Genomic DNA, 125000 nt, shown 5'->3' on the forward strand with positions numbered 1-125000 from the left:
TAGCCTCATACCCAACCAGTCACGAAACCAGCATTGTCTGAATCTCTAGAACGAAAGAGAGATTCCTGTTCATAACTTCATAAGACTCCAATTCTCCTACTAGCCCCATTTCATGTCTCCACACTCAAACAAACACGCGAGAGCCTACAAATGCAATATCTTTCTACCCAGAGGGAGGGTGAAGGGTTAATACTTGTTTTGATGGTACAGGGGAATTGGTCGGGGGGGGGGGGGGCATTGCATTACTACAGTAAGTGCTGCTGGGAAATAGAGTGGTAGGCTTTCAGTCAGCTAGTCACATGACCAACCCTGAGCCTGTCTTCCTGTCCATCAGGGGGAAAACACAACACACACATTTATTCATCATCATCAGTGGAGCCAGATAAGCTGATAAACCAGCCTGCCTCTCCTCAGTACAGTTAATGTGGGCTGAGTGATATAACCATCAACAGTCCTGGTAGTACAGGTTCCCAGGCAACTTTCAAGATGTGTCAGAATGGCACCGTGTTCCTATATCGTGCACTGCTTTTGACTCGACTAGTGCTGAGTGATTAACCGAAATCTAGTTTTTAAACAACTCATTTGCCACCGTTGGTTCAATTATTTGAATTCCATTTGTTTTTTTTTTCTTCTGTGAGCTCAATGCACACATTGCGCTGCAGTTTCTGTAGAGATAAATGATCAAGGACCAACATGTTCATTTCCCAACCTGCGTAGGGAGTTGTAGTTTCCAACAGGCCAATATTCTACATAGTTTAGCACAGAAAATGGGATAATTAACTATCATGACCATAATTCATTGCATGGCTACTTTTCCGGTTTCTTTTACGCCTGCTATGTAAGAGACAGAAGAATGAGCGATCAGGAGAGGATCCATAGAGGGCAGTTTCTTTGAGGTATTGGTATTTGTTTTTTTTGCCCTCGCTGAGTCAAATAATCAACTAATCATCCAGCTGTGTAGTGTTAGGGCAAATAACAAAACGTGCACCTCTTGGGGTCCCCAGAACCGAGTTTGAGGAAACCCTGCTTTATTTACATTGAACTACTAATAGTTAGACAGCGACACTTTAGTTAGACAGCGGCTCTATAGAGATGGTTTAGTTAGACTGGAGCTCTATAGAGGTGGTTTAGTCAGACTGGAGCTCTATGGAGGTGGTTTAGTTATACTGGAGCTCTATACAGGTGGTTTAGTCAGACTGGAGCTCTATGGAGGTGGTTTAGTTAGACTGGAGCTCTATGGAGGTGGTTTAGTCAGACTGGAGCTCTATAGAGGTGGTTTAGTCAGACTGGAGCTCTATAGAGGTGGTTTAGTCAGACTGGAGCTCTGTAGAGGTGGTTTAGTCAGACTGGAGCTCTGTAGAGGTGGTTTAGTCAGACTGGAGCTCTGTAGAGATGGTGACTTGGAATTAAATAATAGTCATCAAATAAAACTTAATTAAATCCAATTTTATTTAGCAGATGTTCTTGCAGGTGTTGAAATGCTTGTGCTTCTAGTTCTGACAGTGCAGTAATATCTAACAAGTAATCTAACAATTCCACAACAACTACCTAATACACACAAATCTAAGTAAAGGAATGGAATTAGGAATATATAAATATATGGATGAGCAATGACTGAGCGGCATAGACTGAGCTACAGTAGATAGTATAGAGAACAGTAAATAAATATGAGATGAGTAATGCAAGATATGTATTCAACCCACATAATGCATAGTGCATTTAATGTTAACAAAAAAATATCAAAACAAAAAATCTGGATTATTTTTTTAAACTAACCAAGCCAAGTAGTGCACTATATAGGGAAAAGGGCTCTGGTCTAAAGTAGTGCACTATATAGGGAATAGGGCTCTGGTCTAAAGTAGTGCACTAAATAGGGAATAGGGCTCTGGTCTAAAGTAGTGCACTAAATAGGGAATAGGGCTCTGGTCTAAAGTAGTGCACTATATAGGGAATATGGCTCTGGTCTAAAGTAGTACACTATATAGGGAATAGGGCTCTGGTCTAAAGTAGTGCACTAAATAGGGAATAGGGCCCTGGTCTAAAGTAGTGCACTATATAGAGCTCTGGTCTAAAGTAGTGCACTATATAGGGAATAGGGCTCTGGTCTAAAGTAGTGCACTATATAGAGCTCTGGTCTAAAGTAGTGCACTATATAGGGAATAGGGCTCTGGTCTAAAGTAGTGCACTGAATAGGGCCCTGGTCCTAAAGTAGTGCACTATATAGAGCTCTGGTCCTAAAGTAGTGCACTATATAGGGAATAGCGCTCTGGTCTAAAGTAGTGCACTAATAGGGAATAGGGCTCTGGTCTAAAGTAGTGCACTATATAGAGCTCTGGTCTAAGTAGTGCACTATATAGAGCTCTGGTCTAAAGTAGTGCACTATATAGAGCTCTGGTCTAAAGTAGTGCACTATATAAGGGAATAGGGCTCTGTCTAAGTAGTGCACTAATAAAGGGAATAGGGCTCTGGTCTAAAGTAGTGCACTATATAGGGAATAGGTTGCCATTTGGAACATGACTTTTCCTGTCATTGCCTGCTTCCTTATTCTCCACTCCACTCTTCGAGGCATGGCTGTTTCCATTGAGGCCCCATTTCATGTGTGTGTGAGACTGATAAAACTCAAAACTTCCAAACATGGCCGTTTCTTCACACTCTAGGCTAAATCAAGTAGTCAAGGCAACCATGAGTGACATTCATATTTAACAGTGGTGAGGGGTTTTGACAGACAGGTAGTTGTCAGCTAGAGACAGTAATACAGGTTCAGTTCCTCTTGTTTTGGTTCAACAGGAACAGAGAGTGGAAAAGGAAACACTGTCCACAAACTGTGGGAGATTTATGTTGTGATTCACGTGTGTGTGTGTGTGTTGCACTTTTTGCGAGTTTCTCTGTGTATTTTAGAAACAACCCTATTATCAGACTTAGACTTGTGTCCCTTTTTGCATTTTTGTGAAATATGAATCTTAGTTGGGCCACTGGTGTGAATGGTATTCCTAGTGGGCTCTCTGTCTCTCAACACACACACACTATTCAAATGCCTGCATCCTCTGCTGTGCCGGCGGGATAAACCCTTCCCTGTGATGAAGATATGGGCTCATTGACAGGATTTTACCTTTTCAAAATGTGTGAACGTTTTTAGAGAATGCATTGTCACACACACTGGATGGATAGTCTGTTCCTGGAACCCATGGCCTCGTGCCAGCTCTAGGCCTGGGGTTTTACCCTGCAGCTTTAGCTGGCTGTGTGTGTGTGTCCGCACAGCCCTGCACAGATGTGAAGGCATTACCACAGAGGCCTAGCAGGCAGAAACTCACTCTCTCTGTACTGTGGCTGTGCTCTTCACAAGGCCTCTCTATATAGGCCTACTGCTAATGGATACAGTCAGTTCTGCATTTGCTGCTGTATTAGTTCCAGCTGGGGCCTCTGTAAGTAGCATCACTGTTTGGGGAAGTTCCCCTGTGTAGAGGCAGGCAGACACACACACTAACCTCCTCTCCTGCTGCGCTCCCCTCTCATACACTATGTCTCTAGAGATCATTTGCCCTATATGGGGAGTTTGGTTTCCTTCAGACGTTGACGAGTGGGATGTTAGCTTGACAGACTGTCGACGTTGACGAGTGGGATGTTAGCTTGACGGACTGTCGACGTTGACGAGTGGGATGTTAGCTTGACAGACTGTCGACGTTGACGAGTGGGATGTTAGCTTGACAGACTGTCGACGTTGACGAGTGGGATGTTAGCTTGACGGACTGTGTCGATGTTGACGAGTGGGATGTTAGCTTGACGGACTGTGTCGACGTTGACGAGTGGGATGTTAGCTTGACGGACTGTGTCGGCGTTGACGAGTGGGATGTTAGCTTGACGGACTGTGTCGGCGTTGACGAGTGGGATGTTAGCTTGACGGACTGTCGACATTGACGAGTGGGATGTTAGCTTGACGGACTGTCGACGTTGACGAGTGGGATGTTAGCTTGACGGACTGTCGACGTTGACGAGTGGGATGTTAGCTTGACAGACTGTGTCAACGTTGAGGAGTGGGATGTTAGCTTGACGGACTGTGTCGACGTTGACGAGTGGGATGTTAGCTTGACGGACTGTGTCGACGTTGACGAGTGGGATGTTAGCTTGACGGACTGTGTCGGCGTGGACGAGTGGGATGTTAGCTTGACGGACTGTGTCGACGTTGACGAGTGGGATGTTAGCTTGACGGACTGTGTCGACGTTGACGAGTGGGATGTTAGCTTGACGGACTGTGTCGGCGTTGACGAGTGGGATGTTAGCTTGACGGACTGTGTCGACGTTGACGAGTGGGATGTTAGCTTGACGGACTGTCGACGTTGACGAGTGGGATGTTAGCTTGACGGACTGTGTCGACGTTGACGAGTGGGATGTTAGCTTGACGGACTGTCGACGTTGACCGAGTGGGATGTTAGCTTGACGGACTGTGTCGACGTTGACGAGTGGGATGTTAGCTTGACGGACTGTGTCGACGTTGACGAGTGGGATGTTAGCTTGACTGACTGTTCAGCGTTGACGAGTGGGATGTTAGCTTGACGGACTGTGTCGACGTTGACGAGTGGGATGTTAGCTTGACGGACTGGGTCGACGGTTGACGAGTGGGATGTTAGCTTGACGGACTGTGTCGACGTTGACGATTGGGATGTTAGCTTGACGGACTGTGTCGACGTTGACGAGTGGGATGTTAGCTTGACGACTGTGTCGACGTTGAACGAGTGGGATGTTAGCTTGACGGACTGTGTCGGAACGTTGACGAGTGGGATGTTAGCTTGACGGACTGTGTCGACGTTGACGAGTGGGATGTTAGCTTGACGGACTGTTGACGAGTGGGATGTTAGCTTGACGGACTGTGTCGACGTTGACGAGTGGGATGTTAGCTTGACGGACTGTGTCGGCGTGACGAGTGGGATTTAGCTTGACGGACTGTCGGCGTTGACGAGTGGGATGTTAGCTTGACGGACTGTCGGCGTTGACGAGTGGGATGTTAGCTTGACGGACTGTCGACGTTGACGAGTGGGATGTTAGCTTGACGGACTGTGTCGACATTGACGAGTGGGATGTTAGCTTGACGGACTGTGTCGACGTTGACGAGTGGGATGTTAGCTTGACGGACTGTTGACGAGTGGGATGTTAGCTTGACGGACTGTGTCGACGTTGACGAGTGGGATGTTAGCTTGACGGACTGTGTCGGCGTGACGAGTGGGATGTTAGCTTGACGGACTGTCGACGTTGACGAGTGGGATGTTAGCTTGACGGACTGTGTCGACGTTGACGAGTGGGATGTTAGCTTGACGGACTGTTGACGAGTGGGATGTTAGCTTGACGGACTGTGTCGACGTTGACGAGTGGGATGTTAGCTTGACGGACTGTGTCGACGTTGACGAGTGGGATGTTAGCTTGACGGACTGTGTCGACGTTGACGAGTGGGATGTTAGCTTGACGGACTGTGTCGACGTTGACGAGTGGGATGTTAGCTTGACGGACTGTGTCGACGTTGACGAGTGGGATGTTAGCTTGACGGACTGTGTCGACGTGACGAGTGGATGTTAGCTTGACGGACCTGTTGACGAGTGGGATGTTAGCTTGACGGATGTGTCGACGTTGACGAGTGGGATGTTAGCTTGACGGACTGTGTCGGCGTTGACGAGTGGGATGTTAGCTTGACGGACTGTGTCGGCGTTGACGAGTGGATGTTAGCTTGACGGACTGTCGGCGTTGACGATGGGATGTTAGCTTGACGGACTGTCGACATTGACGAGTGGGGATGTTAGCTTGACGGACTGTGTCGACATTGACAGAGTGGGATGATTAGCTTGACGGACTGTGTCGACGTTGACGAGTGGGATGTAGCTTGACGGACTGTTTGACGAGTGGGATGTTAGCTTGACGGACTGTGTCGACGTTGACGAGTGGATGTTAGCTTGACGGACTGTGTCGGCTGACGAGTGGGATGTTAGCTTGACAGACTGTCGCCGTTGACGAGTGGGATGTTAGCTTGACGACTGTGTCGACGTTGACGAGTGGGATGTTAGCTTACGGACTGTTGACGAGTGGGATGTTAGCTTGACGGACTGTTCGACCTTGACGATGGGATGTTAGCTTGACGGACTGTGTCGACGTTGACGAGTGGGATGTTAGCTTGACGGACTGTGTCGACGTTGACGAGTGGATGTTAGCTTGACGGACTGTGTCGACGTTGACGAGTGGGATGTTAGCTTGACGGACTGTGTCGACGTTGACGAGTGGGAGTTAGCTTGACGGACTGTTGACGAGTGGGATGTTAGCTTGACGGACTGTGTCGACGTTGACGAGTGGGATGTTAGCTTGACGGACTGTGTCGACGTTGACGAGTTGGATGTTAGCTTGACGGACTGTGTCGACGTTGACGAGTGGGATGTTAGGCTTGACGACTGTCGACGTTGACGAGTGGGATGTTAGCTTGACGGACTGTCGGCGTTGACGAGTGGGATGTTAGCTTGACGGACTGTCGACGTTGACGAGTGGGATGTTAGCTTGACAGGACTGTGTCGCGACATTGACCGAGTGGATGTTAGCTTGACGGACTGTGTCGACGTTGACGAGATGGGATGTTAGCTTGGACGGACTGTTGACGAGTGGGGATGTTAAGCTTGACGACTGTGTTCGAACGTTGACGAGTGGGATGTTAGCTTGACGAGGACTGTGTCGGGCGTGACGAGTGGGATGTGAGCTTGAACGGACTGTCGACGTTGACGAGTTGGAATTGTTAGCCTTGACGGACTGTGTCGACGTTGACGAGTGGGATGTTAGCTTGAACGGACTGTTGACGAGTGGGATGTTAGCTTGACGGACTGTGTCGACGTTGGACGAGTGGGATTGTTAGCTTGACGGACTGTGTCGACGTTGAACGAGTGGGATGTTAGCTGAACGGAATGTGTCGACGTTGACGAGTGGGAATGTTAGCTTGACGGACTGTGTCGACGTTGACGAGTGGGATGTTAGCTTGACGGACTGTGTCGACGTTGACGGGTGGGATGTTAGCTGGACGGACTGTGTCGACGTTGACGAGTGGGATGTTAGCTTGACGGACTGTTGACGAGTGGGATTACTGACGGACTGTGTCGACGTTGACGAGTGGGATGTTAGCTTGAACGGACTGTGTCGCGTTGACGAGTGGGATGTTAGCTTGACGGACTGTGTCGGCGTTGACGATGGGATGTTAGCTTGACGGACTGTCGGCGTTGACGAGGGAGTTAGCTTGACGGACTGTCCGACATTGACGAGTGGGATGTTAGCTTGACGGACTGTGTCGACATTGACGAGTGGGATGTTAGCTTGACGGACTGTGTCGACGTTGAGAGTGGGATGTTTAGCTTGACGGACTGTTGACGAGTGGGATGTTAGCTTGACGGACTGTGTCGACGTGACGAGTGGGATGTTAGCTTGACGGACTGTGTCGGCGTGACGAGTGGGATGTTAGCTTGACAGACTGTCGACGTTGACGAGTGGGATGTTAGCTTGACGGGACTGTGTCGACGTTGACGAGTGGGATGTTAGCTTGACGGACTGTTGACGAGTGGGATGTTAGCTTGACGGACTGTGTCGACGTTGACGAGTGGGATGTTAGCTTGACGGACTGTGTCGACGTTGACGAGTGGGATGTTAGCTTGACGGACTGTGTCGACGTTGACGAGTGGGATGTTAGCTTGACGGACTGTGTCGACGTTGACGAGTGGGATGTTAGCTTGACGGACTGTGTCGACGTTGACGAGTGGGATGTTAGCTTGACGGACTGTTGACGAGTGGGATGTTAGCTTGACGGACTGTGTCGACGTTGACGAGTGGGATGTTAGCTTGACGGACTGTGTCGACGTTGACGAGTTGGATGTTAGCTTGACGGACTGTGTCGACGTTGACGAGTGGGATGTTAGCTTGACGGACTGTCGACGTTGACGAGTGGGATGTTAGCTTGACAGACTGTCGACGTGACGAGTGGGATGTTAGCTTGACGGACTGTGTCGACGTTGACGAGTGGGATGTTAGCTTGACGGACTGTTGACGAGTGGGATGTTAGCTTGACGGACTGTGTCGACGTTGACGAGTGGGATGTTAGCTTGACGGACTGTCGACGTTGACGAGTGGGATGTTAGCTTGACGGACTGTCGACGTTGACGAGTGGGATGTTAGCTTGACGGACTGTCGACGTTGACGAGTGGGATGTTAGCTTGACGGACTGTGTCGACGTTGACGAGTGGGATGTTAGCTTGACGGACTGTTGACGAGTGGGATGTTAGCTTGACGGACTGTGTCGGCGTTGACGAGTGGGATGTTAGCTTGACGGACTGTGTCGGCGTTGACGAGTGGGATGTTAGCTTGACGGACTGTCGACATTGACGAGTGGGATGTTAGCTTGACGGACTGTCGACGTTGACGAGTGGGATGTTAGCTTGACGGACTGTGTCGACATTGACGAGTGGGATGTTAGCTTGACGGACTGTGTCGACGTTGACGAGTGGGATGTTAGCTTGACGGACTGTTGACGAGTGGGATGTTAGCTTGACGGACTGTGTCGACGTTGACGAGTGGGATGTTAGCTTGACGGACTGTGTCGGCGTGACGAGTGGGATGTTAGCTTGACAGACTGTCGACGTTGACGAGTGGGATGTTAGCTTGACGGACTGTGTCGACGTTGACGAGTGGGATGTTAGCTTGACGGACTGTTGACGAGTGGGATGTTAGCTTGACGGACTGTTGACGAGTGGGATGTTAGCTTGACGGACTGTGTCGACGTTGACGAGTGGGATGTTAGCTTGACGGACTGTGTCGACGTTGACGAGTGGGATGTTAGCTTGACGGACTGTCGACGTTGACGAGTGGGATGTTAGCTTGACGGACTGTGTCGACGTTGACGAGTGGGATGTTAGCTTGACGGACTGTCCATATGTTGTGGCTCTCACCTCGGGGGTTCGCCTTGGCTCATTTTTTAAACTGAAAGCGGAAGTACAGAGATGGTTGGTTCGACCTCTTCTTCTCAGAAATAGAAGTAGGTGAAATGTTGTATTCTCTAGTATTTTGGCTACTTCTCCAAGGCACAGTCTGGCATCCTTTAAGCCAGCCAGGCTTCCTTTATCTCTTATGAGATCCGTCTGTCTGTCTGGCAGCTCTGGGCTGTGTGTGTGGATATACACACAGCCTGTTACTGTCTGTAGTACAACAGTAGAGAGAGACACACAGCCTGTTACTGTCTGTAGTACTACAGTAGAGAGATACACACAGCCAGCCAGCCAGCCAGCCAGTTCCCACATCCCTACTTATCTGTTAGTGTGCTGGGAGAAACTCCATTGGATTAGAGTGAGGCCTGTTCTAATCCGTGAGAACTCTCCTCCTCACACCCTGGGTAGTAGGCTCTCCCACACTGAGGCCCAAATGGCACCCTATTCCCTACATAGTGTAGTGTACTTATTTGATCAGGGCCCTACGGGCTCACTGGTAGGTAATAGGATGCCATTTGGGACCCAGACTGAGACCAACTGCATTGCACTGCCAGTCCAGAGTAATCGCTCTTAACTTAACCCACCCTTCGCATATCCGGAACAGTACTAATCTTCCCCTGGCAAAGATACAACTCAGTTGATTCAGTCCACCTAAATCAGCCACTCACAACAGTCCTATTCCTCTTTATAGTGCATTAGTGTTTATGTCCTATTTAGAGTTGCACATTTGGGGAATATTCAGAGGTGGGAACTTTCCGTGGGAATATATGGGAATTAACAGGGAATATATGCAAATTAATATTAATACCATTTAAATGTAGATGTTTTTTGTATTGGATATTTTACCATATCATAATAAAGACAGACACAACCTTTCACCTTATCATAAGTAGACATAATTCAAATGATTAAATCCTTCCAATAGAAATAAAAAAAAAACGATTTAGTTACGAATTGAACTTTATTAATGAGTTGACTCTTCACATGGGATGATTTCACTGAACAACAACAGAAAGGGAATATTGAATGATCCCCAATGATCCATCGCATCTCCAAAAACGTTTTCAACATACATCTGTAAAATGATAGTCTAGAAACTAAAGCTTTGGTTGTCTTCCTCTCAGTCTTCCATGTCTTCTCCCTGGACCTCCTCAATGTCCACCTCTTTAACATCAGACTCTGAGGCCTCATCTTCACTGTCACTTTCCAACCTTGTTGAAGATGGCTCGTTGTCAGGCTCAAAAGCCTCAAATTTGCCCGGATGGCCACCAATTTTCAACCCTTGTATTGGTCAGCCTGTTGCGTGCTTTGGTGTGTGTGTGTGTTCCCAAACAAGGACCAGTCGCGCTCTGAGGCGGCTGATGTTGGTAGGATTTGGAGGATGATGGAGGCAACAGGGGAAAGAGCCTGGGATCCACAAAGTCCTTTCCATCAGGTGGCTGATGAGATATGTTGGCACAACTGCCATATTGCATCTCCATCCCAAAGCCCTTGCTTGGAAGTGTACTTCGCCAGACTGCCAAGAACCTTGCCCTCATCCAGGCCAAGGTGGCGAGACACGGTAGTGATGACACCATAGGCCTTGTTGATCTCTGCACCAGACAGGATGCTCTTACCAGCATACTTGGGGTCCAACATGTACTCTGCAGCGTGTATGGGCTTCAGGCAGAAGTCTTCACGCTTCTTGATGTATTTCAGAACTGCAGTTTCCTCTGCTTGGAGCAACAGTGAAGATGGCAGGGCAGTACGGATTTCTTCTCTTACATCTGCAAGCAGAGTCTGAACATCAGACAGGATGGCATTGTCTCCCTCAACCCGTGCAATGGCTACTGCTATAGATTTCAGGAGTTTGACTGCTTACCACTCTCTCCCAAATACATCATCCAGGAGGAATCCTCTTGATGGGGCTGTCCATATCGGCAGACTGTGATATGGCCATTTTTTGGAGAGACTCCTTCCTTTCCAGGAGACTGTCAAACATGATGACAACACCACCCCAACGGGTGTTGCTGGGCAGCTTCAATGTGGTGCTCTTATTCTTCTCACTTTGCTTGGTGAGGTAGATTGCTGATGAGCCTTCACATACCTAACCATTTCCTTGGCTCTCTTGAAGAGTGTATCCATTGTTTTCAGTGCCATGATGTCCTTGAGGAGCCGATTCAATGCATGAGCAGCACAGCCAATGGGTGTGATGTGAGGGTAGGACTCCTCCACTTTAGACCAAGCAGTCTTCATGTTCGCAGCATTGTCTGTCACCAGTGCAAATACCTTCTGTGGTCCAAGGTCATTGATGACTGCCTTCAGCTCATCTGCAATGTAGAGACCGGTGTGTCTGTTGTCCCTTGTGTCTGTGCTCCTGTAGAATACTGGTTGAGGGGTGGAGATGATGTAGTTAATTATTCCTTGCCCACGAACATTTAACCACCTATCAGAGATGATTGCAATACAGTCTGCTTTCTCAATGATTTGCTTGACCTTCACTTGAACTCTGTTGAACTTTGCATCCAGCAAATGAGTAGATAAAGCATGTCTGGTTGGAGGGGTGTATGCTGGGCAAAGAACATTCAGAAATCTCTTCCAATACACATTGCCTGTGAGCATCAGAGGTGAACCAGTTGCATACACAGCTCGAGCAAGACATTCATCAGCATTTCTCTGACTGCGTTCCTCCATTGAGTCAAAAAAACATCTGATTCCAGGAGGACCATGAGCTGTTGCTGTCGATAAGGTGTCTGATTACTTCTATTCGAGGTGAAAATGATGAGAGGGACTTTTGTCAGAGGTTGCTTGTTGTGAGCACTGAGGGAACTTTATGCACTTGGCCAGATGATTCTGCATCTTTTTTGCATTCTTCACATATGATTTGGTGCAGTATTTGCAAATGTACACAGATTTTCCATCTACATTAGCTGCAGTGAAATGACTCCACACATCAGATAGTGCCCGTGGAATTTTCCTGTATAGATGAGAAAAGAATGAGTAAAAAAACAACCAAATACAATTCCATGTACAGATAAATAGTTAAGCAGTTAGATTAAAGAACTCCTTTGTCAGATAAATGTTTTAAAATGAAACATGTATGGAAACAGGTGAATTAACACTCCTCAGTTAGCAGGCTCAAGCAAGATAAAACCCACATGGTATCAAAAACTAACTAGCAGAAATTGTGACGTTAGAAATGATTTAAACACACTTTGCTGTAGGCTACTATTTACTAGTTAACAAAAAAATCATGTATGTCATATAAAATATATTCACCCCACCCAGTATTGTAGTCAAATCTTACCAGAAAGCATGTAGTCCTTGGCTCAGACAGTGTAGTAGTGTGGGCTCAATAGCATCTCATTAGTGTGCAAGATCTTGAGAATCAGCTGTACATGTGATGGAAGAATGCACTGTGGTTCCATTGAATTGGGGATAGTTTAACCAAAATGTGCCACAAGACCTAGAATTGCCTTATGTGTATCCCACAAAAAAGTTTCACTGTTATAAGCTACATTTTTTTGATACAGTTAAGCAAAATTCCCTAACTTCCCGGGCTTAATTTCCCATGGAAAATTTCACGAAACATTCTGGAAATTTACCAGAACGTTTCCGAGCCTTTGCAACCCTAGTCATATTCCCTTTCTAGTGCACTTCTTGTGCATGTTTAGCCAGAGCCTCTGAGACCTATCTGAAGAAGAATAGTATTGGGTCATCTCACAGTGATCTGGGTGGCCCTAGGTCAATGTCCACCAGGACTGGGTCATCTCACAGTGGTCTGGGTGCCTCCAGGTTTATGTACACCAGGACTGGGTCAGCTCACAGTGGTCTGGGTGGCTCCAGGTTTATGTACACCAGGACTGGGTCAGCTCACAGTGGTCTGGGTGGCTCCAGGTTTATGTACACCAGGAGTGGGTCAGCTCACAGTGGTCTGGGTGGCTCCAGGTTTATGTACACCAGGACTGGGTCAGCTCACAGTGGTCTGGGTGGCTCCAGGTTTATGTACACCAGGACTGGGTCAGCTCACAGTGGTCTGGGTGGCTCCAGGTTTATGTACACCAGGACTGGGTCAGCTCACAGTGGTCTGGGTGGCTCCAGGTTTATGTACACCAGGAGTGGGTCAGCTCACAGTGGTCTGGGTGGCTCCAGGTTTATGTACACCAGGAGTGGGTCAGCTCACAGTGGTCTGGGTGGCTCCAGGTTTATGTACACCAGGAGTGGGTCAGCTCACAGTGGTCTGGGTGGCTCCAGGTTTATGTACACCAGGAGTGGGTCAGCTCACAGTGGTCTGGGTGGCTCCAGGTTTATGTACACCAGCACTCGGTCATCTTTAGGGTCCAAGTGGTGCTCAGGTTTGGGTGTTACAGATCGTGTACTGTACGCTGAGTAGCTGCCTGTAGCCTAAGCTAGCTAGCCACCTTCCTTAGGTGTTGTGCTATTGTTAGAGGATGGGGATGAGTGCTAGTGCTCTTTCAGATACTGGTTCAAAACACGCGCACACACGCACACGCACACACACACGCTCCGTGAGCCTGATATGGCCTCCTTATCAGTGTGTCTTTGATCTTTCCAGTGGCGTTGGAAACCTGCTGCCAGAATACTAAGTCACTCACTGCAGCTCTGCTTTCATTTGACTGTTACATATCTTTGTGTTCATAACTACAAGTCACCAAGTGATTTGTCATCCGAGTGACTCGTATAACAGTGACTGCTTTGCTCTTGTCTATTCTACTATTGTCCCGTATTGTTTAGTTTGATAAGACTCTGTAACCGGTCTGGTGGGTGAGCTTTGATGGCCTCACCCGTCCTGTTTTCGCCTCAATCTGACATCTCATTGTCAGTCATATAATGGATATAGTGCTCTGAATTGATTGAACAATGTTTCTTGGTTGATCCCATTAACCCATTGCCTTCTGAGAGTGCTTTCTCCCTATGCGGCCACCATAACCTTGACTGGGAGTGGGCGTACTGTACATAGCCATAGAAATGGACTTAGTACAACAGACATTCCTATTCCAGTCAAATATCCGTGGTCTGGAGAGGCTCTGACCATTCTACTAATTCTATTTCTAGGCTTTGACCATTCTACTAATTATATTTCTAGGCATTGACCATTCTACTAATTCTATTTCTAGGCTTTGACCATTCTACTAATTATATTTATATGGTCCATACAGCACCACTCACTGCCTGCCCTGCCAGTAATTCTGACCACCACAAATCCTTGGAAATGGTGACTAGGCACTCTGATCCCAGCCTTCCAGCCATTTCCCCATCTGTATTAATATTTGATATGTGGAAATGGAAAAGGAATTTATCAATGCCCAGCCCTGGCTCTAGCCAGTAATACCACACACCCCTCTGTTCTCATATCCTGGCACACACACACACACACGAGCATGCACATTCCACACACACACACGAGCATGCACATTCCACACACACACACACACAAGCATGCACATTCCACACACACGCACAAGCATGCACATTCCACACACACACACACGAGCATGCACATTCCACACACATACACACGAGCATGCACATTACACACACACTAACTGAAAACAACTGGGCCCAGATTACTGCACTGATGCTTGGCTTGGTGACATCCCTAAGGACTGATGCTTGGCTTGGAGATGTCCCTAAGAACTGGGAATAACATTGGATCATTCCACAGAGAAAGGAGAGGGAGAAATACAAAGCATTTTGGATTTGGCTGATCCGCCTCTCCATACACACACACATACGTACATACAACACTGGAGGGCTTGTTTTCATTGGAGGTTGATTCAGTATGTACGAGGGGGTGAGTTTAGCTGTTAGTCTGAGCCAGTGGTGAGGCAGGGATCAGGTCCTCTGTTGTATCTGGCTCCCTCTGAGCTGGAGAGGGCTTGTTTTCTGGATGGAGAGCCTGGCCAACTGCTTGTTTATCTCCATGCCCAGACCAGGAGGAGGGAGTAGGAGGATAGCCAGGGGTTTGGAACACAAACGTTCTATGTGGAGGAGGAGGAAGGAAAGAGGAGGAGGAGAAAGTACAGATAGCAAGACGTGAGGATGAGTGGGAGGAGAGGAGAGCCAGGGTTTTGCGATTGCAACACACAAACTTTGAATGTGGAAAATGAACCGTGTCCAGGGGATAAGCGTCTGATTGTTTGACTGAGAGAGCATCTGGCTGAGTGCAGGGTCAGGGGTGATGTGGAGGGCAGCTGAAGGTGTAACAGTCCAGCTGAAGCCTGACCTGCCTGGCTGTTGGTGTGTATTACACAGATGAAAGAGCTTCCACGCTGATCTCCACGTGCCACAGAGAACCACAGGATTTATCCTGCTCCAGATCTGTTTGGACTGCAGGGCCTATAGCCATTAGCCAATGACCACATGAGTTGGCAAGACAGCACAAAACAGATCTGGGACCAGGCTAGTAGGATTTATCTTGGAATCATGTACAGCACCACCGTTTGGCTCCATGTTTCCTTTCCTTGTTGAAGGAAGGAACCTGTCTGACTTGCTGCTCTGTGTGCTGTGGTCTTATGTTGTTCAACTTAGCCCTTGTGGTCACTGGTCAAACCTGAAGTAGTACATCTTGTGACTTGGAGAGCAGGGAAGAACTGGTTTGCTACCACTAAGTCTCTCTCTCTCTCTCGTTGAATTTAACACGGGAGAGGCCATTGACCCGGCCGATGACGCACTCCTATAGCTAACCATTCTGCATGTGTTAGTGATGTCATTAAAGAGTTAATGCATTCTGAGCTATTTTGCCCATGCGCTTAATCTAGTCCACATTCAGGTCACATGTCGTGGTTTGCAACGCACAAACAAACACCTGTGTTGTATTCTAAGCAGCAGTGCGCTAAATGTGTCTTTTGTGGTTAGCCACCGTGGTGGAAGAAGACGAGGCATACAGTACAGAGGTGGCAGAGACGAACATGACAAGCCTTGCAAACCCCCCTCTTCAGTTCTCACACTTTGACTGGATGGTACATTTCTTGCTGTTTTTTGTCATTTTTTTGTTCCATGTTTTATTTGGAATTCAGCAGAAATGGCACAGAAGCCTTTTAAAGGGAAATGTCCATCTCCAGCACCACCCCAACATCAACATATGTGAAAATGAGTGATGCACCCTGCCTGTGCCATTAAACCCCTACAACTCATCCAGAACGCCGCAGCCCGTCTGGTGTTCAACATTCCCAAGTTCTCTCACGTCACCCCGCTCCTCCGCTCTCTCCACTGGCTTCCAGTTGAAGCTCGCATCCGCTACAAGACCATGGTGCTTGCCTACGGAGCTGTGAGGGGAACGGCACCTCCGTACCTTCAGGCTCTGATCAGGCCCTACACCCAAACAAGGGCACTGCGTTCATCCACTTCTGGCCTGCTCGCCTCCCTACCTCTGAGGAAGCACAGTTCCCGCTCAGCCCAGTCAAAACTGTTCGCTGCTCTGGCACCCCTATGGTGGAACAAGCTCCCTCACGACGCCAGGACAGCGGAGTCAATCACCACCGGAGACACCTGAAACCCCACCTCTTTAAGGAATACCTAGGATAGGATATAGTAATCCTTCTAACCCCCCCCCCCCCCCCCCCCCCCCCCCCTAAAAGATTAGATGTACTATTGTAAAGTGGTTGTTCCACTGGATATCATAAGGTGAATGCACCAATTTGTAAGTCGCTCTGGATAAGAGCGTCTGCTAAATGACTTAAATGTAAATGCACCGATATTACATTTTCGGCCGATACCGATTTCCAAAATGTTTCTTGCTAAAAAAAAATACGATACCGATAACCGATATTTACAATTTTAGAGCCTTTTAGGCATTCTACTACAGTTAAATAGTTAACACACACACATGGACACAACGGTCTAAGGCACGGCATCTCAGTGCAAGAGGTGTCACTACAGTCCCTGGTTCGAATCCAGGCTGTATCAAATCCTTATTTTGAAGGAAAACCGCCAATTCCACTCTTGTGCCTAATCCTTATTGTGGCTAGCTTCACAACACAACCCGGTCAGGTCGAGCCTCACTAGCCAGATGAAGCTAGCTGGCTGCTTATAACGTTAGCTTTGGGCAATAGGGTTAAGTAGCTGGCTCGCTATTTATTTTCATGAACTGAAGTTCAATTTCAATAGGTGAACAACAACAAGTGGCAACCTAGCTAATATTTAAAGGATCCCTAAATCATTGCTAAGAATAATGAAAATGACTGCAGTTTCTTTTGGTCATTGTTTTCAGGCTGGTTGTATTGGTGCTAGCTAGGTACCAAGCTAAAGCTAGCTACCCCAGAAGTTGCGGTCAAACAAATTATGCTTTATTACCAACGCGGTATTGTAAACACATCGTTCGTGGCCAGTGTTTGCTTGTTTGCAGACTTTCTTGTTTCCAGCTTTGACAGTGCTACTGTATCGTTCTTGTCCAGCTTTGACAGTGCTACTGTATCGTTCTTGTCCAGCTTTGACAGTGCTACTGTATCGTTCTTGTCCAGCTTTGACAGTGCTACTGTATCGTTCTTGTCCAGCTTTGACCCAAACGGCGTTCCATAGTATGTTGTGAAGCTAATAGCAGTGACGCCTATACTGTGTAACTCCTGTAGGGCAACGTCTAAAAATGGCACACTTGGTAGTGTGTACAGGTGCTCGACCAGTCGGCGAAAGCCAACATCACCCACAACAGAGAACGGTTGATTGTCAAGGGCAATGAATTCCTTTATCTTGGCTTTAATGGATTTTGCCTTTGAGTTGTCTCGCTGAAATTGTCTTACTCTTTCAAATGACTGCTGGACTTGTTGACTGCTCCCCACAGCAGACAGTGGGCTAGGTTAGGAATGCTGTGTTGCACGTGTAGCGCAACATTTTACGTGGCGTCATTACATCATGTAAACGTGACATTTTCAGATTGATGTTGGGGTGGTGCTGGAGATGATGAATATGAAGCTGATCAGTTTTGAAATGTCCCTTTAACAATATGGATAGTATGCAGGTGGAAAATAAATTTCCAACTCCATCTTTCCAAAGCTAATGTGTATATGGCCCTGGGACCCCTGATCCTCGTTAGCTGCTGCTTAATGTCTAATGGCCTCATCTGGGCTGAGTGTGTTCTCAGACCCACCTTCCCTGCTGTGTTTCCATACACAGAACCTGATCCCTCTGAAACCTGGTAATGGCTTGGCTTAATGACTTGCATCTGTGCTTTGGTGACATTGAGGGTCCTCCTGCTGGTGTTAGATGGATTTATGTGGCTGGAACTGACGTGGGCTTTATGGCTGCACAGGTGAAAGACACACAGACAGATACTGACACAGATACACTTAGTTTCTTCTTCTGTAGAGGTGACTGTGATGCTGACAGATTCTCTAGAGACCCAGGCTAGTAATGCCTGCCTCTGCCAGCTAAAAGGACAAAATCACTGCTAATGCCAAAACTAAAATCCCCGGAAATACAATTGCTTTAGTGCTTTCACCAGGCATTGTTCTAATCCATCCTCATGTAATGCCCCAGGTGCAGATTTCAGAGCAACCCCATCCTAACCCCCATCAGTGGATTAAAGCTATAATATCCTCAACGGAAGTAGACTTTTGGTTTTTCTGGGCTGGAAAATAAGGTCATAATGAAACAAATAAATGTCTCTGACCTTTTTTTGTGAAACTGAAGGCTGAACCCTGTCTGCTTTTGATATAATCCGTCTGACCAGGAAGGAATGAGGATGTTTAATGACTAGGTTTGTGGACCGATAGGGCCTCCTCCCACCCTATATCTCTCTATCTCTCTCTCTGCCTGCCTGTGTATGTGGAAAAGAAAAGAGATGACGCAATGTTGTGCCAAGCCGATCTGGCCAGGGGGAGGTGACTGTGGGTGACTCACCTCTATAGGGCAGGGCCACACGGGGGGATTCTCCATTGGCCTTCTAACACCCCCCCCCCACCCCCTCCACCTCCCTAACCTAACCTTTTTCTTTCTCCCCTCTGTCTTGCTTTTGTGAATCCAGTCTGTGATTTAACACAAAGCTCATTACAGACCATTTATAGGGAGACTTCTGGTTTTACTATGCAATGATGAACTCTGACCTTAAAAGGGATACTTTGGGGTCCCCCCCAGAGTCAGATGAACTCGTGGATACCATTTTTATGTGTCTGCGTGCGGTTTGAAGGAAATTGCTAACTAGAGTTAGCGCAATTGCTAACTCGCGGGCTAGCAGATACCCATAGACTTTGTCATTGTACTAACGCTTGTTAGCATTGGCTCGCGAAACTACTTCTAACTTCCTTCATACTGGACACAGACATAACATGGTATCAACTAGTTCATCTGATTCTGGGGAAGTTGTTAAAGGGCCTCATTGCCGAAATCCCCAAGTATCCCTTTAACAGTACCAACCCTCTCGGCCACAAAAATATTTCTGAGCCACAAACATGGCATCTCCATAAAACAAGTCAAACCCCTCAAACTAACCCTTTTTAAATGTACAACAATGTTTGTTAGTGTTTCCCTGACCGCAATGGCCGGTGTGTTTATGGTGCAGGCCAGCACTGAACTGGTATTCCCATTAAGTTAGAGGGACCCAGGCTGTTAAAATAGGACAACTGAGAAGTATGTAGGTTCGCTAGCTAGTCTGTTTTTGTTTTCTCAGTTCTTCCTGTGTGGTTCATGGCTTGACTAGGCAGGGTTACTGTGAAACACTGTCTTTGTGACAACTGCTGATGTAAAAAGGACTTTATGAACACTTGATTGAGCGATTGGTTTATTGATTGATTGGGTCCTGTCGTATACTTTAGGCTGGGTTATTGTAAAGCATTATGTGTCAAGACAACTGTAACTGGAATGTGAAATCTATAATGTTTCTCCTGCTCTCTCCTACAGGATCGTAAGCTGTCTAAGACGGAGCGTCAGAGGTTTAAGGAGGAGGCTGAGATGTTGAAGGGTCTGCAGCACCATAACATTGTACGCTTCTACGACTCCTGGGAGTCTCCCTCCAAAGGAAAGAACTCCAAGTGCATCGTGCTGGTCACAGAGCTTATGACATCAGGCACCCTCAAAACGTGAGTAGTACTGACAAGCTCGTACGCTTTTATATACACACACACACACACACACACACACACACACACACACACACACACACTAAACATTTTGGTGAACGTCCACCTCTCCCGTCGTCAGCCTCTGCCGTCTCATCCCCCCTACTGTTGTTCTCTGCCACCAACGGAGATATGAAAATGTCAAAGGAAATGTCTTAGTGTTATTTGTCCTTCTACTAAACCTTTTCCTCGTTCCATAACCTTCATATTATGCGTAGGCACATCTGCTAGTCAAATAGGGCTTTCTGACTGTTCCATAATAAGCACTTCACAGCTGTGTGTGAGCCCTGAGATCAGAGTGGTACCTCTTAACATGATGCTGTTGTGTTGTCTCACCATGCCCAGGACGCATGTCCATCTCCCTACCTCCCTGCTGCTAGCTAGTCTACACTCAGTCTGGCACACTAGAGACAGACACAGACACACATGACAAAACCCCTGACAATGTAGAGAGAACAGAAGCGGACAGGACAGGGGGGCAGCAGGCCAGTCAGGGTTGGGTCTGGCCCAGTGTTCTTTGTGGTAACAATAACACCTGAATGTAGAGCAGACAGCTACAGTAGAAATGGGCAATGGACTGCGTGCTGCCCACCACCCCACCTTCCATGGGACTGATGCATTGTGGGAGAGCTGCCCACCTGCCAGCTGCTTCTGCTGCAGATTCCTCACATTCTTGATAGAGAGGGGGAGGGAGACTGAGGTAGAGTGAGAGACAGACAGACAAAGTGAGGGGGAGGGGAGAGAGCGAGACAGACAGTAAGGATGGAGAGGGAGAGGGAACAAGAGAGAGCGACAGACAGGCATTCAAAGACAAAAAGAGAGGGTGTCAGTGTGGCTGCCTGTCCAATCTGCTGTGGTGCGGTACCTGTACTGACCATGTGGTGCTAGTCTGTCTGGGCCCACAACAGGACAGACAGTGCAGCTCAGGACCCTGGACCAGACCAGCAGCTCCCTCCTGTGGAAGAGTCAGTGTGCTGTGTCCCAAACTACTGTACCTAGCCTTCCCTGTAGCTCAGTTGGTAGAGCATGATGTTTGCAACACCAGGGTTGTGGGTTCGATTCCCACGGGGGGCCAGAAAAAAAAAAAAAAAAGTATGATATGTATGAAATGTATGCATTCACTACTGTAAGTCGCTCTGGATAAGAGCGTCTGCTAAATGACTAAAATGTAAAATGTACCTTCACTACGGGGACGGTAACACTGTCATGGCCTAGATTATCCACTTCCTGTAACACTGTCACAGCCTAGATTATCCACTTCCTGTAACACTGTCACGGCCTAGATTATCCACTTCCTGTAACACTGTCATGGCCTAGATTATCCACTTCCTGTAACACTGTCATGGCCTAGATTATCCACTTCCTGTAACACTGTCACGGCCTAGATTATCCACTTCCTGTAACACTGTCATGGCCTAGATTATCCACTTCCTGTAACACTGTCACGGCCTAGATTATCCACTTCCTGTAACACTGTCATGGCCTAGATTATCCACTTCCTGTAACACTGTCACGGCCTAGATTATCCACTTCCTCTAACACTGTCATGGCCTACATTATCCACTGCTTGTAATATTGTCATGGCCTAGATTATCCACTTCCTGTAAGACAGTCTCTGTTATGGAAGTAAGACTTGTATATGGCTATGAATTAAATGTGTGGAAAAACAGAACTATCTTTAAAGCTCATGGAAGAAAAAGATGAACTGATGGAAGGAAAAGGATTGTGTGGATGTTCGTCTCCATGTGGTACAGTATATTGCCCCTGGACTTGGTTTCGTTGGCAGCATCTTTAATACAGCCCTCTCTCCTAGCAGCCGTACAGGCCTGGGCCAAGACCAGGGAGACACAAACAACTAAGTCCCCTGTCTGGGCCTGCCTGGCTGTTAGTCACACTACTGTACCAGGAGCTGTGCCATACTCTCAGGAGGGCCAGCGCCAGAGAGCCTGGCACATGGCTGGGTAGGGTGGCAGGCTGGTTGATCTGGTGCCAGACTGGTCTGGTCCACGTGGTTATCATCAACACCCACACAGCCATGTGGGGGGGGTTCAACATGGGAGCCTGAGCCCAGTGCCGAAAGACAAGACACCGAGGTCAGGCACTGTAACACTCAGGGTACTGATCCAGATACACACATGTAGTCTAAACACAGGTGCACTTATACACACCAGGGATTTGTCTGCCATTTAAATCCTTGGGCGGGCCGCCTAAGTGTTTGTTCGGGCCTGCTAAGTCCAAACAGGGTTTTTAGAAATACATTTCTGGATGGACGTTTTCAGTGTAAACTTAAACAACTAAAACCAGATATAGTATAAAGTATGTAGAAAATATGATGTATGTGTTATTTATATATATATATATATATATATATATATATATATATATATATATATATATATTATAACTCAGCAACAACAACAATACCCTGTCTTTCAAAGATAATTTGTTAAAATCCAAATAACTTCACAGATCTTCATTGTAAAGGGTTTAAACACTGTTTCCCATGCTTGTTCAATGAACCATAAACAATTAATGAACATGCACCTGTGGAACGGTCGTTAAGACATTAACGGCTTACAGACGGTAGGCAATTAAGGTCACAGTTATTAAAACTTAGGACACTAAAGAAAGATGAAAAAATATATACTGTCAAGGAGGTGTGTAAACAAAACTCCTTAAAAATTTGGCAAGATAAGAAGTTGGGGTATGCTCATGTGTGAACATGCCTTAGGCATGTAAGGAGGCATGAAGACTGCCGATGTGGCCAGGGCAATAAATTGCAATGTCCGTACTGTCAGATGCCTAAGACAGCGCTACAGGGAGACAGGACGGACAGCTGATCGTCCTCACAGTGGCAGACCACGTGTAACAACACCTGCACAGGATCGGTACATCCGAACATCACACCTGCGGGACAGGTACAGGATGGCAACAACAACTGCCCGAGTTACACCAGGAACGCACAATCCCTCCATTAGTGCTCAGACTGTCCTCAGTAGGCTGAGAGAGGCTGGACTGAGGGCTTGTAGGCCTGTTGTAAGGCAGGTCCTCACCAGGCATCAACAGGCACAAACCCACCTTCGCTGGACCAGAGAGGACTGGTAAAAAGTGCTCTTAACTGATGAGTCGCGGTTTTGTCTCACCAGGGGTGATGGTCGGATTGGAGTTTATCGTCGAAGGAATGAGCGTTACACCGAGGCCTGTACTCTGGAGCGAGATCGATTTGGAGGTGGAGGGTCCGTCATGGTCTGGGGCGGTGTGTCAGAGCATCATCGGACTGAGCTTGTTATCATTGCAGGCAATCTCAACGCTGTGCGTTACAGGGAAGACCTCCTCCCTCATGTGGTACCCTTCCTGCAGGCTCATCCTGACATGACCCTCCAGCATGACAATGCCACCAGCCATACTGCTCGTTCTGTTTGTGATTTCCTGCAAGACAGGAATGTCAGTGTTCTGCCATGGCCAGCGAAGAGTCCGGATCTCAATCCCATTGAGCACGTCTGGGACCTGTTGGATCGGAGGGTGAGGGCTAGGGCCATTACCCCCAGAAATGTCCGGGAAGGTCAGTCAATCTGGAAAATCTCAAGAACTTTGAAAGTTTCTTCAAGTGCAGTCGTAAAAACCATCAAGCGCTATGATGAAACTGTCTCTCATGAGGACCGCCACAGGAAGACCCAGAGTTACCTCTGCTGCAGAGGATAAGTTCATTAGAGTTACCAACCTCAGAAATTGCAGCCCAAATAATTGCTTCACAGGAAGCAGGAGACTGCGTAAATCAGGCCTTCATGGTCGAATTGCTGCAAAGAAATCACTACTAAAGTCATTTTTTAATTTTTTTTTAGTCATTTAGCAGACGCTCTTATCCAGAGCGACTTACAGTAGTGAATGCATACATTTCATACATTTTTTTTTCTTCTCCGTACTGGTCCCCCTTGGGAATCGAACCCACAACCCTGGCGTTGCAAACACAATGCTCTACCAACTGAGCCACACGGGTCCTTTGGTTTGAGTCCAAATTTGAGATTTTTGGTTCCAACCGCTGTGTCTTTGTGGTTGAGAGAATGCGAAGGCTGGCTACCTTGAAGAATCTCAAATCTCAAATGTATTTTGATTTGTGTAATACTTTTTTGGTTACTACATGATTCCAGATATTTTATTTCATAGTTTTGATGTCTTTCTTATTCTACAATGTAGAAAATAGTAAAAATAAAGAAAAACCCTTGAATGAGTAAGTGTGTCCAAACTTTTGACTGTTGCTGTACATGAAACCAGTGATCACTCATCATCAGTGATGGGTTACTTTGATAATCATTAATCACCTATATCTAAACAACACTTGATAGAAATGTGTTACACCTCATCTCACCACTGCTTGTTTTGTTATTGTAAAAGCTAATTTGTTCTCAACGCTTTACCACGCATTTATAATGACAACTTTTACTGGCTAAATGAATATTTAAAATGTGTTGTAGGTACAGTATCTGAAGAGGTTCAAGGTGCTGAAGATAATGGTTCATCAGCTATATCAAAACAACACTGGTTAGAAACGTCCCACCGTCTCATCATGGTTTGTTGTTATTGTGTTCTAGGTATCTGAAGCGGTTCAAGGTGATGAAGATCAAGGTTCTGCGTAGCTGGTGTCGTCAGATCCTGAAGGGGCTCCACTTCCTCCACACCCGGGCCCCTCCCATCATTCACAGGGACCTGAAGTGTGACAACATCTTCATCACCGGCCCCACTGGCTCCGTCAAGATAGGAGACCTGGGATTGGCTACGCTCAAACGGGCCTCCTTCGCCAAGAGTGTCATAGGTATGACCCCATAGGCTGATTTATTGACCTTTGACCTTTCACCTTCCACTCCAATACCCGTGTCAAAGCCAGATCCCTTCCCTCGTCCCTTCCGACCTCCCCACAGATGGTTGAATTTAAAATATATTAACAATATATATTCGGTTTTAAATTGACACCTTCTGGAATGGAATGTGAGGGTTTCGGGTGGGCGTGGTTGGAAGGACTGGATAAAAGTCAAATATATTTTAAATTCACTCCTGACTTGTTTTTTAAGTGTTTAAGATTCCAACCACTGTTTGTCGTGAGCCGACCACAGGTTTTCAGCGCCTGGCTCTCCCTGACCGCAGTACTCCGTGGGCCTCCAGTTTCCTCCAGGGCTGGTTGTGTTTGACTGGTCTCGGGGTGAAACTGGGGAGCCACGCCGGCGCCAGCCAGTTCCCTGTTTTAACAAGGGGAAAACACCTTTTGGTCTCTCTTCCCCATCTGAAAACTATCAGTTACACCAGAAAAAGCTCATTGAAATTCATATTAAGCAGGTGAAAGCACTCTAACTTTCCATAAACTGTGGTGTGTTGGAGCTTGTAAATTGCCCTAATGACAGCAGGTCTTTAGCCACATCGTGAAATCACACAAATGTTGACAATAAATGTGGAGTTTTCCTCTTTTGTGGGTAAAAACCATATTTTCTCTTTGGGTTTGGGTGGAGACCTGTGGTTTGTTTACTTTAAGACTGATTTAAAGTCTAAGATACACATGCTGTCAATGATGATGAATGTGCCTGAAATGGCCCCCTATTCACTATATAGTGCACTACTTTTGAACAGGGCCCATAGGGCTCCCATAGGGCTCTATATAGGGAATAGGGGGCCATTTGTAATATGTCTCTCTCTAAAACGTTTTCCTCCTGGGTTTTGTGTTCTCCCCCTCAGCGTGTTAAGATCCCCTGATACGGCCATCTCTATCTGCTCATCTAGCTTTTTCCCCTTAATCAACCTGTTTTCTTTTTTGTCTATCTATGCTCTTGAGTATTTAAAACATGTAGGCTCTCCCTCATTCTGCAGTACTGGATAATAATATCATATGTACTGCAGTCACAGTAAGTGGTTCTGGTAAGTGAAAATAAACATTTAAATAAACATTTCCCAAATTCTAAATACTAGTTCTTCTGTGTAAGACCTTTGCTTCATACCAGTGTCACAAGGTGCACGGAACAGAGCTGTTTAGTTCAGTCACTAGCTATGGGATAGGCTTATCTCAGTCCTAACCAACCTACTCTAACCTTTGCTTCCAACAGGTCAACTAACAGGTACGTGACACTAAGACGTGTGTCCTGTTTCTCTGTGAAATGTGAGGTTTTGACACAAGTTAGTTCCATAGCTACGTTGATAACCGCACCAGTAGGACAAATGTAGTAATAAAGGCCCTCGATTGGCTATTTCAGACTCACCTGTTACAAAGCTATCCAATCAGGCGTTTGTGTCTGAATGGGGAGGGGGTGAACTTATATTTACCTGTCTGTCTGGCTAACAACCTGTCGTCCTCTCAACCCCTCTCCTGTTTGAGTCTTCTCTGACCAGACTGCTCCCAATTGCTTGATTATAAAGTATCAGCACAAGGGCCAATCAGCATGTTCTGTGCACCTGTTCCCCCTTCTCTCTCTTAGCCCCAATAAAAGGCCTTACAGAGAAAAACTTGTGCTTGTTTCAATTCCGACTAAACTGAAGCCAGCTTCCCCCTGTTCTTTTTTTTATTTATTTTCTTTATTTATTTTGCTCCCACCATTCCCCCTCTCCGCTCTCTCTTCTGTCTCTCTCCTCGCAGGTGGTACGTCGGCGGCCTGTCCCGTGGCTTCGTTCTCTCCTCCTCTCCCCTCTGGCCCTCCTGGGTGAGTTGGGCCGGAGGAGACACAGCAGTGTGAGGCACAGAGAGTTCTGATCCCGTTCCGTTTTGATCCGTTTCAAGGTACCCCAGAGTTCATGGCCCCTGAGATGTATGAGGAGAAGTATGACGAGTCAGTGGATGTGTATGCCTTTGGGATGTGCATGCTGGAGATGGCCACCTCAGAGTACCCCTACTCCGAGTGCCAGAACGCTGCACAGATCTACCGCCGGGTCACCAGCGTAAGTGTCCTCCATCTTAAAACGCCTTGTTCCAGCCCCTCCCCCTTCTGGATGTCACTGCCAATTACTGTCTTTCTGTCTTCTTCTACCTGCCGTTCCTCTCTTCCTCTCCTCTTTTCCACCCTCTCTAGTTTTTTCTTGTTCTATCTCTCTCTGTGTCTCTCATTCCTCTGGGTTGCAGTCAGTCTCACATACACTAGGCCTGTATGTGTCTGTGCGGTTTGTTCTTTATGGTCTCAGTCGATCATAAAGCTCATGTTTGATCACTAGGGAGGAGGACTCCACGTCCTCATCCACCTCCCCTCCCCCTGGGGGCAGAGAGTTTAACACCACCGCCAGGTATTCTCCATTCCCTATAGTCACCCAGCCAACCCCAGTAAGCAGCATATCATTTACCATGTTGAGATTGGGGAAACATTCGCCTCCGCAGTTTGGCAATGACTTCCACCATTCAGATGTCTGCCATAGCTCTTGAACTAGGACTCTGACACTGGGAGGAGCGTCTAGCTATGATATGGTCAGGTTTTTACAAGGGTTCAACTGTCAAAACTCTGAATGTGATTAATAACTGATAATGATGTTGTAGATCTGTTATCTGACTTTTACTGTTGCTAGTCTGGTTGCCAGGGAACGAGCGCTTCACTCCACTACAGAATCCAGGCCTGTATTCACATACAGCACACAACATTGTATTTGTTGTAATTGAGATGTTTACAATAGGTCCCCTAATGTGCTGGTCTAGCCCGTGTGCTGATTTGGTAAACATATTGTATTACTATTACCAAGCACTGAGAATGAGGAAGGCCTTCCTGAGTGCAGAGAGGACATTTGAGTGTTGTTATTCCTCATCATCAGTGGCTGTGTGACGAGGCATGGCCTTCCTGTGCTAACCTGTTCCCAGATCTGTTGGTGCTGACTACACAAACAGATCTGGGACCAGGCTAGTCCTGTGCTTACTGCCTCTCCTCTGTATAATCGCCCGAGGTCTCCCCGCCTCCGCCACCCCACATCTCTTTATCTCATCTCTTATTAACTGATGACCTTTCATTTTCTATTTTCTCTTTCCTCAGATTGGGTTGTTTACTCTCCTCTCCGGCCTGGTAAAATAGAAGCAGTCATGAGCTCTGTCTGGTTTAGATGGAGCCGTGGCCACGGTCACATGATGCTACTGCTATAGATGGAAAAAGAGGAAGGCTTTCTGACTGTCCCAAACTGCACCCTATGTCCTATATACAGTAGTGCACTACTTTTGACCAGGGCCCATGGCACCCTAGGGGACAAACCCAGAGGCTCAGTGAGGGGTTCTGTGAAGGTCACCAGTAGGGGGAGATGGTGGGTCTACTGTGCTGAGAGAAGTAGAGGGCAAACCTGTCTGCATTCCATGCTTCCTCAGCTGCTTCTGTAGATCAGACGGTTCTGTGATTCATCCAGACAGCCTTTTCTGACCTTAAGTGTAGGAATTCCTCAGTCAACCAATAAAGCCAGTATAGGTAGGCTAACCCCCACACTGGTGAAATCATTCTGCAGGAAGAGCAATCCTGAAATACTCCAAATACTATAGAGGTTTTGTGTTATGTTCTCTTCCGAATTACATTTCTTCAAGGCTGGCTGAGTTGTTAATCGAAGTTATTTCCTGTCACTGAGGTTTTTACCTAAAACCTAAAACTCAGTCCTCAAGTTGTCCTCAGTGTCAGCAAGGCTCTCTCTGTCATGTCTTCAACACACAGACAGGCCCCATCTCCCACTGTCACTCACTGACTTCCCCTCCTCTCTGACTCCTCTGTACCGCCCCCCCCTCCTCTGTACCCCCCCCCCCCCCCCCCCTTCACCGCAGTTCATCCGTTGATCCCTCCTTATAGTCTTAGAGGTGTTTTAATCAGCTGAAATCCAATCACATGACATAACACAGCTCTGCAACCAGAAACAATTGTAGGGATGGCCGGTTGGGTGGATGGCCAGGTGGGTGGGTGGATGGCCGGGTGGGTGGGTGGATGGATGGCTGGATGGATGGCTGGATGGATGGCCGGGTGGATGGCTGGGTGGATGGCTGGGTGGATGGATGGCCGGCCGGGTGGGTGGATGGCTGGGTGGATGGCTGGGTGGATGGCCGGGTGGATGGATGGCCGGTGGGTGGATGGCCAGCGGGTGGATGGATGGCCAGCGGGTGGGTGGGTGGGTGGCCGGGTGGATGGATGGCCGGCCGGGTGGGTGGATGGCTGGGTGGATGGCCGGGTGGATGGATGGCCGGTGGGTGGGTGGATGGGAATTGTAATCAATGTGTTTTTGAGCTGAGTGTTACTGCCATGAGATGATCTCATCATGCGGACAGATGTGACAGTCTTTTTTCTTCTCTTTAACAGATCTCTTCATTGTGATATAATGTTTACATAGCCCTGCGGGTCAAAACCAAGCTCCCATGTACTCAAAATTACTCCATGTAATCAGTGTAAGTCTAAAGTAAGCTTTTTAGGAAATCCCAATGATTTTTAAGTACAGGACAGACAGACGGCTAGTCAGTGAGGAACCATGCACCGTGTTTATTGACCGTCATGGCTGGTTGCGGCGGTGGGTGACCTCAGCTTTAGGGGTCACCACACAGGGTTGTCTGGGAGACGTAAATCCTGTGTTATGATAATGACAGAGCAGCTTCTCTGGACCCCCCCCCAGTCACTTTGACTCTACATGCCATTCTCCTGTGGGATCAAAGATCAGAGTAGGGATTTGTCATGGGAATACAGGACTATTAATACTTTAATCGTCTATCAGATTGGTATGGATTTTAGCTGCTGGGAACTAACGTGTAACCGATGGCATTTCCTTGGATGTGGTTAAGAGGAAGCAATGTGTGCTGAAGTAACCAAGAGAGGTCTGTTGACCAATTGGGAATCAATCCCGTAACTCCAACTCAGTGATCCATCACATTACTTCTTGGAAGTATTTTGCCTTAGGAAAGTTGTGTGGATACATCATGTCAGGTTAGAAATTGGCTTCATGTGAAGTACTGAAGTTAAAAATTAAGTTCTTTGACTCTTAGACAGACTGTGTCGGTGACTGTAGAGCTGCAACCCAAGAAAATCATGTCTTGTCATGTTACTTTCACACACACACACACACACACACACACACACACACACACACACACACACACAATCCAGACAGTGTCTAGATGACGCTGATGGTATATAATGACCCAGCATGCTCCCGTCTCTCTCCCCTGTCTCTCTGTTCTCCCAGCTCTGTAGACGACGCTTATTACAGCCTCCTGCCTCAGACTGTTACCCTCAGTGACAGTTCCACTGGCTGCGTCCCAAACGCCACCCTAATACCTATATAGTGCACTACAATTTGACCAGGAAATAGGGTGCCATTTGGTACACAGCTGCTTGCTCCCAGTCCAGTGATTTGTATATAATGTCCGGGGTATTTTCATCCCTTTGTTTGTTTTCTGGAGAGCTGAACTATTTAAATCTGCCAGACCGGATGGACGGATTCTTAAGAGCAATTAAAAAACGTACGTTTAGATATGAATTCTACTCTGAATTATAAAAGCAACACACAGCTTTGAGAACTGACGTTAACACTCCAATTATAAAGAGCTGGAAAGTCAACTCAACGGCCAAGTGCAGTCAAAACATTAGGTTGGAGTAATACTGTGACATTTAGAACATAATGATCATGCCCCTTTAGGGTAAGAGCTGTTTTGACAATTAAGAGCTGTTTTGACATTTCTGCATGTTTTGGTGGGATGGAGTTTTGGCCTTCCATGGTGACATCACCATGCGGTAAATTAGTTAATAGACCAATAAGAAAGAGTTCCAAACCTCTCTTGCTTTAGAAATGTCTCTTTGCTAAGAGGCTATATTTTTGCTTCTTTGTTTGAAATCACCCTAAGGCACTTAATTGTTACCCAGAAATGATTTGGTTTTGAGATAAAAACTGCTGCGTTAGACCTTTTTAAAGATCATAATTAGTCCTTTTCTCTTTACACAATGGGGCGAATCCCTATTGGCTAAGTGACCATTTGACTTAATTGGAAGACAGGATTCACCCCCACATACCTAGCTAGTCCACCCACACCGTCCTCACATCAACTCTCTCCAGCCTCCCTCTGCCTCTGGTCCTTTGTTAAACATTTTAAATGTACCTTTTCATTTCTCTCTCCATTGTTGGCTGTTCTGTGAGGGGGCAGAAAGGAACCAGCATGTAACCGGCTTAAAGGACCTCTATTCGCTGTGAGAGTTTCACCCGTAATGAGGCCTTTTTAATCACCCTGTTATTGGAACACCGGTCCTCCTTAATTCCATTACCTCTTCCGCTGTCATCCCTTACTTTGTTTGGCCCAGGAATCTCTAGGAGGTGTGTGTGTGTGTGTGTGTGTGTGTGTGTGATATATATAAGGACAGAGGTTCTAGATTGGAGGGACAGGGGGGGTTTGTAAAGACTGAGAAGCCACTGTGTTGGGAACTGTAAAGGACAGAGCCTGCAGAACTCAATGTACCAGGTTACATCAGTTTAGTGAGTCCAACTCTCTCTGTCTGTTGGACCTGTCTCTCACTCTCACATCCTGGTAAGTCTCTCTTTCTCAATCTCTTTCTCTCTTTCTGTCTCTACCTTTCTCTGGAACTTTTTCTTCTCTACTGTTTTGACAGTTTTCTTTTTATAAGACTTTCTGATGGGGGGTGGTGTGTGTGTGGGGGGGGGGGGGGTTCTGCAGAGAAGAGACTGAGGTAGTAAGAGGAAGGGTTTGGTTCGTTGAGTTATTTTTTTATTAGTTTCCGTGTTTGAGTCTGTGTTCCTGGCTCCTATTCCCATCAATGTTTCTGGGTTCAGGTTATATTGATCAGCTTGGTACAGGAGGATGACTTGCCTTGGGTTCAGGTTATATTGATCAGCTTGGTATCAGGAGGATGACTTGCCTTGGGTTCAGGTTATATTGATCAGCTTGGTATCAGGAGGATGACTTGCCTTGGGTTCAGGTTATATGGATCAGCTTGGTATCAGGAGGATGACTTGCCTTGGGTTCAGGTTATATTGATCAGCTTGGTATCAGGGGGATGACTTGCCTTGGGTTCAGGTTATATTGATCAGCTTGGTATCAGGGGGATGACTTGCCTTGGGTTCAGGTTATATTGATCAGCTTGGTATCAGGAGGATGACTTGCCTTGGGTTCATGTTATATTGATCAGCTTGGTATCAGGAGGATGACTTGCCTTGGGTTCAGGTTATATTGATCAGCTTGGTATCAGGAGGATGACTTGCCTTGGGTTCAGGTTATATTGATCAGCTTGGTATCAGGGGGATGACTTGCCTTGGGTTCAGGTTATATTGATCAGCTTGGTATCAGGAGGATGACTTGCCTTGGGTTCAGGTTATGTTGATCAGCTTGGTATCAGGAGGATGACTTGCCTTGGGTTCAGGTTATATTGATCAGCTTGGTATCAGGGGGATGACTTGCCTTGGGTTCAGGTTATATTTATCCTCTTGGTATCAGGGGGATGACTTGCCTTGGGTTCAGGTTATATTTATCCGCTTGGTATCAGGAGGATGACTTGCCTTGGGTTCAGGTTATATTGATCAGCTTGGTATCAGGAGGATGACTTGCCTTGGGTTCAGGTTATATTGATCAGCTTGGTATCAGGAGGGTGACTTGCCTTGGGTTCAGGTTATATTGATCAGCTTGGTATCAGGAGGATGATTTGCCTTGGGTTCAGGTTATATTGATCAGCTTGGTATCAGGAGGATGACTTGCCTTGGGTTCAGGTTATATTGATCAGCTTGGTATCAGGAGGATGACTTGCCTTGGGTTCAGGTTATATTGATCAGCTTGGTATCAGGAGGATGACTTGCCTTGGGTTCAGGTTATATTGATCAGCTTGGTATCATGAGGATGACTTGCCTTGGGTTCAGGTTATATTGATCAGCTTGGTATCAGGAGGATGATTTGCCTTGGGTTCAGGTTATATTGATCAGCTTGGTATCAGGGGGATGACTTGCCTTTGGTTCAGGTTATATTGATCAGCTTGGTACAGGAGGATGACTTGCCTTGGGTTCAGGTTATATTGATCAGCTTGGCATCAGGGGGATGACTTGCCTTGGGTTCAGGTTATATTGATCAGCTTGGTATCAGGAGGATGACTTGCCTTGGGTTCAGGTTATATTGATCAGCTTGGTATCAGGAGGATGATTTGCCTTGGGTTCAGGTTATATTGATCAGCTTGGTATCAGGGGGATGACTTGCTCTTGATTCTCACTGCCCTGATGTTGGGCTGGACTTATTCATCTCAACAACTGAATCCTCTTGATGTGAACTTTATTAAAGTCATGCTTTTCAATACACTCTCTCTTAGAACCATTTGTCCTCCCTGACCAGGACCTTTTTGTTAAAGGTTGTGCATCTGATAAAATGCTGAATGGTGGAAATACAGTATTTATTTGGCCTGATTTCGATCAAATGAGCTGGTCATCTATTTTCTATAGATGCTGCTTCCATCTGCGTCTGAAAGGATAGCAAAAGTATTGGTGTGTGTGTTCTAATGGTGTCTGAAAATAGACTTGTCACCAAGTTGTGAGAGACGGGTTGTTTACATGTTTATCTCAGGAGAAAGACACCCAGCTGTTCCTGATTTGATCAATGCTGTCCAGTAAAACATGTTTGTATGGTCGGCTAATGGGGCTCACATGTTGTGTTCACACGTATGTTTCTATGTTGATCCCGTTATGCTTGGGGCCCAGGTTTACTGAAGCGTCTCGAGCCAGACTTGGGCTACATTGGGCTGAGCCAGTGACAGACTTCCAAGTCTGTCTCAGCTAGAGATTCAGGCCTGCCACACCACACAGTCCCTGAGTTAAATCACACGGCTGGCTACCCTGGCTGTTTAGAGCTCACTGGGGCCCACAAAACACACAACACACACCCTTTTATGGTCTCTGTCGTAAGGAAAATGACCCACTGCTACACTCAACCAGAATTGAACGCTAACTGGATCAGAAGTTGTTTTTTAACTGAGGCCCCCTCTCTTTTTCTCTCTCGCTTGCTTTGTTGCCGTTTCTCTCTCTTGATTCTTTGGCCTTGATCTTTCCACTGGACGCCCCCCTGCTCGATAATGAGGTGAAGTGGGGGTCTCTGTTGGCCTCATGCTTCAGCTGACACATTGATTTAATGTTCTCCTGTGTTTCTGCCCCCACAGGGAGTCAAGCCGGCCAGCTTTGACAAGGTAGCCATACCAGAAGTGAAGGAAATCATCGAGGGATGCATCCGCCAGAACAAAGATGAGAGGTGAGCTAGTGTGTGTGTGTGTGTGTGTGTGTGTATTCTGTACACAAACACACACACCTTGGGGTGCTGTTTGTCCTTTAATCTGTCATTCACACACATGATGTTCAGAGTCTGAGGGTGGCCTGAAGGCCTTGGTCAGCCTGCTGCTTAGTTCTCCCTGAGTACTTAGTTCTACAAACAGGCCCAGCACCAAGGCGCGCACACACACACACACACACACAAACTGCCACACTGAATCGCCACATAAATCTCCCACAGTTTGTGGACAGTGTTTCCTTTTCCACTCTCTGTTCCTGTTGAACCAAAACAAGAGGAACTGAACCTGTATTACTGTCTCTAGCTGACAACTACCTGTCTGTCAAAACCCCTCACCACTGTTAAATATGAATGTCACTCATGGTTGCCTTGACTACGTGTCAGTTTTTGGATGATTTAGCTTAGAGCAGTATTCTTCAAAGTCTGGGTCGCGACATTGAAGTGCGGTTGCCAAAATACAATACAAATTAACAGTAGCGAATATATTTTATGGGACAATATCCAAACCTTTTTGGAGAAAGATCATTTGAAAGATACAATTGTATTGAATAAATATATTTTGGTTTATTTTCATTTTGATAAGAGTTGAAAATGCAGTGAATTGAAGGTTATTTGTTGAGTTTAAGTTTGTCATTAGATTTGTGGTGGGGTCGCAAGATATTATTGGGAAAATAATAGGGTCACCTGAAATTCTACCGTAAAAAATGGGGTCCCTGCTGAAAAAGCTTGAATCCACCTGGCCTAGTCGGGGAACAAACTGACTTGTTTTGAAGGACACTTTTTTGTAAAGTTTTTTTGAAATGGTCATCAGTCATGTTTTACTACAGTCACTCTCATGAAGATTTACAGCCTTCATGTTTAACTACATGTCAAGCCTTAGAAGGCTTTGTTGATGAGTTTTTCTGAGATGTTTTACTACACCTCAGTATTTGAAAGATATATACTGGGTGTCTTTTTAAAGTTTGCATTTGAAGGTCAAATTTACTCAGTGAGGCCAGTTGAGTAGTGAATGAATTTGTCATTGAGAGAGAGCTGGAAAGACTGCTCTCTCACACACAGCTAAGAAATCAATATATCACTCTGCTATACTGCATTGTGTTTGCACTATGCAGGCTGTTCAGGCCTTGAACCAAGGGCAACAATTTTGCATTAGTGCATTGAAATATGAAATGTGGGGGAGGAATGCAAGCATCAATATTTGTTAATTTGTTGTAAGATGAAACCCCGGTATGATGTTTCACTGATGAAGCAGTGGAAAGGTTGATGGTGACATGGCTGTCTACCTCGCTGGCTAGCTGTTTAACAATGCATGAACACTGGGAGATCATCATCCCCAGCAGTTTAACTGTGGTTGCAGTAGCCAAGCCACCAGTTGTATTAATACATCTATGCTGTCTCCTACTAGTAGGCTTCATCTCTCTTTTATTGTCATTCTAATAAAAGTCTGTGTTTGTATTATAGACATAATATCATACAACACCATGCAACAAAAACTAACTCCACCCTTGAGAAAAGAAAAGTGCAGTAAAGCTTTTAATATGTGGCTAGGATGTTACTGCCACTAGTCTAAGTATAATCAAGCAATGTTTTTTCCTCGCTCTGGGTCCTTAATGATGCATGCTTGAGGTTTTAGACCGAACAATGGATAAAAAGACTGACTTAAACTATGTTGTCTAACAACATCATTTGTATGTTTACTATTTAAACTAAAGCCTTGGGTTTTTCCCCACTTTTAATGTTGCATGGTTGAGGTTTGTTAACTCAACGATGCATGGAAAGGCTGGCTATACTGTGCAGACATTCTCACTGTGTTTGTTATTAAGACTATAGCCTTCACACTGATTTATATACAGCTCTGTCTAAAGTACCAGAAGAATGACAGGTTAATGATTGAGGTTAACTTAACGATGCATGAAATGTATGACTTAACTATGCGGTCGGTCTCAACAATAATAGTATGTTTGCTATTTAAACTAGACTCACTAGTGCAGGACTCTCCAACCCTGTTCCTGGAGAGCTACCCTCCTGTAGGTTTTCACTCCAACCCTGTTCCTGGAGAGCTACCCTCCTGTAGGTTTTCACTCCAATCCTGTTCCTGGAGAGCTACCGTCCTGTAGGTTTTCACTCCAACCCTGTTCCTGGAGAGCTACCCTCCTGTAGGTTTTCACTCCAACCCTGTTCCTGGAGAGCTACCCTCCTGTAGGTTTAACTCCAATCCTGTTCCTGGAGAGCTAGGGTCCTGTAGGTTTTCTCTCCAACCCTAATCTGGGGCACCTGATTCCAATAATTAGCTGGTTGATAAGCTGAGTCAGGTTAGTTACAACTGGGGTAGGAGGGTAGCTCTCCAGGAACAGGGTTGGAGAGCCCAACACTAGAGCAATCACTGTGTGGACCCAGTGGTGCCTGCAGTGTGTTAGCCACCTGTAACAGACATGGGATTCTCTTATCCTGTTCGTTGTGACATGTCAGACACTTGGCAGCCCTGTAGCCATCTGTAGTCATGAAATGCTGTGGAAGTCATGGTTCACATCAACACCATCATCCCAAACACCCTGGACCCTCTCCAATTCACATACTGCCCCAACAGATCTTCAGATGACGCAATCTCTATTGCACTCCACACGGCACTCTCCCGCCTGGATAAGAGGAACACCTATGTGAGAATGTTGTTCATTGACTACAGCTCAGCGTCCAACACCATAGTGCCCTCCTAGCTCAGGATATTAGGACTGAACACCTCCCTCTGTAACTGGATCCTGGACTTCCTGACGGGCCGCCAAAGGTAGTGAGGGAAGGCAACAACACATCCGCCACGCTAACCCTCAACACGGGGTACGTGCTTAGTCCCCTCCTGTACTCCCTGTTCATCCACAACTGCGTGGCCGCATCACTAAGGAACTAACATGGTACACACACCAACACAGTTGTGAAGAATGCACGACAACGCCTCTTCCCCCTCCAGAAGGCTGAATAGATTTGGCATTGGCCCTCAGATCCTCAAAGTTTTTCAGATTAAACCATTGAAAGCATCTTGACTGGCTGCATCACTGCTTGGTATGGCAACTGCTTGGTATGGCAACTGCTTGGTATGGCAACTGCTTGGTATGGCAACTGCTTGGTATGGCAACTGCTTGGCATCCGACCGCAAGGCTCTACAGAGGGGCAGTGCTCTACAGAGGGGCAGTGCTCTACAGAGGGGCAGTGCTCTACAGAGGGGCAGTGCTCTACAGAGGGGCAGTGCTCTACAGAGGGGCAGTGCTCTACAGAGGGGCAGTGCTCTACAGAGGGGCAGTGCTCTACAGAGGGGCAGTGCTCTACAGAGGGGCAGTGCTCTACAGAGGGGCAGTGCTCTACAGAGGGGCAGTGCTCTACAGAGGGGCAGTGCTCTACAGAGGGCAAGTGCTCTACAGAGGGCAAGTGCTCTACAGAGGGCAAGTGCTCTACAGAGGGCAAGTGCTCTACAGAGGGCTAGTGCTCTACAGAGGGCTAGTGCTCTACAGAGGGCTAGTGCTCTACAGAGGGCTAGTGCTCTACAGAGGGCTAGTGCTCTACAGAGGGCTAGTGCTCTACAGAGGGCTAGTGCTCTACAGAGGGCAAGGCTCTACAGAGGGCAAGGCTCTACAGAGGGCAAGGCTCTACAGAGGGCAAGGCTCTACAGAGGGCAAGGCTCTACAGAGGGCAAGGCTCTACAGAGGGCAAGGCTCTACAGAGGGTAGTGCATACGATCCAGTACATCACTGGGGCCGAGCTCCCTGTCATCCAGGACCTCTATACCAGGCAGTGTCAGAGGAAGGCCCTAAAAATTGTCAGACTCCAGCTACCCAAGTCCTGGACTGTTCTCTCTGCTACTGCACGGCAAGCGGTACCAGTGCAGCAAGTCTGTTCTCCAACAGGACCCTGAACAGCTTCTACCCCCAAGCCATAAGACTGATAAATAGTTCATGCAGACAGTCCAGGTAGCAATTTGGTTGACGCCCCTTTGCACTAACTCTTTTGACTCGTAACATTTTTTTTTTACATTTATTTTATTTTACGTTGATTTAATTAGGCAAGTCAGTTAAGAACAAATTCTTATTTTCAATGACGGTCTAGGAACAGTGGGTTAACTGCCTTGTTCAGGGGCAGAACAACAGATTTTTACCTCGTCAGCTCGGGGATTCGATCTTGCAACATTTCGGTTATTATTCCAACGCTCTAACCTCTAGGCTACCCGCCGCCCCACATACGCCGCTGCTACTGTTTCTGATCTATCCTGTTGCCTAGTCACTTTATCCCTACCTATATGTACATATCTACCTCCGTTACCTCATACCCTGCACATCAACTCATTGTTACTCATTGTGTATTTATTCCTGGTGTTATTATCGTTCTATTTGTCTCTACGTTGTTGGGAAGACCCGTCAGTCAGCATTTCACGGTTAGTCTACACCCTGTTTACCATGCGACTAATAACATTAGATTTGATTAGGTTTGTTGGTGCCTAGTCGGCCTACATTACATTTACAGAGAGGCCTGATGATCCATCACCTTACTGGGGGTGTAAACACTGCATTCATCCATAAACTGACATGTTTTTGTGTGTGAGTGTGAGCGGTCTCACCCTGTGCTGCACCCTGTGCTGCACATGTATTCTGCTCAGTCATGCATTAAACATCACTGTAATATAATAATGAACTTAGCAGACATGCACATTTATCCAAAGACACTTACCAGCTGAGCCTCACATGACGATAAGATGTCCTGAGAGGTAACATTGTGCCTTCAATAATGCCCGTTGTCTGAGTCATGGATAGTAAATATACATGGTTATTATAGGATATAATTTATGGTTAGTAAATATACATGGTTATTATAGGATATAATTTATGGATAGTAAATATACATGGTTATTATAGGATAGTAAATATACATTGTTATTATAGAATATAATTTATGGATCGTAAATATACATGGTTATTATAGAATATCATTTATGGATTGTAAATATACATGGTTATTATAAGATAGTAAATATACATTGTTATTATAGAATATAATTTATGGATCGTAAATATACATAGTTTTATTATAGGATATCATTTATGGATAGTAAATATACATGGTTATTATAGGATATACTTTCTGGATAGTAAATATACAGTCGTGGCCAAAAGTTTTGAGAATGACACAAATATCAATTTTCACAAATTTCCTCAGTTTGTATGATGGCAATTTGCATATGCTCCAGAATGTTATGAAGAGTTATCAGATGAATTGCAATTAATTGCAAAGTCCCTCTTTGCCATGCAAATGAACTGAATCCCAAAAGGACCAGCTGACATGTCAGTGATTCTTTCGTTAACACAGGTGTGAGTGTTGATGAGGACAAGGCTGGAGATCACTCTGTCATGCTGATTTGAGTTCGAATAACAGACTGGAAGCTTCAAAAGGAGGGTGGTGCTTGGAATCATTGTTCTTCCTCTGTCAGCCATGGTTACCTGCAAGGAAACACGTGCAGTCTTCATTGCTTTGCACAAAAAGGGCTTCACAGGCAAGGATATTGCTGCCAGTAAGATTGCACTTATATCAACCATTTATCGGATCATCAAGAACTTGAAGGAGAGCGGTTCAATTGTTGTGAAGAAGGTTTCAGGGTACCCAAGAAAGTCCAGCAAGCGCCAGGACCGTCTCCTAAAGTTGATTCAGCTGCGGGATCGGGGCACCACCAGTACAGAGCTTGCTCAGGAATGGCAGCAGGCAGGTGTGAGTGCATCTGCACGCACAGTGAGGCAAAGACTTTTGGAGGATGGCCTGGTGTCAAGAAGGGCAGCAAAGAAGCCACTTCTCTCCAGGAAAAACATCAGGGACAGACTGATATTCTTCAAAAGGTACAGGGACTGGACTGCTGAGGACTGGGGTAAGTCATTTTCTCTGATGAATCCCCTTTCCGATTGTTTGGGGCATTGGGAAAAAAGCTTGTCCGGAGAAGACAAGGTGAGCGCTACCATCAGTCCTGTGGCATGCCAACAGTAAAGCATCCTGAGACCATTCATGTGTGGGGTTGCTTCTCAGCCAAGGGAGTGGGCTCACTTAATTTTGTCTAAGAACACAGCCATAAATAAAGAATGATACCAACACATCCTCCGAGAGCAACTTCTCCCAACCATCCAGGAACAGTTTGGTGACGAACAATGACTTTTCCAGCATGATGGAGCACCTTGCCATAAGGCAAAAGTGATAACTAAGTGGCTCGGGGAACAAAACATCGATATTTTGGGTCCATGGCCAGGAAACTCCCCAGACATTAATCCCATTGAGAACTTGTGGTCAATCCTCAAGAGGCGGGTGGACAAACAAAAACCCACAAATTCTGACAAACTCCAAGCATTGATTATGCAATAATGGGCTGCTATCAGTCAGGATGTGGCCCAGAAGTTAATTGACAGCATGCCAGGGCGGATTGCAGAGGTCTTGAAAAAGAAGGGTCAACACTGCAGATGTTGACTCTTTGCTTCATGTAATTGTCAATACAAGCCTTTGACACTTATGAAATGCTTGTAATTGTACTTCAGTATTCCATAGTAACATCTGACGAAAATATCTAAAATCACTGAAGCAGCAAACTTTGAAAATTAATATTTGTGTCATTCTCAAAACTTTTGGCCACGACTGTACATAGTTAATATGGGATATAATTTATGGATAGTAAATATACATAGCGATTATGAGATATAATTTATGGATAGTAAATATACATTTGAGTCATTTAGCAGACGCTCTTATCCAGAACGACTTACAGTAGTGAAGGCATACATTTCATACAATTTCATACATTTTTTTCTGTGCTGGCCCCCCGTGGGAATCGAACCCACAACCCTGGCGTTGCAAACACCATGCTCTACCAACTGAGCTACAGGGAAGGCTATATACATAGCGATTATGATAATTTATGGATAGTAAATATACATAGTTATTCTAGGATATCAATAAGCCATAGTACTAGATGTCAGCACACAGCTCTGTTGCAGTCCTTTAGGCCAGCCCACACAGAGTTGTGTAATGTCCTCTGTAAATAGGCTAATAGATTAATCATGCACCATGCCGAACTTATTGAATGTAATAAAACCTGTTTTGACCTTGTTTGTTTGTTTGTTTGTTCATGCTAAACTCTATCATCAATCTCCCCTTCTCTTCCCTTCTCTCTCTATTCTCCCCCTCTCTCTTCTCCCTCTCTCTTCCCCATCCCCCCTCCACTGCCACAGATATGTCATTAAGATCCTGCTGAGCCATGCGTTCTTCCAGGAGGAGACTGGTGTGCGTGTGGAGCTGGCCGAGGAGGACGATGGGGAGATGATCGCTATCAAACTGTGGCTGAGGATAGAAGACGTTAAGAAGCTGAAGGGAAAGTACAAGGACAACGAAGCCATCGAGTTCTCCTTCGACCTCAATAAGGACTTCCCCGAAGATGTGGCACAGGAAATGGTACGGTTTATTGTTGGTTGGTTGATCGATTGATACCATGTGTTTTTGTTATAAGTAATTGATCTGGTGATTTTAAAAACAAAACCACAACATCAATGAAAAAGGTGGCTGGATAGAGGTGTAGAAGCTCATCACTGAGAGAGATCTTGGTGGTGACTGTTAAAACAGATTGTCTGGTCATGGTTGTTCCTTCTCCTGTCCCAACAGGTTGAGTCTGGCTATGTGTGCGAGGGAGACCACAAGACGATGGCCAAGGCCATCAAAGACCGAGTGTCTCTGATCCAAAAGAAGAGAGAACAGAGGCAGCTGGTCAGAGAGGAGTTGGAGAAGAGGAAGCAGCAGCCCCTACAGGCAGCAGAGGCCCTCAGATCCCCCCAGCAGAGTCAGTTACCCCCCCAGCCCCCCATAGCCCAGACTGAGAAGGAGGACCCAGAGATGGACCAGCAGCAGTACCAACAGGCCAACACCTCCATGACATGTATGTGGACTAGGCACAGCGTCTCACTCAGGGATGTGATTTATTTACAGTGCATTCGGGAAAGTATTCAGACCCCTTCACTTTTTCCACATTTTGTTACGTTACAGCCTTATTCAAAAATGTATTAAATAAATAAAAAATTGCGTCAATCTACCCGCAATACCCCATAATGACAAAGTGAAAGAGGATTTTATACATTTTTGCTAACTTATTTAAAAAATGTAAACAAAATCTTATTTACATAAGTATTCAGACCCGTTATGAGACTGGAAATTGAGCTCAGGTGCGTCCTGTTTGAATCGATCATCCTTGAGATGTTTCTACAACTTGACTGGAGTCCACCGGTGGTCAATTCAATTGATTGGACAGGATTTGAAAAGCCACACACCTGTCTATATAAGGTCCCACAGTTGAGAGTGCATGTCAGAGAAAAAAACAAGCCATAAGGTCGAAGGAATTGTCCATAGAGCTCCGAGACAGGATTGTGTCAGCACAGATCTGGGGAAGGGTGCCAAAAATGTCTGCAGCATTGAAGGTCCCCAAGAACACAGTGGCGTCCATCATTCTTAAATGGAAGAAGTTTGGAACCGCCAAACTGACCAATCAGGGGAGAAGGACCTTGGTCAGGGAGGTGACCAAGAACCCGATGGTCACACTGACAGAGCTCCAGATATCCTCTGTGGAGAGGGGAGAACCTTCCAGAAGGACAACCATCTCTGCAGCACTCCACCAATCAGGCCTTTATGGTGGTGGCCAGACGGAAGCCACTCCTCAGCAAAAGGCACATGACAGCCCGCTTGGAGTTTGCCAAAAGGCACCTAAAGGACTCTCAGACCATGAGAAACAAGAGTCTCTGGTCTAATGAAACCAAGATTGAACTCTTTGGCCTGAATTCCAAGCGTCAGGTCTGGAGGAAACCAGGCACTGCTCATCACCTGGCCAATAATATCCCTGCGGTGAAGCATGGTGGTGGCAGCATCATGCTGTGAGGATGTTTTTCAGCGGTAGGGACTGGGAGACCAGTCTGGATCAAGGGAAAGATGAACGGAGCAAAGTACAGAGAGATCCTTGATGAAAACCTGCTCCGGAGTGCTCAAGACCTCAGACTGGGGTGAAGGTTCACCTTCCAACAGGACAAAGACCCTAAGCACACAGCCAAGACAACACAGGAGTGGCTTCGGGACAAGTCTCAATGTCCTTGAGTGGCCCAGCCAGAGCCCAGACTTGAACCCGATCTAAAATCTCTGGAGAAACCTGAAAATAGCTGTGCAGCAACGCTCCCCGTCCAACCTGACAGAGCTTGAGAGGATCTGCAGAGAAGAATGGGAGAAACTCCCCAAATACAGGTGTGCCAAGCTTGTAGCGTCCTACCCAAGAAGACTTGAGGCTGTAATCGCTGCCAAAGGTGCTTCAATAAAGTACTGAGTAAAGGGTCTGAATACTTATGTAAATCTGATATTTCAGTCTTTTAAAAAAAAAAAAAGAATTTTGCAAATATTTCTAAAAACCTGTTTTTGCTTTGTCAGTATGGGGTATTGTGTGTAGATTGAGGGGGACAAAACGATTTACTCAATTTTAAAATAAGGCTGTAATGTAAAAAAAAAAAGTGGAAAAAGTCAAAGGGTCTGAATACTTTCCGAATGCACTGTATATTCTATGATTATCGTATATCTCTCAATGGCTCTCTTGATCTGGATTTCTCTCTCGCTCTCATTCATAGTGTGTGTACTACCACCGTGTGTGTGTGTATATGTATGTCTGTATATATATATGTATGTATGTATGTATGTATGTATGTATGTATGTATGTATGTATGTATGTATGTATGTATGTATGTATGCACGCACGCACGCACGCACGCACGCACGCACGCACGCACGCACGCACGCACGCACGCACGCACGCACGCACACACACACACACACACACACACACACACACACACACACACACACACACACACACACACACACACACACACACACACACACACACACACACACACACACACACACACACACACACACACACACACACACACACACACACACACACACACGGTGGTAGTGTGTGTTTCCACCTCTCTCTCTCCCTCCCTCTCCCCTTCTTTCTCATCTGGTCACTGTGTGTGTTCTTGTCCCCTCCACCTACAGCTGACGGAGCGGTGGACAACGGCCAGGGTTCGTCCCTGTTCTCTGAGTCCCATCTGGGCCAGCTGACCATGTCCTATAGCAACCTCCCTGCCACCCAGCAGCAGCAGGGCCAAACCCAGGCCCCCTACCCCTCCCCTTCCCCCCAGCAGCAACAACAGCAGCAGCAGCAGCAGCTCAATGCCTACCAACAGCAGAACATGGTAAGTCACGAGTCGGAGGGATTTTTTTTTTTTTTTTTTTTAGTTCTTAGGAAGATAGAAGTGAAGTGAATTGCAGTGGAGTTTGTAGTTGTAATATGCATGAGAGTGATGTCTGAAGAGTGGATTTGCAGCCAGTTCCCTTTGAGATGAAGAGGTTCTCAATCTTTGAAATGGAGAAATCTTTTTCCTTCCCGGCTGCCCTCTCTCAGGTTTGTCCTGTAGTCCTTTATAATCCCACATCTGTTTGTGCTGTCTTGCCAACTCCTATGGTCATTGTTACACTAATCATGGCAATTATAAGAGGAGTTGTCAATACAGCAGAGACATGTCGGACATCAGGCTACTGTAGTCCCACGAGTTCTTCAATTTCACATTTCACTCTTCTTGGAACCGCGGTGGTGGACCAGCAGCTGCCTTCTAACCCACTTATTCAGTAATGAATAAATGACAAGCTCAGTGGCAATTTTCAGAGAGAACCAGAGGTCAGGTTTTACAGTTCTTCTTTCAACAGTAAAGTTGATGGTCTTGCTGTTTGCCAAGAGACTCCAAAACCAATGTCTGGAACAGTATTCTTCAGTATATTGGGAGGAATAGGGCCTTTATAGAATATTAAACTGGCTGTTAATTCAGTGTTTTAATATGCTCTCATGTTTCCACTCAAGCTAATACAAGGAACAGGACATGAACAGGTATAGCTTTTAGTCATACAACAATACCAGAGCATTTTTAGATTGAAAGTTGAAACCGAAGACCCAGAAAAACGTACAAATTTAAGGAATCCCAAACACAGTCACACAAGACAACGGTTGATCTGCGCCCAAAACACACAAGTAAAGGAATTCCAAACAAATATGTTAATCTACACCCAAAATATATAGCCTTCCTGCTCCGTAGGTACCCGTCCGTCTCCACTAACAGGGCTTAACCCCACGGTCACCCCTAAAGGTCAAAAGTTCAAAACCTATTTTCTAGAACCCATGTGCCATGTTCTATCCTAAAGGGTTTAGACAGATGTCTAATTAACACCATCCTAAAGGGTTTAGACAGATGTCTAATTAACACCATCCTAAAGGGTTTAGACAGATGTACAGTATATGAAGACCATCCCATAGGTTAGCAGCCCCAGTCATGCTCTTGGGTCTTCAGTCACAGTGACTTACAGGTAAGTACCAGAATTAACTAGCCTTTGATCTGCCAAAAGTGAGAACAGCTGCAAGTTTGTGAAATCAGTTACTTTGTGTGTTTCAGTTCCTGGAGTACAGTTTGGTCAGTTGTCTTCTACATCTTCTTTTGTTTTAATGAAGTGAACTGTTGTTTTGCCCCATGTCAGTTGGTTGGATTAGCATTTCTGAACAGAAGGAGGCATGTTGGAGAAACCAGAGTCACTCAGAAGTAAACAAACTCCACGCTTAGAGTTTGATTCCTTTTTCCCCTCATACCTTCCACATTGCGCTGCATCCTCAGTTATACCATGCATCTCGTTCTAGTACAGTCCCCGTCCCCCCCCCCCCAACCCATCACCCCCCAATCCCAACCAATCATTTCTGGTACATATTATTAATAGTACTCATGTTGGTATTTCTCATTATTTGTGTTGTTTTGTTTGAATAGATATTAGTTCGCTGTGCAAGCTGTCAGGGCCTCCATCAATCCCATACTGTTTATTTTAGAGGTGCCATGCTGGTGTTTTTAGGCTCTCTGTCTGGCACACTGGGCAGTCCCCTCAGCCAGCCATCACTCATCAGTGTGAGACACACTGAATCTCAAGCCTTGTTACTGGAGCCGACTCAGTCATCTCCATAGTGTCTGTGAATTATAGCTCACTAGACCTTCCTAAAGCTATGGAGCTGTCACCACAAACCATACACCTGATGCCATATGTTACACTGAGATTTTCAAGCTGTTCAAGCTTATCAAGTACTGTTTGCATTCAACCTGGATTCCACATTAATTCCACCGTGTGTGTGTGTGTGTAGTCTTTGGTAAGCTTGAACAAAAATGTATTGGGCATGACAACCACAGCCACTTTAAATTCTGCAATCATTTGACCATTGTTTGGTTTTATTTGACCATCAGGTGCCATTACTTTACAGTGAATCAATCTGCTGAATGATAGTGGTAGAAGTGTTTAAATGATATTGCCATTAGTCCTACATGACATATTTGACCTTGAAACAATGCCTAGCTCCTGCTATTATTACATCTGAATAAGCAAAAACACAGCTGTATATCAATAAAATCCAACCTGAAAAAGGCTTGTGGACTTCATATTTTGCAGTCCATTCTTACGCGTTGTGTTTTTCGTACTGAAAGATGGGATTGATTGGTGTGTCTATGCAGTCTGCTCCACTACTTTTTGGTTCTAACTTTTGTGTCATTTGAGATTATTTTATGTCTTCCTCTTTGTCAATTTATTTATTGTGTGTTATGATCAAATGTTATGGTTCCCTGTGTGATATAAATCACACAGGGAACCTGTGTGATTTAACCGCTGTACTATGTTGACCTGTTAAACATCTCATTGGATGTAAACAATGTTTTCACGAGTTCTACCAGCTATTCCTGGGCTGCAACAGAATTCACTTCTGGAAGGTTCCATCAACAAAGCTGTGATTTACTTTGAGAATGAGTTCATAGCCCTTCATCTCTTGAAAGCCCACGCTGTGCTGGGCCTTGCCTTTTAGTAGTATCCGCTATCTTATAGCCAGTGGCACAGTAACCAGTAGGCTTCACTAGACTGTAACCAGTAGGCTTCACTAGACTGTAACCAGTAGGCTTCACTAGACTGTAACCAGTAGGCTTCACTAGAATATAACCAGTAACCAGTAGGCTTCACTAGACTATAACCAGTAGGCTTCACTAGACTATAACCAGTAGGCTTCACTAGACTATAACCAGTAGGCTTCACTAGACTGTAACCAGTAGGCTTCACTAGACTATAACCAGTAGGCTTCACTAGACTGTAACCAGTAGGCTTCACTAGACTATAACCAGTAGGCTTCACTAGACTGTAACCAGTAGGCTTCACTAGACTGTAACCAGTAGGCTTCACTAGAATATAACCAGTAACCAGTAGGCTTCACTAGACTATAACCAGTAGGCTTCACTAGACTATAACCAGTAGGCTTCACTAGACTGTAACCAGTAGGCTTCACTAGACTATAACCAGTAGGCTTCACTAGACTATAACCAGTAACCAGTAGGCTTCACTAGACAATATAAACAGAAGAATTGACTAGGCACAGTGTGGATGAATAAGGAATAGCGTCATCAACCCCCAAATCAACTGTTCCCTGACCACTCTTGGTGGAACATTGATTTCTTTTTAGGCCATTGTGTAGAATCAGCAAGGTGAATGTGTCTGTGAATCATTGTACAGACAGAGCAGACTGTGCCTCTGGTACACTGGCATTGCCAAGTCCCCTGCCAGGCAGCTGGCTACCTAGCTATATTTAGTTTCCTGCAGCAGAGCAGTACACAGTCTGTGGCAGTGATTTTCCTTTCAGCCACACTATGATTTAGAACACTGCGTCTGAAATGGCACCCTATTCCCTATATAGTGCACTACGTCTGATCTATATAGGGAATAGGGTGCCATTTTGGACACGGACACTGGGATTGGTCTGAGGGTAGAATATCTTCTTATATGCCCTAGATAGTGGTGCAATACCACTACATTGAATGGTTCTTATTCAGGTAGTTTCATTTTGAACAAAGCCGCAAGAAATAGTTTAGAGCTTCTTTAGTTTTATTTTAGTCATCCTAGCCTGTTAACAAACACTTTAGATGACCTAGAAATGGCTCTAGTTCACACATCTCTAACTTGAGATTGTAGATTACTTTTCCTTTTAATCAGTTTTACTTACCTCTTATCTAACCTCTTTCTGTTTCCAATATGCTCTTGCCGGATTTTTTGAAACCTCTTTCTAACTTTCATACTCCCTTCTTCTAATGCCATGTGTCTTGTCTTTATTCATAGTGTTTATCGTGTCTCGTGTTATCAGATCTTTAGATCTTTCAGCTCTGTTTGTCACCTCTGTTCACCTGTGTTTAGTTCACCTGTGTTTAGTTCACCTGTGTTCCATACATTCTATGGTTAATTGTCCTTCCCTCCTTCCTTCCGCCTGCAGCCTCTCTCACCACCTCCCCGCGGCCGTAGCATGTCCGTTTGCGTCCCCTACTTTTCCTCCACCCCTCCTGCTCTGTCCTGCCTTCCCAACCGGCCCTCCACCCCTCCTCCGGTGCTCTCCGCCCCCCACTCCCCCTGCCGGGGGTCGGACGACGGCGACACGTTTGCGGGCCGGCTCTCCAAGGCCCTGGAGAGTGTCCTGCCCCTGCATTCCACCCCGCCTCGCCCACGGCAACAACGCCGAGCCAGCCTCCCGGCGGTGTTTGTCAGCCCTGTATGTTAGAGCATCTCTGGCCACAGAGTGGTGTGAACCAGGGTGTAGTCTGGTGGAGCTGGGACCGGAGCTCAGTAGGGCTATCTATGGGTATCTGAAACAAGGAGAAGGAGAGACGAGGGACAAAACAGTAGAGACATATAGAGAGACATAACAAATAGAGAACAGAAAATCAGATTATTGTGTATTCAGATGAATCTTTAATCCACTTTCAGATACCTGTGAGTGAACCCTGCTGTTCTTTGCTTCGGGCCTCTCGCCAGGCGCCCTGTGCTCGCATTAAATACAGACTGCCTGGCACTTCCCTTACTCTCCTAGTGAGACTGGTCAGACTGCTGCTACACTACACTTCCCTCCTAGTGAGACTGGTCAGACTGCTGCTACACTACACTTCCCTCCTAGTGAGACTGGTCAGACTGCTGCTACACTACACTTCCCTCCTAGTGAGACTGGTCAGACTGCTAGCTATACTTCCCTTCCCTCTTAGTGAGACTGGTCAGACTGCTGCTACACTACACTTCCCTCCTAGTGAGACTGGTCAGACTGCTAGCTACTCTTCCCTTCCCTCCTAGTGAGACTGGTCAGACTGCTGCTACACTACACTTCCCTTCCCTCCTAGTGAGACTGATCAGACTGCTAGCTACACTTCCCTCCCCTCCTAGTGAGACTGGTCAGACTGCTAGCTACACTATACTTCCCTCCTAGTGAGACTGGTCAGACTGCTAGCTACACTTCCCTTACCCTCCTAGTGAGACTGGTCAGACTGCTAGCTACACTACACTTCCCTTCCCTCCTAGTGAGACTGGTCAGACTGCTAGCTACACTACACTTCCCTTCCCTCCTAGTGAGACTGGTCAGACTGCTAGCTACGCTACACTTCCCTCCTAGTGAGACTGGTCAGACTGCTAGCTACACTACACTACCCTCCTAGTGAGACTGGTCAGACTGCTAGCTACACTACACTTCCGTCCTAGTGAGACTGGTCAGACTGCTAGCTACACTACACTACCCTCCTAGTGAGACTGGTCAGACTGCTAGCTACACTACACTACCCTCCTAGTGAGACTGGTCAGACTGCTAGCTACACTACACTTCCCTTCCCTCCTAGTGAGACTGGTCAGACTGCTAGCTACACTACACTTCCCTTCCCTCCTAGTGAGACTGGTCAGACTGCTAGCTACACTTCCCTTCCCTCCTAGTGAGACTGGTCAGACTGCTAGCTACGCTACACTTCCCTCCTAGTGAGACTGGTCAGACTGCTAGCTACGCTACACTTCCCTCCTAGTGAGACTGGTCAGACTGCTAGCTACACTACACTTCCCTTCCCTCCTAGTGAGACTGGTCAGACTGCTAGCTACGCTACACTTCCCTTCCCTCCTAGTGAGACTGGTCAGACTGCTAGCTACGCTACACTTCCCTCCTAGTGAGACTGGTCAGACTGCTAGCTACACTACACTTCCCTCCTAGTGAGACTGGTCAGACTGCTAGCTACACTACACTTCCCTTACTCTCCTAGTGAGACTGGTCAGACTGCTAGCTACACTACACTTCCCTTACTCTCCTAGTGAGACTGGTCAGACTGCTAGCTATGCTACACTTCCCCAAAATGAACAACAACTCAAACAACACTTTAGTTTGTCATCTCAGCCCATTTTACTGGAGTCACAAGACACAATATGAGATGTAGACTAAACTAGATTGAACTATTGAGTAGAGTACATTCAGTCAGATCTATGTACAGTAGTTGGTGTGGTCACCTGTTTTATCCAGGAATCCACTAAAGTCTTCATTAAGCAGCAGGTACAATTTCAATTAGCATGAACATCATTCACTGTCAGCTTCAAAGGTTTAAACCCCCCAAAATACACATCATGTAATATAATGTAATGACTTACATCATCATCATGCTAGATAGTTTTGTATGTAAGGTGCAGTTTATAGTTAACCGTTTAATGTCACAGTAGCAGCAGTCTGTTGACCTTAAAGGAAGCCATCTTTGCCACATCTGCATTTAATTTCATACCTAGAAGCTATTATACTGTCTGTCTGTACCCTCATCTTTTGGTTAAGTTCTTCATTGGTTTCTTTGCTAGATTCTTGACTTTCTTTATCCGTTGCAGGGATTAATGAATTAGCAGAAATGTTTAGCACTGCTATCTCTCTTGTTCTCTTTTGATATACCTCTTCACCCTCTTCTCTCTTTGTATCTCTCTGAATACTACAGTATATAACGGTGCTTCTCTCTCTCATGAAGATGATGCATCTATCTATAATCTTATGTCACTTCAGCCGCAGTCTGTGACTCACCAGTACAGCAGTGGAGGAGGAGTCTGGGCCTCAGCAGGCCTTCTGGACCCCACGCCGCCTCTCTTTCTCCCCTCCATCCTGGAGCGCCCCGTCTCCTTCTCGCCGCCGCCTGCCTGCCCTCCCTCCAAGGCCTACAACACCCAACGCCGCAAGAGCACGTCTATCTTGGAGGCCCATACGCGCCACTTCCAGCCTGCCTACCCCCGCTACGCCAGCAGTCTGCACCCCTACCACCCAGGGATGGAGGGGCTGGGCATGGGTGGAGGAGGAGGAGTGGATGGGCACCTGGGAGTGGATCCCTCGTCCCTCTTCATGGTGCCCGGCTACAGTGCTCCGAGGCTGGGGTCATTAGGAGAGCCCATGCACCAGCACCTCCAAGGGCAGTCCCTCCAGGACCCTCTGTACGGGTACAAGGACGTGAGGGCGGAGCAGCAGCAGCAGCAGGAGGAGGTGGTGGAGGCTGTGCGGAGACTGAGTCTGAACCAGGCAGCGTTGTTGGATCACTTCGAGGCCATGGCCTATGGGGGCTACCCCATGACTGCTCACCAGATCAACCAGATCAGCTTCCACCAGCAGATGCAGGCCGCGGCAGCCGCCAGCCTGGCCGTGTACGACCCTCCACAGCCGGCCTACGCCCAGACCTACCACCCCCACATGCAGAGTCACATGCGCCACAGCCCCATCCCTCAGCTGCCACCCATGAGCACCTTGAGCCCGCAGGCCTCGGGTACTACCGATGGGTACCAGCTGCAGCACTCCGCCTCCTTCCCCCAGTCCGCTCCCCCAGTCATGGAGCCCCCGCAAGGCAGCGTGTTCGAGTTCCACGTCCAAAACATGGCTACTGCAGCGGCCGCCGCTGGGGCCGACTCTGGCGTGCTGGCCTCTAGACTGTACAGGGCTCGCCGCGGCTCCATGGACCTCAACCTGGAGGAGCAGGGGGGACCAGGAGGACAGTCAGGGGGGTCTGGGACCTACAGCCGCCTGCAGCCAGTCACTGAGGAACTCTACAGCTACGTCAGCCCTGAGATGCCTCTCCCTCCCGGGAGCCTGCTACTGCACCAGGGCCAGAAGGACTGCAGCCCGGAACCTTCCAGTGACTCCATGGCCTCCTCTGACTGTGGAGATTTCCACTCTCCTCCGCCCCAGTTCGGGGCCGCCTCGGCCGCCCAGTCCATCCCACACACCTTCTACGGGGCGGAGGCTGGGGGGAGGGACGCCACTGCAGAGGGCCAGGGAGTGGGCCACCCCCCCAGCCAGCAGACCTTTCTGTTTGTGCCTCCCTCCGAGTCCCCTGGGCGTCAGTCCTCTCACGTTAACGTACTACACACCAGCTGGGCCCGACAGACGAATGTCCAACCCGACCTCTCGTACCACGAGTTTCCTCTGGGCATGCAGGGAAACCCTGGGCTGGTACTTAGACCATCACTCTCTTATTGGATAGCAACCCTCAGCCGTCTACCCTCCACACCAACCCTGTCTGTATCACTTACATGATTCATTTTGTTTCGTGGTTGTGGTTTTAACCCTTTCCAGCCATGACTGCCTACACTCAAGGGTCAGGAAACACTTAGAAACCTGCTGTTTAAATCCCCTAGTTCTGTTGATGGTATGTTCTCTTATCACCTATGGAATTATATGTATTGGTCTCTTAGAGTAAGTAAGATTTTGTATGTATGTTCATATGTAATTATATGGATAAATGTGTGTTTGTATTGGTATACAGTGAGGTAGAACTGCATATTGTACATACAAATCCAAAGTCGAATTGGGCCTTATTTAATATTCAAAAACACCAATTTGTCAAGACACTACTGTATGGGAATGGGGTCATTCTTGTTGTGAGTAATAATCACACACTTGTTGCCACATGGCTTTGAGGATTTGTATGATCCAACACACAGAAACATACAACAAACAGGGGGTTTAGACCGGTTTAACTGTTCACTTGAAGCTTACATTATTTACATCGTAAAAATTTTTCTTTAATTTTTCAACTATATTTTCAAATTATTTAATTTAATTTTAACAGTTTGTACAGTAGCTCTGTCTAGTTGGCTGGAAATGGTTAAAACGGTATTTCTATCATTTATTATCTGTTGCCAAGGACACCAATCCCAGTTCTATTGGAGGTGTTGCAGCACGTCATGTGCCATATAATCAGCTAGTGACCAATAGGAAGACTTTACACTCGGGTCAGAATTCATCCATTAACCCTTAGAATGCTGACATTATCAGCCATCCCGCAGCCTCATCTTTTGCTCTGAGCAGCGCTCTTTTTTTCTCGCTTCTTTTTCTTGATTTATTTTGTCATTTTATTTATTGTTTTATTTTCATCTGTACTTCTTCCTACGTAATGCTTTCTGCTCCTAAAGCCTCTTGTTTTCAGTGGTAACGTCCTGAGAACAGGGGATGGCAAGGTAGGTGGTCAGCCTGGTGCAACTATACTTGTGTGAGCTCACTCTCTAGTGAGTGGTTGAGCTGAGCTTGGGAACAAGTATACTTGTCTGCAGCCTTCTAAGGGTACTTCTTAGGGTTGGTTCAGAAGCTAAATGCAATCATTACATGGAATGTAAAAGGTGTCAATCAACCAGCAACAACAACAAAAAAACAGGTTTTTCTAAATATATTTAAAGGAGACAACCTGTTTCTTCTATGTGCTCTGTTGAGCAATAACATTCACAATGTAATGAATCATCTATTAGCCCTACCTCGTGCATGAAGCCTACTCACTCCCCCCAACTGACCCAGCAGTGGATTTTGTTACCTGTTATGTACACCTGTGGATGTGAGTTGCACATGCATACACAAGGAGTCTTGGAGATTCTCTGGAGAGTCAGAGAGGGGACACTTTATGTATGTATGTATGTATGTATGTATGTATGTATGTATGTATGTATGTATGTATGTATGTATGTACAGTAAAGTGAGCCAAAGCTCAGGCTAGAATACAGTACAGTGCTGTACAGTGAGCCAAAGCTCAGGCTAGAATACAGTACAGTGCTGTACAGTGAGCCAAAGCTCAGGCTAGAATACAGTACTGTGCTGTACAGTGAGCCAAAGCTCAGGCTACAATACAGTACTGTGCAGTATGTCCAAAAGTCACAAATAGATCTTAATTTACGTTTTGTTTTCTCTCTTGTCCATATTTCTATCTCCCTCCATATTGTCTCTCCATCTCTTCACCTATCTCTCTATCCTATTGAAGCAGGTGCAACAGATCCCAACCTCCCAGCCCAACACTGGACACCCTCTGGCCCCCAACTCCCAGCCAGTCCCCGTCGCCCACCAACAGGTAAGGCCCCCAACTCCCAGCCAGTCCCCGTCGCCCACCAACAGGTAAGGCCCCCTCTCTCCTCAGGCCTCTATGAGGACGTCCCAATCCCTTGTGTAGAAAAGCGCCAACTTGTACACATCCTCCACACCAATCCTCCCTCTCCTGTTGTGTTCAGAGTACAGATGCATCGTCATGGCAGCCAGACGGTGTTTTTGTTTTGATTGGTCTGTCTGTTTTTAATCTTGAGAACAGTATTCTCTCCTATGTGGTGTGAAAGCTGTGGCGTGGCCCGGCCCCTGTGGTGCCTCTCTCTCTCTCACACTGTGTTGTCTGTCTCTTTTAGCATGGAGGTTACTACGTCACAGCGCTCCCTCCGCAGGTAGACAAACAACACATTCAACTTTGATATGAGCACCTCTCTCGCACACGCACGCACTGTCTGCTTTATCTCTTGGGTCTTGTGGCTTTTCCCTTTTCTCCAATCCAACATTTAATTTCCTGCTGTCTCACGAACAAACAGAACTGTAAGTGAAATGGCTGTGATGTATATTTGCCTACAGTATAGCAGGGGTGAAAGTAATGTAATGTCTTCCTGGTACAGAGGCCTCCTGTGTGTGGGTACGCACTTGTTTTTTATGGGCCTAATCATAGAAGGACATATAGCATCTCTATGGGCCTAGTCATAGAAGGACATATAGCATCTCTATGGGCCTAATCATACAAGGACATATAGCATCTCTATGGGCCTAGTCATAGAAGGACATATAGCATCTCTATGGGACTAATCATAGAAGGACATATAGCATCTCTATGGGACTAGTCATAGGACATATAGCATTTCTATGGGCCTAGTCATAGGACATATAGCATCTCTATGGGCCTAATCATAGAAGGACATATAGCATCTCTATGGGCCTAATCATAGAAGGACATATAGCATCTCTATGGGCCTAGTCATAGGACATATAGCATCTCTATGGGCCTAATCATAGAAGGACATATAGCATCTCTATGGGACTAATCATAGAAGGACATATAGCATCTCTATGGGCCTAGTCATAGAAGGACATATAGCATCTCTATGGGACTAATCATAGAAGGACATATAGCATCTCTATGGGCCTAGTCATAGAAAGACATATAGCATCTCTATGGGACTAATCATAGAAGGACATATAGCATCTCTATGGGACTAATCATAGAAGGACATATAGCATCTCTATGGGCCTAGTCATAGAAGGACATATAGCATCTCTATGGGACTAATCATAGAAGGACATATAGCATCTCTATGGGCCTAATCATAGAAGGACATATAGCATCTCTATGGGCCTAATCATAGGACATATAGCATCTCTATGGGACTAATCATAGAAGGACATATAGCATCTCTATGGGCCTAATCATAGAAGGACATATAGCATCTCTATGGGACTAATCATAGAAGGACATATAGCATCTCTATGGGCCTAGTCATAGAAGGACATATAGCATCTCTATGGGCCTAGTCATAGAAGGACATATAACATCTCTATGGGACTAATAGTATTGATTTGTCGTTTAACTTTTCAAATGTATTAGCCTGCCTTTTTAATGTGGCATTAACACAGCCAGTCATGATGTTTTCATCTGATTGTCAAACAGTTACTTGAAAAGGCTCATTTAGGCTATGTTACTCAGGGGAGAAAAAAATAGACCTCATTTACATATTTTCTGCTTATAATTTCCGACATTTGGTAGGTTATTTGTTAGTCAACTTGTGTCTGTAATTAGATACATGCAGCTTCTCTTGTCATTACTTGATGCTCTTCCAGAATATGAAATAAAGCCACGCTCACCAGAATAATACAATACAGCGATAGAATGATCAATGCATCATCAACAATCTACAGTAGTTGACATCGGTAAAGTTGTTCCTTTTATTTCCGCTACTCACGCGCAGCGAGGACATTTAGGGACCAACGGAGATTTCCAAATGACATCAGTTTGACCGGTTTCTAAATTTACATTTACATTTTAGTCATTTAGCAGACGCTCTTATCCAGAGAAATTAGAAGCTGGGAAAAAGATCCAACATGTTTCTGATAGTATTTCAGTTTGTCTTGGATGGGTATTTTATGTGGTTGAAAACGAAATACTGTCAGCTTTTATGTCGCTGAAAGAAATTGTACGTTTAGGCTAAACAACAGTTCCCTAAACATCACTCCTCTTCCTGAAACAAAATTAACATTTGGTTGAAATTTTACTCAGAGGAACACTTAATTCTACATTCAGTGTCCATACTTTAGTTGCTGTTCTAACTATCAGGCTACTCCACTCTAAGATCATTCCGGCATCCATACCGTTTGATAAAAGCAAAGAGACTTACCGGACACCGGAAAGTGTTATGAATGACATTCGGTGATTGATTGTCATAATTTGGCCAACAAAAGTCTTGTTGCCTGAATTTGATGCTTACTCTGCTGTCCACCCGCGTCGTGGTCTCGGCCACTGATCTCTTCCTTATTAAAATGCCAGTGTTATCCTCGAACCACTCCACATTTTGGAGTCTATCGGCTCATTTCTAATGTGACTGACATGATGGATAGATTCCAAGAAAACTGTAGGGTTGTCACACTATGTTTTAACTGTTGTGATAGACTCACGTTTTAACGGTATGGCGTACCCCAACTTTCTTTTGCCGGTACTCTGTACTGGACCGTTCCGGCTTCCCTTCACCCTTGCCTATAGAATATGTTAAAAATATGAGCTGTAGGTTAAGCCTGTGCAGTATGTGTGTCATTTGCTTTTCATCAAGTCACAAGGTAAGTTGGCCGAACGCCAGAGAAATGTTTTTGAATCGATGGCAATGTTTGCCCCCAAGGCAAATTGTAGCATCAAATTATAGCATCAAATTGTAGCATAACTAGATTTGATTGATAGGTTCAACTGTTTAATTACAGTGAGATAATGGGGGTGTTTTTTGCTATGAAGCTCTACTGATATGTGTCAAGTACGCATATGGTCTTAAAGAGACAGTTCATTCAAAGTTTGCAGATATTTTTATTTTAAATTATTGTGCTTATCTTTTCCATCCGTGGGATTGAGGCTGGTGTGGGGCATAGACTCATCTCAACATTAGACTTTTGAGGTCAAAAACATCTGACAAACTTAGTGAACTGTCCCTTTTAACTTTGCTGTGTACGTCTAGTCATGAGTTGACTGTTTCTCTCTCTCCTCCAGACCCCCCTGCAGGCCTCTCTCCCCCCCACCTCCCAGCCCATGGTCTCTCAGCCCCAGCAGCAGCAGGCAGGCAGCACTGTGGTACAGAGCCCCTCTCAGACCCAGCTACCCCCTGGACCACAGCCCACACAGGTAAGGAACCAACACACACACACATACACAGAGTGCACATGCAAATACTGGCACTTAACCACACGCTGTGCACACATTTCATATCACACACACACACACACACACACCTTAATCAAGTTAGAGTGAGGGTCCCCAAAAACAAACAGGTAACAGACTCATGTATTCATATTCTGTCAGATACTGTATGCATTCATACAGACACATTTTACACAAGCCCACATATAAACTCAGCAAAAAAAGAAACGTCCCTTTTTCAGGACCCTGTTTTTCAAAGATAATTTGTAAAAATAACTTCACAGATCTTCATTGTAAAGGGTTTCAACACTGTTTCCCATGCTTGTTCAATGAACCTACAGACGGTAGGCAGTTAAGGTCACAGTTATGAGAACTTAGAACACTAAAGAGGCCTTTCTACTGACTCTGAAAAACACCAAAGGAAAGATGCCCAGGGTCCCTGCTCATCTGCATGAATATGCATTAGGCATTCTGTAAGGAGGCATGAAGACTGCAGATGTGGCCAGGGCAATAAATTGTAATGTCCGTACTGTGAGATGCCTAAGACAGCGCTACAGGGAGACAGGACCGACAGCTGATCGTCCTCGCAGTGGCAGACCACGTGTAACAACACCTGCACAGGATCGGTACATCCGAACATCACACCTGCGGGACAGGTACAGGATGGCAACAACAACTGCCCGAGTTACACCAGGAATGCACAATCCCTCCATCAGTGCTCAGACGGTCCGCATTAGGCTGAGAGAGGCTGGAATGAGGGCTTGTAGGCCTGTTGTAAGGAAGGTCCTCACCAAACATCACCGGCAACAACGTCGCCTATGGGCACAAACCCACTGTCGCTGGACCAGACAGGACTGGCAAAAAGTGCTCTTCACTGACGAGTCGCAGTTTTGTCTCACCAGGGGTGAAGGTCGGATTCGCATTTATCCTCGAAGGAATGAGCGTTACACCGAGGCCTGTACTCTGGAGCGGGATCGATTTGGAGGTGGAGGGTCCATCATGGTCTGGGGCGGTGTGTCACAGCAGCATCGGACTGAGCTTGTTGTCATTGCAGGCAATCTCAACGCTGTGTGTTACAGGGAAGACCTCCTCCCTCATGTGGTACCCTTCCTGCAGGCTCATCCTGACATGACCCTCCAGCATGACAATGCCACCAACCATACTGCTCGTTCTGTTTGTAATTTCCTGCAAGACAGGAATGTCAGTGGATCTCAATCCCATTGAGCATGTCTGGGACCTGTTGGATCGGAGGGTGAGGGTTAGGTCCAGGAACTTGCAGGTGCCTTGGTGGAAGAGTGGGGTAACATCTCACAGCAAGAACTGGCAAATCTGGTGCAGTCCATGAGGAGATGCACTGCAGTACTTAATGCAGCTGGTGGCCACACCAGATACTGACTGTTACTTTTGATTTTGACCCCCCTTTGTTCAGGGACACATTACTCAATTTCTGTTAGTCATGAGTCTGTGGAACTTGTTCAGTTTATGTCTCAGTTGTTGAATCTTATGTTCATACAAATATTTACATTTACATTTAAGTCATTTAGCAGACGCTCTTATCCAGAGCGACTTACAAATTGGTGCATTCACCTTATGATATCCAGTGGAACAACCACTTTACAATAGTGCATCTAAATCTTTTAAGGGGGGGGGGGGGTTAGAAGGATTACTTTATGCTATCCTAGGTATTCCTTGAAGAGGTGGGGTTTCAGGTGTCTCCGGAAGGTGGTGATTGACTCCGCTGTCCTGGCGTCGTGAGGGAGCTTGTTCCACCATTGGGGTGCCAGAGCAGCGAACAGTTTTGACTGGGCTGAGCGGGAACTGTGCTTCCTCAGAGGTAGGGAGGCGAGCAGGCCAGAGGTGGATGAACGCAGTGCCCTTGTTTGGGTGTAGGGACTGATCAGAGCCTGAAGGTACGGAGGTGCCGTTCCCCTCAAAGCTCCGTAGGCAAGCACCATGGTCTTGTAGCGGATGCGAGCTTCAACTGGAAGCCAGTGGAGAGAGCGGAGGAGTGGGGTGACGTGAGAGAACTTGGGAAGGTTGAACACCAGACGGGCTGCGGCGTTCTGGATGAGTTGTAGGGGTTTAATGGCACAGGCAGGGAGCCCAGCCAACAGCGAGTTGCAGTAATCCAGACGGGAGATGACAAGTGCCTGGATTAGGACCTGCGCCGCTTCCTGTGTGAGGCAGGGTCGTACTCTGCGAATGTTGTAGAGCATGAACCTACAGGATCGGGTCACCGCCTTGATGTTAGTGGAGAACGACAAGTTTTCTGAAAAATAAACGCAGTTGACGGGACATTTATTTTTTTGCTGAGTTTAGCACAGCCCCCTGAGCCAGTATGTTTACCTAAACCCATGGATGGGTCCACTGAAGGCCAGTGTGTTTACCTAAACCCATGGATGGGTCCACTGAAGGCCAGTGTGTTTACCTAAACCCATGGATGGGTCCACTGAAGGCCAGTGTGTTTACCTAAACCCATGGATGGGTCCACTGAAGGCCAGTGTGTTTACCTAAACCCATGGATGGGTCCACTGAAGGCCAGTGTGTTTACCTAAACCCATGGATGGGTCCACTGAAGGCCAGTGTGTTTACCTAAACCCATGGATGGGTCCACTGAAGGCCAGTGTGTTTACCTAAACCCATGGATGGGTCCACTGAAGGCCAGTGTGTTTACCTAAACCCATGGATGGGTCCACTGAAGGCCAGTGTGTTTACCTAAACCCATGGATGGGTCCACTGAAGGCCAGTGTGTTTACCTAAACCCATGGATGGGTCCACTGAAGGCCAGTGTGTTTACCTAAACCCATGGATGGGTCCACTGAAGGCCAGTGTGTTTACCTAAACCCATGGATGGGTCCACTGAAGGCCAGTGTGTTTACCTAAACCCATGGATGGGTCCACTGAAGGCCAGTGTGTTTACCTAAACCCATGGATGGGTCCACTGAAGGCCAGTGTGTTTACCTAAATCCATGGATGGGTCCACTGAAGGCCTGTCAGAGTTGGTCTGATCCAAGTCAGTAACACAAACCCAAACCTCCATCAATTATTCAGCAATCGATGGAAAACCTTCAGGGCCATTGGTTATGTGATTAGAAGTTTACTTTTCTCAGTCATAGGCATATGAATAGAGGTATTAGTTATAGTGATGCTTTACTACATTAGGGGTACAAACATGAACTTCCATCGCCTTCAACGTCCAACAACTTTGCCAAAAATAAACCAAACACTCACAAAAGCCAATGTTAAAATAAACCAAACCCTTATGAAACCGATTCAGTCAGTACTACAACGTCTTTGACTAACTCATGTCCACTGTGGTAAGTATTACACAACCATCTCTTTTAAATAATACTGATATTCTCTTTCTATGGAGTATAATCTGTTTTGTTTCTTGTTAACGCTTTTTAACATTCACATTTCTTACTTCAGTTTTCCATCCTTGCTTTCTTTCTGTTTTTATTCCATTGACTTTCTCACTCTTTCATTCACTCACTACACTTCTATGACATGCTGCTTGGTCTGCCTGCCCTGGCCTACCTGCCTGCCCTGGCCTGGCCTATCTGCCTGCCCTGGCCTGCCTTCCCTGGTCTGTCTGGTCTGCCTGGTTTGTCTGTATGCATGGTTGGTGGTCTTCAGCTGTGTGCTAGTGAGCTGGGCGCTTCTCTTATGTCCCCTTCACCCAGCTTAGAACAGCTCTACTATCTCTACCAGGCACACCAGCTAGCTCTGGTCCAGGTACCACTCACTGTGCTGTTATTATAGCTAGCTCTGGTCCAGGTACCACTCACTATGCTGTTGTTATAGCTAGCTCTGGTCCAGGTACCACTCACTGTGCTGTTATTATAGCTAGCTCTGGTCCAGGTACCACTCACTGTGCTGTTATTATAGCTAGCTCTGGTCCAGGTACCACTCACTGGGCTGTTGTTATAGCTAGCTCTGGTCCAGGTACCACTCACTGTGCTGTTATTATAGCTAGCTCTGGTCCAGGTACCACTCACTGTGCTGTTATTATAGCTAGCTCTGGTCCAGGTACCACTCACTGTGCTGTTATTATAGCTAGCTCTGGTCCAGGTACCACTCACTGGGCTGTTGTTATAGCTAGCTCTGGTCCAGGTACCACTCTGCTGTTGTTATAGCTAGCTCTGGTCCAGGTACCACTCACTGGGCTGTTGTTATAGCTAGCTCTGGTCCAGGTACCACTCACTGTGCTGTTATTATAGCTAGCTCTGGTCCAGGTACCACTCACTGTGCTGTTATTATAGCTAGCTCTGGTCCAGGTACCACTCAATATGCTGTTGTTATAGCTAGCTCTGGTCCAGGTACCACTCTGCTGTTATTATAGCTAGCTCTGGTCCAGGTACCACTCACTGTGCTGTTATTATAGCTAGCTCTGGTCCAGGTACCACTCACTGTACTGTTGTTATAGCTAGCTCTGGTCCAGGTACCACTCACTGTGCTGTTATTATAGCTAGCTCTGGTCCAGGTACCTCTCACTGTGCTGTTATTATAGCTAGCTCTGGTCCAGGTACCACTCACTGTGCTGTTATTATAGCTAGCTCTGGTCCAGGTACCACTCACTGTGCTGTTATTATAGCTAGCTCTGGTCCAGGTACCACTCACTATGCTGTTGTTATAGCTAGCTCTGGTCCAGGTACCACTCACTGTGCTGTTATTATAGCTAGCTCTGGTCCAGGTACCACTCACTATGCTGTTATTATAGTGCTGGTCCCCACTAGGGTGGTAGAACGTGTTTATGTGTGTGAATATATATGTGTGTCCATTTCCATTAGTATCAGCTGTCCTCACTCAGTATCTCTTGTGTTGTTGTTGTTTGGGCCCCAGTAGAAAAGTATCTGTCCTTCAGTGTCGTCTGTGTTTGTTGATAAATGTGAATTGAAGTCTAATGGATGACCATGGCTGTTCCATTAGAGTCCATGTTAGTGACCAACAGCATGATGTCACCGCAGGCGTGTTGTACCACTGAGTGGAGAGAGCCTCATAAGGTGTCCTGTCCACACCTTAACACTGCTTTGTTCTCACAGTGCAGTTGAACCAGTTGAACCTTTGGTTTGACATATGACATCCAGTTTCATGCCATTTGTGAGAAACATCGTGTTTGGTCGCATGTTGTTGTGGTGCGTGGCTTTGTGTGTTGACTTTGTTTGTTTAGTGGTTGTATACACAGTGTTAAATTCTGTCACACCCACCATACACACTCTTATCCCCTTGAGTTTTGTTCCTTCAGTCACCCTTTAGTCAACCACCAACATAATATCCATCCCATAGAAGTAGACTTACTATTTCTATCATCCATAATCCGCCCACTCCAACCTAGTTCCCATGACCCTTCGTTACCCTAGCCAGTCCTAACCTGACCTGACCCGCCCTTGCTCTCCTCCTCCCGCCCCCAGCCTTGCAGTATGGCTCCACCTCCCTCCTCAGTGGGGCTTGTCTCTGTGGCACAGATGGCCTTCAATCAGCCCTCGGTCCCGGTTACTGCAGCTGCAGCCCAAGGGGCCCTGGTGTCCCCACAGAGCCCTATAGCAGCTGCAGCCTTACCTCTGCCTCCTGGGGCTCATCCTCTACCTGGTTCTGTATCCGTACCCACTCTGGTGACTCATCCACCGCCGGCGCCACCGGCCTCCCCTATGCCGCCCCAAATGATGCCTACTCAGCCGCTGGTCGTTGTGGTGCCCGTCATCAGCGTAGCCAGCACCTCCCCAGAGCCGCCAGGAGATGCCCAGCCCCAGGTACCTGTGGTCAGCCAAACCCCCTTCGTCATGTCCCCCCTGCCTGGTCGTATGGATGATGGAGAGTAGTTCTTTGACCATAGCTGGTTTGCGTGTTTCCTTGACTGCATGTTTGGTATTTAAATGAGTCCTGAGTTGGTTGTGTGACGTTGTGGATGTGTCTAGTCATATATTTTATGGTTACAAGTAGCTAGATGTGGATGAAACATTCTGGACATAGATGCTGTCAAATATTTTGTTGTGGTGGGGTTAGTACTTTCACACCTACAAGGGAGCCGACTCATATTTCTTTATACTGCTGCTCTCACATGCTTTTAAGTCTCATATTCTGCCTCTCTTTTTAACCTCAATACCTTCTGAAGCCTTTCATCTCCAAAGACCACACTACTTTGCACTCTCTTTATTGTAAAACATGTTTCACACAGTTCTCTGACCCTTTGTTCTCCTGTACTGTGTGTTCCAGCCCTCTCAGACTGCTCCTCAGCCTTTGTCATTGGAACAGTCACAGTTACAACCACCACAAGTGCCCTTGTCCATGGAGAGGTAAGATACATGTTTAACTGATGGTAAAGATATACAAATCGAGATTTAGAAGAGATGGGAAAGATATCTCTAATTTTATAATTAGTCATGGTTGTTGGGCCTATGGTCTCGCTCTCATTCTTCAGATCATGAATTTGAACGGTGTTTGTGTGTCCCACTCAGCGGTCACTCTGACGTGGCGTCCGGTCTGAGCGATGGAAATGATGGAGGCAGACAAGAGGGGCGCTCCATCAAGCGACACCAGCGGCGCTCCGTACGGAGTCGCTCTCGCACCGACAAGATTGGCAAAGCAAAGTTGAATGTACTAAATGTAAGAGTCAGCCCAGGGGAAATGACCGATATATACTACATGAAACATTATTTTTCATTCGTGTGTTTAGCACCTGTAATAAGCCTGTTATTTTGGTTTATATATTATAGGCCTACCTATTATAAACTTTGATTTACATAACCTTTTTAATTGCCCAAGCCGTTGCATTGGGCTCGGTGCTCTTGTCTCCCACCAGCTGAGATTGTTTTTCATTCAGTTCAATAAGCTTTATTTTCTTGGAAAGTGTTCTCTAATTGGAGCATACAGCATGTGATGAATGTTTGTCTCTGGTGTGTAACTCCCTGTACTGATACCTGCCTGTTTGAGTTCCCTGACACAGCATCGTTTAGGCCCTACTGATTAGACAGACCGACACAGAGCCATTCAAACAGGCCGTGGGATTTCTGTCGATAAATCTGAAGAGCTGCTCTCTTTCATCTTTTCATTTCATCCACATCTTATTCTGGCCTCTGTTCCTTTGTTTGTTCCAGATATCCAACATGGGCGACAGGGTAGCTGAGTGCCAGTTGGAAACGCACAACAGAAAGATGGTGACTTTTAAGTTTGATCTGGACGGAGATAACCCAGAGGAAATAGCACAGATTATGGTAACTACAGAAAAGATTACGAGCACACTCCCTCCCTCCTCTTTTCTCTCTCGCTGTCTCTCTCTCTCGCGGTCTCCCTCCCTTCCTCCTCTTTTCTCTCTCGCTGTCTCTCTCTCTCTCACGGTCTCCCTCCCTTCCTCCTCTTTTCTCTCTCTCGCTGTCTCTCTCTCTCGCTGTCTCCCTCCCTCCCCCCTCTATCTCTCTCTCGCTGTCTCTCTCTCTCTCGCGGTCTCCCTCCCTTCCCCCTCTATCTCTCTCTCATTATTGAGCCGTTTCCCCTCTCTGATTGCAGTAGCCCAGAATCCCAACCTTGTTGTGATGTTCCCTGATGGTATTTGTCTCAGGCATGTCCAGAGAGTTTATCTGATAGTAATGAAAAGGCTTTATTTCACCAGACTTTCCGGGTGTTTTGACTTTGATTAATCCATTCTGAAATGATGAATCAATCCAACCATCAGATGCTGAGAAGAATGAGGACTGTGATTGAGAGGGCTGTTCTTTCCTGGTGTGTGACTACAGGTCACCAGTCTTTTTATACTGGAGAGCGAGAGGGAGTCGTTCATCGAGCAGGTCCGTGAGGTCATCGAGATGGCGGACGAGAAGGGTCTGGAGAAAGATGGAAACACCCAGGTAGAGTGACATCTCTCCATTCATTTTCCCTCCATGTTGTTGCTGTGAAAGAGCATCATTGTTATCCCTTCTATACCAGGTACATTGGCTGAAGTAACTTCATCATGGATCATTGTAATAGGGTGTTGTACTGTATCAGACTCTGACTGCATCTTGTGTCACAGATTGTTTCCCAGATAGTTAGTGACCTCCAGCAGCAACAGATCCCTGCTACATCTGAACCGTTGCCAGGTAAAACAACCAACACAATGTCCTCACAGGGAATTGGTACCCTACAAAAAAAATGACAGACATGTTTTGCATGAGATTTTTCCATCTGTAGTCCAATTTGTTGTACCATGAATTATAGAACTTTCCCTCGCTAGAAATGTAAATGTATTGAATTCAATAGAGGCACCCATTTTGCATTAACCCTATGTGTGACCCTACCATTTCTGTCTATCTCCAGGTATCCCTCTCTGTGCAGCCCAGGTGGTCCACTCTGCAGGCAGGAGGTTTATAGTCAGCCCCGTGCCTGAGTCTAGACTCAAGGACCAGTTCTTTGCTGACTCAGTGGCTACAGGCTCTGCCCTACTGAGACAACATTCACAGTCCTTTAACGGTGAGTTTAGCATGCGCGCGCGCGCACACACACACACACACACACACACACACACACATGAATGCACACACACACACAGTGACAGCCTACCAATAAGTTATCTTATTAGTCAACAAGTTAATGCATTCAGCATCCAAATGTAATAACATTTTCATGTTTCTGAAAACCGGGATCATCTGATCTTGTGACTGACTAAATGTTGATGTATTGTAAAGTTAATAATAAAAACATCACATGTTTATGAATGTCTAGTTGCTATGTAACAGTAGTTCAGTTACAGTGTCCCATCTGTGGTGTATGGCCTGATTTAAAGGTGATGGCTAACATCACTGTTTTACTTAGTGATGGGGTTTGGTGTTGACACATCTCTTTCTATCACTCTCTCTGTTTCCCTGCCCATCTCTCCCTCATTTTCTCTCTCCCCAGCTGCCCGTGCTGTAGCTGCAGGTCAGGGTCTGTCCCAGTCGGCCTCAGCGGTCAGCCTGCAGAAGGCCTTTTCAGAGATGAGACAGAATCAGGACCAGTACGACCCAGGACCCAGCACCGCTCCTCCCTCCATCCACATAGCCTCCCTGCCTGTCCTGGTCCCTGCTGCAGCCACCACCATCCCAGTCTTCTCCACTGCTCCTATAGCCTCTGCTCATCTCCCCCATGCTCAGGTTCTGTCTGAGGCCTCTGTGACCTCCCCTCCCCCCTCAGTCTCCATCTCCCCTCCAGCCTCCACCTCTCCACCTGCAACCATCCACCAGGCCACCGCCCCCATCCCCACCCAGCTCCAGCCTCTCCTTTCCCAGGCCCCTCTCACCCTGCCGGTGACCCAACCCGTGGTCTCCTCCATACCTAGTGTTACAGCCCCAATCCCTGCCCCATCCACCTCTGTGTCTCCCCCAGCCCCTGCTGTCCTTCCCACCCTCCCCAACACAACTACCCTGTCCACCTCAGCCTCCTTCCCCCAGACCTCTGGCCCAGGCTCCATCCCTGGTGGTCCCACCACCTCCATACCCACGACAGTCCTTTGTCATTCCGCCACGGCCCCCCTGGTCAGCAGCTGTAGCAGTGGTAGCGGAGGTGGAGGAAGCTCAGAGCAACTCCCTGTCCCTTCCACTGCTATCCCCCAGCTCACCGCTACCGTAGTCCCCACCACAGCTATCCAAGGCCCCCTGCTAGCCCCCTCCATTGCTAACCCCAGTGCAGAGCTCCCTTCTTCCTCCTCGCCTGTAGCTTCTCTAGCCCCAGGGGCCACGGTCCCTACCTTACAGCCCGTCACCACCACCATCCCCGTGGTCCAGCCCACCCTGGTGCACACCCAGCCCCAGCCCGCTACAATGCCCAACCAGACCCACGCCCAGTGTGGGGAGTGTGAGGCGGCCCTGGGCATCGATGACATCCACACCCTGGATAAGAAGCTTCGCTCCCTCTTCATGGACTTGGGTGGCGGTGGAACCACCCAGGCCGATGGCTCTGTCGACCCAGCCGGAGGCACTGGTGTCCCGGGAACTTCTTCCCCAACCGGCCCCTCATCCACCCCCAGCTCCACAGGCACCCCCCTGCCACCCTCCAGCCTCCCCCTGGCCTCCTCAGGACCAGGGCATGTCTCTGGGACCCCCCTCACCACCCCGGGGCAGGCTGGGACCCCTTCCACCTACACCCAGACTACCCCTGCCAAAGCACCTCTGTCTAGGTTACCGGTGAGTCAGTCAGCATGGATGTGGAGGCTAGCTTATTAGATGTGGCTTGAAGAGCACTGTTTATAACACATACAGTATGTTAACAACCATTTAAGATTTTTATGACACCTCTGTGTAAGGTAAGTTTGTGTAATTTTGTATTTGTAATCTTTTGGAGAATTATACATCATTATTACATAGTTGACATACACAGTTATTGCCTAGTTAAATAAATCAAATCAAATGATTGACGTGATTGTGCCAACTCCACCTTTAACAGCCTGTTAACCTCCTTGATCAACTGCTTTTGTCTCCTAACATTTTGTTGAATGAACATTTGCTGTGCTTTCTGTTGCATGCCAACAACTCTATTCTATGCTGTGTCCATCCCCCCTAGATATCAGGTAGCACACCATATAGTTGTTAAAACCCTCCACTGTAGTTATGGTGTCAAACACAGCTTCTAGATGAGATATGTTAATGGTTAACAGCTTCTAGATGGGATATGTTAATGGTTAACGGCTTCTAGGTGGGATATGTTAATAGTTAACAGTTTCTAGATGAGATGTTAAAGGCTAACGGCTTCTAGATGGGATATGTTAATGGTTAACGGCTTCTAGATGGGATATGTTAATGGTTAACAGCTTCTAGATGGGATATGTTAATGGTTAACAGCTTCTAGATGGGATATGTTAATGGTTAACAGCTTCTAGATGGGATATGTTAATGGTTAACAGCTTCTAGATGGGATATGTTAATGGTTAACGGCTTCTAGATGGGATATGTTAATGGTTAACGGCTTCTAGATGAGATATGTTAATGGTTAACAGCTTCTAGATGGGATATGTTAATGGTTAACGGCTTCTAGATGGGATATGTTAATGGTTATCGGCTTCTAGATGGGATATGTTAATGGTTAACGGCTTCTAGATGGGATATGTTAATAGTTACGGCTTCTAGATGCGATATGTTAATGGTTACTAGATGAGATATGTTAATGGTTAACGGCTTCTAGATGGGATATGTTAATAGTTAACAGCTTCTAGATGGGATATGTTAATGGTTAACAGCTTCTAGATGAGATATGTTAATGTTTAACAGCTTCTAGATGAGATATGTTAATGGTTAACAGCTTCTAGATGGGATATGTTAATGGTTAACAGCTTCTAGATGAGATATGTTAATGGTTAACAGCTTCTAGATGAGATATGTTCATGGTTAACGGCTTCTAGATGAGATATGTTAATGGTTAACGGCTTCTAGATGAGATGTGTTAATGGTTAACGGCTTCTAGATGAGATATGTTAATGGATAACGGCTTCTAGATGAGATGTGTTAATGGTTAACGGCTTCTAGATGAGATATGTTAATGGTTAACAGCTTCTAGATGAGATATGTTAATGGTTAACAGCTTCTAGATGAGATATGTTAATGGTTAACAGCTTCTAGATGAGATATGTTAATGGTTAACGGCTTCTAGATGAGATATGTTAATGGTTAACAGCTTCTAGATGAGATATGTTAATGGTTAACGGCTTCTAGATGAGATATGTTAATGGTTAACGGCTTCTAGATGAGATATGTTAATGGTTAACGGCTTCTAGATGAGATATGTTAATGGTTAACAGCTTCTAGATGAGATGTTAACATTGCAACTACAAAGTAATACACGACTACTGCATCTGGCATTTTATCTACTTTGCAAGTAGATGTCTGACCTTGAGTACTGGTAGATGTCTGACCTTGAGTACTGGTAGATGTCTGACCTGGGGTTCCTGAGTGATGCAGCGGTCTAAGTCACTGCATCTCAGTGCTTGAGGCGTCACTACAGACACCCTGGTTAGAATCCAGGATGTATCACGACCTGCACCACTCAGGAGCCCAAAGGTGCTATATGGCCAATATACCACGGCTAACGGCTGTATCCAGGCACTCCACGTTGCGTCATGCTTAAGAATAGTCCTTAGGCTTGGTATATTGGCCATATACCACACCTCCTCGGGCCTTATTGTTTAAGTAACACTACAGTCTTTGTTTATTGTCTAGTGTCCATAGTCCCAGTCAGTGTCAGAGCTGCAGGTAGAATCTTTTGCCTTCCAGCTGCATGTGGCTGCAGTGCATTATGTTTTTCTATCTCTCCTCTATGATAAAGTGCCTTCTCTCTGTTTCATCCCTCTCTTCATCCCTCTGTTTATTAGGTGTTGCCTGTGGGCTCAGATCAGGCTCAGGCTGGCCCCCCTCCTCCCTCAGACCACATGGCACCCTTCCCAGGACCCTGTCTAACTCAGGTGCCTTTCCCTCTTTCTCCTGACTGCCATTTTGATCCTCCATCCATCCCTCTATCTGCACCCCCCGTCTCTCTCTTTCTCCCCTAAGTGATGTTAAGATCCCTCCATCCATCCCTCTATCTGTACCTCTCTCTCGCTCTCTCTCTTTCATCCCTCCATCTCCCTCCTCCCATCTTTATTTGTCTTCTGTGTAAAAAGTAGCGAAGCATGAAGATCAGATCAGGCTAAATCTGTTCAGTGTCTGAAGAAGACATCTCTGGTTCTCTCTGTGTTGGAGGAGCAGCATGATGACCTGTGACTCTCATTATTCTCCTCTGTTCCTCTGTTTTCTCTTCTCTCTCTCTCTCGCTCTGTCGAAGTATGTGTCTCTTGTCTCTCTCTTTCTCCTGCACCTCTATCCCATTCTTTCTTTGACTCTCTCTCACCCCCCCTCTCTCACTCTGTCTTTCTCCTTCCTCTCTCTCCCTGTCTTTCTCATTCCTCTCTCTCCTCCCTCTGTCTTTCTGCGTCCTCTCTCTCTCCTCCCTCTGTCTTTCTCCTTCCTCTCTCTCCCTGTCTTTCTCATTCCTCTCTCTCCTCCCTCTGTCTTTCTGCTTCCTCTCTCTCTCTCTCTCTCCTCCCTCTGTCTTTCTGCTTCCTCTCTCTCTCTCTCTCTCCCCTCTGTCTTTCTGCTTCCTCTCTCTCTCTCTCTCTCTCTCTCTCTCCTCCCTCTGTCTTTCTCCAGACATACCCGTTAGGGAGGCTGGGGTGGATCAACATCACTCATCTTCATTTGTCATTGTGGTTTTTGTCAGCACAATATTTTAATCTTGAAGAAAGAGAAGACTCGATATTTCTTCCATGAAGAAAGAGAAGACTCGCCAAGCAAAATATTACATTCAGACAGAGTGTTTCTCTCCCACAGCGCATTCTTTCATAAACTAAATCAACTAGGGAATAAATAGGAAAGACGAGAAGACAGACTCCCCCAGGCTAGTGGAGATTACAGTTTCGTTTATACCCAGTCAGACAGTGTTGTCCACAGCGTGAACGTTCACATTTAAAAATAGAACAAACCAAGCAAACCAGAGCATTGTTCTTTGTAAGGAAGAGGGTTCATTATTTTCTTTCATCTGTAAGGATGGTGTGTAATTTTCCGTTCAAAGCTCTCTGCTCTGGTCTGGGGGATTGGATCTTGAGAAAGCGACTGCATCTGCCTCCTGTGGCTCTAATGATTCTGATGTGAAATTCTTTAAAGGGATATTTGTAACATTTTCAGCTTCATGTTCATCATCTCCAGCACCACCCCAACATCAACATATGTAAAAATGTCACGTTTCTATTTTTTGTAGGAAGATAAATGTTTCCAGTGACGTCATTGGTCGGCATCATGTGATTTTTAACCAATTATGAGGAAGTATTGCCAATTAATTGTGTGTACTAATTGGTTGATGTCACTGGAAACGATCTTTCTGACTACAGAAATGTGCCATTTTGGGGTGGTGCTGGAGATGAGGAATATGAAGTTGAGAAAAGGGGAAATGTTCCTTTAATATATTGATTTTGAACTTCACCTGGAAGCCAGTTTTTGACCCAGTCAAGGATTTTACCTAAATCTTTCTGTCTTTCAAATGTAAGATACACTTTTGCTGTGATTCACAGAAATCATAACAATTTGCAAGATGAAATTCAACACTAATTCATGTCTAGTGACCAATTAGTTTGATGTGTTCTGAGTGTGTTATCGTGTTAGGATGTGTTGCTGTCTGTTTGACTAACATCTATAAACGGCTTGTTGCCCACTAGTCCCAGCAGCCTCTGGAAGACCTGGATGCCCAGCTGAGGAGGGCCCTGAGCCCAGAGACTGTCTCTGTCAGCTGTGTCACCACACAGGTACCATAACCACACACACATGCCCCTTCAGGCCTGGAGGAATGACAATGTATTTATTAGTTGTTGAAATGTCAGATTAAGTTTTACGTTTTTGACCTTGAAAAAGTAAATTAATACTATTTCTTCTAATCTGTGTTTTGTAGTCGTTATTGTTATTATTCTGCTCTGTCTAATACTGCTATCACTGTCATGCTCCTGTACAGCTCATGTGGTGGTATGTGGAATGTTTGTTGGTGTGACTCTAGACAGGACAGTCACACTGTGTTCTCCCCCCTGTACCATAGTCCTCCCTCACTGGGATGCCTGCAGGTGGCCAGCCAGGTGTGTACTTCAACATCTATCCTTACTCCATTTTGAAATGGTCGTGCTACCTGTTAGTGTGTCTCCTTTTCTTTTGGGATGTTTTGCCGACTGTTGCATTGTAACGTGATGATGTCTCATTGGTCGTTTCAGTGCCTTTCTTGCTGGAAGGGGAACCAATCACGACGCCTATTGCTGGAGGATTCCAACTGGGACGATTCCAGGTATGGAATTCTACCTGTACCTTTTCCAGCTCTATTTACCTGATTGGAATATTCCAGCGCTGTCTGCATGGTGGTCATAGTCTGCAGTCTCTCTGTTCTTCATCCATCTCTCTTCAGAATAGTTTTCTATGATTGTAGTGATGGTCCTTATGGCTGATCTGGGTCTTTTAAATTCTGTCTTTTCATAATCTCTATCACTTGTCCCCTCCCAAGGTCTCTGTGGCTGCAGACCAGGGTCCCCACAAAATCGAGGGAGGGAGCCCCACAAAATCCTCCTCCACCTCCTCTTCCTCCTCGTCTCTCTCCAGCCCGGAGAACACACTGCACAATATCTCCTCCCCTCTGCGTGGCGGTAAGACTGGTGGGGGAGATGTTGTGGACGGCCTGCCCTCCCTCCCCCACCGGACCGCCTCCCCTCAGCCCACCACCGTTGGCCGCTTCCAGGTCACCACCAACGCAGCGGATGCCAGGGTGGGCCGCTTCTCAGTGAGCCGAGCCCAGGATGAGGCAGCCGAGGCTGTGTTCGAGCAGCCACCCGCTTCCCAGGCTAACGGGCCCAGTACTGATCCTGGCTCGGCCACCATGCTCTTCAGCCCAGAGGACAAACAGAGCTCCCTGCCCAGCCTCAACAACTCCTACATGAGCTCTGATAACGACTCTGAGTTTGAGGACGAGGACTTGAAGAGGGAGGTCAACCGGTTACGGGAAAAGTAGGTTTACCCTGTTTCTCTCTCCTCTCTTCTGCTTTAGTAGGTTTACCCTGTTTCTCTCTCCTCTCTTCTGCTTTAGTAGGTTTACCCTGTTTCTCTCTCCTCTCTTCTGCTTTAGTAGGTTTACCCTGTTTCTCTCTCCTCTCTTCTGCTTTAGTAGGTTTACCCTGTTTCTCTCTCCTCTCTTCTGCTTTAGTAGGTTTACCCTGTTTCTCTCTCCTCTCTTCTGCTTTAGTAGGTTTACCCTGTTTCTCTCTCCTCTCCTCTGCTTTAGTAGGTTTACCCTGTTTCTCTCTCCTCTCTTCTGCTTTAGTAGGTTTACCCTGTTTCTCTCTCCTCTCTTCTGCTTTAGTAGGTTTACCCTGTTTCCCTCTCCTCTCCTCTGCTTTAGTAGGTTTACCCTGTTTCTCTCTCCTCTCTTCTGCTTTAGTATGTTTACCCTGTTTCTCTCTCCTCTCTTCTGCTTTAGTAGGTTTACCCTGTTTCTCTCTCTTCTCTTCTGCTTTAGTAGGTTTACCCTGTTTCCCTCTCCTCTCTTCTGCTTTAGTAGGTTTACCCTGTTTCTCTCTCCTCTCTTCTGCTTTAGTAGGTTTACCCTGTTTCTCTCTCCTCTCTTCTGCTTTAGTAGGTTTACCCTGTTTCTCTCTCCTCTCTTCTGCTTTAGTAGGTTTACCCTGTTTCTCTCTCCTCTCTTCTGCTTTAGTAGGTTTACCCTGTTTCTCTCTCCTCTCTTCTGCTTTAGTAGGTTTACCCTGTTTCTCTCTCCTCTCTTCTGCTTTAGTAGGTTTACCCTGTTTCTCTCTCCTCTCTTCTGCTTTAGTAGGTTTACCCTGTTTCTCTCTCCTCTCTTCTGCTTTAGTAGGTTTACCCTGTTTCTCTCTCCTCTCTTCTGCTTTAGTAGGTTTACCCTGTTTCTCTCTCCTCTCTTCTGCTTTAGTAGGTTTACCCTGTTTCTCTCTCCTCTCTTCTGCTTTAGTAGGTTTACCCTGTTTCTCTCTCCTCTCTTCTGCTTTAGTAGGTTTACCCTGTTTCTCTCTCCTCTCTTCTGCTTTAGTAGGTTTACCCTGTTTCTCTCTCCTCTCTTCTGCTCGACTGACATGTTCCTGTTTGCTGTTCCCAAAAAATCCCTTCTTGAATTGTCACATTTAAGTGCTTATGTTTCATTCCTAAAACCCCCAGATGTCTATCTTCACCTGAAATGTTCCTGTGATATTAGACTGATTGGATTTGGGGAATATTTTTGGTTAATATGCTGTCTATTCAGCTCCCTCTCCTCTCCTCTCCAGGCACATGAAGGAGATCCAGGCCCTGCACACCAAGCAGAAGGATGAGATTGACTCCCTGTTCGCCAGGCTGGGCAAGGTGCCTCCAGCCGTGGTGGTCCCTCCAGCTGTAGCCCTGGCCGGTCGCAGGAGACGACCCACCAAAAGCAAGAGCAGCAAGTCCAGCCGCTGCAGCTCCTCCCAGGGCAGCAAGAGCCCCCTGCAGCCAGGTACTACTAACCCCTGACCTCTGTCTGAACTGGTCATATCAGCAAGAGCCCCCTGCAGCCAGGTTCTACTAACCCCTGACCTCTGTCTGAACTAGTCATATCAGCAAGAGCCCCCTGCAGCCAGGTTCTACTAACCCCTGACCTCTGTCTGAACTGGTCATATCAGCAAGAGCCCCCTGCAGCCAGGTTCTAATAACCCCTGACCTCTGTCTGAACTGGCCATATCAGCAAGAGCCCCCTGCAGCCAGGTTCTACTAACCCCTGACCTCTGTCTGAACTGGTCATATCAGCAAGAGCCCCCTGCAGCCCTTGACCTCTAACCTCTTGACCTTAAGTGTGTTAGAGCCAGAGATGGAAAGGAAGTGAGACACCCCACTCTCTGTTTTTTTTTTTTTTGGTTCAATTGAAGTCAACTTAGTAGACCAGACCCAACTGCTATCGCATTGGTGTCTATGGGAGATATATATTTTCTTTCAATGGTAAACGGCCGGAATAAGCGATCTTCATTTATCCACGATCTTTGTCAGAGCCACTATAGACAGGTCCTGACCTCTAACCTGTGGTCCTCCTCAGTAGAGGGTATTGGCAGAGCCAGTGTGTTACAGTAGGGACTTTGTTACTGTACTCGCTTTCTCTTCTTCACAGGACTACTTGTGGCAAACCAATCTTCTCTTCTCTCCTTCCTTCACTTTTAAACCATACAGTGAACTAGCTGTATTGTTTATGATGTAACCCAGCACTCTGCACCCTACCTACCTACCTACACTATGTGTGAGAGTCACTGTATGCGTGTCTGCACTTTTGGAGGCTGTTCCCCTGACCTGTCCTCCTCCCTCCCCTGTTGTCCTCCTCTGTGTGTATGGCGTCTGTGTGTGTCAACTTCAGGCAGCACTTTATCTGCACAGAGCGCCCCCTCAGTGTACCCACCCTACCAGGCTCTCCTCCTGGCCCCTGTGGGCCTCCCCGACCCCAACCTCCACCCTGCCTCAGGGAGCCGACCCCGGCCCCTCAAGCATCTCGGCCCCTCCAGTGAGAACCTGTGCTCTGCCTACACCAGCGAAGCTACGCTGTCCGTGCCCAGTCTCTGTGCCCCCACCCAAGGTAGGCCCCACACGGCGCCCAGCTGCCTAGGCCTTGGCTCTCATCCCTCCGTCCCATTCGTCCTTCCATCTGCCTCCAGTAGGCCTCATTTGCCTGTTGAGGAAAAGTTCTTCCACTAACACCCTATACCACCACCTCCCCTCCCCCACCCTATACCACCACCTCCCCTCCCCCACCCTATACCACCACCACCCCTCCCCCACCCTATACCACCACCACCCCTCCCCCACCCCATACCACCACCACCCCTCCCCCACCCCATACCACCACCACCCCTCCCCTCCCCCATACCACCGCCACCCCTCCCCCACCCCATACCACCGCCACCCCTCCCCCACACCATACCACCGCCACCCCTCCCCACCCCATACCACCACCCCACCCCATACCCCATACCACCACCCCATACTACCACCCCCATACCACCACCCCATACCACCACCCCACCCCATACCACCACCCTCCCCCACCCCACCACCACACTCAGTGGAAGCTCCATTTCTGTCTTGGTGGGGCCACTCCTATTCCTCCCACGCTACAGGGGGTGCTATTGCTCCCAGTGCAGCTCTATCCTCTCCTCCATCCCTCTCCATTCTCTCCATCTCCCTCTCTGTTCCTCAGTGTACTTACTGTTCCATTCTTACTGTGTGTATGTATACCTCTTTTTCTCTCTCTCTCCTCTTTCTATCTCTATCTACCCCTCCTCTCTCTCTCTCTCTCCCTCTCTCTTTCTCTCCCCCTCTCTTTTTGTACCACAGGCTGTGTAACGTTCAGCTGTGGGTCGGAGAGAGTGACCATCAAACCGGGTGGTGGCAGAAGGACCCGTTTTCTGAGTACGCCCTGCTTGGCTCTTTGTGTGTAACGCTTCTTCCTCTTCCTTTGTCTTCTTTCTCCTTCACTTCCTACTTCCTGTCATGTGATTTATCTCTTGTCTTCCGATTGGGAGCCTTTTCTCCTCTCTGGCATTTTAGCCTTTTTTTAAAAATTGGCCTCATTTATAGATAATTGTAGATCAATGACTCAATGACCACTGATGAGGCATCATCACATAGATTAATGGATACATGTATCTAATGGCATTCTCTACAGTCGTGGCCAAAAGTTTTGAGAATGACACCAATATTAATTTTCACAAAGTCTGCTGCCTCAGTTTGTATGATGGAAATGTGCATATACTCCAGAATGTTATGAAGAGTTATCAGATGAATTGCAATTAATTGCAAAGTCCCTCTTTGCCATGCAAATGAACTGAATCCCCCAAAAACATTTCCACTGCATTTCAGCCCTGCCACAAAAGGACCAGCTGACATCATGTCAGGGATTCTCTCGTTAACACAGGTGTGAGTGTTGACGAGGACAAGGCTGGAGATCACTCTGTCATGCTGATTTGAGTTTGAATAACAGACTGGAAGCTTCAAAAGGAGGGTGGTGCTTGGAATCATTGTTCTTCCTCTATCAGCCATGGTTACCTGCAAGAAAACATGTGCCGTCATCATTGCTTTGCACAAAAAGGGCTTCACAGGCAAGGATATTGCTGCCAGTAAGATTGCACCTAAATCAACCATTTATGGGATCATCAAGAACTTCAAGGAGAGCGGTTCAATTGTTGTGAAGAAGGCTTCAGGGCGCCCAAAAAAGTCCAGCAAGCGCCAGGACCGTCTCCTAAAGTTGATTCAGCTGCGGGATCGGGGCACCACCAGTACAGAGCTTGCTCAGGAATGGCAGCAGGCAGGTGTGAGTCCATCTGCACGCACAGTGAGGCGAAGACTTTTGGAGGATGGCCTGGTGTCAAGAAGGGCAGCAAAGAAGCCACTTCTCTCCAGGAAAAACATCAGGGACAGACTGATATTCTACAAAAGGTACAGGGATTGGACTGCTGAGGACTGGGGTAAAGTCATTTTCTCTGATGAATCCCCTTTATGATTGTTTGGGGCATCGGGAAAAAAGCTTGTCCGGAGAAGACAAGGTGAGCGCTACCATCCGTCCTGTGTCATGCCAACAGTAAAGCATCCTGAGACCATTCATGTGTGGGGTTGCTTCTCAGCCAAGGGAGTGGGCTCACTCACAATTTTACCTAAGAACACAGCCATGAATAAAGAATGGTACCAACACATCCTCCGAGAACAGTTTGGTAATGAACAATGCCTTTTCCAGCATGATGGAGCACCTTGCCATAAGGCAAAAGTGATAACTAAGTGGCTCGGGGAACAAAACATCGATATTTTGGGTCCATGGCCAGGAAACTCCCCAGACCTTAATCCCATTGAGAACTTGTGGTCAATCCTCAAGAGGCGGGTGGGCAAACAAAAACCCACATTCTGACAAACTCCAAACATTGATTATGCAAGAATGGGCTGCCATCAGTCAGGATGTGGCCCAGAAGTTAATTGACAGCATGCCAGGGCGGATTGCAGAGGTCTTGAAAAAGAAGGGTCAACACTGCAAATATTAACTCTTTGCATCAACTTCATGTAATTGTCAATAAAAGCCTTTGACACGTATGAAATGCTTGTAATTATACTTCAGTATTCCATAGTAACATCTGACAAAAATATTTAAAGACACTGAAGCAGCAAAATTTGTGGAAATTAATATTTGTGTCATTCTTAAAACGTTTGGCCACGACTGTACATTCCCATCCTCGTGCATTAAAGTCATGTAGTTTATAACCACAGACATACAGTGTGGAGGCAGAGCCTTAAACATCTGACCCAGTCTATAAACCATGTTGATTATTATCACCTATAGCAACAGTAATGGCTCCGTAAAGCATGTTGAGCTATAAGACCGGTACAGTCTAGAACAGGGCTCTCCGACCCTGTTCCTGAGTTTTCGCCCCAATCCCACTTGGAACTAACCCGATGCATCTTCTCAACCAGCTAGTTGTTAGAATCAGATGTGTTAGATTATGGTTGGAGTGAAAACCTACAGGAGAGTAGCTCTCCAGGAACAGGGCTGGAGAGAACTGTTCTACAATGTAATAGATATTTATGTATAATACCAAGGTGAAATATTTGCCACTTGGTCCTCCACACTGATCCATTTCCACTACGGTCCCATACTCTCCACTCAGGTCAACATCTAATCATAATATTACCATGTCTAACGTTTCTTCATCCAGCTAATAATCACCCTGATTTAAACCGTACAGGCTATACTTTTGAAGTTCTTGAATGATTGGAATGTTAATGTGGTCTGTACTACAGTACTACCCTTTAGTAATAGTTATGGTCTGTACTACAGTACTACCCTTTAGTAATAGTTATGGTCTGTACTACAGTACTACCCTTTAGTTATGGTCTGTACTACAGTACTACCCTTTAGTTATAGTTATGGTCTGTACTACAATACTACCCTTTAGTAATAGTTATGGTCTGTACTACTACCCTTTAGTAATAGTTATGGTCTGTACTACAATACTACCCTTTAGTTATGGTCTGTACTACAGTACTACCCTTTAGTTATAGTTATGGTCTGTACTACAGTACTACCCTTTAGTTATGGTCTGTACTACAGTACTACCCTATAGTAATAGTTATGGTCTGTACTGCAGTACTACCCTTTAGTAATAGTTATGGTCTGTACTGCAGTACTACCCTTTAGTAATAGTTATGGTCTGTACTACAATACTACCCTTTAGTTATAGTTATGGTCTGTACTACAGTACTACCCTTTAGTAATAGTTATGGTCTGTACTACAATACTACCCTTTAGTTATAGTTATGGTCTGTACTACTACCCTTTAGTTATAGTTATGGTCTGTACTACTACCCTTTAGTAATAGTTATGGTCTGTACTACAGTACTACCCTTTAGTTATGGTCTGTACTGCAGTACTACCCTTTAGTAATAGTTATGGTCTGTACTACTACCCTTTAGTAATAGTTATGGTCTGTACTACAGTACTACCCTTTAGTTATGGTCTCTACTGCAGTACTACCCTTTAGTAATAGTTATGGTCTGTACTACAATACTACCCTTTAGTTATAGTTATGGTCTGTACTACAGTACTACCCTTTAGTAATAGTTATGGTCTGTACTACAGTACTACCCTTTAGTAATAGTTATGGTCTGTACTACAGTACTACCCATTAGTAATAGTTATGGTCTGTACTACAGTACTACCCTTTAGTAATAGTTATGGTCTGTACTACAGTACTACCCTTTAGTTATAGTTATGGTCTGTACTACAGTACTACCCATTAGTAATAGTTATAGTCTGTACTACAGTACTACCCTTTAGTTATGGTCTGTACTACAGTACTACCCTTTAGTAATAGTTATGGTCTGTACTACAGTACTACCCTTTAGTAATAGTTATGGTCTGTACTGCAGTACTACCCTTTAGTAATAGTTATGGTCTGTACTACAGTACTACCCTATAGTTATGGTCTGTACTACAGTACTACCCTTTAGTTATAGTTATGGTCTGTACTACAGTACTACCCTTTAGTTATAGTTATGGTCTGTACTACAGTACTACCCTTTAGTAATAGTTATGGTCTGTACTACAGTACTACCCTTTAGTTATAGTTATGGTCTGTACTACAGTACTACCCTTTAGTTATAGTTATGGTCTTTACTTCAGTACTACCCTTTAGTAATAGTTATGGTCTGTACTACAGTACTACCCTTTAGTAATAGTTATGGTCTGTACTACAGTACTACCCTTTAGTAATAGTTATGGTCTGTACTACAGTACTACCCTTTAGTAATAGTTATGGTCTGTACTACTACCCTTTAGTAATAGTTATGGTCTGTACTGCAGTACTACCCTTTAGTAATAGTTATGGTCTGTACTACTACCCTTTAGTAATAGTTATGGTCTGTACTACAGTACTACCCTTTAGTTATAGTTATGGTCTGTACTACTACCCTTTAGTAATAGTTATGGTCTGGACTACAATACTACCCTTTAGTAATAGTTATGGTCTGTACTACAGTACTACCCTTTAGTTATGGTCTGTACTACAATACTACCCTTTAGTAATAGTTATGGTCTGTACTACAGTACTACCCTTTAGTTATGGTCTGTACTACAATACTACCCTATAGTTATCGTTATGGTCTGTACTACAATACTACCCTTTAGTAATAGTTATGGTCTGTACTACAATACTACCCTATAGTTATCGTTATGGTCTGTACTACAGTACTACCCTTTAGTAATAGTTATGGTCTGTACTACAGTACTACCCTTTAGTTATGGTCTGTACTACAGTACTACCCATTAGTAATAATTATAGTCTGTACTACAGTACTACCCTTTAGTTATGGTCTGTACTACAGTACTACCCTTTAGTAATAGTTATGGTCTGTACTACAGTACTACCCTTTAGTTATAGTCTGTACTACAGTACTACCCTTTAGTTATGGTCTGTACTACTACCCTTTAGTTATAGTTATGGTCTGTACTACAGTACTACCCTTTAGTTATAGTTATGGTCTGTACTACAGTACTACCCTTTAGTAATAGTTATGGTCTGTACTACAGTACTACCCTTTAGTAATAGTTATGGTCTGTACTACAGTACTACCCTATAGTTATAGTTATGGTCTGTACTACAGTACTACCCTTTAGTAATAGTTATGGTCTGTACTACAGTACTACCCTATAGTTATAGTTATGGTCTGTACTACAGTACTACCCTTTAGTTATGGTCTGTACTACAGTACTACCCTTTAGTAATAGTTATGGTCTGTACTACAGTACTACCCTATAGTTATAGTTATGGTCTGTACTACAGTACTACCCTTTAGTAATAGTTATGGTCTGTACTACAGTACTACCCTTTAGTAATAGTTATGGTCTGTACTACAGTACTACCCTTTAGTAATAGTTATGGTCTGTACTACAGTACTACCCTATAGTTATAGTTATGGTCTGTACTACAGTACTACCCTTTAGTAATAGTTATGGTCTGTACTACAGTACTACCCTTTAGTAATAGTTATGGTCTGTACTACAGTACTACCCTTTAGTAATAGTTATGGTCTGTACTACAGTACTACCCTTTAGTAATAGTTATGGTCTGTACTACAGTACTACCCTTTAGTAATAGTTATGGTCTGTACTACAGTACTACCCTATAGTTATAGTTATGGTCTGTACTACAGTACTACCCTTTAGTAATAGTTATGGTCTGTACTACAGTACTACCCTTTAGTAATAGTTATGGTCTGTACTACAGTACTACCCTTTAGTTATAGTTATGGTCTGTACTACAGTACTACCCTTTAGTAATAGTTATGGTCTGTACTGCAGTACTACCCTTTAGTAATAGTTATGGTCTGTACTACTACCCTTTAGTAATAGTTATGGTCTGTACTACAGTACTACCCTTTAGTTATAGTTATGGTCTGTACTACTACCCTTTAGTAATAGTTATGGTCTGGACTACAATACTACCCTTTAGTAATAGTTATGGTCTGTACTACAGTACTACCCTTTAGTTATGGTCTGTACTACAATACTACCCTTTAGTAATAGTTATGGTCTGTACTACAGTACTACCCTTTAGTTATGGTCTGTACTACAATACTACCCTATAGTTATCGTTATGGTCTGTACTACAATACTACCCTTTAGTAATAGTTATGGTCTGTACTACAATACTACCCTATAGTTATCGTTATGGTCTGTACTACAGTACTACCCTTTAGTAATAGTTATGGTCTGTACTACAGTACTACCCTTTAGTTATGGTCTGTACTACAGTACTACCCATTAGTAATAATTATAGTCTGTACTACAGTACTACCCTTTAGTTATGGTCTGTACTACAGTACTACCCTTTAGTAATAGTTATGGTCTGTACTACAGTACTACCCTTTAGTTATAGTCTGTACTACAGTACTACCCTTTAGTTATGGTCTGTACTACTACCCTTTAGTTATAGTTATGGTCTGTACTACAGTACTACCCTTTAGTTATAGTTATGGTCTGTACTACAGTACTACCCTTTAGTAATAGTTATGGTCTGTACTACAGTACTACCCTTTAGTAATAGTTATGGTCTGTACTACAGTACTACCCTATAGTTATAGTTATGGTCTGTACTACAGTACTACCCTTTAGTAATAGTTATGGTCTGTACTACAGTACTACCCTATAGTTATAGTTATGGTCTGTACTACAATACTACCCTTTAGTTATGGTCTGTACTACAGTACTACCCTTTAGTAATAGTTATGGTCTGTACTACAGTACTACCCTATAGTTATAGTTATGGTCTGTACTACAGTACTACCCTTTAGTAATAGTTATGGTCTGTACTACAGTACTACCCTTTAGTAATAGTTATGGTCTGTACTACAGTACTACCCTTTAGTAATAGTTATGGTCTGTACTACAGTACTACCCTTTAGTAATAGTTATGGTCTGTACTACAGTACTACCCTTTAGTAATAGTTATGGTCTGTACTACAGTACTACCCTATAGTTATAGTTATGGTCTGTACTACAGTACTACCCTTTAGTAATAGTTATGGTCTGTACTACAGTACTACCCTTTAGTAATAGTTATGGTCTGTACTACAGTACTACCCTTTAGTAATAGTTATGGTCTGTACTACAGTACTACCCTATAGTTATAGTTATGGTCTGTACTACAGTACTACCCTTTAGTAATAGTTATGGTCTGTACTACAGTACTACCCTTTAGTAATAGTTATGGTCTGTACTACAGTACTACCCTTTAGTAATAGTTATGGTCTGTACTACAGTACTACCCTTTAGTAATAGTTATGGTCTGTACTACAGTACTACCCTATAGTTATAGTTATGGTCTGTACTACAGTACTACCCTTTAGTAATAGTTATGGTCTGTACTACAGTACTACCCTTTAGTAATAGTTATGGTCTGTACTACAGTACTCCCTACTGCAGCCGGCAGGCAGTCTTTTCTTCTTTCTTGTGTTTGCCCCATTGATTGAGTTAATGCGGAGAACCTTAGCAAACTTCACATCCAGAAACCCCACCTTTCTCCAACTTACCATGTGCTGTGCTCAGCCTCATCACATCCCATCATCTCACCATTGAGCTAACTGATAGGAGAGATCCCACCCAGCCAACCAGATCCATGTCTTCCATTGCAAAGCAGACAAAAAGGAAAGACAAGCAATTGTTTCTTACCTGTTGAGTTGATGTAACTTATTCTGACTGGGTTTGACTCAATGAAAGGAGTTTTTACGTTAATTGATGGATGTTAAGTTTGTATGAATGCCTTAATGATCCCTCTGCAGCTTACACTCCTGCCAACCTCTGCTCTCCACCCCTCCACTCCTATTCCCTGCTCCCTAAACCCTACAACTACACCCCTATCCCCACCACCCTACACCCTGTCTCATTAGCCAAGGGGAATGAGCTGTAGAGAGGATCCGGATTTACCTCAGGAGTGCTTGTTTTTGTTTTAATTGAAAACACTCAGTATGCTGTAGTCTGTTGTAGAAGGGTGAATGATTAACACACTTTCTCCTCCAATCCTCACGCTCTCTACGTCCGTCCTACGCTTCACATTTTCTCCGTCCACTCTTCAGGGAAGATGGTGAAAAAAGTCTGCCCCTGCAACCAACTCTGTAGTAATTATCTATTTTATGACCTTTGCCCCTCACTCCCTACTGCCTCGTCCACCACCCTCACTCTCTGCACCCCCCTGTTAAGGTTGCAAAGTTAAAGAATCTTTCCCAAATGTCCCAGTTTTTCCAGAAATCCCAGTTGGAGGGTTCCCTCCCTGCTTATTCTCTTTCTGGAAAACCTGGGAATTTTGGAAAAGTTACTGGAATTTCGCAATCCTACCCCCTGTTGCGCTCTGCTTTGAGTGTCTGTGCACTGACTGCCCTGTGGATGCCAGCTGTGGCTTTGGTCATGTGTCGGTGTCCACAAGGCTCTCCTCTCACAGGCTGACTTGAGCATTTCTCTGTAGTGACGATGACCCCATTCACATGATCTATGACAGCGGTTCTCAAAGTGGGTTCCGTGACCAGATGTATAACAATGTCTTCTAAATGTCCTTTTTTAACACATTTTTTTTAAATTGTCCAAGGGATCCATGGAATAAGTTTTGAGGGTGTAATACAATGTCATATTATTCATTTTCCATGTCTGTTCCTAACCCTGGGTGACATGGGCCTGCAGAGGCTCACAGGGATATTGGTATCCACAGTACTCAACCAATTATACATTTTTCAAGTCAATACATCTTGTATTCCTCAAAAATGTTTGGGGAACATAAATAAACAACTGAGCAAGTGAGCGTGAGGAAAAGTACATTAGTGTCTAGTTTTAGAAACAGACGCCTCACAAGTCCTCAACTGGCAGCTTCATTAAATAGTACCCGCAAAACACCAGTCTCAACGTCAACAATGTCAACAACGTCCCGACTCCAGGATGCTGGCCTTCTAGGCCGAGTTGCAAAGAAAAAGCCATATCTCAGACTGGCCAATAAAAATAAAATAATAAAATGGGCAAAAGAACACAGACACTGGACAGAGGAACTCTGCCTAGAAGCCCAGCATCCCGGAGTCGCCTCTTCACTGTTGACGTTGAGACCGGTGTTTTTTGCTGGTGCTATTTAATGAAGCTGTGAGTTGAGGACTTGTGAGGTATCTGTTTCTCAAACAAGACACTAATGTACTTGTCCTCTTGCTCAGTTGTGCACCAGGGCCTCCCACTCCTCTTTCTATTCTGGTTAGAATCAGTTTGCGCTGTTCTGTGAAGGGAGTAGTACACAGCGTTTTATGAGGTCTTCCGTTTCTTGGCAGTTTCTCGCATGGAATAGCCTTCATTTCTCAGAACAAGAATAGACTGATGAGTTTCAGAAGAAAGTTCTTTGTTTCTGGCCATTTTGAGCATGTAATCAAACCCACAAATGCTGAGGCTCCAGATACTCAACTAGTCTAAAGAAGTCCAGTTTTATTGCTTCTTTAATCAGACACAACAGTTTTCAGCTGTGCTAACATAATTGCAAAATGGTTTTCTAATGATCAATTGCCCTTTTAAAATGATAAACTTGGATTAGCTAACACAACGAGCCATTCGAACACAAGAGTGATGGTTGCTGATAACGGGCCTCTGTACGCCTATGTAGATATTCCATACAAAATCAGCCGTTTCCAGCTACAATAGTCATTTACAACATTAATTTACAGCAATGTCTACACTGTATTTCTGATCAATTTGATGTTATTTTAATGGACAAAAAAATAGCTTTTCTTTCAAAAACAAGGACATTTCTAAGTGACCCCAAACTTTTGAACGGTAGTGTACAGTCGTGGCCAAAAGTTGAGAATGACACAAGTATTAATTTTCACAAAGTCTGCTGCCTCAGTTTGTATGATGGCAATTTGCATATACTCCAGAATGTTATGAAGAGTGATCAGATGAATTGCAATTAATTGCAAAGTCCCTCTTTGCCATGCAAATGAACTGAATCCCCAAAAAAACATTTCCACTGCATTTCAGCCCTGCCACAAAAGGACCAGCTGACATGTCAGTGATTCTCTCGTTAACACAGGTGTGAGTGTTGACGAGGACAAGGCTGGAGATCACTCTGTCATGCTGATTGAGTTCGAATAACAGACTGGAAGCTTCAAAAGGAGGGTGGCTTGGAATCATTGTTCTTCCTCTGTCAACCATGGTTACCTGCAAGGAAACGCATGCATTCTTCATTGCTTTGCACAAAAAGGGCTTCACAGGCAAGGATATTGCTGCCAGTAAGATTGCACCTAAATCAACCATTTATGGGATCATCAAGAACTTTAAGGAGAGCGGTACAATTGTTGTGAAGAAAGCTTCAGGGCGACCAAGAAAGTCCAGCAAGCGCCAGGACCGTCTCCTGAAGTTGATTCAGCTGCGGGATCGGGGCACCACCAGTACAGAGCTTGCTCAGTAATGGCAGCAGGCAGGTGTGAGTCCATCTGCAAGCACAGTGAGGCAAAGACTGTTGGAGGATGGTCTGGTGTCAAGAAGGGCAGCAAAGAAGCCACTTCTCTCCAGGAAAAACATCAGGGACAGACTGATATTCTACAAAAGGTACAGGGATTGGACTGCTGAGGACTGGGGTAAAGTCATTTTCTCTGATGAATCCCCTTTATGATTGTTTGGGGCATCGGGAAAAAAGCTTGTCCGGAGAAGACAAGGTGAGCGTTACCATCAGTCCTGTGTCATGCCAACAGTAAAGCCTCCTGAGACCATTCATGCGTGGGGTTGCTTCTCAGCCAAGGGAGTGGGCTCACTCACAATTTTTGCCTAAGAACACAGCCATGAATAAAGAATGGTACCAACACATCCTCCGAGAGCAACTTCTCCCAACCATCCAGGAACAGTTTGGTGATGAACAATGCCTTTTCCAGCATGATGGAGCACCTTGCCATAAGGCAAAAGTGATAACTAAGTGGCTCGGGGAACAAAACATCGATATTTTGGGTCCATGGCCAGGAAACTCCCCAGACCTTAATCCTATTGAGAACTTGTGGTCAATCCTCAAGAGGCGGGTGGACAAACAAAAACCCACAAATTCTGACAAACTCCAAGCATTGATTATGCAAGAATGGGCTGCCATCAGTCAGGATGTGGCCCAGAAGTTAATTGACAGCATGCCAGGGCGGATTGCAGAGGTCTTGAAAAAGAAGGGTCAACACTGCAAATATTGACTCTTTGCATCAACTTTATGTAATTGTCAATAAAAGCCTTTGACACGTATGAAATGCTTGTAATTATACTTCAGTAATCCATAGTAACATCTGACAAAAATATCTAAAGACACTGAAGCAGCAAATTTTGTGGAAATTAATATTTAAAACTTTTGGCAACGACTATGTATATATATTTTTTTAAATCATCCCTTTTACTCCCAAATTTTGTGGTTTCCATTTGGTAGTTAGTCTTGTCCCATCACTGCAACTCCCGTACGGACTCGGGAGAGGCGAAGGTCGAGAGCCGTGCGTCTTCCGAAACACGACCCAACCAAGCTGCACTGCTTCTTGACACAATGCCCGCTTAACCCGGAAGCCAGCCGCACCAATGTGTCGGAGGAAATGCCGTACACCTGGCGACCATGTCAGCGTGCATGCGCCCAGCCCGCCACAGGAGTTGCTAGAGCGGGATGGTAAAGGACATCCCAGCCGGCCAAACCCTCCCCTAACCCGGACGACGCTGGGCCAAACCCTCCCCTAACCCGGGCGACGCTGGGCCAAACCCTCCCCTAACCCAGACGACGCTGGGCCAAACCCTCCCCTAACCCAGACGACGCTGGGCCAAACCCTCCCCTAACCCGGACGACGCTGGGCCAAGCCCTCCCCTAACCCGGACGACGCTGGGCCAAGCCCTCCCCTAACCCGGACGACGCTGGGCCAAACCCTCCCCTAACCCAGACGACGCTGGGCCAAACCCTCCCCTAACCCAGACGATGCTGGGCCAAACCCTCCCCTAACCCGGACGACGCTGGGCCAAGCCCTCCCCTAACCCAGACGACGCTGGGCCAAACCCTCCCCTATCCCGGACGACGCTGGGCCAAACCCTCCCCTAAGCCGGACGACGCTGGACCAAACCCTCCCCTAACCCGGACGACGCTGGGCTAAACCCTCCCCTAAGCCGGACGACGCTGGGCTAAACCCTCCCCTAAGCCGGACGACGCTGGGCCAAACCCTCCCCTAACCCAGACGACGCTGGGCCAATTGTGCGCCGCCCCATGGGTTTCCCGGTCGCGGCCGGCTGCGATAGAGCCTGGACTCAAACCAGGATCTCTAATGGCGCTGTGATGCAGTGCCTTAGACCACTGCGCCACACGGGAAGCCTTAAAATTATAGTTTTAACAATGTTTTGAGGTTATATAGTGTTTGTTCCTTTGTTTACAAACATTGGAGTAAAACAAGGTTATATTTTGGGTTCTGATGGGATACGACAATTGAACTAAGCACGTGAGGCATTTATAAGTTCGATTTTTCAAGAATAATTGGGTACATATCAAGAATGTATAAGTCAGAAAATTGATGTAGCAAGTGCTGATTGCCTCTTTAAACATAAGGTTATTGGCCAACCTAAAAAAGATTTAATCTCAGAGTCGTTGCAAAGTGAATGGGAGTCATCCAGACCACTAAATGCTGAAGTCATTTTGTGATTGAGCTGCCCCCCTCCTCCTTCCCCCATCTCTTCTAGTCTAGAGCATGGCTTGTCCTGTGGACTCCACTACCCAGAGTTCCACTGGTGCTGCAGTCATGACTCAGTGTATCGCTGCTTTTACGTCATGGCTTTTCCCCCCACTAATTTTCAATTTTTCCTTTTTTTATAAAATGTTTTTTAACTTGACTCAGTAGTTTGTCAGAAATGCCAAAAGTTATGCCTCTTCAATGATTGAACTTAGTGTATCTATCAAACAGCAATTACATTTTAGGAGTTTGTTTTTCTATCATATCTTAATTTATTGTTTGCAAAGGAAATGCATCAGGTCCTTGAGTTCCTATTGCAGCCAGCTACTGCATGGCTACTGCATGTATGTGATTGTTGTTGCCTTCGATTGTTGAGATATTGCAGTAGGCGACTGTGAAAAAGGAGCTGATGTATTTTCCCATACTCACTCTCACCTCTGGTGTATTTTGGCTTCTGGCTCTGCTTCCAGGAAGAGAGGCACTAAACAGCTAACCTTTTTAAAGCCTGTTTGCAGCTCAATTCCTCTTGTTCTCATGTAATGCTTGCTGTAATATAATGCCTGTTAGTGTTCAGGAAGGCTGCTGATACGGAATGACTGTTGACAACATTAGATAACATGTTGTTTTGAAATACAATTCATTAAGTCTCCAAACGTAAACCACCATGATCTTAGGTCTTGGCCCAAATTAAATCCCCAAAATGTATCTTGTGAGAGATGGGTCATTTTAGCTGTAAGTCTAAGCTAGTCATTGTTGATATATTGAACATTTTATCTGCAGACAGTGAATGTGTTTTAAAATGGAGAATGTTCTGGTTCATTCACGGTGATGGACTAGACTAGTGTTACAGCTCCCTCTGCTGTTCATATGCAGAACACATTTGTCAGATTAGATGAGATATTTTCATCCTGCTAAATGTTGGCCTAGTTTATCAGGATGGAGGCTGAACTACATGCCTCAGAGTGGATCATAATGTGTCATAGGATCCTGTCCTGACACGTTGACATAGCTAGAGTATGTCATTAACCAACGCAAACACATTGACACCCACACAACTACCTACTCTACATATCCCATAACCCTCCTCTGTCTCTCTCTCTCGCTCCCCCTCACTCTCCCCGCTCCCCCTCACTCTCTCCCCCTCACTCTCTCCCCCTCACTCTCTCCCCCTCTCTCGCTCCCCCTCTCTCGCTCCCCCTCTCTCGCTCCCCCTCACTCTCTCCCCCTCTCTCTCTCTCCCTCCCTGTCTCCCTCCCCCCTTTCTCTCTGTCTCTCCCCGTCTCTACAGGGACCAGCAGCACCAACACAGTGAGTGGTCCAGGAGGCCAGGGTCCAGGACCAGGTTCAGGGGGTCAGAACCAGGGCCAGCCTTCTCCCAACCCCCCTCAACAGGGCCGGAAGGGCACGTTCACCGACGACCTGCACAAGCTGGTTGACAACTGGGCCCGCGACGCCATCAGTCTGTCCCAGGGCAAGAGTCGCTCCAAACACCAACAGCAACCCTCACAGGGACACAGCTACCAGGTGAGTAAAGACAGACTCTTTCTAGAGACTCTTCATCAAAATAATGGGATGCTCAACCCTTACTAATATAGTCCATGTTTGATTGTGTTGCTTATTTGAAATATAGATTACTGGAAGTGAATGTTATGGGGACGGGAATGTTATGGTGTTTGTAAGCTGGAACATGAGTTGTAGATATGGGTCCTGGTCCAACCTCCACGTAGCATAGCTGAGATGGCTCTGGCCATGTAATGTAGGTGGTATGCTAGTATGGATATTGGAGAGCAGCCATGCAGTATCTCACCCTGGTGTCTCTTCTCCGTCTCCAGGCGACCCCGTCGACCAATAAGGGCCGTAAGTTCTCCGCCCCGAGTCAGCTGTGCCCCAGCAACGCCTCTTCCACCCCCGCTACCTCTCTGGGAGGCCGCAAGGGCTCCTTGTGTCCCCCTCCCCAGTACGGCGGGGTCGGGGCATGCTACCCCTCCTCCACTGCACCTTACAGCAGCGCCCAGTGGGTGGGATCCACGGGGTCCACAGGGCCGGGACAGGGTCAGGCCGGTATGTTAGCCTCCTCTCAGCCCCTGGTTGCCTCCTCCTCGCAGTACCCCTCCTCTGCCACTGGGGGGCAGGGCTCCCTGCAGGGCTTCCACCACATCAGCACTTTGCAGAAATCCGTCAGCAACCCTGGAGGCCCCAACCTGAGGACCACGTAGTGTCCATGAGGGGATGTTAGCCATGCCGGGCTGAGGGACTGACAGACTGAGGGAGAGAGACATGAGGAGAGAAGGGTGTCTGTGTTACAAGGGGGAGAGGGGCTTGTGTGTTACAAGCAACATCATGGTTGGTGGGACTGTATTGAATGTGAATGAGCTGGCTGTGAAGAGGAGGAGGAGCAGGAGAGAGAAGAGTCAGCTGCTGTGTGAAATGGTGCACAACACTGCCCTCTTCTGTTTCCCTGAAGGATGACAGGAGAGGGACACACTGCCCCTCTCTCCCCCCACCCCGAGGTCAACTGTGGGCCTTGGGGGTCGAAGAAATACGCAAAACGCGACAAGGAATACCAATGGACACGAGTGCAATGTTAAGTGGCCAAAGAGGGTTAATGTGACAATTACTATTGTAGAATGTGTGTGTGTGGTGATGGGCTTTGTTCCTTCACTGACTGGCTTTTACATGTACTCTATAGTAGAGACCAGAGCCTTGTACTGATCTCAGAGAGGAGGGATGGAGGATAGTAACAGACCACGGGGGTGGTGGTGTACTTATGGTTGGGGGGCTGCAGTACATAGCTAACCCCCTTTCCCCTCTCACCTATCTGAGCCCCCCTGCCTGTTCAGCTCCTCCTGCTGGTAACTGACCTCCAGAACAGAGCTGTAAGTGAACGTACAGAACTATACAGCTCCTCCTGCTGGTAACTGACCTCCAGAACAGAGCTTTAAGTGACCATACAGAACTATACAGCTCCTCCTGCTGGTAACTGACCTCCAGAACAGAGCTTTAAGTGACCGTACAGAACTATACAGCTCCTCCTGCTGGTAACTGACCTCCAGAACAGAGCTTTAAGTGACCGTACAGAACTATACAGCTCCTCCTGCTGGTAACTGACCTCCAGAACAGAGCTTTAAGTGACCGTACAGAACTATACAGCTCCTCCTGCTGGTAACTGACCTCCAGAACAGAGCTTTAAGTGACCATACAGAACTATACAGCTCCAGTAGAAGTCCATTATGATAGAGTTGTGTAGCATGTTGAGGAGATGTGAGGAAGGTTATGGGGTGAAGGAATGAGCTTGTGAGGCCGAGGTGTGGGACTGGTGCCATGTATGTAGCTGGTCAGGCAGTGTTGACATCCGGAACCACATGTACTGCTATTCCTATATATCATTTAGGATGTACATTGGTGTGTGTAGGTGGAGAATCAGTAGAAAAGGCCTGGGGGTTCATACTCTATTCTACCCCTCCTGTTGCCATGGGATGCAATAAGAACACAATAATAGAAACCTCCTCCTAAATATAATGAAAACACATAAAGTGACCTTCATTAGGAAACAAAACAATCCATGACCAGATTCAGAATGTCTTTTTTTTTTTTTTTTAAGAGTTTGGGTTTATGATGATTCCATGTTTGATTAGTGTTTTTATTTTTTTCCTCTGTCCCCATTGAACTGAGGAGACTCTTCTGTAGCATGATGAAAGGGTTTACGCTAGGGTTGACCCTCCTATCCAGGAACTCTCTCTCAGTATAGGGCCTTTAAAGAAACTACATCTCCCAGTATAGGACCTTTAAAGAAACTACAACTCCCATCTCCATGCTAACCATCTCTTCACCTGATTGGAGAGGAGTACTGTGTGAGAGACCCATCTATCCCAGTCTTAACTTCAGGCTTATAGTTACTCCATTCTAAAATGTGCTGTATCTGGGAGGCCAATGAGATCCCAATCCTGAAGCCTAAAGTCTGTATAAGCTGGCTGGTAGTTTCCATGGTTCTCATCTACATATCCCTAATGAGAGATCTCCCCTGAACTAACACAGACAGGACTGAAGTAGATTCTTTGAGACAGGACTTGTTGACTGAAGTAGACCCTCTCAGACTCAACTCAATAGCCTTCTTTTTCACAGGTGGTTTAGCTCTGAGAGGGAGTGCAGGGCGAACGGAGGGAGGTATGTCCTGTTGGCTCTGTGTCACACATGAGATTGTTTTCACGGTTGTGAGGTGGGTTGGTGTTGGTCCTGCGTGGACCCAGAGAAGGAGAGGTCTCGGTGGGGCAGGGAGAGGACTGGACGTGGGCTGGGCTGGAGGCAGGCTGCATGGGGGATGGTATGATGGTTGTAAGTAAAGCCTTGGATCTCCAGCAACACAACGCTGTCTGTCCTGAGGAGGGCTTGTGAAGCTTTCAAACCTATGATCTATTAGTAACATAACAGCTTTTATAATCATGATGTTGACAGCATTAGGGGCCTCGATCTCTCTACTTCTGAGTCTTTTCAATAGTGTGATTGAAAACAAAAATGTACATTATTATTATTCTATTTAAAAAAAGAAGACAAGATGTGTTCTGTATGGACCTGTATTTACCCATCAGTTTTTGATGTTGAAACACTGTGATTATTATAAATGTTGTTGGACAACATGAGTTTAAGAAGAAAAAAAGATAGAAAATCCAAAACAAAAAGACAGTTGGAGGAAACGTTATGGTGGATTGGTAATACTTAGGCTGAAAAAAATACAAAGTAAAAGGCTAGCTATTTTCCTTATCCAGTACTTATCGAAGTCACTTTAACCTTTCTTCTCTTTGTACTTTCTTTATATTAGATAAATGTGAATGTTAAATGGACTCAATTAACGTACTTGAATAGTAACTTGGGGATGAGTCCCAAATAACACCCTATCCCCTACATGGTGTGCAACTTTTCACCAGGGGCCGATGGACCTCGATCAGGGCCCATGAGGCTCTGGTCAAAAGTAGTGCACTATATAGGGAATAAGGTGCAATGTAGGACTTGCCCTTGGTCTTTTCTGTCTCCTTTCGCCCCCCAGTACTCCAGTGAGAGCTCTGCTGGAGTTTCTAGTGCCTTCCATTATTTATTTTGCTTCTTTTTTTAAGTTTTTTTGACATGATGGAGTAACGGAAGTGCTGTTGATTTGTGCTTCGTTGAAGTGCTTTACTGGCTCTGTGGGTACAAAGGTCAAAGGTACACTGGGAAGGGGGGGAAGGTGGGCTAGGGTAACTTGTTTCTTTTTTCTTTGTGCCATTTATTTTTTTAGTATTCGGGTTAAATACATTTGATTTGGGGCGGGGGGGGGAGACAAACTTAGTCGTAGACTGCAGAGAGTAGGAATGGATCTGATGGTTAATAAAAAGTTGTTGAAGCTTGGACAACTCTGTATTTGAAAGGAACAAATGAACGCAGACAACAGAACAGAGTGAGGCTGAACCAGGGTTACCTAACATTTAAAATAAAGGTCTGTTAAGAACGGAATGCTTGACTGTTCCGTTAGCCGTTCTGTTTGTTCTAGTGTTCTGGGGACACGTTTCAGATACTAGAACCATTCAGTCAGTATGCCAGAGCTCTCTAGCTAGCACTGAGCCTATCATTAGACCCACTACAACAATCAGGCTATCTTTATTGATGGCCTGTCCACGAAGCCTTGTGTGTGTCCGACACCAGGCAGCACGGTATACAAGCCTCGTGTTGGTGGTGAGAGAGGGGAGAAAGAGGTAGACGGATAGGAATGGAGAAGAGAAAGTTAGTCAGTGAGAAACGGTATTTGTGTGAATGTCTCGAGTTAAAACCAGATTGTGGTGTTGTATAGTTACTAACCAGGCATAATGTGTGTCTACTGTCAGTGGGGCAGTCTTAGGCTGTGTCCCCCAAATGGCACCATATTCCCTATATAGTGCACTACGTTTGACCAGAGCCCTATGGACCCTTGTCAAAAGTAGTGCACTAAATAGGGAATAGGGCGCCATTTGAGACGTAGTAGGTGTGACTGAGCCCTATGCCATTTAAGGTGGGTAAAGTGAAAGTGGAGTTGAGGTAGAAGCCAGAGCTAGTGGAGGCAGAAGAGGAGAGGTCAGGGGAATCTCTATCTCCAACACATGGCGGTAGTACTGTACACTGTGCTACTGGGTTTGACCAACAAGTGACTTCCTCATCACCAATGCAATGCTGGGGGTTCAAGCCCAGTTATTTCATCATCTGCTTAATGCTGCCCCAGTCTCTCTAATGAAACCGCCTGTGGCTTTTAGTGCAGGTTCGTAGCTTATTGTAAAGTAGCAGACAGTCTCACCACTCACAATGCAAAGAAATTAATGGTTGGTTCCATCATTATTAGAGTTTTTTGACATGGATATTTTAGTTTTTGGTTGATGTCCTTCTGGTCTTTTTGGAAACCTTACAAAATGTTGTAATGATAGATGAACAGTGTTTCTTTCTCGTTACCTGACAGTGTTGTAGACAGTAAAACTGGTCCAATCTGTGTACAACAGAATAGTTCATTAAGCCCCATATCCTTCTCAAAGCAACTGTACAAAACCATTACCTGGGGTCAAACATGTTTAAAAGTGAATACCGTAGAAAAGTTATTTTTAATAAACACTCGTCACCTTAACTACTGATTAGCTTACAAGGACTGCTAGATCTATCGCCTTCTGCTTACCGCTTCAGTCGTCTCTACTCACTGTAAACATGTCCGCTACGGGAAATCACTTGAAAAGATATGGTAGATTCTCAACCATTTAAAACCGTTAAAAACAGTTGGGGGGTCCTTTGTAAAACGTTGCTTTTGCCTGTTTTGTGGATTGAACTTTTCGTACTTACCGGAGGCCCTCAGTACAGTACTTAGCAAGTTTGGTTGAAGCTGTGAACGTGACAAAAATACACTTTGCTTAGTTATTTTGTTGATGATCGATACTTTTGAAAAACAAAAACAAATAAAACCTTTACAATGCCACTGCCTCAGTGCCATTACCATGCAGTAATGACTTTAGCTACATGAAAATCTGCTCACTCTAAAGAATACTGAGCAATATTTACAATGTTTACTTCCTCTTAACTAAGTGTCATACTGTATGATACAGTGGCTGCAATGCATAACATGCAATGGTGAACAGGTTATGGTGAGGTTACAGTGGTGAACAGGTTATGGTGAGGTTACAGTGGTGAACAGGTTATGGTGAGGTTACAGTGGTGAACAGGTTATGGTGAGGTTACAGTGGTGAACAGGTTATGGTGAGGTTACAGTGGTGAACAGGTTATGGTGAGGTTACAGTGGTGAACAGGTTATGGTGAGGTTACAGTGGTGAACAGGTTATGGTGAGGTTACAGTGGTGAAACTGAAGACCTCCTCTGATGAACACATTTACACTAGCTCTGGTCCAGCTCTGCGCTCCAAAGGATCATTGTCGTGAGAGAGTAGCCGAACCGCGCCCTGGACCAGAGCTACATTTACATAGTTTCAGAGGAGGGAAGTTACTGAATTTACAAAGTGTAATAATATTAATTTTAGCATCATTCAGAAAACCGATCGATTCTGCTACTTCTCCTGTTATTTTCCTTGTTACTGTTACAATACAACTCCTCCTTTGCCTTCCTGTAACCGATTTATGTCCTGCAAAGTGCACATAAAATGTTGGAATGTCATTCAATTGACCGTTCGTCTGACTGACACAGAAGTGGTTGAATAAAGAGCATGCTTGTTTCTCTAGATAACATCTGTTACCTTTTCATCACAGCTTATTATACTGTAAAGTTATTACCACAAAACAACTCAAACCGTGTACACAGCCACCCTCACAAAAACAAAACAATTCAAGTTGATTTAAAGTATTTTGTTTTGTACTACTTATCAGAATTTTTTTGTTTTGCGATTTTATGTCTCAAGAAACATCTAGTGACTTAATGAATTGGTTTTTCCTCATGCTGTTTAACATTGTACAAAATGTTTTAGAATAATACTAAAATGGAAAACCAAACGCGACCTGTTAGGAATCATTGGCAGCGGTTAACTGTTCTGCATTAAGTAGAGGCTGTTCAAGCTTCAAATAAAACTGCGCTTTGCGCTCCAATAAAATATATTTGTTACTTTATTTGTAAACTTAATAAATAAAAGTAATTTAAATTAATCAAGTTATTGGTCTTTTAATCTTGTCCTAAATGTTTGTTTTTGTCCACATGTTTTAGTACCATCCACTACCACATGGTGGCAGTATATGGCATATACTGTACAATGCATTCGGATTTTGTTACATTTTGTTACATTACAGCCTTATTCTAAAATTGATTAAATAAATATCATCATCAATCTACACACAATACCCCATAATGACAAAGCAAAAACAGATTTTGACATTTTTGCAGATTTATAAAAAATAAGTATTCAGACCCTTTGCTATTATCTATGCATAGTCACTTTAATAACTCTACCCACATGTACATACTACCTTGACACCGGTGCCCCGCACATTGACTCTGTACCGGTACCCCCTGTATATAGCCTCCACATTGACTCTGTACCGGTACCCCCTGTATATAGCATCCACATTGACTCTGTACCGGTACCCCCTGTATATAGCCTCCACATTGACTCTGTACCGGTACCCCCTGTATATAGCCTCCACATTGACTCTGTACCGGTACCCCCTGTATATAGCCTCCACATTGACTCTGTACCGGTACCCCCTGTATATAGCCTCCACATTGACTCTGTACCGGTACCCCCTGTATATAGCATCCACATTGACTCTGTACCAGTACCCCCTGTATATAGCCTCCACATTGACTCTGTACCGGTACCACCTGTATATAACCTCCACATTGACTCTGTACCGGTACCACCTGTATATAACCTCCACATTGACTCTGTACCGGTACCACCTGTATATAACCTCCACATTGACTCTGTACCGGTACCTGTATATAACCTCCACATTGACTCTGTACCGGTACCCCCTGTATATAGCCTCCACATTGACTCTGTACCGGTACCTGTATATAACCTCCACATTGACTCTGTACCGGTACCCCCTGTATATAGCCTCCACATTGACTCTGTACCGGTACCCCCTGTATATAGCCTCCACAAGGAGGTGACCAAGAACCCAATGGTCAGTCTGACAGAGCTCCAGAGTGCCTGTGGAGATTGGAGAACCTTCCAGAAGGACAACCATCTCTGCAGCAATTCACCAATCAGGCCTTTATGGTAGAGTGGCCAGATGAAAGCCACTCCTCAGTAAAAGGCACGACAGCCCTCTTGGAGTTTGTCAAAAGGCACCTAAAGGTCTCAGATCATGAGAAACAAGATTCTCTGGTCTGATGAAACCAAGGTTGAACTCTTTGGCCTGAATGCTAAGCATCACGTCTGGGGCAACGCTCCCCATCCAACCTGAAAGAGCTTGAGAGGATCTGCAGAGAAGAATGGGAGAAACTCCCCAAATACTGGTGTGCCAAGCTTGAAGTGTCACCCAAGAAGACTCAAGGCTGTAAATCGCTGCCAAAGGAGCTTCAACAAAGTACTGAGTAAAGGGTCTGAATACTTACGTAAATGTGAGTTTTCTTTATTCTGAATAAATTTGAAAAAATATACTGTTCTTTTGTCGTTATGTGGTATTGTATGTAGATTGAGGGTAAACGATTAAATTAATTTTAGAATAAGGCTGTAACGTCACAAATTGTGGAAAAAGTCAAGGTCTGAATACTTTCCGAATGCACTGTAGTTCTCCCAGGCTTAAGAGAGAAACTCAGAGTAGACTTATGCATCTCATATTCGCTCTCGCTCTCGCTCTCGCTCTCGCTCTCTCTCTTATATATATTTATATATATACACACACTGCTCAAAAAAATAAAGGGAACACTTAAACAACACAATGTAACTCCAAGTCAATCACACTTCTGTGAAATCAAACTGTCCACTTAGGAAGCAACACTGATTGACAATAAATTTCACATGCTGTTGTGCAAATGGAATAGACAACAGGTGGAAATTATAGGCAATTAGCAAGACACCCCCAATAAAGGAGTGGTTCTGCAGGTGGTGACCACAGACCACTTCTCAGTTCCTATGCTTCCTGGCTGATGTTTTGGTCACTTTTGAATGCTGGCGGTGCTTTCACTCTAGTGGTAGCATGAGACGGAGTCTACAACCCACACAAGTTGTTCAGGTAGTGCAGCTCATCCAGGATGGCACATCAATGCGAGCTGTGGCAAGAAGGTTTGCTGTGTCTGTCAGCGTAGTGTCCAGAGCATGGAGGCGCTACCAGGAGACAGGCCAGTACATCAGGAGACGTGGAGGAGGCCGTAGGAGGGCAACCACCCAGCAGCAGGACCGCTACCTCCACCTTTGTGCAAGGAGGAGCAGGAGGAGCACTGCCAGAGCCCTGCAAAATGACCTCCAGCAGGCCACAAATGTGCATGTGTCTGCTCAAACAGTCAGAAACAGACTCCATGAGGGTGGTATGAGGGCCCGACGTCCACAGGTGGGGGTTGTGCTTACAGCCCAACACCGTGCAGGACGTTTGGCATTTGCCAGAGAACACCAAGATTGGCAAATTCGCCACTGGCGCCCTGTGCTCTTCACAGATGAAAGCAGGTTCACACTGAGCGCATGTGACAGACGTGACAGAGTCTGGAGACGCCGTGGAGAACGTTCTGCTGCCTGCAACATCCTCCAGCATGACCGGTTTGGCGGTGGGTCAGTCATGGTGTGGGGTGGCATTTCTCTGGGGGGCCGCACAGCCCTCCATGTGCTCGCCAGAGGTAGCCTGACTGCCATTAGGTACCGAGATGAGATCCTCAGACCCCTTGTGAGACCATATGCTGGTGCGGTTGGCCCTGGGTTCATTTACATTTTACATTTACATTTAAGTCATTTAGCAGACGCTCTTATCCAGAGTGACTTACAAATTGGTGCATTCACCTTATGATATCCAGTGGAACAACCACTTTACAATAGTGCATCTAAATCTTTTAGGGGGGGGGGGTTAGAAGGATTACTTTATCCTATCCTAGGTATTCCTTAAAGAGGTGGGGTTTCAGGTGTCTCCGGAAGGTGGTGATTGACTCCGCTGTCCTGGCGTCGTGAGGGAGCTTGTTCCACCATTGGGGTGCCAGAGCAGCGAACAGTTTTGACTGGGCTGAGCGGGAACTGTGCTTCCTCAGAGGTAGGGAGGCGAGCAGGCCAGACGTGGATGAACGCAGTGCCCTTGTTTGGATGTAGGGCCTGATCAGAGCCTGAAGGTACGGAGGTGCCGTTACCCTCACAGCTCCGTAGGCAAGCACCATGGTCTTGTAGCGGATGCGAGCTTCAACTGGAAGCCAGTGGAGAGAGCGGAGGAGCGGGGTGACGTGAGAGAACTTGGGAAGGTTGAACACCAGACGGGCTGCGGCGTTCTGGATGAGTTGTAGGGGTTTAATGGCACAGGCAGGGAGCCCAGCCAACAGCGAGTTGCAGTAATCCAGACGGGAGATGACAAGTGCCTGGATTAGGACCTGCGCTGCTTCCTGTGTGAGGCAGGGTCGTACTCTGCGAATGTTGTAGAGCATGAACCTACAGGATCGGGTCACCGCCTTGATGTTAGTGGAGAACGACAGGGTGTTGTCCAGGGTCACGCCAAGGTTCTTAGTACTCTGGGAGGAGGACACAAGGGAGTTGTCAACCGTGATGGCGAGATCATGGAACGGGCAGTCCTTCCCCGGGAGGAAGAGCAGCTCCGTCTTGCCGAGTTTCAGCTTGAGGTGGTGATCCGTCATCCACACTGATATGTCTGCCAGACATGCAGAGATGCGATTCGCCACCTGGTTATCAGAAGGGGGAAAGGAGAAGATTAATTGTGTGTCGTCTGCATAGCAATGATAGGAGAGACCATGTGAGGATATGACAGAGCCAAGTGACTTGGTGTATAGCGAGAATAGGAGAGGGCCTAGAACAGAGCCCTGGGGGACACCAGTGGTGAGAGCACGTGGTGCGGAGACAGATTCTCGCCACGCCACCTGGTAGGAGCGACCTGTCAGGTAGGACGCAATCCAAGCGTGGGCCACGCCGGAAATGCCCAACTCGGAGAGGGTGGAGAGGAGGATCTGATGGTTCACAGTATCAAAGGCAGCAGATAGGTCTCGAAGGATGAGAGCAGAGGAGAGAGAGTTAGCTTTAGCAGTGCGGAGAGCCTCCGTGACACAGAGAAGAGCAGTCTCAGTTGAATGACCAGTCTTGAAACCTGACTGATTTGGATCAAGAAGGTCATTCTGAGAGAGATAGCAGGAGAGCTGGCCAAGGACGGCACGTTCAAGAGTTTTGGAGAGAAAAGAAAGAAGGGATACTGGTCTGTAGTTGTTGACATCGGAGGGATCAAGTGTAGGTTTTTTCAGAAGGGGTGCAACTCTCGCTCTCTTGAAGACGGAAGGGACGTAGCCAGCGGTCAAGGATGAGTTGATGAGCGAGGTGAGGTAAGGGAGAAGGTCTCCGGAAATGGTCTGGAGAAGAGAGGAGGGGATAGGGTCAAGCTGGCAGGTTGTTGGGCGGCCAGCCGTCACAAGACGCGAGATTTCATCTGGAGAGAGAGGGGAGAAAGAGGTCAAAGCACAGGGTAGGGCAGTGTGAGCTGGACCAGCGATGTCGTTTGACTTAGCAAACGAGGATCGGATGTCATCGACCTTTTCAAAATGGTTGACGAAGTCATCCACAGAGAGGGAGGGAGGGGGGGAGGATTCAGGAGGGAGGAGAAGGTGGCAAAGAGCTTCCTAGGGTTAGAGGCAGATGCTTGGAATTTAGAGTGGTAGAAAGTGGTTTTAGCAGCAGAGACAGAAGAGGAAAATGTAGAGAGGAGGGAGTGAAAGAATGCCAGGTCCGCAGGGAGGCGAGTTTTCCTCCATTTCCGCTCGGCTGCCCGGAGCCCTGTTCTGTGAGCTCGCAGTGAGTCGTCGAGCCACTGAGCAGGAGGGGAGGACCGAGCCGGCCTGGAGAATAGGGGACATAGAGAATCAAAGGATGCAGAAAGGGAGGAGAGGAGGGTTGAGGAGGCAGAATCAGGAGATAGGTTGGAGAAGGTTTGAGCAGAGGGAAGAGATGATAGGATGGAAGAGGAGAGAGTAGCGGGAGAGAGAGAGCGAAGGTTGGGACGGCGCAATACCATCCGAGTAGGGGCAGAGTGAGAAGTGTTGGATGAGAGCGAGAGGGAAAAGGATACAAGGTAGTGGTCGGAGACTTGGAGGGGAGTTTTTATTTTATTTATTTATTTCACCTTTATTTAACCAGGTAGGCAAGTTGAGAACAAGTTCTCATTTACAATTGCGACCTGGCCAAGATAAAGCAAAGCAGTTCGACAACATACAGCAACACAGAGTTACACATGGAGTAAAACAAACATACAGTCAATAACACAGTAGAAAAAAAAAATAAGACTATATACAATGTGAGCAAATGATGTGAGATAAGGGAGGTAAAAGCAAAAAAATGCCATGGTGGCAAAGTAAATAAAGTATAGCAAGAAAAACACTGGAATGGTAGATTTGTAGTTTGAAGAAAGTTCAAAGTTCAAATATAAATTGCAATGAGATGCAATGAGATTAGTGGAAGAACAGCATCTAGTAAAGATGAGGTCAAGCGTATTGCCTGCCTTGTGAGTAGGGGGGGAAGGTGAGAGGGTGAGGTCAAAAGAGGAGAGGAGTGGAAAGAAGGAGGTAGAGAGGAATGAGTCAAAGGTAGACGTGGGGAGGTTAAAGTCACCCAGAACTGTGAGAGGTGAGCCATCCTCAGGAAAGGAACTTATCAAGGCGTCAAGCTCATTGATGAACTCTCCAAGGGAACCTGGAGGGCGATAAATGATAAGGATGTTAAGCTTGAAAGGGCTGGTAACTGTGACAGCATGGAATTCAAATGAGGAGATAGACAGATGGGTCAGGGGAGAAAGAGAGAATGTCCACTTGGGAGAGATGAGGATTCCAGTGCCACCACCCCGCTGGCCAGATGCTCTCTGGGTATGCGAGAACACGTGGTCAGACGAGGAGAGAGCAGTAGGAGTAGCAGTGTTATCTGTGGTAATCCATGTTTCCGTCAGCGCCAAGAAGTCGAGGGACTGGAGGGTAGCATAGGCTGAGATGAACTCTGCCTTGTTGGCCGCAGACCGGCAGTTCCAGAGGCTGCCGGAGACCTGGAACTCCACGTGGGTCGTGCGCGCTGGGACCACCAGGTTAGAGTGGCAGCGGCCACGCGGTGTGAAGCGTTTGTATGGCCTGTGCAGAGGGGAGAGAACAGGGATAGACAGACACATAGTTGACAGGCTACAGAAGAGGCTACGCTAATGCAAAGAAGATTGGAATGACAAGTGGACTACACGTCTCGAATGTTCAGAAAGTTAAGCTTACGTTGCAAAAATCTTATTGACTAAAATGACAAATGATACAGTACTGCTGGCTGGTGAAGTAGGCTAGCTAGCAGTGGCTGCGTTGTTGACTTTGTTTGAACGTGTAGCTGGCTAGGTAACCTCGATAGTTTCAGTACTACACCTTATCATGATACAAAAGCAACTATGTAGCTAGCTAACATAGCACTAATCAAGACGTTCCTTTGTAATGTATTTAGTTTCTACAATGCTGCTCGTCGGTAATAGTTGGCTAGGTTTGGAAAAATGGCGTCGCGGGGGACGAAAATAGCTGGCTAGCTAACCTCGATAATTACTCTAAACTACACAATTATCAAACTATGACAAAGACAACTATGTAGCTAGCTAACACTGCACTAGTCAAATCGTTCCGTTGTAATGTATTAGTTTCTACAGTGCTGCTAGTCGGTAAAGGTTGGCTAGCTAGCAGTGGGTTTGATGATGACTAGGTGTGTTGACTAAGTCTGGAGTCTGGACAACGGCGTCGCGTCGCGGCTGGCTAGCTAACCTCGATAATTACTCTAAACTACACAATTATCTTAGATACAAAGACAGCAGAGACAACTATGTAGCTAGCTAACACTAACACTACACTAATCAAGTCGTTCCGTTGTAATGTAATACTTTCTACAGTGCTGCTAGTCGGTAGAAGTTGGCTAGTTGGCTAGCTAGCAGTGTTGACTACGTTAGGAGGACGAAAATAGCTGGCTAGCTAACCTCGATAATTACTCTAATTACTCTAAACTACACAATTATCTTTGATACAAAGACGGCTATGTAGCTAGCTAAGAAAAATTGCTCAGATCAAACAGAGCAAACAAATCAAACCGTTGTAATGTAATGAAATGTAATATTACCTGTGGAGCGGAGCGAAGTGCGACTACTCGCTCCAAACCCGGGTTCCTCCTAATGCAAGACAATGCTAGACCTCATGTGGCTGGAGTGTGTCAGCAGTTCCTGCAAGAGGAAGGCATTGATGCTATGGACTGGCCCGCCCGTTCCCCAGACCTGAATCCAATTGAGCACATCTGGGACATCATTTTCCCGCTCCAGCCACCAACGCCACGTTGCACCACAGACTGTCCAGGAGTTGGCGGATGCTTTAGTCCAGGTCTGGGAGGAGATCCCTCAGGAGACCATCCGCCACCTCATCAAGAGCATGCCCAGGCGTTATAGGGAGGTCATACAGGCACGTGGAGGCCACACACACTACTGAGCCTAATTTTGACTTGTTTTAAGGACATTACATCAAAGTTGGATCAGCCTGTAGTGTGGTTTTCCACTTTAATTTTGAGTGTGACTCCAAATCCAGACCTCCATGGGTTGATAAATTGGATTTCCATTGATTATTTTGTGTGATTTTGTTGTCAGCACATTCAACTATGTAAAGAAAAAAGTATTTAATAAGATTATTTTAATTCATTCAGATCTAGGATGTGTTATTTTAGTGTTCCCTTTATTTTATATATATATATATTCAGCAAAAAAAGTAACATCCCTTTTTCAGGACCCTGTCTTTCAAAGATAATTTGTAAAAATCCAAATAACTTCACAGATCTTAATTGTAAAGGGTTTCAACACTGTTTCCCATGCTTGTTCAATGAACCATAAACAATTAATGAACATGCACCTGTGGAACGGTCATTAGGACACTAACAGCTTACAGACGGTAGGCAATTAAGGTCACAGTTCAGAAAAATTAGGACACTAAAGAGGCCTTTCTACTGACTCTGGAAAAACACCAAAAGAAAGATGCTCAGGGTCCCTGCTCATCTGCGTGAATGTGCCTTAGACATTCTGCAAGGAGGCATGAGTACTGCAGATGTGGCCAGGGAAATAAATTGCAATGTCCGTCCTGTGAGACGCCTAAGATAGAGCTACAGGACAGACAGCTGATCGTCCTCTCAACGGCAGACCACGTGTAACAACACCTGCACAGGATCAGTACAGCCGAACATCACACCTGCGGGACAGGTACAGGATGGCAACAACAACTGCCCGAGTTACACCTGGAACTCACAATCCCTCCATCAGTGCTCAGACTGTCCGCAATAGGCTGAGAGAGGCTGGACTGAGGGCTTTTAGGCCTGTTGTAAGGCAGGTCCTCACCAGACATCACCGGCAACAACGTCGCCTATGGGCACAAACCCACCGGCGCTGGACCAGACAGGACTGGCAAAAAGTGCTCTTCGCTGACGAGTCGCGGTTTTGTCTCACCAGGGGTGATGGTCGGATTCGCGTTTATCGACGAAGGAATGAGTGTTACACCGAGGCCTGTACTCTGGAGCGGGATCGATTTGGAGGTGGAGGGTCCGTCATGGTCTGGGGCGGTGTGTCACAGCATCATCGGACTGAGCTTGTTGTCATTGCAGGCAATCTCAACGCTGTGCGTTACAGGGAAGACCTCCTCCCTCATGTGGTACCCTTCCTGCAGGCTCATCGTGACATGACCCTCCAGCATGACAATGCCACCAGCCATACTGCTCGTTCTGTTTGTGATTTCCTGCAAGACAGGAATGTCAGTGTTCTGCCATGGCCAGCAAAGAGCCCGGATCTCAATCCCATTGAGCACGTCTGGGACCTGTTGGATCGGAGGGTGAGGGTTAGGGCCATTCCCCCCAGAAATGTCCGGGAACTTGCAGGTGCCTTGGTGGAAGAGTAGGGTAACATCTCACAGCAAGAACTGGCAAATCTGCTGCAGTCCATGAGGAGATGCACTGCAGTACTTAATGCAGCTGGTGGCCACAACAGATACTGACTGTTACTTTTCATTTTGACCCCCCACTTTGTTCAGGGACACATTATTCCATTTCTGTTAGTCACATGTCTGTGGAACTTGTTCAGTTTATGTCTCAGTTGTTGAGTCTTGTTACGTTCATACAAATATTTACACGTTAAGTTTGCTGAAAATAAATGCAGTTGACAGTGAGAGCATGTTCCTTTTTTTGCTGAGTTTATATACAGTTGAAGTCGTAAGTTTACATACACTTAGGATGGTGTCATTTAAAACTAGTTTTTCAACCACTCCACAAATTTCTTGTTAACAAACTATAGTTTTGGCAAGTTGGTTAGGACATCTACTTTGTGCATGACAGAAGTACTTTTTCCAACAATTGTTTACAGACAGATTATTTCACTTATAATTCACTGTATCACAATTCCAGTGGGTCAGAAGTTTACATACACTAAGTTGACTGTGCCTTTAAACAGCTTGGAAAATTCCAGAAAATGATATCATGGCTTTAGAAGCTTCTGATAGGCTAATGGACATCATTTAATTCAATTGGAGATGTACCTGTGGGTGTATTTCTAGGACTACCTTCAAACTCAGTGCCTCTCTGCTTGACATCATGGGAAATCAAAAAAGTCAGCCAATTGTGTAGAAAAAGAAATTTAGACCTCAACAAGTCTGGTTCATCCTTGTGAGCAATTTCCAAACACCTGAAGGTACCACGCTCATCTGTACAAACAATAGAACACAAGTATAAACACCATGGGACCACGCAGCCATCATACCGCTCAGGAAGGAGACGCGTTCTGTCTCCTAGAGATGAACGTACTTTGAGAAAAGTGCAAATAAATCCCAGAACAACAGCAAAGGACCTTGTGAAGATGCTGGAGGAAACAGGTACAAAAGTATCTATATCCACAGTTAAACGAGTCCTATATCGACATAACCTGAAAGGCCGCTCAGCAACGAAGAAGCCACTGGTCCAAAACCGCCATAAAAAAAGCCAGACTACGGTTTGCAACTGCACATGGGGACAAAGATCGTACTTTTTGCAGAAATGTCCTCTGGTCTGATGAAACAAAAATAGAACTGTTTGGCCATAATGACCATCGTTATGTTTGAAGGAAAAAGGGGGAGGCTTGTAAGCCGAAGAACACCTTCCCAACCGTGAAGCATGGGGGTGGCAGCATCATGTTGTGGGGGTGCTTTGACACAGTCATGTCTGTCCCTGCTTTGCTGCAGGAGGGACTGGTGCACTTCACAAAATAGATGGCATCATGAGGGAGGAAAATTATGTGGAAGTTAAAGCTTCGTCGCAAATGGGTCTTCCAAATGGACAATGACCCCAAGCATACTTCCAAAGTTGTGGCAAAATGGCTTAAGAACAACAAAGTCAAGGTATTGGAGTGGCCATCACAAAGCCCTGACCTCAATCCTATAGAACATTTGTGGGCAGAAATGAGAAAGTGTGTGTGAGCAAGTTGACCTACAAACCTGACTCAGTTACACCAGCTCTGTCAGGAGGAATGGGCCAAAATTCACCCAACTACTGGGAAGCTTGTGGAAGGCTTCCCAAAACGTTTGACCCAAGTTAAACAATTTAAAGGCAATGCTGCCAAATACTGATTGAGTGTATGTAAACTTCTGACCCACTGGGAATGTGATGAAAGAAATAAAAGCTGAAATGAATTATTCTCTCTACTATTATTCTGACATTTCACATTCTTAAAATAAAGTGGTGATCCTAATTGACCTAAGACAGGGAATTTTTACTAGGATTAAATGTCAGGAACTGTGATAAACTGAGTTGGCTAAGGTGTATGTAAACTTCCGACTTCAACTGTATATAGGTATCTCATATATAACTGATTTGGGATCAGTTTTGCTGTTTAGATCACAATATATAACATTAAATGGACAGAAGGACCCTGATCCTAGATCAGCACGTTTGCCCTGAGACGCTTTATACTGGACATAAGACCTCTGGTCTCTCTGTTTCTATAAACTGTTGGCTGGGCAGTACTGAGACATACTATCTGATAGTGTTACAGGTTGCACAATACATTATTATAGACAGACTGAATGACTTACGCTTGTGACTGAGAGCCAATTGGGAAGCAGGCTGATGGGAGGCTGGGAAACTAGTGTTTGTCAGTAGTCATGGATTCTGTGGAAATAATGAAGTCAATGGGAAGCAGGGAAGGAAAAGAGAATTACGTTAGGAACAATATTCCACAACAGGGCTGCACTACCCTGATATAAATCACAGAGAAATAAGGCTCCCTCCCAAATGGCACACCATTCTCAATGTAGTGCACTACTTTTAATCAGGGCCCTGTACAAAAGTAGTGCACTACGTAGGGAATAGGGTGCCATTTGGGACACAATCACGAGCTTCTCTCCATTCACTCACCACTAGTGGCTAATCAAGTAACCATTCACGTCTAAGACAAATAGAAAGCCGTCAAGTGAAGGAAATGCATTGTTTCTTCAGGTGATTGAGTGTTTTTATTCGTCATTAAAATAATTTGTGATTTGTATGAAATCAGGGTGGCCATCTTAACAGTACCTCCTTATCTGATGAAAAAGAAAAATGAATTTGCTTAATTTATTTTCTTATCCAGAAATGTCCTACAAGAACACACACTGCATAGGACTCCGTTTGTGTGTGTGTGTGTGTGTGTGTGTGTGTGTGTGTGTGTGTGTGTGTGTGTGTGCGCCGCCTCAACTCAACAGATTGACACAGTCATGTCTGTCCCATGTTTGCTGAAGTAGGCGATGGGCATTCCTCTGATTCTCTTGTGTTTGTGCTGAGTAGACGCTCCCCAGCCCCCCTACCATAGGAAGGAGGAACTTGGCAGTCCTCCCCCTGTTTCATGACATACAGTATTTGTCCCTCGCTGTGCTTTTGTTGCCAAATGATGAACCGTGTTGGGCTGGACTGAGATCCTGTAGAGGCTGGCACCCTCATCACACCAGATAGGTGCAGTGAAATGTGTTGTTTTACAGGGTCAGCCATAGTAGTATGGCTCCCCTGGAGCAAGTTAGGGTTAAGTGCTTTGCTCAAGGGCACATCGGCAGATTTGTATTACCTTGTCGGCTCGGGTATTCAAACCTTCTCAGTTACTTGCTAAACTCTATCCTCTAGGCAACCTGCCGCCAAGGGTAGGAGTGCTGTTCTGGGATCGGGTTCAGCCCCATTCATACAATCATATTCACGAGGATATAGAAGACATCCTAGATCAGCACTCTGAGATGTTGAGTCCCTCATCAGTCCAGACCTGAGGAAAGAACCAACCGGTGGTGGAAAAAGCTCTCTGAGAATCACCAGGTAGACGTCACTTTCCTGCTAACTGACGGAAACGTAAAATGTTGACTTATTCATGCTCTCTCCTTCAATCTGTACAGGTTTGTTACACCTGGTGGGATGATACAAGGAGGTCCCCTGTCCCCTCTAGGTTTTAATCTGCCATTAGAACCTTAGGCGTCAGTCTTTATAAAGACCTTTTAACGACATCTTCCTGTTTAATGATATTTGCACGGGAACGTTATCCCAGTTAGTATTTTATATGGACAAACTCACTGCCCTCATTCTGGGTAAAGCGGAGGGCTTTCTTTCTTCTCGTGAGGCTTGGGAGATGGTACGGGGCAAGCCGAGCACCTCTGACCCCTATATGAAGAACCAGGGCACAAATATAGACTAGATTGTACTCAAACGTCCATTTGAGGAATTGAGAAAATGTTCTAGCCATCTCTTAAAAATAAATAGCTGTCGAAGTAAATTAAGCCTCATTAGTCTAAAGACGAGAAATTACACTGCTTCAAAACAGTAGCCGAACAGTAGGGTGTCAAATCAAAAACTGTAGGTCAAATATGTTAATTGCGTAGATACTTCGCTAAGAAAACCAACGGTCCAAACCTCATGTCTCTATCATAATCTGTTCAGAGGTTATTGGAGTTTTTACCGTTGTAGGATGATGGCCAGTGTTAGGGAGACTAAATCAATGGAGGCCAGATGGAAAAGTTGCGTCAGGTCAGCTAGGCAGGATTCTGTGTGAGAATGAAGGCTACTGGCTTCCTGACAGGATCACTGTCCCGTTGATCTTGTCAGCTTTCTACTCGAATCCGCAGGACATAAAACAATATTACAGGTGAGATGGATATAGAGTTTTCCATATTTTTAATAAGCTTTTCATATTAATTTGACATTTCTGTTGTTCCTTTTTCACCCAAACAAGTGTATCTCTGTGAAATGTCAATGTAGCGCTGAGCATGTAACTGTTAGCCAGCTGTTTATTCTCAGAGCTTTTTACATTTCATTCAGCTGGTGTCAGGCTCATTTAGCTTCCTGCCACGGAAACAACTTTGAAGACGAGGACCACAACATGTAAAATCCTCAAAAGTTATTAGGAGAAACCTGCCTCACTCTGTCAACAGAGCTCTGTGTTTATTATGGGATGTAATAGGTTAGGAGAAACCTGCCTCACTCTGTCAACAGAGCTCTGTGTTTATTATGGGATGTAATAGGTTAGGAGAAACCTGCCTCACTCTGTCAACAGAGCTCTGTGTTTATTATGGGATGTAATAGGTTAGGAGAAACCTGCCCCACTCTGTCAACAGAGCTCTGTGTTTATTATGGGATGTAATAGGTTAGGAGAAACCTGCACCTCTCTGTCAACAGAGCTCTGTGTTTATTATGGGATGTAATAGGTTAGGAGAAACCTGGACCACTCTGTCAACAGAGCTCTGTGTTTATTATGGGATGTAATAGGTTAGGAGAAACCTGGACCATTCTGTCAACAGAGCTCTGTGTTTATTATGGGATGTAATAGGTTAGGAGAAACCTGCCCCACTCTGTCAACAGAGCTCTGTGTTTATTATGGGATGTAATAGGTTAGGAGAAACCTGCACCACTCTGTCAACAGAGCTCTGTGTTTATTATGGGATGTAATAGGTTAGGAGAAACCTGCACCACTCTGTCAACAGAGCTCTGTGTTTATTATGGGATGTAATAGGTTAGGAGAAACCTGCCTCGCTCTGTCAACAGAGCTCTGTGTTTATTATGGGATGTAATAGGTTAGGAAAAACCTGCCTCACTCTGTCAACAGAGCTCTGTGTTTATTATGGGATGTAATAGGTTAGGAGAAACCTGCACCACTGTCAACAGAGCTCTGTGTTTATTATGGGATGTAATACGTTAGGAGAAACCTGCACCACTCTGTCAACAGAGCTCTGTGTTTATTATGGGATGTAATAGGTTAGGAGAAACCTGCCCCACTCTGTCAACAGAGCTCTGTGTTTATTATGGGATGTAATAGGTTAGGAGAAACCTGCACCACTCTGTCAACAGAGCTCTGTGTTTATTATGGGATGTAATAGGTTAGGAGAAACCTGCCTCACTCTGTCAACAGAGCTCTGTGTTTATTATGGGATGTAATAGGTTAGGAGAAACCTGCACCACTCTGTCAACAGAGCTCTGTGTTTATTATTGGATGTAATAGGTTAGGAGAAACCTGCCCCACTCTGTCAACAGAGCTCTGTGTTTATTATGGGATGTAATAGGTTAGGAGAAACCTGGACCACTCTGTCAACAGAGCTCTGTGTTTATTATGGGATGTAATAGGTTAGGAGAAACCTGCCCCACTGTCAACAGAGCTCTGTGTTTATTATGGGATGTAATAGGTTAGGAGAAACCTGCCCCACTCTGTCAACAGAGCTCTGTGTTTATTATGGGATGTAATAGGTTAGGAGAAACCTGCCCCACTCTGTCAACAGAGCTCTGTGTTTATTATGGGATGTAATAGGTTAGGAGAAACCTGGACCACTCTGTCAACAGAGCTCTGTGTTTATTATGGGATGTAATAGGTTAGGAGAAACCTGCCCCACTGTCAACAGAGCTCTGTGTTTATTATGGGATGTAATAGGTTAGGAGAAACCTGCCCCACTCTGTCAACAGAGCTCTGTGTTTATTATGGGATGTAATAGGTTAGGAGAAACCTGCCCCACTCTGTCAACAGAGCTCTGTGTTTATTATGGGATGTAATACGTTAGGAGAAACCTGCACCACTCTGTCAACAGAGCTCTGTGTTTATTATGGGATGTAATAGGTTAGGAGAAACCTGCCCCACTCTGTCAACAGAGCTCTGTGTTTATTATGGGATGTAATAGGTTAGGAGAAACCTGCCCCACTCTGTCAACAGAGCTCTGTGTTTATTATGGGATGTAATAGGTTAGGAGAAACCTGCACCACTCTGTCAACAGAGCTCTGTGTTTATTATGGGATGTAATAGGTTAGGAGAAACCTGCCCCACTCTGTCAACAGAGCTCTGTGTTTATTATGGGATGTAATAGGTTAGGAGAAACCTGCCCCACTCTGTCAACAGAGCTCTGTGTTTATTATGGGATGTAATAGGTTAGGAGAAACCTGCCCCACTCTGTCAACAGAGCACTGTGTTTATTATGGGATGTAATAGGTTAGGAGAAACCTGGACCACTCTGTCAACAGAGCTCTGTGTTTATTATGGGATGTAATAGGTTAGGAGAAACCTGCCCCACTCTGTCAACAGAGCTCTGTGTTTATTATGGGATGTAATAGGTTAGGAGACACCTGCCCCACTCTGTCAACAGAGCTCTGTGTTTATTATGGGATGTAATAGGTTACAAACTGACCTTTGGGCTATAAAGGGAAAGGTACTGTGAATGAGATGTTAATGAGATGTTAGAGAAAGACCCCAATGAAGGATTCAGAACATGAATAATGATATTTATCTTGGTAAAATGTCTCTTATAATAACATAAGGAAGTGAAATGTAATCACCAAAGCACCATACAAACAGGGACTTTGTGTGGGCTCTCTGTCTTTGTCTCGCTCTGTCTCTGTTGGTGAACAGTTAGCTGTGTTAAATGGAGGTGCCCTTTTCACTGACAGGCTGAGTGGCTTGTCTTCTCTCTCTCCTCTTCTCTCTGCTGATGAGACAGAGAGCTGATCAGGTAAACAACAGCCCACTCAACCATGTCCTGTTGTCATGGGAACCTCCTACTAATCTGACCTTGTATTGTACAATGTTGTGACGACAGTAGTGGCTAGTTCATCACCATTGTATTCTGATGCTAAGCCCGTTGCTTACTTTTAACAGCTGTAAATAGTCTTCATAACACCCACATAAACATGAACTCTCACGACTGGAAATGTTAGGCGATGATTTGGGGGTTGTTTTTGAGAGTAAAACATGAGTCACTACAAGCGTTCCTACTTTACTAAAACCCTCCCTGTGGAGACCTCCTGTTCCCCTCCCTGTGGAGACCTCCTGTTCCCCTCCCTGTGGAGACCTACTGTTCCCCTCCCTGTCCCCCTCCCTGTGGAGACCTACTGTTCCCCTCCCTGTGGAGACCTCCTGTTCCCCTTCCTGTGGAGACCTCCTGTTCCCCTCCCTGTGGAGACCTCCTGTTCCCCTCCCTGTGAAGACCTCCTGTTCCCCTCCCTGTGGAGACCTCCTGTCCCCCTCCCTGTGGAGACCTCCTGTTCCCCTCCCTGTGGAGACCTACTGTCCCCCTCCCTGTGGAGGCCTACTGTTCCCCTCCCTGTGGAGACCTACTGTTCCCCTCCCTGTGGAGACCTACTGTTCCCCTCCCTGTGGAGACCTACTGTTCCCCTCCCTGTGGAGACCTACTGTTCCCCTCCCTGTGGAGACCTACTGTTCCCCTCCCTGTCACTCCATTCCCCCTCTCTGTCACTCCATTCCCCCTCTCTGTCACTCCATTCCCCCTCTCTGTCACTCCATTCCTCCTCTCTGTCACTCCATTCCCCCTCTCTGTCACTCCATTCCCCCTCTCTGTCACTCCATTTCTCCTCTCTGTCACTCCATTCCCCCTCTCTGTCACTCCATTCCCCCTCTCTGTCACTCCATTTCTCCTCTCTGTCACTCCATTCCCCCTCTCTGTCACTCCATTCCCCCTCTCTGTCACTCCATTCCCCCTCTCTGTCACTCCATTCCCCCTCTCTGTCACTCCATTCCCCCTCTCTGTCACTCCATTCCCCCTCTCTGTCACTCCATTCCCCCTCTCTGTCACTCCATTTCTCCTCTGTCACTCCATTCCCCCTCTCTGTCACTCCATTCCCCCTCTCTGTCACTCCATTTCTCCTCTGTCACTCCATTCCCCCTCTCTGTCACTCCATTCCCCCTCTCTGTCACTCCATTCCCCCTCTCTGTCACTCCATCCCCTCCTCTTTCCCTAACAAGCTTCTATTGGATCCTCCCTACATGCTCCCGGGCCAAACTGACAGGGCTGCCCTCTCACCCTGCCTGCTGAAAAATGGACGTACTGTGAGATCACAGCTACCACTCACACACTCCCTGCCAGCCTCCGACTAACCCTCTGAACTCTTTCTCACGCTTCTCCAATCCCACCATGAAGCTTGTCTTTTGAAAGAGGATCTGCTGGAATGGAATCAGCACACCATGTGTTGTTGCCTCTGAACAAAGAAACATGGTTTTGGAAGAAACAACGGGGCAATTAGAAGTTGGAGCAGAGGGCTCCCTTCGTCAAAGCCCTCGGTTAGACATTGTGGTCTGTGAAAATATGCAACACTCTCTTTCTCACTGGTAGAGGAAGGTGACTGGATTTAGTTAAGCAGCCAGTTTAAAGCCAGTTTAAAACCAGTTGAAAGCCAGTGTGAGGCTGTGGGAAAGTGGTTTGTGGGAGAGAGAGTTTAGCTAAGGACAACATGAGACTGCGAGACAGCTGTCCGCACGACTTCAGTCACTGTTAAGAACACACACATACAGTACACGCACACACACTCTTTTCTCTCTCTCACACACACACACTCCGACACACTGAGGTAGAGTGTGTTTTATAGTCCATGAAGAACCACGTATGATTTTCCCCTCACTAGGGGACTAAGGAAACGTTTGTCAAGGTGACACCACCAGGGTCATCCTCCCTCCAGCCACTCTCCTTACCTGTTCATTCTGCCCCAGTAGCAGTGAAGGTTATCAGGCAGGAAGAGGCTGTTACTGACCCTGCTGTGGATGGGGGTTGTTTAGGTTTGTTTTGTATACAGAGAAAAGTCAGTCACCCCAACAGAGGACACTGTCCCGTACACCTGCTGATGGACAAGAGATTAGACTGGGAATCTGCCTGTACCATCTCTCTAAGCTATACCATCTGCCTAAGTTACACCATCTCTCTAAGTTACACCATCTCTCTAAGTTACACCATCTCTCTAAGCTTCACCATCTCTCTAAGCTTCACCATCTCTCTAAGCTTCACCATCTCTCTAAGCTTCACCATCTCTCTAAGCTTCACCATCTCTCTAAGCTTCACCATCTCTCTAAGCTTCACCATCTCTCTAAGCTTCACCATCTCTCTAAATTACACCATCTCTCTAAGCTTCACCATCTCTCTAAGCTTCACCATCTCTCTAAGTTACACCATCTCTCTAAGCCTTACCATCTCTCTAAGCTTCACCATCGCTCTAAGCTTGCTGTACGTACATTTCTCTGTCTCTCACACACACCCTGAAGGTGTCGGTTAAGTCAAAAACTTAACTTGACCAGGATTTCCTACCCCTGATCTAATGATAGAGCCTCCAGGACCAGGGTTTCCTACCCCTGATCTAATGATAGAGCATCCAGGACCAGGGTTTCCTACCCCTGATCTAATGATAGAGCATCCAGGACCAGGGTTTCCTACCCCTGATGTAATGATAGAGCATCCAGGACCAGGGTTTCCTATCCCTGATCTAATGATAGAGCATCCAGGACCAGGGTTTCCTACCCCTGATCTAATGATAGAGCCTCCAGGACCAGGGTTTCCTACCCCTGGTCTAATGATAGAGCATCCAGGACCAGGGTTTCCTACCCCTGGTCTAATGATAGAGCATCCAGGACCAGGGTTTCCTACCCCTGATCTAATGATAGAGCATCCAGGACCAGGGTTTCCTACCCCTGGTCTAATGATAGAGCATCCAGGACCAGGGTTTCCTACCCCTGGTCTAATGATAGAGCATCCAGGACCAGGGTTTCCTACCCCTGGTCTAATGATAGAGCATCCAGGACCAGGGTTTCCTACCCCTGGTCTAATGATAGAGCATCCAGGACCAGGGTTTTCTACCCCTGGTCTAATGATAGAGCATCCAGGACCAGGGTTTCCTACCCCTGGTCTAATGATAGAGCATCCAGGACCAGGGTTTCCTACCCCTGATCTAATGATAGAGCCTCCAGGACCAGGGTTTCCTACCCTTGATCTAATGATAGAGCATCCAGGACCAGGGTTTCCTACCCCTGATCTAATGATAGAGCATCCAGGACCAGGGTTTCCTACCCCTGATCTAATGATAGAGCCTCCAGGACCAGGGTTTCCTACCCTTGATCTAATGATAGAGCATCCAGGACCAGGGTTTCCTACCCCTGATCTAATGATAGAGCATCCAGGACCAGGGTTTCCTACCCCTGATCTAATGATAGAGCATCCAGGACCAGGGTTTCCTATCCCTGATCTAATGATAGAGCATCCAGGACCAGGGTTTCCTACCCCTGGTCTAATGATAGAGCATCCAGGACCAGGGTTTCCTACCCCTGATCTAATGATAGAGCATCCAGGACCAGGGTTTCCTATCCCTGATCTAATGATAGAGCACTATAGTAACCCTGTTAGGTGGAACGTTTCTCTGATACTTCATCAACTGATATAGGATCAGTTTTCCATTATGCTGTTCTGATCTAAACCATGTGGGCTACATAATGGGACTGGTCTTGGAATGCTTTGTAAACATATATACACACTGACTTCCTCTCAGGGACCTACCCCACTGTGTTTAACTGGCTCTATAGCAGTATTCTACCAACCCCACTGTGTTTAACTGGCTCTATATCAGTATTCTACCTACCCCACTGTGTTTAACTGGCTCTATAGCAGTATTCTACCAACCCCACTGTGTTTAACTGGCTCTATATCAGTATTCTACCTACCCCACTGTGTTTAACTGGCTCTATAGCAGTATTCTACCAACCCCACTGTGTTTAACTGGCTCTATATCAGTATTCTACCAACCCCACTGTGTTTAACTGGCTCTATAGCAGTATTCTACCAACCCCACTGTGTTTAACTGGCTCTATATCAGTATTCTACCAACCCCACTGTGTTTAACTGGCTCTATATCAGTATTCTACCAACCCCACTGTGTTTAACTGGCTCTAGAGCAGTATTCTACCAACCCCACTGTGTTTAACTGGCTCTAGAGCAGTATTCTACCAACCCCACTGTGTTTAGCTGGCTCTATAGCTGTATTCTACCAACCCCACTGTGTTTAACTGGCTCTATAGCAGTATTCTACCAACCCCACTGTGTTTAACTGGCTCTATATCAGCATCTGAATAAGAACTGTGAAAGGACTAATTGTCATGTAGTGAGGGAGAGAGGGCAGGAGGAGAGCTAACAGAGCCAGCTGAACCATGGCCAGAGGAGTGACACACACACAGGTATGCAGGTCTAGACTCAAACAGACATTTTGGATCTATGGTTGCATTGTGGCAGGTGTGTTAGTGATTAACCTGTAAGTCACTGTGGCTCTGTGAGACAGGAAACAGAGGAATCCCAGAGAGAGTGAACTCCCTGACCTCTTTTCATCCAGTAGGTACATAGTTGAAAGTCTGAGGATAGGATGGGTGAGAAACTCACTGTTACCTCGGTGCATATAGTTAGAATTCCTTGAAGAACACATAGTTAGAATACCCTCAGAGAGAATGGAGTTGGCATTCCCCTCAGAGAGAATGGAGTTGGCATTCCCCTCAGAGAGAATGGAGTTGGCATTCCCCTCAGAGAGAATGGAGTTGGCATTCCCCTCAGAGAGAATGGAGTTGGCATTCCCCTCAGAGAGAATGGAGTTGGCATTCCCCTCAGAGAGAATGGAGTTGGCATTCCCCTCAGAGAGAATGGAGTTGGCATTCCCCTCAGAGAATGGAGTTGGAATGGGAATGCCTCAGTGGAGTTTGTCATTCTGGATCCACTAGACTCTGCCTTAGAGCTGTATTTAATTCTGTGTCCCCCAAATGGCCCTCTATTCCCTATGGACCCTGGTCGAAAGTAGTGCACTATAAAGGGAATAGGGTGCCATTTGGAATGCAACTTATAAGCTTTATGTAGTGTATCTCTATGGGCTACAAAGACCCTGTTCCCTACAGGAGCCTCCCAGGGAGGATCATATTATATCACACAGAAGGAGCTGTCAGCGTGGACTCTGCCCTACTTGTAGTAGAAGATTGGACACACACACGCTGAACATGGGGTGTGCACAGCAGTAGGGGAGGAAAATGAAACCTATGGGGCCAGAATGGAATGAAAAAACTTCTCTACCCAAGTGCACACACACACACACACACACACACACACACACACACATAAACACACACACACACACACAAACACACACACATAAACACATAAACACACACACACACACACACACACACACACACACACACACACACACAAACACACACACATAAACACATAAACACATAAACACACACACACACACACACACACACACACACACTGCTTTGTTCACACATCAGGAACTGGAGGTGAGCCAGACTGCAGCATGTACAGTACAGGTACAGTGCATTCAGAAAGTATTCAGAACCCTTGACTTTTCCCACATTTTGTTACGTTACAACCTTATTCTAAAATGGATTAAATTGATGTTTTTCTTCATCACTCGACACACAGTACCCCATAGTGGCATCACAGTACCCCATAGTGGCATCACAGTAGCCCATAGTGGCATCACAGTACCCCATAGTGGCATCACAGTACCCCATAGTGACATCACAGTACCCCATAGTGGCATCACAGTACCCCATAGTGGCATCACAGTACCCCATAGTGGCATCACAGTACCCCATAGTGACATCACAGTACCCCATAGTGGCATCACAGTACCCCATAGTGGCATCACAGTACCCCATAGTGGCATCACAGTACCCCATAGTGGCATCACAGTACCCCATAGTGGCATCACAGTACCCCATAGTGGCATCACAGTACCCCATAGTGGCATCACAGTACCCCATAGTGGCATCACAGTACCCCATAGTGGCATCACAGTACCCCATAGTGGCATCACAGTAGCCCATAGTGACATCACAGTACCCCATAGTGGCATCACAGTACCCCATAGTGGCATCACAGTACCCCATAGTGGCATCACAGTACCCCATAGTGGCATCACAGTACCCCATAGTGGCATCACAGTACCCCATAGTGGCATCACAGTAGCCCATAGTGGCATCACAGTACCCCATAGTGGCATCACAGTACCCCCATAGTGGCATCACAGTAGCCCATAGTGACATCACAGTACCCCATAGTGGCATCACAGTACCCCATAGTGGCATCACAGTAGCCCATAGTGGCATCACAGTACCCCATAGTGGCATCACAGTACCCCATAGTGACATCACAGTACCCCATAGTGGCATCACAGTACCCCATAGTGGCATCACAGTAGCCCATAGTGGCATCACAGTACCCCATAGTGACATCACAGTACCCCATAGTGGCATCACAGTACCCCATAGTGGCATCACAGTACCCCATAGTGGCATCACAGTACCCCATAGTGGCATCACAGTACCCCATAGTGGCATCACAGTACCCCATAGTGGCATCACAGTACCCCATAGTGGCATCACAGTAGCCCATAGTGACATCACAGTACCCCATAGTGGCATCACAGTACCCCATAGTGGCATCACAGTACCCCATAGTGGCATCACAGTACCCCATAGTGGCATCACAGTAGCCCATAGTGACATCACAGTAGCCCATAGTGGCATCACAGTACCCCATAGTGACATCACAGTACCCCATAGTGGCATCACAGTACCCCATAGTGACATCACAGTACCCCATAGTGGCATCACAGTACCCCATAGTGGCATCACAGTACCCCATAGTGGCATCACAGTACCCCATAGTGGCATCACAGTACCCCATAGTGGCATCACAGTAGCCCATAGTGACATCACAGTACCCCATAGTGACATCACAGTACCCCATAGTGGCATCACAGTAGCCCATAGTGACATCACAGTAGCCCATAGTGACATCACAGTAGCCCATAGTGACATCACAGTACCCCATAGTGACATCACAGTACCCCATAGTGACATCACAGTACCCCATAGTGGCATCACAGTACCCCATAGTGACATCACAGTACCCCATAGTAACAAATTGCTAATTTATTACAACAAAAAAACTGAAAAATCACATTTACGTAAGTATTCAGACCCTTTACTCAGTACTTTGTTGAAGCTCCTTTGGCAGCGATTGCAGCCTCAAGTCTTCTTGGGTATGACACTACAGGCTTGGTACACCTGTATTTGGGAAGTTTCTCCCATTTATCTCTGCAGATCCTCTCAAGCTCTGTCAGGTTGGATGGGAAGCGTCGCTGCACAGCTATTTTCAGGTCTCTCCAGAGATGGTCGATCGGGTTCAAGTCTGGGCTCTGGCTGGGACACTCAAGGACATTCAGAGACTTGTCCCGAAGCCACTCCTGCGTTGTCTTGGCTGTGTGCTTAGGGTCGTTGTCCTGTTGGAAGGTGAACCTTCGCCCCAGTCTGAGGTCCTTTTTTTGAAACCTTTATTTATACAGGTTTTTCTCATTGAGATAACATCTCTTTTCCAAGAGAGACCTGGTCCAATAGCAGCAGAGGGAAGAAAGTTTCAGACAAACCAACTTACTAACACAACATTAAACACAACTATAAACACACATACAATACAACAAAAACATTTTACATTAAAAACACAAAAGTCTTGACTAAAAACAGCTGGCCTAAAAGCAATTACACTCTATGATATATACATCGATCAAGTGTTTAAACTCTACCAACGAAACTAGATCATCACATTTTAAAATGTTCAGGAGAGAATTCCAGGACCACGGAGCTGAGTAACTAAAACTATTTCTACCATGACATGTTCTAATTTTTGGTACTGTTAGAAGCAAATGAGAATGGGACCCAAATTGATATTTATTTACCGACCTGACTAAAAAAGAACAGAGATAAAATGGCATTTTACCCAATATGGCCTTATAAATCAGTGTATACCAGTGTTTAAGCCTACGCAAGGTCAATGACGACCAGCCAACAGCGCTGTAGAGATCACAATGATGTGTTAGACGTTTCTGATCTGTAATGAACCTGAGGGCTGCATGATACACTGAATCAAATGCTCTCAGGGTAGTGGCTGAGGCCTGCATACATATAACATCACTAAAATCTAAAACCACCAGTAATGTACATCGTACCAGCTCCTTCCTGGCCTCAAAAGAAAAACAAGCCTTATGCCGGTAATGAAACCTATTTTCAGCTTGAGCTTCCTTATCAAGTTCTCTACATGCTCAGTGAAGGTCAGCATATCATCAACCCACACACCCAAATATTTGTACACTTTGACTTGCTCTATAGTATGTCCAGCCAATGTAGGAATGACATGATTAGTAACATGCCATTTGAAAATACCATGCATTTTGTTTTACCCGAATTTAGAACCAGCTTTAAATCATACAGATTCTGTTGTATGATGTTAAATGCTCTTTGGGCATTTTCAAAAGCTAAAGATAAACTACTACCACTTGAATAAAGAACAGTATCATCTGCATAAAAATGAACATCCGCTGTCTCAATAAGATCCCCAATGTTGTTGATATACAAAATGAACAACAGTGGGCCTAAAATAGAACCTTGCGGAACACCTGAGCACACCTCCATGGACTCAGATTTACAACTATCCGCCATTACACGTTCTGTACGATTTGATATGTTATTTATAAACCAATCTAGAGCGTGACCAGTAATTCCACAACATTTGAACCTTTGCACTAACACAGCATGGTCCACGGTGTCAAACGCCTTCGACAAATCAATAAAAACAGACACAATGTAACTTCCTATCAAGAGCAGTGGATGATTTAAAACCTTCAATGTTGCTGAAACAGTGCTGTGGCCAGACCTAAAACCTGATCGCATTCCATTTAAGATGTTGTTTTCTTGGAAGTAGGCCTTGAGCTGCCTACTAACTATGGACTCCAACACCTTTGACAGTACAGACAATTTTTTTATGGGTCGATAGTTGTCAAGTAGCGAAGGATCTCCACCTTTCAGGATAGGCAGTAGAAAAGCAGATTTCCATAACTTGGGGATTTCCTTAACATCAAGCGTAAGGTTAAAAATACATGTTAAGGGGGAGCAATAAGGTCAGCGGCTAGGTGTAGGAGGCGGGGGTCCAGTTCATCAGGGCCAGGGGATTTTTTCCCATCAATTTCTTTCAGGGCTTTACGCACTTCTGAAACAGAGAAGGGTGAAAAGGAGAACCTGGTGAAGGAGTGCACAGGGGTGTCAGGTAAATTCATAAGAGGCTCAATTATACCTTTGACATGGAGGTTCTCTCAGTTACAATCTGTGTGTCGACCAACAATTGTTTAGGAAGGTGTGTATCCAAACCCTTCACAACTTGCCAAAATTTGGATGGATTTTTTAAATTATGTGAAGTAGTTTTCAGGTAGTGGTCTGCTTCCAATTTACGGATCATAGCCACACCCATATTTCGAAGATGTTTAAAAGCCATCCAATCATTTGCCAAATCAGTCCCTCTTGCTTTAGCCCACATAGCATTTCGTTCCCTTGTGATTTTTGTAAGTTCCTTAGTAAACCAAGAGTTCTCGCTGCCCTAAATCCTGAGTTTTTTAAAAGGGGCCTATTGCATACATCCTGGAATGTGTTGTGGAAGTAAGAAAAGGCCAGTTTAACATCAGGGATTCATTCCATTCTATTCCATTCAATGCTAGATGCATCATGTAAAAAACCTTGAATATCAAACCGCTTCCAGTTTCTTTTCGTAATAACACGTGGAGATTTCTTATGAATTTTACCATCTCTCACACAGGCAATAGCACAGTGATCACTTATGTCATTTGCAAAAATACCAGAAGCATTAAAATGATGAGGAGTATTGGTTAAGATCAAATCAATCAAAGAAGATTTCAGAGGATATTTTGTATTCAACCTCATTACACTGTTGACAATCTGAGTGAGATTATAGGTATTGCATAGAATTTTTTGTTTTTGAGTCCTGAGCACGCTTGAGCAGGTTTTCATCAAGGATCTCTCTGTACTTTGCTCTGTTCATCTTTCCCTTGGTCCAGACTAGTCTCCCCGTCCCTGCCGCTGAAAAACATCCCCACAGCATGATGCTGCCACCACCATGCTTCACCGTAGGGATGGTGCCAGGTTTCCTGCAGACGTGACGCTTGGCATTCAGGCGAAAGAGTTCACTCTTGGTTTCATCAGACCAGAGAATCTTGTTTCTCATGGTCTGAGAGACCTTTAGGTTCCTTTTGGCAAACTCCAAGTGTGCTGTCATGTGCCTTTCACTGAGGAGTGGCTTCCATCTGGCCACTCGATCATAAAGAACTGATTGGTGGAGTGCTGCAGAGTTGGTTGTCCTTCTGGAAGTTTCTCCTATCTCCACAGAGAATCTCTGGAGCTCTGTCAGAGTGACCAAGGCCCTTCTCTGACATGCACTGTCAACTGTGAGACATTATATAGACAGGTGTGTGCCTTTCCAAGTCATATCCAATCAATTGACTTTATCACAGGTGGACTCCAGTCAAGTTGTAGAAACATGTCAAGGATGATCAATGGAAACAGGATGCACCTGAGCTCAATATCGAGTCTCATAGCAAAGGGTCTGAATACTTATGTATATTGATTTTTGTTTATTTGAAAAAAATATCTAAAAACCTGTTCACTTTGTCATTATGGGGTATTGTGATGTCATTATGGGGTATTGTGCGTTGATTGATGAGGTTTTAAATTTTTTTTAATCCATTTTAGATTGAGGCTGTAACGTAACAAAATGTGGAAAAAGTCAAGGGGTCTGAATACTTCCAGAATGCACTGTATGTATGACAGTCTAATAACAGGTGTGTATGACAGTCTAATGACAGGTGTGTGTGACAGTCTAATGACAGGTGTGTATGATAGTCTAATGACGTGTGTATGGCAGTCTAATGACAGGTGTGTATGACAGTCTAATGACAGGTGTGTATGACAGTCTAATGACAGGTGTGTGTGACAGTCTAATGACAGGTGTGTATGATAGTCTAATGACGTGTGTATGGCAGTCTAATGACAGGTGTGTGTGACAGTCTAATGACAGGTGTGTGTGACAGTCTAATGACAGGTGTGTGTGACAGTCTAATGACAGGTGTGTGTGACAGTCTGACGTGTGTGTGACAGTCTAATGACAGGTGTGTATGACAGTCTAATGACAGGTGTGTATGACAGTCTAATGACAGGTGTGTATGACAGTCTAATGACAGGTGTGTGTGACAGTCTAATGACAGGTGTGTATGACAGTCTAATGACAGGTGTGTGTGACAGTCTAATAACAGGTGTGTATGACAGTCTAATGATGTGTGTATGGCAGTCTAATGACAGGTGTGTATGACAGTCTAATGACAGGTGTGTATGACAGTCTAATGACAGGTGTGTGTGACAGTCTAATGACAGGTGTGTATGACAGTCTAATGACAGGTGTGTGTGACAGTCTGACAGGTGTGTGTGACAGTCTAATGACAGGTGTGTATGACAGTCTAATGACAGGTGTGTGTGACAGTCTAATGACAGGTGTGTATGACAGTCTAATGACAGGTGTGTGTGACAGT

At 45.8% G+C, this 125000-nt stretch overlaps 1 protein-coding gene across 4 annotated transcripts; it reads left to right on the plus strand.

Moving 5' to 3' along the window:
* The first annotated feature begins 19744 nt into the window (after positions 1-19744).
* Positions 19745-97276, plus strand: wnk1b (WNK lysine deficient protein kinase 1b). 4 transcript variants are annotated; one of them, XM_029747190.1, is made up of 31 exons: positions 19745-19999; positions 24628-24848; positions 26793-26950; positions 34138-34226; positions 41504-41723; positions 41931-42201; positions 44356-44555; positions 48686-48958; positions 51248-52675; positions 54471-54557; positions 54883-54918; positions 57762-57893; positions 63320-63658; positions 64122-64201; positions 64364-64511; positions 65003-65119; positions 65639-65749; positions 65914-65980; positions 66198-66350; positions 66777-68038; positions 70216-70305; positions 72091-72177; positions 72462-72498; positions 72631-72701; positions 72915-73411; positions 74698-74903; positions 75789-76004; positions 76763-76837; positions 84542-84583; positions 90438-90673; positions 90982-97276. In XM_029747190.1, exons 1-31 carry the CDS (start codon positions 19872-19874, stop codon positions 91363-91365), a joined length of 7461 nt encoding a protein of 2486 aa, XP_029603050.1. In that variant the 5' UTR covers positions 19745-19871; the 3' UTR covers positions 91366-97276. The 4 variants fall into 4 exon arrangements, with proteins under 4 accessions (XP_029603050.1, XP_029603051.1, XP_029603052.1 ...); XM_029747191.1 differs by lacking the exon at positions 48686-48958 and having other exon boundaries at positions 19747-19999; positions 76763-76858; XM_029747193.1 differs by lacking the exons at positions 48686-48958; positions 51248-52675 and having other exon boundaries at positions 19757-19999; positions 76763-76858.
* Positions 97277-125000: the final 27724 nt, after the last annotated feature.

The sequence above is a fragment of the Salmo trutta genome, unplaced genomic scaffold (assembly GCF_901001165.1).
Source record: "Salmo trutta unplaced genomic scaffold, fSalTru1.1, whole genome shotgun sequence".
NCBI lineage: Eukaryota > Metazoa > Chordata > Actinopteri > Salmoniformes > Salmonidae > Salmo > Salmo trutta.

What these genes read in the sequence shown, in the direction of transcription:
- wnk1b (XM_029747190.1), top strand. Translation starts at nt 19,872, where the DNA reads ATGTTGAAGGGTCTGCAGCACCATAACATTGTACGCTTCTACGACTCC. An exon ending in AAGATGTGGCACAGGAAATG is followed by an intron (nt 41,724 to 41,930) that starts GTACGGTTTATT and finishes CTGTCCCAACAG; the next exon opens with GTTGAGTCTGGCTATGTGTG. An exon ending in AGGAAATAGCACAGATTATG is followed by an intron (nt 65,120 to 65,638) that starts GTAACTACAGAA and finishes GTGTGACTACAG; the next exon opens with GTCACCAGTCTTTTTATACT.